Source organism: Leucopleurus acutus, assembly GCF_964270905.1.
Source record: "Leucopleurus acutus genome assembly, chromosome: 13".
Classification (NCBI taxonomy): Eukaryota; Metazoa; Chordata; class Mammalia; order Artiodactyla; family Delphinidae; genus Leucopleurus; species Leucopleurus acutus.
The window spans coordinates 7790356-7916226 of NC_139155.1; the positions used below are offsets into that span (position 1 = coordinate 7790356).

Below are 125871 nucleotides of genomic sequence, written 5' to 3' on the forward strand. Positions count from 1 at the left end.
GCACATGGTGAGTACTGAGCAGCTCGCCAATAACGCAGCAGAAGCATCTAATCCAGACCGAGGGAGGAGAAGGCTAAGTGAAGAGTGGGTGAAACAGTCACAGAATACCTCCTGGAGTACAGGGTCACCTAGGCCGAATCTTAATGTAGACGATTTAGCTAAGTAGAAAAGAGAACAGAGAAAAGGGCAAACATGCCATCCAGGTAGAAGAAAAGCTTCCCGTGAAACGTAGTGTGTTTCTATGAGCAACACAACAGCTCGTGCTAAATGACGTTTTGAAGTAGAAAGTGGTGTATCTATTCTTTACAACCCAGTCCTAGTCTTGAATCTCCACCGAGATATAGACTGAAAAACTCAGGTCTGCGTGCGCACTAAGAATGTGTTATCTGTCTCAATTCTCAATTATGCAGGCAACAAATATTGTTGAGCACCTACTGTGTGCCAGGTACGGTGATGAGCATTGAAGACACAAGAGGGACCAAGACAGACCACATCTCTGCCTTTAAAGAACTAATACTCTGATGGGCTCAAAGCAAACACTTATACGTACTTTAAGAAAACTAAATGATCCAATGATCTAGAATGGCCTGTCCAACATGGTGGCTACCGGTCACATGGCCTATTTAAATTTAAATTAATTAAAAGTGAATACAGTTTAAAATTCAGTTACTCAGCAGCACTAGACATGTTTCAAGTGCTCAACAGGCACACAGGATACTACATTGGAAAGCACGACATAGAACATGTCTATCATCACAAAAACTTCAGTTGGACCTCTCCCATGTAAAAAAGTCTCCCGTGCTTACAGTAATGAAATAAGGACTTTGTCAGAGACCCACTGACTGACAGCTGGTTCCGAATACTAACTCATCAACAAAAGTCTACCATTACTTTAAAAATCCTGCCGAAACACAATTCTTTATAAATTGTGATTTCACCAAAGCAAGATACTACAACATACCTTCACTATAAACTTTGATATGTGACCCTTTATATTCTGGACACAAGATTAAGAATATGCTTTTATTGCCTCCATTCCTGAGATGTCATTAGAATGATGAATAAAAAACAGCCACAATAATTTTCTTAAATGAGAGGGAGATTTGGCCAAAGATTACAAGATGGCCCAGAGGCAGGAGACGTGAATGACGAAGCACAGCAGGAAGATCACAGCCCAGAAGATGCCCTGTGGGGACCTCCACTGAGCCAGCTGCCAATTTGGAGGAACTCAGGACTCAGAAGAGCCAGGAAAGAAGGAGTAGGAGATACGTGGATTAAAGCAGCCTATAGATGTTGATTCCCCACTCCACTCCCAACTTCCACGTGCAAAACACTTGGCAGACTGTTTGTATAATACAAGTCACAGAAAAAGATGCTCTTCCCTAAAGAAATTGAGAATAATGTTGAGAAGAATTGGGGAGGACATCATAGGGGACACAGCACCAAACGAAGCCATGTGTAGCTTGGCATTTTAGAATATATCGAAAACTAACCCATGCCTTCTGGGGTCTGTCTGTTAGTGCTTCTTTTTTTTTTTTTTTTTTTCTATTTTTTGCAGTATGCGGGCCTCTCACTGCTGTGGCCTCTCCCGTTGCAGAGCACAGGCTCCGGACGTGCAGGCCCAGCGGCCATGGCTCACGGGCCCAGCCGCTCCGTGGCACGTGGGATCCTCCCGGACCGGGGCACAAACCTGCGCCCCCTGCATTGGCAGGCGGACCCCCAACCACGGTGCCACCAGGGAAGCCCCTAGTGCTTCATTCTTAAATATGAATGGGCAACCAAGCATCACCAGACATTTGAGGAAATTCTGCAACATAAAGACCAAGATTTATAAAAACAAAACAAAACAAAAAGATCCCAGGATTAAAAAAAAAAAAGGGAAAACACACAAGGCAGGAAATAGAACTTTTTTTAAAAGTCTAATTTGGTGGCCTCTTAGGAGATATTCCATCCACAAATAATAACAGTTTCTATGAAAAAGGAAAAATCAGAGAATCAGAAAAGACTCAGAGATTAAAAATATAATTGCCAACAATGTTAGTAGGAGGACAGGAAGAAGATAAATTTAAAATATCTCATAGAAAAACAGAACAAAGAGAAGAGATGACAGTTATTCAATAAAATAAAAAAAGAAATCCAGTTTGTTTTCCACCAAAGTAACAGATTCCAAACAGAGATCACAAGGAACAGAAAAAAGAAATTAATCAGATAATTTTTAGAACCCTGAGAATAAAGAGAAGATATTAAGGCTTCCACAGAAGATAGAGGAAAATCACCTGCAAAGGAGAAAGAATTAAATTTCCCATCACTAGTACTGGATGGCAGATGACAATGTAGCAATATCTTCAGATTTCTGATGGGAAAGTCATTCTTAACAGAAATGTCTATAGAAGTCAACCAATTAATTGATTTTAAATGCCAAATGGAGACATTTTTAAACATGGTAGGACTCACAATACTTATTTCCTTAGTAACTTTATTAAGAATGTAAGTCAGCAAAAGGAAGGACTAAGTTAAGAAAAAGGATGAGAAAGAAGAAATCAGGGGATATAGGAATGAGTGGACCCAACTGAGGAGAGCTATGAAGGGGATCCCTAGGTGAGAGCTATGTAGCAGTCCTAGGAAAAAGCCACCTAAGATCAGAGAAAAAAGATAAAGGTCTCAGAGAGAGGCCTTTGGGTAAAAGAGAAATTAACAAAATAGTTGGTATGATATTGATTTATTTAAAAATGAGGGGACTTCCCTGATGGTCCAGTGGCCAAGACTCCACGCTCCCAATGCAGGGGGCCCAGGTTCAATCCTGGGTCAGGGAACTAGGTCACACATGCCGCAACTAAGGGTCCACATGCTGCAACTAAAGATCTGCATGCCCCAACTAAAGATCCCACATGCTGCAACTAAGACCTGATGCAGCCAAATAAATAAACAGAAAAAAATAAAAATTAGACTATGATAAAGGCAAAGAGTCAAGTTTTTTAAAAAAAAGTCAATAGAAACTCCATGTGAAACAGAGTTCAAAAACAAAGACAGGGCTTCCCTGGTGGCGCAGTGGTTAAGAGTCCACCTGCCAATGCAGGGGACACGGGTTCGACACCTGGTCTGGGAAGATCCCACATGCCACAGAGCAACTAAGCCTGTGCGTCACAACTACTGAAGCCCACACGCCTAGAGCTCGTGCTCTACAGCAAGAGAAGCCACTGCAATGAGAAGCCCGCACACCACAACAAAGAGTAGCCCCTGCTCACCACAACTAGAGAAAGCCCGCAAGCAGCAACAAAGACCCAACACAGGCAAAAATAAATATATTTAAAAAAATAATAATAAAACAAAGACAATACAATCATTACACTACATGGCCCTCTAGTGAACAATAAGCACATGGTGAGATCAAGCAAACCATTCTATTTTCAAGTTCTTATCAAAATCTTGACAAAGAAAAGAGGACAATTTTGGTTATAGAATAAAATGAAAGGTCACGTGACGAAATCACAGAAAACAAGAGCTAGAAATTGAGAAGAGCTGAAAGAATAATGTTATTGTTATCTTCATATCGTGAAGTGAGGAATCAAGAGCTATTGTCTATAACTGATGAAACAAGAAATACAAAGGTAAAATACTACTTACAGTCTAAAAATAATCAATCAAGGAACTAAAATTAGTAATACAATCCTTCTGGGATGGAGGCAGAGAAGTTTGGTTTACTAATTCAAGGATTCCTCTCACAAAACAAGTATGTGTCTAAAAGCGATGAATCAAGAAACAACAATTTAAACATAATAGCAATATATAGGGGTAAATGCCAGAGAAAAGGGTTAATTGAGGTGAAGATGGTTCCCTCTGAGAACTGGAAATACAGAAGGGGAGGAAGTTGCTATTCACTTTAAATGCCTCTGTACCGTATGATTTTTTAACCTCAAGCATGTAATACTTGATCATATTTGTACATTACTCTATAATAATAACAACAGCAACAGTTTTTATTGTTGACAAAGTGAGGATTTCAAGGCAGGCAGTTTCAAGGCCACCACAAAATTAATTTGATGCCTCCCCTAAGTTACATTTGGGGAAAGGAAATTAGAAAAATACCAACTTAACCTGTAGCATTTTACAGACCAGTGGACTCCAAGTGTGATTCCTAGGCCAGCAATATCAGCAACACCGAAAAACTTTTGAGAAATTTGCTCAAAGTATTATGTGCGTGTGGTTAAAAATCAACCAGTCCCCATCGACAACATACTGAATCAAAAATGGTGGAGATGGGGGCTTCTTCCCTGGTGGCGCAGTGGTTGAGAGTCCACCTGCCGATGCAGGGGACATGGGTTCGTGCCCCGGTCCGGGAAGATCCCACATGCCATGGAGCAGCTGGGCCCGAGAGCCATGGCCGCTGAGCCTGCGCGTCCAGAGCCTGTGCTCCGCAACGGGAGAGGCCACAACAGTGAGAGGCCCGCGTACCGCAAAAAAAAAAAAAAAAAAAAAAAAATGGTGGAGATGGGCTTCAGCAATCTCTGTTAATAAAGCCCCCCTGTAGATTCTGATGCCTTCTGAAATGTAAGAACCACGGTTGGGGACGTAGAGAAAAGCTGGGAAGAACAGACACCCAATCATTAATAAATAAAGCTCTGTGAAGGACTTCCATATTCTTGGTTTTTAACTGTCAAGCGTTATTTTCATAATAAATATAGTTTATATAGGGGCAAATATTAATATGTATATGTGTGTATCTGCATAGAAAATTACAGAAAATTTCCAGAACCACCAAAGTATTTACTTAAATATGCTTACTTTCCTAGAAAAATAAATGGGAAGTTTTAACAAAAACTTAGAGAATTTATCATCCACAGTCAAACCTGTCTGAAAGAATTATTAAAGGATATACTACATCATCAAGAAGAAACATACTAAATGAAAAGTAACAAAAGGTACAAACTTCTAGTTATAAAATAAATCCATCATGGGGATGTAATGCAGGGCATGGTGACTATAGTTAATAATACTGTATTACATATTGAAAAGTTGCTAAGAGAGGGGATCTTAACAGTTCTCACCACAAGAAAAAAAAATTTGTAACTATGAATGGTGATGGATGTTACATTTGTCACTTTTTATATTAGACATTAAAACTGAAAAATTCAGAAGCATGTATTTATTTTAAATGAATGATGATAAACCCATTATTTTTTAAAGAAAATGATATATTTTTATAAATAATTATAATTATTTATATTTCCCAAAGAAAAGAATTGTGATAAGAGTGGCAATGTTTTACATTTTTGCAAATATCTTTAATGTTTGGCTTAATAGAAGCAGCTGAATTTTCATATAAGGGTCTGTATTCAATATGTTGAGAGGTTACTCTTGCTGAAGTATATGAAAAATATCTGACTTAATGCAGATACATACTTAAGAAAAGGAAAAGTATTTTCATAGCTATTTTCAGATGATTGGGGATATTATTTCTTTTTTGAAACTACACCAAAACTCAGTAAGTGGAAGTTTTTTTTTTAATTTAGCTACAGTGTGGAAACTTAAATTGTCTAAGTAAATATTTTTACTCTATTACTTTAACATCGATTGGTCTATCTTTTACATTGGATCGTTCTCTTACCACACATAATTCGGTGACATTATACATTGATACTTTTTAGAAAATATTGATTTACTGAGTTATACTGATCTTCCACATGTTCACACATTTCACTGCACAATATCAAAAAGTTACCTTTGTATCACCATTGAGCTCGTCAGAAAAATCTTTAAGAACTAGGAAGTTTTCAAGCTCAGGGTAGACACAAGTTTTCAAAAATGTAAATTTTTACCTGAAATTTCCAATTTTATCCTTGGCAACAAATATAGTATTTTGTTTTCTTGAATTGACATTTTTAAGGAAAGGTCTGTCGAACACACAAATCTGAACAGCCATAGATGTGTATGGTTGTGTATCAGTGGCTCTTTCAAGGAAAAATGGTATTCTATGCAAAAAGCCAACAGTTCAGCTCACAATTCAACCTCATGAGAGCCTTCGTACTTCAATATAAAGCTAAAATGTTTTATGTATACTTCCCATTTTGTCACACAAAATATTAAAAAGATGCTTACTCAAGGGTCAAGGTTTCATAAAATTAATAAATTGTATTGTATCATTAAAGACAAAAAAAATAGATGGGATGTTTTAGATAGATGTGCTTCCTAAACACCATAGGATAGAAAACCAAGATGGAGTTGAACATATGTACAGATACAACAAACATACCAGAAGCTGAATTAAAATTCTAAATAAGTGCATATACAGCAACCAAAGTATTTCCCACAACATCTCTCTCTAGCATGACAATATTTAAGTATCTGACATTCCTAAATGCCACATCCAGACAAAACACACCGGCAAGAAAATTGTTAATTAACCAAAACAGATGAAGTTTCTTCCTCACCAATTTTATTCTAATGCCAGCAAAAGAGGCCAAATTATTCATCAAATAAACTTATTGTACTGCTCATCATATCTTATTTTCAGATATCAAAATTTAAGTTAACATATTTAATCTCAGCCTTTTAAATCCCTGCTTCCATTCAACTAGACACCTTTTGGATCATATTCTAAAGTAAAGAAAACTTCTAGGTTGGAGAATTTCTAACCTAAAGTTCTAATAAAAAGTTCTATTTCTAATAAAATATTTTAGAAAGAATATAGAAGAGAGAGAACTAAAAGGAGAAAAAGGAAAGAACAGATGACAAGGATGACTGTGATTCAAGTTCAAATTAAAGGATAAAGCAGGTATAAAATGAAAAGAATACAGAAAAAAAGACAGGAAGCCTGGGTATCTCCAAAGAAATCTGATGATAGAATCATAAAATAAAATGGACCTGGGGAAAATGGAGATTTAAAAACCATCATTATACTCGATTTATATAATCCAGTTAAACTGCCTGTTAGAAAAACATCTGGTGCACATCTAGCTGCAATTTTTTGTAGCTGCTCTCTTTTCAGAAGGTTTATTTGCAACAGTGCTGTATGATTAAAATTCCATAACAAAGGTGGATGCAAGTGTAAGTATTTCCCTAGCTCCAAATTCTGAAAAGTTCTCTTTCTCCTCTTCTGGAAGAGCGGAAATGTCTGAGATAATTTTTTTTTGCGGTACGCGGGCCTCTCACTGTTGTGGCCTCTCCCGTTGCGGAGCACAGGCTCCGGACGCGCAGGCTCAGCGGCCATGGCTCACGGGCCCAGCCGCTCCGCGGCATGTGGGATCTTCCCGGACCGGGGCACGAACCCGTGTCCCCTGCATCGGCAGGCGGACTCTCAACCACTGCGCCACCAGGGAAGCCCTGATAATTTTTTAATAATAAAAATTAAAAATTAAACGTTTATTAAGGGAAATCAAAGTAAATATACGTTAAATCTTCAATGCAGCCCACAGCGTTTTATTGATACATGTCTTTTTTTAGATTACTCCCTTTTCTGGTCTTGAAGGTATGTAATAATTAAAATATTTATGTTTTCATAGAAGTGCTAGTTGCTTTAGGGTGTACTTTCAATTTTACTAATGAAATAAAAATCACAAAATGTTAACAAGCAGTCTATTCTAACCTATGTATAGGGACACATCAGAGGCTTCTTCCTTTTATGGCCATCTCTTTCCTGGCTATAATGCAAGGACCACTTTTGTGATCATTAGTATTGAAATGTCAAGTCAACATCCATATCTATCACCGTTTAAAAGCCTTGAAGTATAAGCAAACATTTTATAACAAAAATACAGGCAAACATTACATAAAATTCAATTGCCTTCAACCATTTAGTTAAAATTATTTGTAATTCATCCAATTCCCCTCTAACCACCTTACAGATAAGAACATTTCATTCACTCATGTTGATCCAATAACAAGTCCCTGGACCTGACACACAGTAGGACTCCAACAAATGGCTGTTGTATTGAATTGAACCCAGGTCCATGAAATTTGCTTTCTTAGCTTTCTGTATTTTATCTATTCATGTGTTGCTGTGGACTGAATGTTTGTGTCCTCCCAAAATTCATATATTAAAATCTAATCCCTGATGTGACGGTATAAAGAGGTGGGGACTTTAGGAAGGCGGAGTCCTCATGAATGGGATTATTGTCCTTATAAAAGAGACCCCAGAGAGTTCTCTCTTGCCCTTCCATCACGTAAGGACACAAGGAGAAGACTGCGTCTACCAAGAACCAGGAAGAGGGTCCTCACCAGACACTGAATTTTCAGAAGCCTTCATCTTGGACATTCAGCCTACAGAATTTTGAGAAATAAATGTCTGCTGTTTAAGCCACCAGTCTGTGGTATTTTTGTTATAGCAGCTGGACAGACAGTGAATTAAATTCACTTGATTATATGTGATCCTCAGATGGTCACATCACAATCATTTATGATCACTAACACATTTCTTTGTTTTTTAAAAGCCTTGCATTTTAGTTGAGATGAGGCTGAAATATTTTGAAGTGAGAATGGGAGAATTGCTTCCGAAATCAAAGTATAAACACAACGGTAGAGCAGAGCACATAAACGAAGTTGGAAAAGAATTGTTCACAAATTGCCCAACTAGACATTACCGTAATTATACATCTAGCTTTTTTAATCCAAGTGGTGGGTTGTCTGCCCTGGAAGCACAGAACAATGTCTGGCAGAAAAGGGCCTGCAAGGATGGTGCCCATCCCAGGAGAGTCCCAGAGAAAAGTCTATCCCCAGCAAAGCAACCCCTTTTGTGGAAATGTTGGTGACAAACATTTAAAGCCTCTAAGTCCCTCCGTGCTTGCTTATAAATCTTTGACGTTTTTATGTTTCCACTGTTAGTCACCTGGCATCCTAATTTCATAAAACTTGGGCTTTATAAACCCGGCCCAGGAGTATGAGCAGGGTGTCAGCTTTGCTCTCAGGATACTGACGAGGCGGGATGCTTGGCTCTGGTCTATTTCACGAGTCCAGGCACTTCAGGGGACGAGCAGGAGGTCTCCCCGGTGGCGCCCTCTTGTGCCCGTTCTTTGAAGCTCCTGAGCTCATCCAACCTCATCCAACCTCATCACGTCCCGTGGAAAAAAAAGTAAAAAAAAAAAAAAAAAAGATTTTACGTCCTATTTTACCAACTGACTCTTAGAATTTTAGGGAGCTTAGGTTTTCCACAGGGGGAGGTCACTGAGGAGTAATCAGTGAATTCCCCAGGCCGCCTTTCAGCATTCCAGCAATGTCCACTCTGCTGCCCCTCAGGCGGGATTAACCTGAGGATGGCCCTGCACCTCATTGCCCACAGCTGCCCCCTGCTGGGTGCCAGGGTCCCCTGGTGGCCAGGAATGTTGCTGTGGCACGTCCTGCAGACCTGAAGTCAAGTGGCGTCTCAGCCACTTTGAAAAGGGAGCGGTACAGCAGCAGGGTGACCTGGCAAGCTGCCCTCTGGAAGGGTGTGCTCTGGGCCATCTCACTCCCTCACCACTGAAGGCCTGTCCCCTCTGCTGCCTCTGGCACCTCGTGGGCCCTGGCAGATCCCAGGACAAGAAAGTCCCCACCTTACAGCCCCGACCCACCCCCTTCCAGGAGTCCCTCTCAGGCTGGGAGCTGCTGCACACAGCGCTTTGCTACCTCCATCTCCCCACCTGGTCCAGCGGGCCTGGGGTGAGGTCTGGCCCTGGGACCAGCAGCTCCCCAGGTAACTGTGCTGGGCACCAGAGCTGGGGGCACAGCTGCCTTTCCGTAGGCGGAAAGGCTTGCCCAGATCTCTGCAGCACCAAAGGCTGTCCACCAATCGTCTTCACACTGGGACAGCTGCTTTTCCTTTTCCACCTAAAACAGCTCTGCAGAGAAGGCCTGATGCCTTCCAAGCCCCAGGTCTCACTTCTGAAAGCCCGCCGGCCACCCTGAGAAACCTTTGGGGAGATCGGGACAGCAAGATGAGTTAGGGGCAGCAGAAGCAAGGCCTCGGCAACCAGAAAGCTGAAAGGTATGAGAGGCCTCGCTGAAGAGCAAGCATTTCATGGGGGAGCATCTTCAGCCCACAGTCCCAAGTCCAAGCCCAGTGAGGGGCTCTGTGGGTGTCAGGCACAGCCTCATAATCAAAAAAGAAGGAAATCCAAAAAGAGGGGATACATGTATATGTATAACTGATTCATTTTGCTGTACAGCGGAAACTAACAGCATTGTACAGCAGCTATACTCCAATAGAAATTAATTTTTTTAAAAAAGTGCCCAGGACACTGTCCAGCCCTCCCCCGTGTGGGATCTCTGGCTCCTTCCAGCACCACTGGCTGCCATGGAAACCAGTAGGGGGCTAGGAGTAAGTTACATCAATTGGAGGGGTAGAGAGAGATGTAAAGTTTGCCTTATTTTTCAAAACCCTAATTTAAAAATGTGACTGCTGGGCTTCCCCGGTGGTGCAGTGGTTAAGAATCCGCCTGCCAATGCAAGGGACACGGGTTCGAGCCCTGGTCCGGGAAGATCCCACATGCCACGAAGCACCTGAGCCCGTACGCCACAGCTACTGAGCCCGCGTGCTGCAACTACCGAAGCCCATGCGCCTAGAGCCCGTGCTCCGCAACAGGAGAAGCCACCGCAATGAGAAGCCCATGCGCCGCAACAAAGAGTAGCCCCCGCTCACCGCAACTAGAGAGAGCCCGCGCACAGCAACGAAGACCCAACGCAGACTAAAATAAATAAATAAAATAAATAAATTTATTTAAAAAAAAATGTGACTTGTGTGTCCATGGCCTTGCATGAAGCCCTCCATCTTTGAAAAGTAGAGCTGCTCTGCAATATTAGGGACATATTTATACTAAAAAAAAAACTATTCTTATAAAACTAAACATACTCCTACCATATCATCCAGTAATTACACTCCTTTGCATTTATTCAAAGTTGCTGAAAACATGTCCACACAAAAATCTGCACATGGATATTTATGGCAGCTTTATTCATAATTGCCAGAACTTGGAAGCAACCAAGATGTCCTTCAGCACATGAACAGATAAGTAAACCAGTCCATCCAGACAACGGAATATTATTCAGCAATAAAAAGAAATGAGCTATCAAGCCATGGAAAGACACAGAGGAACCTTAAAAGCATATTACTAAGTGAAAGACGCCAATCTGAAAAGGCTACATCCCGTATGATTCCAAATATATGACATTCTAGAAAAGGCAAAACTGCGGAGACAATGAAACGATCACTGGTTGCTAGGAGTTTCAGGAGAAGAGGGACGTAGCACAGAGGACTTTTAGGGCAATGAAAGGACTCTGAATGACACTAAAATTGTGGATACATGTCATTACACATTTGTCAACCCCCATAGAATGCACCACAGCAAGAGTGAGCCCCAAGGCAAACTGTGGCCTTTGGGTGGTGATGATGTGTCCATGTAGGTTCATCCTTGGTTAACAAATGCCCCGCTCTGGGAAGGGCGCTGATTATGGAGGAGGCTGTGCACGAGTGGGGGAAGAAGGTAAACGGGAACTCTCTACACTTTCTGCTCCATTGTGCTGTGAGCCTAAACTGCTCTTAAGGTCTATTAAAAGGGAAAAAAAAAGTATTCATTGTCGAGCTGAAATTCAGTTTTAACAGGTGTCCTACATTTTTATTTGCTAAATCCTGTTGGAAAAGCATGGAAATTTCAAATTACAAAAATCATAATGAAGATTTCAATACAGTGGCCATACTGTGAGCCTCGACAGGTGCCCCATGTTACAGACCTGCTGAGACACCCCAATTTTGTCGAGGGAGGGTTTAGATGGCTGGATGCCCCCAGCGCTGGATGCGTTTGGCTCCCTCTAACGACCCCCAGAATTTAAAATAAATTTTTTACACTAACGTCTAGTCTCTTAAACCAACACTCTTTGTTCATATGAGGTTTACATTTGATCACAGGATTTTCTGTGTACAGGTGTGCTTTTTTCAGTCATTTCATTAAAGCCCATGAAATCAGCAACTGGGATTTCAAATATTTCAGTGCTCACCAGTAACCCAAGAAAATGACATCCAAAAAATGTTCTCGATAAACGCTTGTTAAATTATTCTTCTCTTGTCTCAGATATTTTAAAAGTAATACACCTGACCTTTAATGCAACATGCTTTCTTTCCATTAATGGGTCTCTTTCTTAGAAGATCATTTACATGATCTCAGTATAAATGTAATATTTTATATATCTGAGCAGCCAAACTCCACCAAACTCTGCAGAGCCAGGATGAGCGTCTCTATATTTCTGAAGTCACCTGTCGACACGGGGTTGAATAATTACATTTAGCAATCTATAACCTCGGGCAATTCCAGTTGCTACAGCTTTGCCCAGACTGAGATTTCAGGCATCAGCACATCACCAAGATAACAATAAAGCTCATAAAACTGAACCTATTATCTGCCAGACACATCGCTGGATACTTGCATCTTGGAGAGAAGTCTATTACAGAGATGCTGACACACATCACCCCCTCCCATCCCACTACATACCTACAATATTATTATTGACAGGAACCACCAACGAAGGCTTGTCATCAGGCATAATCAGCTGATCTGCCTGGGACAGATTTAATTTACTGACATAAAACGTTCTCATTTTCTGCCTGCCTGGGTTAGGTGTGTGCCTGAGAGGTCACAGGGAGTAATAATGCCCACCCTGGGGGCTGACTGCAGGTCACCAATGACAACTGGACATTGGAAATTCTTTGCCCCCCCACACACAGAAACACACACAAAACTATAATGAATATGAAGGGAATTCCAAGCTATTCACACTTTCTTAGTTGCTTTTACTTAGAGGTTTTTCTCAAATGCAAAGCCAAGATAAAACAGCTCAGCACAGCATTCATTTTTAATGACTCTCAAGGTAGAATGTAAAGCCATGCTCAGCGTGCATTAACGCTCATCAGGATTTTAACAACTGGCCTAAATCTTGCCTTTGCCCACACTGGATCAACACCCTCAGCACACGCGTGGTAACGCCAAGGCGGGCAGGGCTGAGGGCTGCAGAATTCCTAACAGCTGGCTGGAAATAGGGAAAAGCACAAGGAACTTTAACTCAGTGAAGACAGTCTCTCCTTCCCTTGTGGAGTGCACACACTAACTCCCCAAGCAAGAAAGAGACAGACCAGGGGCTTTATTATTTATTCTCAGGGAACAGAGAAGCCCGCTGGGGAGTCAATGGGCTCTCAGACATTAAGAACAAGGACCCTAATCAGGAACAAGAGTTTTGGTCTCCAGCGCCTCTGTAAAGAAAATCTAGAACACACCTTCTGCTCTTCAGCAAAATCTGAGAATTCAGACACAGCAAGGTCACCCATATCTCACCCTTGGAATAACATACAGCAATGCCTAAGAATAAAAATTAAAGTTAGCCATCAAGATATACACATTGGCAGTTTCATGCTAGTCTAAAAGTCCCTCAGTCACAATAAATGACACTTCCTATCCTCTGTGCCTTGGACACGATGGAACAAATTAGCCACACGGCACTCCGTGAAGGAACCGTCTAGGCCCACCCCACCCCTGTCCCGCATGATGACAAGTAAACATCGTTCTTTGTGCCTTTGGAGAATGCCTACTGGTATATGAAAAATCCCACCAGAGGATAAAATACGTTATTAAAAACAAATGAAAATTCCATATGCACTCTGCAGAAAGAAATCATTCCGTGCTGTGGCCCAAGTACACATACTTGCTTTTAGATGTGGTGTCCAGTGCCCACGTACAAAACAGAACTTCGGAGTTCATGTCTGGTGCAGAAAACACCCACTGCCCCTGAATCACCTGCCACGGGTGTGAAGTGTCTCTCTGGGTCTTTTCATTTGCTCTAGCAAGCGAGGTGTGTGCCTTTTATGACTTCTCCGTGATGAAACTCAGAGACAGTGACTCAGAGAACAGGAACTGAACTGTGCCTGAAAGATGGGCTGCCGTGAATAAGGGGGAAAAGGTAAACTAGTTACTTTGGCTGCTAATTTAATTATGTTTAATTAATTAGCATCAGCCTGACAATCTCCCTTTGACATCCCTCACCTATGCACATGCGGTATAAGACCTAAAATTAAGTGCTGTATTATGTGCTGTCTTGACATCTGAGACCAAGAGGGCCTTGGAAAGGCTAAGGCCAAGTTCCCCTCCCCACCCTGCTATTGCAGAAAAGATCCCCTAGTGCGTGACCCTTGTCACGGGCCCAGGCAGGCTCCTGTGCACAGCTGAGTAGTGGGTGTCAGTCCCCAGCCAGCCCAGGGAATGATTCAAACAAGTCAATCACATCCTCTCACGGCACCCAGGGGCACCTCACCCTCTTGTGAGTATACAGCCCGCCTCCTGCAGCCCCTGCTGGGTCACACTCTTCTGAGCTCGGCCCCATGCGGTCCAGCATGGCCTGTGGTGTCCTCCTCTAGGCTGTGTACTCGCCATCCCCATTCCTCGGGTGGAATCCCTCCCTCACCAGCAGGGCGAACAGGAGATGAGTAAAACAATACAGTCCATAACTGGCTAATTCCCCAAAGTCCCCTCAAGCTTTCACCACATGAAACCTTAGCTATTGTGAACCTCCCAGATGGGTCAGGGGTGATCCGAGGGCAGGCCTCCCCTCATGCCACAGGACAGGTCTCTGATCCTCTGTTTTTTAATTAAAAAAACAATAAGAAGAATGATTATATATCAAATCTTTTCCTCTTCTTAAGTAACAGTTTCTCTATAGACACGAGTTCATGGAGGAAACATTTTTCCTGTTTAAAAAAAAACTTTGAGGCCAGGGTTTCACGTGGGTTAGCACAACACCAAATAGTAATTTATTCTTTTTTTAAAAAATTAATTTATTTATTTTTGGCTGCGCTGGGTCTTTGTTGCTGCGCGCAGGCTTCTCATTGAAGTGGCTTCTCTTGTGGGGCACGGGTTCTAGGCACATGGGCTTCAGGAGTTGTGGATCATGGGCTCAGGAGTTGTGGCTCGTGGGCTATAGAGCGCAGGCTTGGTAGTTGTGGCGCAGGGGCTTAGTTTCTCTGTGGCACGTGGGATCTTCCCAGACCAGGGCTCGAACCTGTGTCCCCTGCATTGGCAGGCGGATTCTCAACCACTGCGCCACCAGGAAAGCCCAGTAATTTGTTCTTTACTCTACTTTCATGTTTATAATGTTGATTTTAAGAATAACCTCCCGCCTACAACATGAATTATGCCCTGCTTACCTCGCCTAGGAAAATTCTAAAACTTCTTCCGCAGCAGCCGTTAAATAATGAACACTTTATAGTGATGCTTTTGGTCATAGTCACTCCATGGTTTAATGATGTATTTATACAGATCCCCAGGGAAGTGCAATTTATCACCTCAAAGGCCAGTTAGTCTCCAGACCCCCTGACCACACTGACTCCTCTCTAAGCAAAGATGTGACCGTAACTGCCAGGCCACCTTCCGGGGAGCGCAGCCGTTGCTGGGCCAGTGGAAAATATGTGTCCGGCTGCTGTGCCCGCTGGCGTGTCCCCGCCAGGGACGTGTGTCGCTGCCCTGCGGACTCAGCATCAGACCCTCCAGGTTCCCAAGAATAAAACAAGCCAAGGATTGACATCATTTCCGACAGCCCTTTGAAAACCTGCCACTTAGCAGCACGAATGCTGTTGTAGCCGATTTAAAAGTCCTTTCTTTCCACTTTTCTCATTTAAACAAACATTTATTGCAGACCTACTACTTAGCCAGTCTTGTCCCAGATTCTAAGGCTACAGTGATGTGTAAGCTGCAATCTCCTCCTCCATCGGCTCCCAGGACTGGGTGACAGAGGGAAGGAAGCAGTGCAAATACCATGGAAAACGAGAGGTGAATGGGTGAACAAAATGTGGTACAGCCAGAAAATGGAATATTACTCGGAGATGAAAAGAAATGAGCTATCAAGCCAGACATGACATGAAGGAAACGTCAATGCAAATTACTAAGTGAAAGAAGCCAATCTGAGAAGGCTACATGCTGCATGATTCCAGCTATATGACATTCTGGAAAAGGCAAAACTATGGAGACAGTAAAAGGATCAGTGATTCAGACATAGAGAACAGACTTGTGGTTGCCAAAGGGGAAGGGAGGCGGGGGGAGGGATGGATTGGGAGTTTGGGATTAGCAGATGCAAACTAGTGTATATAGAACAGATAAATAACACGGTCCGACTGTATAGCACACGGAACTACATTTGATATCCCATGATAAACATAATGGAAAAGAATATGAAAAAGAATGTATATATTTGTATACCTGAATAACTTTGCTACACAGCAGAAACTAACACAACATTGTAAATCAACTATGCTTCAATAAAACAAATTGAAAAAAAAAAGATCAGTGATTGCCAGGGGTTGGGGAAGGGGAGGGATGAATAGGTGGAAGAGAGAAGGTTTCTAGGGCAGTGAAACTATTCCGTATGATGCTAACATGTTGGACACATGACATTATCCATCATCAAAACCCACAGAATGTACAACACAAGGAGCGGACCTTAATGTAAACTATAGACTTTAGTTTATAATAATGAATCGATATTGGCTCATTGATGATAAAAAATAGTGGAAGATGTTAATAATAAGAGAAACTGTGGGTGGGAAAGAAGAGAATGTGGGAAATCTCAGTTCTCTTTGCTCAATTTTTCTGTAAACCTACAACTGTTCTAAAAAATAATATTAATTTAAAATAAAAAATTGTACAGGCAAGGCCAGTTTTAGTACCCGGTTTTCCCACCAATTCTGTCCGTTAACAATAACTAATAATGACTGTTCAGTGTTTTATAGACAGAGTGGCCCTTCATCTTCACAGTAACCTCTTCCTACACCCAATTTGCACATGATGAAACTGAGGCCGGGAAGTTGAACCGTTTGCCTAAACTCACAAAGTTTGTTCCTGGCTGGCCAAGGTTTGTTTGGCTCCAGAACCTGGGTCTTAACCACGATCTACTTGTTGCCTCTTCCCTAGAGGAGGCCACATAAAAGCTTGAGAAAAGAGGGAACAATTGCTCGCCTGGGGGGGGATGGGGAGTGGTACCTTTGAGCTCTTCCTGTGTTAGGGTTGATGCTATTTAGACTCTGGCCAGACAATCAGAGACCACACCCATCATGCCCCAGGATAAAATAGATCCAGCCTGCCCTGAAGATACACAGGTCATTAGGAAGCCATGGCTTCAATACAGAACTTATTACAAGTCGTTGATCCAGGCAATGAGAGAAAAGTGTCTCTTAAAATAACAATAACTTATAAGCAATAATCACTTTAAATAAATGACTGTACAGATTTAATGACTTGAAGCTAATCTTTAGACCATCAAGGTATGACACCCCAAGGCTGTCATTAGTCTTCCCAAAGCAGTGTGTACCAAGGTACTACTAACATATAACAAACCAGTTCCAAGGAACTCCTATTCCAGTTGCCTCGCCAATCCAAAATGAAATGTAAGAGGCCAAACATTTAGTGGTACAGAGGATTCTATCTGCAGAACGATGCATGGCTACAGGATCACCCCCAGGTACCCAGGTGGTCACTCACTGCAAAGAGAGCCAAGGGGCAAACGTTCACTTGCTTTCCAAGCTTAAAAGACAAATCATGATTTAATCTAAAGAGTGGCTTTAACCTACATCTAAATCTCAAAGCACTGAATAGCTGCTATTTGATAGTTTTCAAAATTATAATTATTTCCCTTAAAAGTTTCCCCAGTAATATTTGATAGTCTGGGTTAGGCCATGTCTCATTTCCACCACTACACTCTCACTGTGCCAAGCAATAACCCTAGGTAGAAGTACTAGTTAAATGGAGCATGGATTAAGGCGAGAGAGAATGTCTTATCGCTTTCTGATTCTCCGCAACACCTACCTATCAGCGCAGGACTTTGTTACAAACGGTCATTAAACATGTCTGATAAATTAGTAAGAAATCATCGGAATACAGAGATTACGGTTTGGGGATGTGGGATTCCTGCAAACAACAATCTACTTGAATGTCTTCCTCCTTCTGAGAAATTTGGGGTAGGTTCTTGACAGTGTTTACATGATTTGGGCCCATTTCATGGGGCCAGTTCAGTTTGCTCACAAATGCCAGGCATTGACTTAAAGTGCCAGCCATGGTAACAAAGGGTCTCCACATTGCCAAGTTCGACCACATGCAAATGGGCTTAAAAACATGATACCTTTAACAAGTTTTAAGGAAAAGATGGAGGGGAGAAAATCATACTCGAAAAATGTTTTGGAATCCTCAAATCCATAGGGGAAATACATACATTAAAATATCTTTGTAGGACTTCCCTGGCGGTCCAGTGGGTAAAACTCCACACATCCACAGCAGGGGGTGCCGGTTTGATCCCTGCTGGGGGAACTGAGATCCCGCAAGCCACGTGATGTAGCTAAAAAACACAAAAACAACAACAAAACAAAACTCTGTAAACAGACAGGAAAAGAATTTGTGCACAACTACAACATTTTGACACTATTCAAACAATAATATCTACCTCAGTGTCTAAAAGAATGTAATACATTAGGAACTGGTTCTTTATCTTTAGTTTAAGATGGAGAATTAAACCACATAATGAAACTAAAAACATTTTCAAAGAGAATTTAGAAGTCATGCTGATTTATACAGGACACTGATGTTATCATATTACCTTCTCTTAACTGATGTAAGCTACATTCATAACCATGTAGACGTTTCCTCTTTATGAACAATTAAAGAGAAATTCTACTATACCATGTATCTAATTTCTTTATTCACACTGACCCCTTTTTTTTAAGTTCCCTTGCTTTTTTAAATTTAATTTTCATTTTATATTAAAGTACAGTTGATTTACCACACTCCTCCTTTAATTTCTGCCATATTTTTTGGTCTGAAACCGTTGCCAACAGACCTGAGTGACACAGTCACTTCTGGAGCCTTTGAAGATTTGAGCATCCAATATGGAGGCACCGTCAGTATGCAGTGCCCTCTGGTGGCCAATTTATTTAACATCGCGATTAAACAAAGTGCCTGAGTATTGACGTTACTTATAACGGGAAGAAGAAAGTAGGAAAAAAGAAAAACTAAGACATTTTTCGGAATTAGAGGTATAATTCCTGATAGTCACCATTCACTGCTGTAGTTCCTTTACTGAACAAGTGTTTACCTTTATTGAGCAAAACAAGCGGAATGCTACCTTGTGCAAAGAAATATCCGTTGCAAAAAATAGAGCGTATGTAGAGAATTAGGGTTCTTATGCCTGCTGCAAGCCCCAGGTCAAAGACTACCCCGTGTATAACCCCTTCCTCAATGTTGCACAGCCCTCCATGGCTGCACTAACCACTTGTACTGTGAACTTTCACCCCATGTCTTCTCCGTTGGAACTGTGAGCTCATCCATGGGAGGGGTACATGTTGCTCATCTTTGAAGTCTTGAACGTTATAAACATCCCATAAGGTCTGTCTGATTTTCTCGAATGCTGCAAAATTAACCATGGGGCCAAATTGCGCAATACTGCAATAAACTTCCCGGTGATGAATTTAGAGAGATGTCCTGGGCTCCAGAAGTAAATAGAATTTTTAATGGTAAGAGGTGATGAAGAACAGAATACGTGTAACATAATAAACCTCTGGTTGTGTACTCAGTACCTTTAGAAAAGAAAACAGGTACAACACTGTGCTAAGACTTAGATGGGTTCCTGTCTACAACTTCTATTTGAGTTCCAGGCCAGATTCTCTGGTCCAGAGACCAGTAAGTGAGGGAGGAGGGTACCCTTCTGGGACAAGGTGGGTCAACCTCTGGGGGTGGGGGGGCCGATACAGACTTCAGTGACACAGATGGCAGGGACAGGGGGTGAGCAGGCCTCTGGGACAAGGGGAGAGAGCACTCTGGGCCCCTCTTTAGGGGTCACATTGACTCCGTTTTATCTGGAGTAAAATAGAAGTCACTTCAGTTAATCCTTGAGATTCACACCCCGTGCTCGAGGTGCTGTAGGAGCACTGAGAAGACAGAAGGCTCACCCAGATCTTTGTTGATAACCACTTAAACCATATACCAAGAGGCCTTTCAAATAAGAAACAAAACCTGGAAGTAATGAAGATAAAATTGTGTGATTTGACTACATAAAATAGCAAGTTTTTACTGTGCCAAACAATATTACCTAAATGTCAAAATACAAGTGACAAACTGTGAAAGTTTTTGCAACACACATGAAAAGGCTAAAGTCTTTACTATTTAAAAAGTGTTTACGCAAAACGGAAAGAAAAATACCAGCCATCTACTAAGACACACATGAGCAATCTTCAGAGAGAAAAGAAATACAGATTGCCTTTCAGCATTTGTAAATATGCTCAGCCCCACTAATGATTAATGAAATGCAAATAAGATACCTTTTTAATCTAACACCTCTCAAACTGGTAAAAATAAAAACATTTTATAATCTTTGTGCATTACAGCAGGTATGGGCAAACAACCTTTCTAATATATTGCTGGCAAGAAAAGACACTCCTACAACTTTTACAGAGGACAGTTTGGCAATGTTCATCGTAATCAATCATATATATGCCCACATGCATCTAGGCATTTATCTTACGCATCATGCTGATACAAGGATATTCGTTGCATCATATGTTATAATAGCAAAAAAACAAAACAAAACTGGAAACAACAGAAATGTCCAGGAGGAAGCTGAATAAATAAATCCTGTTACCTCTCTCCAATGGAATTCTATACTGGCATTTGGAGGAGTAGAATTACATATACCAATCTGGAAAGATTTCTGAGACACTGTTCTTTGGAAAAATGTACAGAATACAGAATATCATACACCCCCATTTTGTGTTTAAAAAACAGATATACATGGGGCTTCCCTGGTGGCGCAGTGGTTGAGAGTCCGCTTGCCAATGCAGGGGACACGGGTTCGTGCCCCGGTCCGGGAAGATCCCACATGCCGCGGAGCGGCTGGGCCCGTGAGCCATGGCCGCTGAGCCTGCGCGTCCGGAGCCTATGCTCCGCAACGGGAGAGGCCACAACAGTGAGAGGCCTGCGTACCGCAAAAAAAAAACCAAAAAACAAAACAGATATACATGCTTGTTGATCAACAGCATTGCTCTGGAAGAGTATGGAATGACCTCTGGGAAGGGGGGCTGAGGAGGAAGGGGGGAGGGGACTTAGTTTCCACTGCATAGTGTATACTCTGGTACTGCTTGGTTATTTTTTAATTGCATTCTTATATGGTTATTTCAAAAAATAAATTTTAAAAACTACATTTAAAAGTTTAAAAAGAACTCTCTGCAGAAATTCTGTGTCTACAATGTGAATTACATACGTATAGGAACAATGAAGTCATTCTGTCTTAGCTTCTAACTTGTCAAACAAATAGGGTGACAGGATGGCGAGATGGAAAGAGGAGCTCACAGAGGCTCCGGGAAGGGATGCCCGGATGCTCAAGAACGAGCCCAGCATGCAGGGACCCTGGCAGCCGCTCAGCTCCCACGGCCCCTGCTACGTGGGAGTGGAGCACTCCCAGCAGAAGTGCAGGCTGAAGACTCAGGGGATCCAGTGATTCTGAGAGGTCTTTGAATGTAATACAGAACACTGCTCTGGGGCGACTGCCCGTCCTCAGCTGCCGCAGGGCTGTATCCCTACGCTGCACAAACCCCTGGTTCTACTGGAGAATGAAGACCGTGTGATTCCCGTAGAGCTCAAGTAATTGTGGACCGAACAAAACTCCTGTGTTATGTGATTTCAGGAAAAATAAAAGAACAAAAATTATCCAGCACCCTCCCTTCATCTCTGTCAATGAAACACATATGCCGAGAGCTGTTGTATCCTTGGTTCTCAACGTCAAGGGTCTTGCCCAGACATTAACATGTTATCCACAAGCCCACAATGCACAGGCCTCAGTTTTCCACGGTGTCGGCCCCTGGTATCCTGCAACCTCCAACAGCGGTTTTATTGTTCAATGACGGAATCTTGCCTGGTTCCCTAGACAAAGTGTGTCAATTTTTACAGCTGGTGTTACAAGCATCTTGGCAATCAAATGTATAAATTACATCCTTTTTCCTAAAGGAATTCACCGTTCCATGATCCCTTTGTAGCTTTGGTCACTTCTCCACCGCTAGGAAAAAAAAAATTTTTAAGTCCATGTTCAAAAAAGAAAATCTTTAATTCGTAGTTATTCTAAAAATCTTCAATGGGTTTATAAAAAAGGTGATGATGTCTTGTTTTAAAATGGCCTGAAGCTTTGGTGGGTTGTTGCCACCACTGTAATCTATGTATATGTCTTGACATATTTATTAAATGACATTATCTAATGCAATGTACCTAGTAGGATCTCAATAAATACTAACTGAATCAATGAAATGATTGATTAGTTATGATTGCAAATTAACTAGGCATTGCACAAAATTATTCTTGATACTGAGCTACTAAGGTATCCTGGAGTGAAAGAAGGCATTGTGCATAGAATTACCATTCGTTTGTTCACTCACCCATCATAAGGTAAGACCTGCACACTTGTTCTCCCACTTACAGGTTGTGAACTTCAGTAGGTCACGTCTTTGTGTTTTACCTCACACCGTTCTCTCCACCAGCCATGCTCATCGAGCCCCACCACTAACTTTCAGCACAATCCTCTAATCTACCTAGCAAAAGCCCAAATCAAAACATCTGGAACTCGGGCTTCCCTGGTGGTGCAGTGGTTGAGAGTCCGCCTGCCGATGCAGGGGACACGGGTTGGTGCCCCGGTCCGGGAGGATCCCACGTGCCGCGGAGCGGCTGGGCCCGTGAGCCATGGCCGCTGAGCCTGCGCGTCCGGAGCCTGTGCTCCGCAGCGGGAGAGGCCACAGCAGTGAGAGGCCCGCGTACTGCAAAACAAAAACAAAAACAAAAACCCATCTGGAACTCAAGGGAGAGCCAGTGCCAAAAACACAAGAGAGAAAAAAATGTCAAGAGTATTATGCAGATGTAAGACTTTATTTTATGACATATTGTTGCATTTGTCGGCAATCAAATTTGACTCAATCCATAAATGACCCCCTGCTATTCTTTGGTCAGTAAAATTTATTTTCCTCTTAGGCTCACAGAGCGTATACCTGGTGCATATTTTTCCTGAATCCTCCTTAAAAATGTCATGAAAGTACCCAGGGCTGTAAGAGTTAGTCCTTGTCAAAAACAGATGTTCTTCTTCTATCTGGTGCCTACTTCCTTTGAGCCATCATTTTGACCCCCAACTGCAGCCAAAAGGGTTGCATACATTTATTGAGAATGTACTATGTGCCATAAGAATTAGCCTTTAAGCCTCACAGTCATCCTGTAACGTTGGCACTTTCACCGTCCCCATTTTAGGGATGAGGAAACTGAGGCTTAGTGAGCTTGAGTAACTTACCCAGGGTCTTAAAGGCAGCATCAGAATATGAACCCAAGTCTGTCTGTTTCCGAAGTTCACAATCATAAAGGGTAATTTATATTGCCAGTGGTCTCATCTAACTGCACTCAGAAGTGCTTTCCTGGGTTTGTCCCCGCAGATGTATCTCTTCCCCTTTATTGCCCCTCAAATCGCCAGCAACATGTTTCCAGATTCAGGGTCCTGAACGTTTGTAGTTAGAATCTTTGTCAAGAATGGTCCCTAAATTGATACCATCGTCTTTTTCATCCAGAGGCTTATTCCAAAAATAACAGAGATGTTGAACAGCATTCTTTTTTCTCCATATATAGATATTAACATCTTAAATATCAATGAAGACTGCGTGTTAAGATGGAGAAAAAAATAGTCACAAAATACTCCGAAACTTCTGCCTGAGGAAACCGCTCTGAAATTTGTTCAGCATAGCTGAATGATGATTAGTAAATAAAAAGGCCACATTAAAGAAAATAGGTTTCATAAAATGTTGATGAGCTCCCTTTCTCCAAAGGTTAATAACCAGGAACGCTTCCAAGCTGGTATTTCATTGACACCTCGAAGCTGTAAACATGAAACTTACTTCCCAAACTCTGATACTGTTTATCGACCAGAATTCAGCACTCCTTCAATTAGTGCTGTTTGTTGCCATCAATGGCAATTTAAAAAACAACATTTACATTCATCATGAACATAAGCTGATCAGGGAATGAATTTCTTCTAAATCATCTTGCTCACAAAAGATGATCTCCTTATGAGAATTCTAATTCTATAGAATTATGGGCTCTTTTTTTTAAAGAGAGCATCAATTCTTCCTTCAGGACATTTGTGTCTTTGGTATTAAGGAAAGAACTAGATTAATCCTGTATTAATCCTGAGAGCTCTAATCCTCTTTTTATTTTCAAATCTATATCGGCAGAGTGCGTAACATTTAAACAGTCATCTCCACTTCTGTTTGCCAGTGCTTTACCCACCAAAGAGATTTTTTTCCCAAGGACTCTACCATCTTAGGATCGCACTTACCCTGATCCCTGGAGCCTTCTGAATCAGTCCAAAACAGAGAGAAAATTGGATTTTAGAGTGGCTCTTAGCCCTGCTAAGTCACTGCCAGATAACCTCTGGTTTTTATGCTGTAGCTTGGAGTCCCCACTGCCGGAGCTACTGCCAGCAATGGGTCTCGGCAGAAGCTGCTGCTGCCCCCAGAGCAGGAATCTCCTACTTGGTTCATCAGCTGTAACCGCCAGCAGGCATCCACTGTAGGTAGGGAGTCTCAAAGGTGCAATAACAGAACCGGAGCTGGCAGAGGTCTCCCCTGAATAATTGAATCTGAGTGTCTGGGAACTCACTGCTTTGACTCTGGACTGCAGGCAAGCTTGACCCTCTCCCTTCAGTCAGGCCTGTAACTGAATCAAGTCTTATAATTATACCTGGAGTCATGCCAACCTCCATCTGTGTCTTCCAACTGGCACTTATAAATGAGGGAAGAAGATGCCTTTTCATCCGCAGGACCTCTTGCCAAACTGACCGGTCCCCAACCACCACCAACTTTTATGATACTATAGTTATAATTATCATTACTAGCAAACTATTTCAGAGAACCTATACGACGGAGGGTGGTGTTCTACCGTTTCCCAATGACCAAAGTTGAGCAAATTTTCTATGCCTCTTGGGGGGGATTCTCGGTCAGGCTCACACAGGCACCTCCCTGAGAATCTGCTGCAGAGAACAGGAAAATAACTGTTTCATTCTGTAGCACTTAGACCAAATTTCAATGAAAATTCTTAAATAATTGCCTTAATTTGTAAAATAGATTTCAAATAAATTATCTACACACAGTATTCACTCCAATGTTTGCATACAAAATCCTAGCTTTCGGGCTTCCCTGGTGGCGCAGTGGTTGAGAATCTGCCTGTCAATGCAGGGGACACGGGTTCGAGCCCTGGTCTGGGAAGATTCCACATGCCGCAGAGCAACTAGGCCCGTGAGCCACAACTACTGAGCCTGCGCGTCTGGAGCCTGTGCTCCACAAGAGAGGCCGCGACAGTGAGAGGCCCGCGCACCACGACGAAGAGTGGCCCCCGCTTGCCACAACTAGAGAAAGCCCTCACACAGAAACGAAGACCCAACACAGCCAAAAATAAATAAATAAAATACTGAATACATAACTACTTAAAAAAAAAATCCTAGCTTTTTTTTTTTTTTCCAAATCCTAGCTTTGAATCGCCATTATCTTACTCTGTTCTGACTCTTTTAAAGAACAGAGAGTTGTTTTTTCCTAACCACTCGGGAATGATTAGTGATGAAATACCTCTGCCCAGTGTGAGGGCTCTGGGGGAGGCGGTCCGCAGGAAGGAGCACATTCACCCTCTCTGCCCAAACCTCAAATGAACAGTCGTAGACATACAGCTAGACGCTTGATCATTTGCAGAAAGCTCGACCTCTAACCTGCTGGGGGTATAACTCAGCCTCTTTAAACATTCTGGCTGAAGGTACAATTAGCTGCATTTGTGCTGCCCCTGGGGAAAAGAGGAGAGTGACCGTCACCCCTAAGAGGGGTGCCTATAGGAGGGAACTGGGGATCCCTCCTTGCCTCCCTGCCTCCTTGGTGGAGGCTGATGGGAGTCACGCCTGCCAGGCAATTGGCTCAGGCCGCCTCCCCCGAGCCTGCCAATACCCATCTGGGCGAAGAGAGTGGCAGGGCCGGATCCTAACACGGCCCGTCCGAGCAGACGCCTCTGGCTAGGTCTTGACTTGGCACGTGGAAGTGGCACCACGGCGAGGCTGGGACCCCTGGAGATACACAAGCATCGTCCCAGCGACCTCCTCTCCCAAACACATGCTTACACCTCTCTCCTTTTCCTTACCCACCACTTCCTAATCTGCACCCTGTTGACCTCTGACCCTAACAGATGAGTCACTCCCCGTGTCCTCCCGGCGCCTCTCCACCCAGGCTCAGCCCCTGCCTCACCTTCAGTTTAAGGCTCCTGGAAAGGGCGCGGCACCGCACCTGGTCCTGCCGCAGCCCAGAGAAGCAGAAAAGGCTCAGAGCAGGGCCAGCCCTGCCCCCATCACCAACCAACGTGACACCTTTGGAAAGACTATCTGGGTAGCAGGGCAGTTGCTTCTGGCTGGGCCCTTGCTTGTTCGTGTTCTAAGAAAACCACATGCTCATGGGAGTCAAGTGAAAATCAGAAACCTTTAACTAAGAAAGGGAGTCGGTCTCCAAGGGGCTGCTCCCAACTATGTTTGTATTTTAACAGTGATCGTCCTTAATCTGTGTTTGGAACAGTGGTTCTCAGTCTTGGCGGCACAACAGACTCACCTGGGCGCGCGCAGAAAACTCCTGAAATCCCGGCCACACGACAGACCAATGGAGTCAGAATCACTGAAGGGGAGGCAAAGGAGCTGGTAATGTTCAAGGCTCCCAGGGGATCCCAGTGTGTAGCCAAGGTTAAGAACCACCAGTTTGGAAGAACCTTCCTCAGCTAGTTTTTAATCCTTTTGATTTCAGCAATTTTACACGTGTGGCAACACATTTCTTCATGTAAAAATGACAATAATAACAATAATTAGTACCTTCTGTTAAGGGTTCACTGTGCCAGAAGCCTGAGCTATATAAAAGTTAAGGATGACGATTTCAATCGGAATTAGGTAAAACATATGCTCTAGAAAAACCAATGTTTGCAAATATCTATAAACTGACACGCTTCAAGATGCATAAAAGATGTCTGGAAGGATACATAAAACTTCTAAATGTGATCCCATCTGGGGTGCGGAATAAGAAAAGAAAGAATGGCCTTTTATTTTTTTAAATATTCTTCATTTTTGAAATCATTATGAGGAAGATGTGTTTTCAAAGTTAAAAATGCAAACTCAATAAGGAGAATTTCTTTGCAGTTTGGGATTTTTGAGCTAGAAGTTAGGACTCGGGATTTGCAAGCTAAACTTGCCCAGTGACAAAATCTGGACGACCAGAATAATAAAAGAAATAGTAACCACATGCTCGCTTGGAAGAGCAAAATTCTGGGAGATTAATAAACATGGGCAACAGAAAAGTCACTTTTTAAAGGTAGCCGAGTCTATTAATTGAGAATAGGCAGGAGTAATTCTTTATGGTTATACAGAAGAACCATCTGAAGTTAAGGGTCAAGAATATTGAATGTGTAATAGGTTTTGACACAGGCAGAAAGGGGAAAGAGAGGGAAAGAAAATAGCTGGGACTGGAAAGAGACAGGGCAGCATAGAGATGCAAGAATTAAAGTCAGTGAGGAGTTGGCTGAGCAGACTCCAGAGCTCGTGAAGAAGATGAGACAGAGACCTTCAGCCACAGTTACCACACATCAGATGGAGAGATGGGAAAGGAGCGCAAGTGCCTGTACAGTCAACACTTGGGGGTCATGGGAAGGTGGATCTGGTCTGGGAGATGTGGCCCGGACAGCAGGGCCCTGATGGGGGATAGGCCTGGCTGTCAGAAGCATGAAAAGAATAGAGCACCCCTTCTTTCTGTTCACTTTTTAAATTTTTTAATGAAAAGTATATCTATTTAAGTTATATAACATGATGTCTCGATATACACAGTGAAATGATTACTACAGTTATGCTAATAAATATGTTTATCTCCTCACATAGCTAGTTACCAGTGTGTGTGTGTGTGTGTGTGTGTGTGTGTGTGTGTGTGTGTGTGTGTGTGTGTGGTGAGAGCAGTTGAGATCTTAGCAGCTCTTAGCGACTTTCCAGTATACAATGCAGTATTATTAACTATGATCACCATGCTGTACCTTTGCAGCAACATGGATGAACCTGGAGGGATTATGCTGAGTGAAATAAGCCAGGCACAGAAAGACAAACACCGTATGACCTCACTTCTAGACAGAACCTACAGAAGCTGAATGCGTAGACACAGACGGTAGAATGGCAGTTCCCAGGAGCAGGGGGGTGGGGACAGACGTTGGCAGAAGGTGCAAAGTTGAGGCTCTGCAGGATGAATAAAGCCCCCTCTTCTTGACCACGATTTGGAGGAGGGCTTGAAGGAGTTGGGAAACTCACAGTGCGATCTGGAGAGGAGCCGGAGGCTGTAACTCTGTGAAGGGTGAGCTACAACACAGAAGGACCACAGAGCCATAAAGGACCCATAAACACCCCAAGAGGCCTGGACCTGATTGGCAGAAAAGAGACTCAAGAAACAAAGTAAGGGAACAACCCCATGTTGCGGGGGGGGGGGGGGGGGGGAGTGTCTTTAAATCCTGAGTCTGCATGTGTCCTAATATTTCCTCACTTTCCCAAAAGCCAGGGTGGATTCACTGATACACTTCTTTATGTATCTCTGCGCTCTGGAAACAGGTGAAGGGCAGTGGTGGATGCAGCTCCCAGAAGGCTGGGGTAGCTGAGACCCGAGATGAGGGCAGAGCACAGGGCACTGTTTCACAAAGGAAGTTCACTGTCGACCTGCCTTAGCAACACTTGGGATTCTTTAATTGGGAGATTGGGACTGACGTATAAAATAGATAACTAACAGTGACCTACTATACAGCACATGGAACTCTACTCAATACTCTGTAATGACCTCTATGGGAAAAGAATCTAAAAAAAAAGAAAAAGAGTTGATGATACATGTATATGTATAACTGATTCACTTTGCTGTACACCTGAAACTAACACAACATTGTACATCAACTGCACTCCAATAAAAAATTAAAAAAACAAAAACAAACAAACAAACAAAAAACACCAACTCCTGGACTTCTTTCCAAACCTACTGAACCAGAATGTCAAGAGAGCAGGGCCAGGAATCTGAATGTGTAACAAACATCCAGGTGATACTTATCACCTTTCGTTTGCTCAGCTGAAACGGTGGTTCCCAGAATGAGCTGCAGCAGAAAACCCCGGGAGATGTTTTCAGCCTCCTGGGATTCATGTGACTCGGGCAAGTTCACAGCACATTTCCCAGTCTCAGGCCAAATGCCTCCTGTACGGTCTCTGGCCCAGAGCAGTCCTCAATGAAGGATCAATAAACTCCATTTTGTCACAGTGGGCGACCTTCTTCTGCCCGCCTTCTCCCCTTCACACAAGCTGTCTAGTGCCACAAATCGCACCCATTTTTCCAATCTGCTTTGATGTACTACTCTGATTCTTCTGATTTCTAGAACACTCAGCAGGTATTTTTAACATCTTTATGGAGATGATTTACATAAGTTATACTAATGGAAAGATCAAAAACATTCCTTTCTCATGAGGGAAAACAAGATGAAAGCAACAGAAAACATCCTATTTTGTGCCTCGTCTCAATCAAGAAAATATTCCATCGCCCCTTTCTAAACTGTCTCAGGTCAAACACCCTCCATAACACCTGTACCATCTTCCCATCATATCCACAGAGGGACAGTGCAAGGATAAGGAACCTTAATTTCAGTAATGAACCATTTACTTCTATGGGGAAAAAAATCTACTTGTAGTGACAGTATTCCTCTAAATATGTAGATTAAATAACTTTCTGCTAAGCAGTTGAGGAAAATTATATATAAGGCATTGAAAAAATTTGTTAGAAATTAATGATTTTAATATGCATAAATGAGAACTAAGTAGATGTATGAGAATTATTAGGAAATTATGGAATTATGTAGGAAATGTGCGTTGATCTGAAGGTGTAAGGATGTGAAGAGGGAAGCACAGGAAACTGGGAATTCCGTCCATGTCGGGGTCCTGGCAGCTCTGGCCTGACTCCCAGTGGAGACTGTGTACAAATCCCCTCCCAGAGTGTGATGATTAATTTTCTGTGTCAACCTGACTGGGTCATAGGGCACCCAGGTATTTGAATAAACAATATACTGGGTGTGGCTATGAGGGTGTTTTTCTAGATGAAATGAGATTTGAATGAGACTCGATAAAGCAGACTGCCCCTCCCAACATGAGTGGGGCTGATCCAATCCACTGAGGGTCCGGACCGAACAAAAAGGCTGAGGAAAGGGAGAATCCACGCTCTCTGGCGGACAGATTCTGAGCTGGGACATCGGTCCTCTGCTGCCTCAGGACTCACACTGGACCTGGAACTTACATCACCAGCTCTTCTGGTTCTCAGGCCTTTGGACTTGGACTGGAGCTCTACCATCTGTCTCCAGCTTGCCTTATGTATAAATATATAACTATAACAATATATAAATATAAAATATATAATTTATAATAAATTAATATGCATATATTATAAGAATATGTTCATATAATAATAAATAGGTTATAGTCTATGAAAATAAATATCAAATTATTTGTTATAATAAACATATAATAAATTATCATAAGAAATATATTATATATATATATCTATCTCCTATTTGTTCTGTTCTATAGACCCCAGACTAATACACTGAGCTTGTGTCTTAATTTGTAAACGGAGGAAATTACATCAGGTGTCCTCAAGGCCCCTTTCATTTGCACATTCAATGGGATTTGAACACTGCTCCTGTGATTCAAACTTCTTCGGAAAAAACACTGATTGTAACCAATTAGTAATTGTGTGACTGAGGAAATTAGGCCTCTCTGATGCTTAGTTTCTCAGTAAAATGAATCTATCACTAACAAACCCACTTGTACTGTTAGAGCTTGCCGGGAACATCCCCTTTTGGTAGGTAAACTTATTTTGCACTTGTCACTTTTTGTACCTTTGCTTAAATTAGTTAAAGCCTATGGATTTTAAATATAGACCTGGCAAACTGAACTTCTTTAAAATGGAGTGGTTTGAAAATAAGGACAAATACTATGCTTCAAGTTAACATTGTGATTGAGTACTGGCAACATATTTTAATGGATGGGTAGATTACTTCTGAAACAAACAACAGAGGACTGCTCATCAAATTATGGGATTGCACAGGACTTGTTCCCTCTCTGTGCTGTTGCAGTTGAACCATTAAAACCCACTGTTGAGGGAGATGCTTCTCTCTGGACTGAAGCAGACGAGAACCAGATTGAGCAGAGATCTGGAACAACTTCCACTCTCTTTCTGTGCTACCATCTTCCTTCCCGCAGTAAGAAGTTATAACTCTTTACTTCCCTATTTGGCTAAGAATCCTCCTTTTCTTCCCTTTCGGGTCTTTATTCATTCAATCAATCATGTATTGGGTGCCATGCGCCAGGCACTGTTCTGGGGGCTTGGGATACATCAGCGAATAAAACAAAGCAGGACTCCTGCCCTCTACATTCTAATGGGGAAGAGACAGGCAACAAACATAATAAATAAGTAAATAGTAACATACTTGAAGGTGATAAGCGCTATGGAAGAAGCAAAAAGCAGAGCAAGGAGAAATAGCACCACCTGACTTAGATATAAGCACAAAGAATAACTGGAGGGCTTCCCTGGTGGCGCAGGGGTTGAGAGTCCGCCTGCCGATGCAGGGGACACGGGTTCGCGCCCCGGGAGGATCCCACATGCCGCGGAGCGGCTGGGCCCGTGAGCCATGGCCGCTGAGCCTGCGCGTCCGGAGCCTGTGCTCCGCAACGGGAGAGGCCACTGTGGTGAGAGGTCCGCTTACTGCAGAAAAAAATAAAAATAAAAAATAGAATAACTGGAGATCCCACTCTCTCCCTCTCTCTCTCTCTCTCTCTCCTCTCTCTCTCTCTCTCTCTCTTTCTCTCTCTCTCTCTCTCACACACACACACACACCTGCAGTCTATTCCCACTACGAAACTTCTTCACCCACAGTATTATTCGATGCCACATGTCACCTCTGAGAAAGGTTTCTTGTTCCCTGTTTCCTGTATTCACGGCAGCCTGGGACTCTCCCCTTCTCCCTGACATCTCTGCATTAACCGGTCCATGACCCAGAATGCAGCATCACTGTCAGATCACACCACACCAGTATAATGAGGACGTTTTCTTGGCCTTCCGAAGCCAAGCTATGATCCCTTTTATAACCTGCTCTTTCATATAAGCTTCAATAGGACTTCTGCTCAGTTTGGATAGGTAATTGGGAATTGGAGGGATTTAGGATGGTTTGTATTTTTTTCATAACATGCAGGGAAAATGATCAATCATTTTTCCATCCCTAAACGAATGATGATTTTTGCCTTAGTCGTTGCGCTTCTCCTCTGTCATTCAGCTGATTTCTTCACTAATGTTTCTTTTACCTTCTAGGTTGGCTGGGCCACTGCGTCCTGGAACATCTGATTGCTTGGCTTACGTCTCAGACACGGCTGCCCCGAACTTCCCGACTGCTCAGATCTTGGTTCTCTCAGCTCCTTTCCTTTCTGGTATGTTTTAAACCTCAGGGACGCTGAACTTTCCTCTCCTTCTGAAGCAGTCATAACCTGTTATATGTAACAGCGTTAACGCTGACTTGGATAAAGAATTAGCCCTGAGGCTGGCAAGAGTCCTGTAGTTCTGAAATCCCCACTAATAAGACTGCCCTGCAGTTAAACGGCTGTAACAAACAGTGATAGTCTATTCACGTCCATTATACACCAGGATGCCCACTGCTTTGTCGACTGGCAGAAAACAAGGCCCATTTCGTGAAACAATAAAAATTCAATTGAGTGTAAACTCTCCCAAGGTCACTGCCTCTAACCTCATAACATCAGCAATGAGGACTGTAAACCCTACCGTGGACCATTTGATCTGGGAGAAGCCAGAGGGCCGTTCCTGTGCTGCGTGCGTGGATCCCATCAGCGCTGGGCTGGGCGATGCCTCCCACAGATCTTGATGTCAGGAAATGGCAGGGATGCTCTTTCCCCCCAGTTCTGGCAGATGCCTTCCTGACAGCACCTGCTTCCTGCCTGGCCCGCTGAGTAATACGGAGCATCTCTGTGTCATCTTGAGAGTTATCTCTGGTAACCTACACTGTTGGTGGCATTAAGGAGGGATCACGCCGGTACTGAAGGACACATCTACGTGATCGCCAGCCTCCAGGACTGCCTCGGCCACCCATTCTCCTCCAGGTGACCCTAGGACCTGCCAGGGAGAACTCTGTAAGATCCTAACAACTGACGAGTTCATAGTCACCAGTTTCTCCATTGTAAAGACTCACATATCTCTTGCAAATACAGGTAGCAAAAACTGAGTGAATTCGAAGATGAAAAGGGAAACTGAAAGGTAATCTAGCCCAACTCCCTTCTTCCCCCCAGAAATGCCTCCATAACTATGCCAGCCAGAAGTATCAGAATTATAGAAGCATGGGAAAATGCTCTGATAAAATAAATACGTAAATTCAATGAAATCCCTCTCGAAATCAAAGCAGACTTTGTGGTAGAAATTCACAGGCTGATCCTAAGTGTATGTTCTTATAATGCAAAGGACCTAAAACAGCCAAAACAATTCTGAAGAAGAACAACACAGTTGGAGGACTTATACTATCCAATTCCACGATGACTGTAAAGTCATCAAGACAAGTAAACAAGTAAAGAAGACAGGGTGGTCCTGGCATAAGGACAGGCACACAGATCCATGGAACAGAACTGAAAGTCACCAAATAAACCTTTACATTCATGGTCAATCGAATTTTGACAAATATGCCCAGGCGCTTCAACAAATGGTGCTGGGACAACTGAATAGCCATACACACAAAAAACAAAAAACTGAAACCCTTATCATACACCAAACATAAAAATTAATTCAAGCTGGATTATACATCTAACTATAAGAGGTAAAACTATCAAACTTCTACAAGAAAACAAAAGAGATCATTGTAGTGATCCTGGGGTGGGCAAAACGCTCTCAAATACAACATCAAAAGCATAACCCATAAAAGAAAAAATTAATAAATTGTACTTCATCAAAATTAAAAACTGTTGCAGTAAAAAAAAAAAAAAAAAAAAAGGCGGGGCTTCCCTGGTGGCGCAGTGGTTGAGAGTCCGCCTCGATGCAGGGGACACGGGTTTGTGCCCCGGTCCGGGAAGATCCCACATGCCGTGGAGTGGCTGGGCCCGTGAGCCATGGCCGCTGAGCCTGCACGTCTGGAGCCTGTGCTCCGCAGCGGGAGAAGCCACAACAGTGAGAGGCCCGCGTACCGCAAAAAAAAAAAAAAAAAAAAAAAGAAAAGCCAAGCCACAAACTGGGGAAAAACTCTTGCAAATCATATACCTGATAATAGGAATTGCATTCAGAATAAAGAACTCATAACTCAATAGTAAGAAGACAATTCACTTTTTCAAATGGGCAAAAGATGTGAACAAGCATCTCAGTGTGGCAGCTACACAGTTAGTGAGCACATGAAAAGCTGCTGCATGTACTCGTCACTAAGGAAATCCAAATTAAAACCCCAGTGAGAACCAGTACACTCGAGGATGGCTACTGTCGATAAGATAGACGATGACAAGTGTCAGCAAGGATAGGCACGAACTTGAACCCTCACATGTTGCCTCTGGGGATGTGAAATGGCACAGCCAGTTTGGAAAACAGCCTGGGAATTTCTTAAAAAGCTAAACATAAATGTACTGTACAGCCCAAGAGTTCAACTTCTAGGATTTTACCCAATAGAAATGCAACCGAGTGTGTGAGTGTTCGTGGCAACAATATTCATAATAACCGAAAGCAGGTGAATGGATAAACAAAAAGTGGCAGATTCATACCATGGACTATTATTCTGCGATTAAGATAAACGAGCTATTGACACCTGCTACAACACACTACAACAAAAACGTACGCCAAATGATGAAGCCAGACGCAAAAGGCTAGATATTGTGTGAGTCCATTTATCTGAAATGTCCAGAAAAGGCAAATTTGTAAAGACGGAGAGCACATCAGTGGTTGCCTAGATTGAGTGGCAGTGGGGAAAAGAATTAACTGCAAATGAGCAGTTGTGATGGTTGCACAAGTTTACACACTTACTTTTAATTGTGTTGTACATTTACAATGGGTGGATACTACAGTATATACATCATATCTCAGTGAAGTTGTTTAATAAGAAGCAAAATCTAAAATCTCTATATGTGGTACGTCTGAAATATTATATTACATATGCATATGTGTTTCAAAAGTAATAAATACAATACTTCCAAAACATTAACAGTGAACATTTTTTGTGTGGAATTAATGGATGATTTTTGTTTTCTTAGTTACTTACCTGTATTTTTCAAGTACTCTATAAAAAGCATATATTCAGTTTATAATCAGAAAAATAAAAAGAGATCTTAAGAAAGATACGAGCCCCACTAAAAGTAGTATCAGGAAACAGCTTCCTCTAAAATACGTTCTAGCGTATCCTAACACTCGACATCAGTAATGAGTCCTACATGCTGGTATAACGTCAGTTCCTAAAAATATTTTAAGAACCAATTGCCAATAGTGCCTCTTACCCTCCAGTCGCACCACCCTGGGTCTGAGCTGCCAGACCTGAAGACACGACTTTCCCCCTGAGCATCCCAGGAGGCCGAACTGAGTGCAAAGAGTGTGCGAATCCCTGCCGTGAGTGTTCAGGACCCGCCACCCCAAAATATGCCCCTCAGGTATATTGATTATTTTGAGCGGAAGGCACGTGAAAAACCGCCAGTGCTGGGCGGGGCTTTCTCTGAACTCCCCTCCTCTGCCTAGAAACAGATCCCCAAGAGGAACTCGGTCGTCAAAAATTCCCTCCCGGCAAGAACGAGCCCGTTCATCCTGCCTAAAAATCATTTACTCTCCCCTAAGTGACTAAACGGCCCCTCTTCCTTCCCATAATAGACGGTATATATGCTCTCAAATCGCAATTCTTTTTTGGATATTCACTTTCCCCCCCCCCCTGTGCTTTCCCCACGTATTTAATATTAAAAATGAATAAATGTCGGTACATTTTCTCATGTTAATCTGCCCGCTGTTAGTTTATTCCAAAGACCCAGTTATCAAAGCTAGGAGGACAGAGGCAAAGTGTTTCTTCCCCTCCCTGATGAGTCACATCAGAAAATAATAAAGAGGCGACGCCCTGCCTCAAGGCACCAAGTGCATGGATGCCGCTAGCAACTCAACTTCGTTAGCTATAGAACGAATTACCAACAGGGCAGAGTGTCAGACATCCACACTGTGTGTCAAGGAACAGTTTGAAGGCCTTGGGAGAACCCTATTCCTCTGGCTGATCGTATTTTAGTTTATGGTGTGATTAGAAGGTAAACTTGGCCTTGCCTAGCATGAGGCTTGGCCAGACCCAGATGCGGCAGACCCCCCTACACCTTCAGCCCAGGGAGCCCTTGTTTTCCTTCTGTCTTGGCGTGCTGCCGGCGAAAGAGTTAACACCAGTCCCCAAACTGAGTGCTAACATGAAAAGACTGGGCTGTTTTCGAAGGGAAGCAGTCACTCCTACAAAAACTGAATGCACGTAAGTTGCTTATTCCTAGGAAAGGGAAGCACCGGAAAACAAAGTGCAATTTTTACAGCAGCCTTGTAGTTGAAATAAAACCTTACCGGCCTGTAACATTTTTTTTTTTTTTTTTTTTTTACCATTTCAGTTTCTTCACAGACTCACAGTACTGTAAAAAACATCCCAGGTGAGATCAGCATTACTACTAACCCACAGTGATTGATTACTGCCTGGAGCACAGGGAGGGATGACAAAATAATGCACCTGGTTTATGGTTTCACAAGGTCTATGGTCCAAATATAAGCAGCAACATATATCCCCAGCAGCGATGGGCATTCCAACACTATGAATATTTTGTAAAAAGAAATAAATAGAGTTTATGGTTAAACGTGGAAAAGCATCACCGTAGTGTTATGGAGAGGATGCTGAGCCAGGATCTATAAAAACCTTGATGTCAGACCCTGAATTTTCACTTAACTGCCTGTATGCCCTGAATCAGGTCATTTAAGCTTTTGAATCCACGTTTCCTCACTTGTAAAACGGTATAAACTCTCGCCCTCCAAAACATACGGTGCTGTCATAAGGATTAAGTGATGTGATATAATACAAACAGGGGGTTACTAAAAAGTGCCGCACGGATGTGTTACAGTTTATTTTTAATGTATTTTTCATAAAGTTTTCCCAAAGAACGAAAAGAAGAAAAATCTTGCAACTCTTACTTGCTGCATTTCTTCATTGCCTTGCTGGTGCTAATAGATCTGGTGAGTTATTAAAATGGATGAAGATTTAACATGGAATTTTCATATTAAAGTATTAAACTTTTGTAAATGATGGCATTTTCAAGAAAAGAACTTGGCAGTGTCTGTATGCTGATAATAGACATTCTGAGCTGTGTCTATTCATTAAAATAAAATTTTCAACGACAACAAGCTGAGAATTCTTTATTCATTTGTAAGTTCTTAGTAACATTTGGCAACTACCTGAAGATTCATGAGGATAAAGTTCAAGTGTTAATATGTTCAGAATCTCCTAATTTGTTAACTAGGAATACCACACTGAAAGCAAGCTGCCCTAATTGTCCCATTTATTAAATGGATAGCTCACCCTACCATAGCAAGGAGCCGTCATTTTCAATTAAGAGTGGGTTGAAAAATATTGTAATTAATCTGCCTCATTCGGTCACATTTTTGACTTTTCCGAGAACAAACAAAAATGATTATCTCTAGCTTTTTCCTTCCTGAGAAATTTTACACTTCACACATGACTTGTCATTTAAGTCAATAGTATGAGGCTAGGTATGGTCAAAATTATGAACTCCCGCATTTCTTTTCCATGGTCTCAATGTTTTCAATTGTCCCCCCCTTTCTCATATCTAGCCAGTACCCACAGCCGGCATTCTGATATTTTCCAGTCGTCCTGGCCTCATAAATTCATTCACACAGACCCTCCTAAACTGCTGTTGGGCCTCACTGTCACTGTATTGTAAAAGAAGGGGCAAGTTGAGGGTCCTAATTTGCATAAGGGATGATGACAGGACCATAAGCAGGAGAGGGCTGTCAATGTATTCGTCAGGGTTCTCCAGAGAAAGAGACCCAAGAGGTCTGTACAGATATATACGCAAGAGGAGAGTTACTACGGGAAGTGGCTCACGCGGCTACAGAGGCCAAGAGGTCCCACAGCCTGCTGTCTGTAAGCTGGAGACCCAGGAAAGCCCACGATGTAACTCAGTCCGACTCCAAGGGCCTGAGAACCAGAAGAACTGACATCCAAGGGCAGAAGGAGATGGACGTCCCAGCTCAAGCAGAGAGTGCGAATTCACCCTTCCTCGCCTTTGTGTTCTGTTCAGGCCCTTAACAACTGGACAGTGCCCATCTGCATTGCTCAGTCTACTGATTCAAATGCTAATCTCTCCCACAGACACCCCTAGAAATAACGTTTTGCCAGCTATCTTTCTGGGCATCCCTTAGCCCAGCCAAGTGGACACAAAAAAGTATCCCTTGCAGTTGGGTGCAGGCAGAGTTACAAAGCTCAGATGGCAATGACACCACATAGCCACGCTTTTGAGGTCACTCTAAATGGCCACTAACTAACCCGGTGATGGTAAATAAAGCCCTCCAGGTCTTAGTTCCTCTGAGTTTAATCATCTAAAACAACATCTGATACTGGGGGAAAAAATCGACTACTGGATCCAATTATGTGATTTATTATTTTACAAAGAACTAAATGCAAGATTAAAGCAAAATTTCAATGTTTATGTGTTCTTCCATTTTAAGAAAATTCACACCTGCGCTATTAAATTTGTGTCAAATACTTTCCCAATGTTTTGTTTGATTTTTAATTCATTTGGTGTATTACTCATATTTTTATAATTCAAATTATACTTGAATTTATGAAAAATGAATTCAGGAAAAAGAACTGGCTAAATTCTTAATATTCTTCCAGATTTTCTTCCAAAAGGAATAGCTCCATCCTTGACATTTTATCCTAAAGCATTCCGAACTTTTTGAAAGAGGATGGATTCATTTCCCACCCATGTCATAAATAATATGTTATGATGAAGGTTCAGGGAAACAACTGGGGGAGGGTGTATATCAGTTTCCATTCCAAAATGAAACAGCCCAATCCTGTATGAAAATGTCTGACCAATTAGAATATGAAGCTGGCAAAGTTTTTTTTTTAAAAAAAACATAAGTCTGATCTCTTCACAAAAGGCTAGATTCTGTAACGTTCAGCCTTGTTGCGTGGCCTAAAATATTCTCCAAAAACAATTGACATGTCTCTTTTCCTCAAAAGAATAAAATAGTCCATGGACTTCAAATTTGTATTTTTACACAGATAAACAGAATGAATCGAGAGCTATGGCTGTATCCCTCATCCTGTCATTGCCTTACACAACTGGAGAAACTCAGGAGGGCGAGATGCCGTGGCACGCTGCTGCCCACACGTCTCCCATGCGCACATGCCTACCTGAGACAAGAACACGGTTGCTTTTTTTTTTTTTAACCTCTTTATTGGAGTATAATTGCTTTACAATGGTGTGTTAGTTTCTGCTGTATAACAAAGTGAATCAGCTATACATATACATATATCCCCATATCCCCTCCCTCTTGCGTGTCCCTCCCACCCTCCCTATCCCACGCCTCTAGGTGGACACAAAGCACCGAGCTGATCTCCCTGTGCTATACCGCTGCTTCCCACTAGCTATTTACTTTACATTTGGTAGTGTATACATGTCAATGCTACTCTCTCACATAGTCCCATCTTACCCTTCCCCCTCCCCGTGTCCTCAAGTCCATTCTCTGCGTCTGCATCTTTATTCCTGTCCTGCCCCTAGGTTCTTCAGAACCTTTTTTTTTTTTTTAGATTCCATATATATGTGTTATCATACAGTATTTGTTTTTCTCTTTCTGACTTACTTCACTCTGTATGACAGACTCTAGGTCCATCCACCTCACTACAAGTAACTCAATTTCGTTTCTTTTTATGGCTGAGTAATATTCCATTGTATATATGTGCCACATCTTCTTTATCCATTCATCTGTTGATGGACACTTAGGTTGCTTCCATGTCCTGGCTATTGTAAATAGAGCTGCAATGAACATTTTGATACATGACTCTTTTTGAATTATGAAGAACGTGGGTTTTCCAAGAAGAGAGATCAACACGAGCTCCGCTGGCCACTTCGCGGGCTTGAGATCGCCTTTGCCAGAGAAGTGACACCACTCGAAGACGTCTCAAATGCTCTGAACACGGAGCGCGCGTGAACCTGCACGGGAGGGGCTGCCGCCTGGGCTGGGATCCCGCCCCGATGCTCAAGGAGGCGAACTGGCAGCAGCTGGGGACAGTGAGCACGACCCCGGGAGACCCCAGGAGACGCCAGGAGACCCCGGGAGACGCCGGGAGCCAAGGCCTCCTCTCAGTCTGCGACACAAGGGCTGTTCGAGGTCCGTGCGGCTCCCTCCTGACCGCCAGGCCTCCCCGCGGCTCTGGGGCCAGGGTGCACCCACGCCCGGCTGGGGTGTCCGCCCAGCGGGGACAGGCCAGAGCCTGGCCCGGACGGCGCCGAGGCCGGAGCACCTGCAGCACCGCATCGTCACCACGTGCAGCCCCGGGCCCTCCTCGGGTCCTGTCCCTCATGGTGCGGGCTTCTGACGCCGCTTCTTCCCCACTTCCCCGGGCCTGGTGTGCAGGGGCATCCGCTGAGCCAGCCTGGAGTCCTCTGCACCGGTCTGGAAAGCTCCGTGGGCCTCGGGAGCCACTCTCGATGACTCGGTGACTCCCGTGCAGCCCCTGCCGGCCTGGGCCCACTCCGCCCATCCCAACAGACGGCCTTGTAACTGACTCGGACCCTGGTCAGTAGGGACTGGGCCTCCCCGCGTGGGGTGAGGCCTCCGGGAGTGTGTGCAGGACATGAACAGAGACAGGCAGCCGGGGTCCGGTGGCCCAGCACCGCTGCATCGGTAGGCCTTCCACCGAACAGCCCCAGTGGGTTCAAGGCCAAGCTAGGGGTCTTGGCAGATGGACCAGAATGATTGTGGGGTGCAGGGGCTGTTTGTCTCGGGGGTCAGTTGCCTTCAGGAGACAAAGTGTATTTGGGGCGGTAGCATCAATGCGCATCATCTTGGGTTGATTTCTGTGGCTTAAAAAGGGTTTTTTCATTTGTTTGTTTGGGGTTTTTTTGTTTTTGTTTGGTTTTTTTTGGCAAGGACCAGCCCGCGGTGATCCCAGCATCTCCGAGGGGCCTGCAGCCCACACCATGGCTAGAATATGATACCTTATGGCAACTACTCACTTTGGGTCAGATGGGGTCACCAACAGGGCCTGGTAGTCCAACCTGGCGAATCACTGGACGGAGGAGAACTAAGGCGGGAGAAAGATACCTGGGTTCGGAGTGGGGTAGGGTTAGCAAACTCCAGCCGCCTAACACCCCTACCCCAAGCCGTGGAGATGCCAGTGGCCTGGGGTGGGACACAGCCCTTGCCCCTTCCCAGGTGTTTCTCCCCGCACTCAGCAACACACACACCTTGTGAGGAGCCCTCCTGCCTGGGAGCTTGTTCTCAGAGGGTGCTGGGCCCAAAGTGCGCAGTCAGGTGCGCCCCACCAACTCCACCACTGGCCTGGCTGCAGGGACCGCACTGGGGGAGGGAAGCCACGCCCCGCCTCCTTTTACATCCCTCTGGATTTGTTACTATTTTGCACTCTTAATACCAGCTGATAATGACTGTCTAGACTGCGGAAAAAAAATCGAACGTTTGGAATATTTTTTTTAAACTTTTTAAAATATTTTAAAAATATTTTTTAAACTATTAAACTAATAGTTTAAACTATTAAACTATTAAAATATTTTAAAAATATATATTTTTAAACTTTTTAAAATATTTTAAAAATATTTTTTTTAACTATTTATTTTTTCATCTGTAGACTAGATCAGTCGTAAATACAAAATAATTTCTTGAAATAACACAGTAAAAAATAATAACTGTGATCCCAGCTCATATCTTTGCTCACAGGCAAGGGCAGCCTTTAAACATAGGGTCAAATGGGACAGCAAATACGGTTAAAGTCCCAGAAGACAGATAAGGCCCCTGGCTTCTGTATAAGAAGTCTGGCTCTTCAAGAATGAAAAGGTAATTGGATTACTATTCTGTAACTTTCGTGTTGATTCAATAAGAAAAGATTTTCCAAGATTGTGACAGGAAGGATCTAGTTGGACCTACAGAGTGTGTTCTAGGATGTGAGTGTTCCTGAAACACCAGGACGCTTAGACCAAGAGCCTCTGGGAAATCGCCCTGCACTGGACACCTCTTCGTATGGCCTGATCACAGAATTTGCTGATGGTTTCGTTATGATCATTCAGAGGACTAAATATATTGTTCCTCTTCTGTAGCAAAAAAGCAGAAATACCAGGCCAGAGAATGAAAATCTATTTTTTTCCCCCCTTCCCTAGATTTCACTTACCAAGAGGACTTCTTTTCTTGCAGGACAACTGGGTAAGGAGCCACCAGACTCCATGTTCATTATGTCAAGTCTGCTCATGCAAATGAACATTTTCTTTGAAGAATCATCAGGTCAAAATTTAGGGATTGTCTGCAACAGAATGTTAACCCTACATTTGAGATTAGGGAATGAACAAATATGCTTGTCTTTCTATCTTTTCTCTTTCCTCAGAGCACAGCGAAAACATCAGACAGGCTTCTGTGGGTGACTGACTTGACAAGTAGCTTAGAAGTGAAGCCCAAATGCAAAAAAAAAAAAAAAAAAAAATCCCAGCCTCCACAAAACCGGGCTCTTCTTTTTCATCTTTTCTTGACATTTTGCTCCCCAAATTAGCTTTTTGATGAGAAAATCGCAGTGAGTCATATCAAAGCTAGTTAAAGGTGAGGCAAATGCCTGAGACTGAAATTCAGTTGATTCCACTTTGCTGTGCTGATGGTGCTTGGTAATTGGACATTGGAATTACAACCGCTGTGACCTTTCACAATGAGAAGGAAGAGAGCGCCATTCAATTTGCTGGAATTTTGTCTATATTTAAAGCACTTTTTTTGAATGAAGTCATTTACTCTTCTTTTTAAATTAGCAATACGAAGCAGCCTGTTTTTCATGTTGCTACGTGCATTTATTCAATCATTCTAGTTCTTAGACCAATAAAAGCCAATGTGTTTCTTGCTTTCTTATCACCTCTCCCTCCATGACCAACTTCCCACCTCTGCCCCTCCCATGCCCACTGTTTCTGGAAGTTACTAGTGTGATTCACCTGCCCTCCCATTGCTGTTTCCACCCAACTCTTTTTTTTTTTTTTTAATTTTTTGGCCAAGCCAAGCAGCTTGCGGGATCTTAGTTCCCCAGTTGAACCCGTGTCCCCTGCAGTGGAAGCACAGAGTCTTAACCACTGGACCGCGAGGGAAGTCCCTCCACCCAGCTCTTAGGGTTGCTCCTCTCCAGATGCAGTCTTCCTTCTATTCCTTCCTCTAGTGCCATGTCTTCAGTGGCATATGAGCAGATATTGCTTAGGGTTATTGTCTGAAAGTGAGGTGAGGAAGGAGACGTGCTGTTCCTGGTCCCGGTTATGTACCCAAAGCAAGAACGGATTCCTATTTCTTTCTCCATAGCGCTTCGCTGCTCTCGTATAACTTGTCCTTTCTATTTATTTATTTCATCATTTAACAAATATTTATTGGCTGCTGCTATACATTCAGCCATATTTAAGAAAGAGAAGAGAGAGAACTGGCCAGTGGATTAGCAACACGGAAGTAGCAGCCTCCCATCATTCACAGAGGCATATGGACAAAAAAGAGACACTGTCCCTGGGACTGTTTCTCTTCTAAGTAGCTAAAAAAACCTGAGTTCTTTTCATCAGGCCTCAGAATTCCATGTATTTCATATTTTTAAACACTTCTTAGAAAGCGCTTTTAAATATTGGATTTAAGTTTTTTAAGAAAATCAAAGCTGTCTAGCACAAATCAGACTGTGTGTTCTTCCCTCATATATGAAATTGGATTACTAAAAATCATCAAAATTGAGGGACAATAAGGGAAGGAGAGTTCATAAAAATAGTTAAGATATATTAACCAGTAGGATAAGATTAATTTGCTTTCCATGGAGAGGAGTTGGATGCAAGAGACTGATTATAATGTAAATTGGCTTTTTTTAGCATCACCTGATTCTCTCCTTTCTCCCAGCAGCTGCCTTATTGAGTCACTGCCCTACTCCTCCATGCCTGGTCCTACGTCTGTGAGGTCCATAAAGAATAAAGCCCCGGGCTTCCCTGGTGGCGCAGTGGTTGAGAGTCCACCTGCCGATGCAGGGGACGCGGGTTCGTGCCCCGGACCGGGAAGATCCCACATGCCGCGGAGCGGCTGAGCCCGTGAGCCATGGCCGCTGAGCCTGCGCATCCGGAGCCTGTGCTCCACAACGGGAGAGGCCACAACAGTAAGAGGCCCAAGTACCGCAAAAAAAAAAAAAAAAAAAAAAAGCCCCGACATGGCGGGGTGGGGAAGGGAGAGAGTTGTGGGTATAGTTTCAGTTTTATAAAAGATGAAAAAGTCCTAACCATCTGTTGCACAAAAACGTGAATACACTTAAAAATGGTTTAGGTGGTAATTTTATATTATGTGAATTTTACCACAATTTAACTAAATAAATAAGCAAGCAAGCAAAGCTTATACTAGTTAGAAGACCCAAAGTTTCATAAAGTTCTAGAAATTTCTTTCAAAGATTTTTCTTCATAAAAGAATACAGTCATCACAGACTATAAATCAGGGATGCAAAATCTTATAGTTCAAAAGGCAGAAGGTCACAGATAGTATATTAAATGTTCTATGAAAGATAGAGGTTACGGTAGGTGTTATAGCTAATTATACTAAAACAATAGGGCAAATCCAAAGCACTTCTTAGAGTAACTAGAGCTAGATAATACAAGTGGAAGTATCTTTAAAATCTTAAAAACTTATCACTTAAAAAACTATGGCCCAGATGAGAAAGAAACTGATGATAGAAGTTTAAGGAACCTGATACCTACTGCTTCTAGAAGAAATTCTATTGTTTCTCAGAATATACATTCAAAACACATGTAAACCCAACATGATTTTTAAATACACATAAGCATGCTTGCTCACACACACACACACACACACACACACACACACACAAGTCCTGGGCCTCTAAATTAATTGCCCTAGATCTGATTATTTCTACAGCTAAGCAGTCACTGAGTAAAATACGTACTATAGTCTAGGCAAAACTATATTTTAAATGATCTCTGAATGACCGCCTAATCTATATTATTCAAATAAGGCAAAAGCTTGACAGACAGATGGAAAAGTGGTCATAGTGATAGGAAAGTAAGATGATGGCCAAAAGGAAGAAGTTGTCAGGCAGCATTTTTAATGTCAGTGTCATGAGAACACCAGAATACCAAGAGGTAGAGCAAAGCTCAAAACCAGATGTTCCTCTCATGTAAAATGGGTTAATTCTGATTTTTATTGCTCTGACTTAAAACATGGAGGGTTTTTTTTTTTAAAAAGAGATGTAAAGCCTAGGGTAGCTGTCATTTGCTGAGTCTATACCTCTCATATATGAATTTCTCATTCAAACAACTTAATTTCCAAATAATTTCACACAGAATTTAAGTGGAGTGTGATCTTATAAGGTATTGCACAAGATATACATTTTATTTTATTATTTTTTTACATCTTTATTGGAGTATAATTGCTTTACAATGGTGTGTTAGTTTCTGCTTTACAACAAAGTGAATCAGTTATACATATACATATGTTCCCATATCTCTTCCCTCTTGCATCCCACCCTCCCTATCCCACCCCTCCAGGCGGTCACAAAGCACCGAGCTGATCTCCCTGTCCTATGCGGCTGCTTCCCACTAGCTATCTACCTTACGTTTGGTAGTGTATATATGTCCATGCCACTCTCTTGCTTTGTCACAGCTTACCCTTCCCCCCCCCCCATATCCTCAAGTCCATTCTCTAGTAGGTCGGTGTCTTTATTCCTGTCTTACCCCTAGGTTCTTCATGACATTTTTTTTTTTCTTAAATTCCATATATATGTGTTAGCATACGGTATTTGTCTTTCTCTTTCTGACTTACTTCACTCTGTATGACAGACTCTAGGTCCATCCACCTCATTACAAATAGCTCAATTTCGTTTCTTTTTATGGCTGAGTAATATTCCATCATATATATGTGTGACATCTTCTTTATCCATTCATCCGATGATGAACACTTAGGTTGTTTCCATCTCTGGGCTATTGTAAAAAGAGCTGCAATGAACATTTTGGTACATGACTTTTTGAATTATGGTTTTCTCAGGGTATATGCCCAGTAGTGGGATTGCTGGGTCATATGGTAGTTCTATTTGTAGTTTTTTAAGGAACCTCCATTCTGTTCTCCATAGTGGCTGTATCAATTCACATTCCCACCAGCAGTGCAAGAGTGTTCCCTTTTCTCCATACCCTCTCCAGCATTTATTGTTTCTAGATTTTTTGATGATGGCCATTCTGACTGGTGTGAGATGATATCTCATTGTAGTTTTGATTTGCATTTCTCTAATGATTAATGATGTTGAGCATTCTTTCATGTGTTTGTTGGCAGTCTGTATATCTTCTTTGGAGAAGTGTCTGTTTAGGTCTTCTGCCCATTTTTGGATTGGGTGAAAAAGTCTGAGTTCAAATAAAGATAAAAGGAATACTATACCTTGAAATAACAATAACAACAATTAAAAATACTTCAGTCTTGAAAAAGTGTATTTTAGAATTAAATTACTCAAATGTTTAAAAACAAGGCGGGTGCAAGAGTTTGGCACAGACTGTTGCCACTGACCTAGTGGTCACTTAATAACGTGTGTTCGAACCCTACGTGAACCTGAGGCCCAGTCCACTCCAAGCCACAGACTTCAACCCTAAATTTAATAACGAAGACCAGTTCCCCCGCCTTAGACAGGCAGAACCAACAGATACAGCAGGAGAGAAGAGTAATTAAATCAACAACTTGAAAACCTAAGTAAAATATTGTTTATAAGTCAAATTTAGCCTCATCGTGTCCTTGAGATTTTTAAACTATTTAGAATGATGAAATGCATAGAAACGCCACCAGGGGGAGCTGTTGGTAAACCAACAAGAGCCCTTTCGTGGCCACGCAGATAACACAAGGAAACGATCTTCCCATTTCCACCCTACTGGGATATCAGGATGAACTTGGACAATTCACAAAGGAGGGGAGGGATTTTAAAACAGGATATGTTCAAGAACATGTATCCAGAAATAGAGCATCACGCATGAAAACAGGCAAACCGAAGGGAATACCAGGCCTTCCCTTATCTTATTTTCTCGTCACAGATTTAGTCATTTAAAAACAGGCAGTCTTTGCTTCTTTTTAACAGATCATTACACTTGAGATATATTCACTCTTCCTTCTCTTTGGGGAACAATGCACTTTAAAAACAGCTGGAAAGCTGAGTACCCTGGGGGGGCGGGGGGGAGTCTTTCACGGGGACCCCTGGCCCACACCAGCCAGGCTCCAATTACCCTGCATATCGTTTCAGTCCAAAGTGCTGTCTTTTCCCATTACATTCTCAAGGCCTAAGTGAAAAACAAAAGCAAACAAACAAAAACCGAAGTTTTAAACTGCAAATCGAGTTCTGAAAGTCTGAGTCAGGCTTTGCTGTGCTCAGAATTAATTCCACTATTCCTAACTTGCCCTGAAGTGAAGTCACCAAAGAAAGAATCGCTGAGACTTGAGGACTCAAAGTTATAAGCCTCATTATGATTTAGCTTTAAAGCTTTCCCAGGAGTGACAATACAAAACGAAGCTTCTCTCAGTGCTAAGGTTTTGTCTCTTTTTTATATATACATAAATTTAGTTATTTATTTTTGGCTGCGTTGGGTCTTCGTTGCTGCACGCAGGCTTTCTCTAGTTGCGGCGAGTGGAGGCTACTCTTCTTTGTAGTACACGAGCTTCTCATTGCAGTGGCTTCTCTTGTGGAGCATGGGCTCTAGGCACACGGGCTTCAGTAGTTGTGGCATGCGGGCTCAGTAGTTGTGGCTTGTGGGCTTAGTTGCTCCGTGGCATGTGGGATCTTCCTGGACCAGGGCTCAAACCCGTGTCCCCTGCTTTGGCAGGCGGATTCTTAACCACTGCGCCACGAGCGAAGTCCCGAAGTTTTGTCTTTTTAATAAAAGCATTTATTTGATTGATATGACCTGTGATACCTTGATTCGATTATTTTTCAAGAATTATTTTTCAAAATGAGCCACAAAAATTTGTTTTCTTCAGTCTTGTTAGCCTTAACCTACTATCCCCAAATCAACTGCAATTTACCTATTTTAGCTGCTTCATTTTTCCCCCCTACTGCTGTGAACTTTAGTGGACTGAGTATGAATCAAATAATAATAAAGCAAAATGGGTGACACGGCTGAGTATGTAGTAGAAGCTCAATAATTATGGGTTCCTGCCCCAGGACTTCCAGCACGCTTCCTTGTTTGTGTGTAGGGATACCACTCATGTGCTTACACCCAAGAATGGCTTTGTCCATTGATGTCAATTACCTTTCTGTGGCTGTGATGTAGAATTCCAAGGACAGCTCTTGCATCCTTTCTGATGCCAGCCATTCCCTCCTGAGCACTTTCTTACATACTGCTCTGTGAGAGGCACTGAGGGGAAGCAGACGGTGTATAAAGCGTGGTCCTGAAGCACCCAGAGTTGAAATAAAACCAAGCCTTGTGAAACATACAGCTGCAAGTCTGGAGAGCATGTCGTCAAATACGACAGCGACGGACACAAGGCAGCATGGCATGGAAAGAATGTGTGTTGTGTAGTTAGACAAACCCTGTAGTGGGTTGAATCGTGTTCTCCAAAAAGAGATGTTCATGTCCCCAAATCCGGGTACCTGTGAGTGTGCCCTTATTTGGAAATTGGGTCTTTGTACTTGTAATGAAGTTAAGGGTCTTGAGAGGTGGTTGTCCTAAATCCAGTGACTGGTGTCCTTGTAAGAGAAAGGACAGGGAGCAATGACAGAGAAGAGAAGGTCGTGTGGACATGAAGGTGGACATCAGAGTGATGTGGCTACAAGCCAAGGAATGCAAGGCTTGCTGGCAACTATTGGTACATGAAGCTGGGAGACACAGAGGCATGGAGCAGACTCTCCTGCAGTCTCCAGGAGCCTTTCAACACCTTGACTTCAGACTTGTCGCCTCCAACACTCTGAGACAATAAACCTGTTGTTTAAGCCACGCAGGTTGTCATGATTTGTTACAGCAGCCCAAGGAAACTGATACAACTGACATGGGTTCACATCCATTCTGCACCAGTTTCCGTGGCCCTCTCTAAACGAGGGTTCATAATACTTACCTCGCAGAGAGATCAAAACCCAATTTAGACTTGGTGTTATGGACACTCCACCTCTTACAACCTCTGCACCTTGGGAGTGAGACTTAACACCTTGTTTCTCGGTTTCCTCACCCATACAATGGGGATGAAGACAGCAACTACCCTGCAGGGCTAGTTTGAGGATTACAGGAGATTTTGCACAGAAAGCACAGGTGCAGAGAGCAACAGCTGCACAAAGAGGCCCTCCAAAAATGTAAGACCTGTCGTTATGGTTGCCATGGGAACTGACTGGACAGGAAGTTGACTAAGGTTTGAGACAACAGGAAACTGTAAGCAGGAAGTAAACATGTAGGGGACCTAGAAGCAACGGTCCCATTTGGACGGGTCACAGAGAAAGAAGGGGATGCTAGGTTAGATCCAAGGTGTGGGCAGCTCAGGAGTATAAGCAAAGAAAGAACGGAACTGAAGGAGCGTCTGCACAGAGGTCCCTGAGAGCCCAGGGACTGACTTGAGAAGAAGATTGGACAGCTTCTTCCTGACGCTGAAGTTAAAATTCACTAGAAATCCTAGGGACAGTTTAGAAGTGATACACTGTGAAATAAGTGTATGGAAATCTTTGAGTAAGGATATAACCCCTAAAAAAGGATGATGAAGAGGGATTAGTCCAGTGGGCTAGACTAGAACTGTGTTCTGCGAACCTCGTGTAGCGAAGGGCTGGTTTGTTTCCAGCCTAAGAAGGGAGGGCTGCTACAAAAGACAATAAAATACAACAAAAATAGATGTCTAGAACATGGAATAAAAAAAGGCCATGACTACCCCCAAAACCCAATTTTTTTGTTATCAGATTCAAATATACACAAAATTACTCTGTCAAATGATCATGAACATTTTGAAATTATTTTTTTTTCGCGGCACGCGGGCCTCTTACCGATGTGGCGTCTCCCATTGCGGAGCACAGGCTCCGGACGCGCAGGCTCAGCGGCCATGGCTCACGGGCCCAGCCGCTCCGCAGCATGTGGGATCTTCCCGGACCGGGGCACGAACCTGTGTCGCCTGCATTAGCAGGCGGACTCTCAACCACTGCGCCACCAGGGAAGCCCTTGAAATTCTTACTCTCAGTTGCTGCCTGACGTTATCACAGACCCAGAAGGAACAGCTGATCCTCAGACAACACGTGGAGTAGCTCTTCCAAGGAGTGGAGCATGACGAAAGAGGAGAAACAGGACAGACCAGTGGGTGCCAGAGGCAGGGGGTGGGGATGGATGAAATGAGTGAAGGGAACTTCCAGCTATAAATAAATGTCCTAGGGACCTACTGTACAGCATGGTGACTAGAGTTAATAATACTGTAATGCATATGTGACAGTCATTAAGAGACTAAATCTTAAAAGTTCTCATCAGAAGAAAAAAAATTCTGTAACTATGGATGGTGATGGATGTTAACTAGACGTTGTGATGACCATTTCACAATGTATACAAATAGTGAATCATGATGTCGTCCACCTGAAATTAATATAACGCTGTATGTTGTTTACACCTCAATTGTTTTAAAAGAAGCAAGTTAAAATCAAGAGGAAGCGCTCAGGGGGCTACTGTCATCTTCAAGGAAGCTGGAGACAGAGGTGGCGAAAATGCGAGTGAGGAAGAGACTCAGACACAAGGTATTTTGAAAAGTAAATTGATGGGGCGTGAGAATAATGAACTTTAGCTAACTAAGGAAGAGCTGACTCCAAGGTTTTCATGAGACAAATAAGACTGACCCATTTACTGAATGGAAGGAATAGGAGAAAAGTGCAGTAAATGGGGGAAATAACCATATACTTAGAGCGACCAGACTCCGCATACCATAGCTCCTGCACTTTCATGCTCTACAGCCCCGCACCTGCCCCACAAGTGACAGGAGAGGGTCTCTTCTTCACTGTTGCCTTGGTGAGCGAGAATTATAGATCGACCATACCATCACAGTTAAGTTAAAATAAACCTTGTGGCTTGAAAGTAAAAATTTCCATGATAGAGAAATTATTAGAGGGAAAAGTTGGTAAAGAAAGGTAAACTTGGTTTAAAAAAGAAGAAGAAAAAAAGAAAAGAAAAACTGTTTAATAAGACTCCCTGGCCACAGGGGGTCAGTGTTGCTTCGAAGCAAAATTACCCTAAGTCCCTTTGGGGGTATAAAGGTCTTACACGAAATGACTACGTTTTCTTCTAAAAGAATGTTAATTTCAATATATCTGATTTTTAGACTTATTGACTGACAGATGGTTACAGCATGTTAAAAAAAATCAACTTGTTAAAAATATATGTTTCATGCAAAAATTAGCTTGGACCCTCCTCATTCAAAAGCAATAAGAGAAATTAAGGGAGGGGAGGAATATATGTATACAAATTACATGCATCCCCTCAAATATCTATCTATAGGTATATAGATATATATTCAATCTCACCGAGAGCTCAGTGCCAAGGAAAAGGAAAAAACCATGCCTTTAATTACTCTGTAACTGAAGAGGTCAGGCACACACTCATAACATCTCTGGGTAAAAATAAAAAAATAAAAAAATAAATGCTCTACTGCAAACAATAAACTCAGAGATTAGTATTGGCAGAAACATTTGCAATGTCTTCATTCTAAGATTAGAAGAGTTAAACAAAGTAATGCAAGAGTGAAGAAGAATAGAGATCACCTCGAACACAGGGACAAAAAATTACAATGAACTTGTTGGGGAAATCCCATTGGGATGATTGGGGCCAGTTTTGGGATATGTTGTGTAATTTTGATTCATCCATGTTGCCCAAGTTCCACGCTTATCTGAAACATTTGGGTATTCATTCATGCACTGCTCTGGACAAGAACAGAGAGATCCCAGCCCTCATGGAGCTGTGTTAAATGAGCAAACAAATGTGTGAAAATACAATTACACATCGTGATAAAGGCTCGGAAAGAAAACAGCAGAGCAACCAGACAGACCTCTAGGAGGAAGTGACATTTAAGCGGACACACCGAAGACCATTCAGGCCAAGAGTTGTGAGCGAGCATTTTGGTTCACAGACACCAAAGCCAGCGTGGATAGACCACAGTGAGTGAGAAGGAAAAGAAAATCCTGGGTCTGAAGAAGTTCAGATGTATCCCAAGTGCAATGGGAAACCAGTGAATGAGAAGACTCATGATCCCATTTGCATTTACAGGGAAAGAAATCATTTGTCTGTTGTATCAATGGATGGGGTGGGGATTCAGCAAGAGCAGAAGCAGGGAGACCCAGATGTGGTTAGGAATTTGGGTGGTAGTCCAGGAAGACGATGTCTGAGAAGATGGAGAGAAGGAAACAGGTTCTAGACACTTGGAGGGAGAATCAGCAGGTCTTATCGGGGATCAGATGGGGGAGGCCGGGGGCAATATTTCTCTTAACTGTATGCTTATGCCCTACAGCTGCAACTTAATTTTATTGTTTCTACAAAGAAATACTAACCTTTCCTCTTAGAAGTAGAATTATTAAATTTTCACTGATTATACAAAGAAGTAGCAAATAATCATATATCGTTGATTGTTCTGATTTATGTACATAAAATAATACCAGCTGAGTGCCATGACTTTTTAATGCCAATGGAAGCAAAACTATATGCAGCCCAATGCTTGTAAAATTTAATAAAGATGAAAAGATGATTATTCCCTTGCAATTCTGATTTGATATCCATTGTTCAAAATCTCTGTTGATTTATTTTCTTTTAGAAATATTCGTGGGAAATTAATATGTTGAATCCAAAAATATTCATCCGCAAATCTATAAATTATAGTCAAATTTAATTTCTATTCTATGGGAACATTTTCAGTAACACGCAAGCCCTGTGATAAGAGTATCTATGTCAGCCACACAACTAACAGGAAAAATGATGGGCCTGTGGATACATCTAAATCATCTTAAAAGAACAAGGACTGGGCTTCCCGGGTGGCGCAGTGGTTGAGAGTCCGCCTGCCGATGCAGGGGACGCGGGTTCGTGCCCCGGTCCGGGAAGATCCCACATGCCGCGGAGCAGCTGGGCCCGTGAGCCATGGCCGCTGAGCCTGCGCGTCCGGAGCCTGTGCTCCGCAGCGGGAGAGGCCACAACAGTGAGAGGCCCGCGTACCGCAAAACAAAAACAAAAACAAAACAAAAAAAAGAACAAGGACTAACGTACACTAAATGGGCAAAGCTTTATCCTAAATTAGTTCTGGACTTTCTAATGAAAATGGAGATTACCTGGGCAAGTTCGTTGCCATCTGGCAGAACTGGACCAGCCGCTCTTGTGAGTAGAATCCTAAGGGAATAGATTTCAAAAGATGTTAGATGTCAGGCGGAGACTGCAGGAGGCTACAGGTGTAGGGGTTTGGGAAATACTTTTAAATTACAGAGCATAATGCTAAAAAGGCAGTTAACTATAACGGCTATAATTCTCCTGCAAAAGAGTTTAGCACAAACAGACAGGTAGTTACTGGGCAATCTCTGCTAAACACCAGAAGTATGTTCAGATCCGCACATGTAAGCTCGGGACACGCACTTACCTGGATCCGTTCCGGTAAGACTCTCGCTGGGTCGCTACCTCATCCCCATCATTGTCTCTTTTCCAAGGAACAGCCCAAAGACTTTTCACACCTCTCTTTTGCGATTGCTGTAGGAACAAATCAGGATAATGGTTGTAAAGGGCTTTGAAAAGATAAAAACGGCAATACAATGCAAGACAGTATTATATAATCAGTTATGATTTCCTTTTACGATTCACCTGTTACATTTTATCATAACTATAGGCTTTATCTAAGTAGAGTATAAGTATCATACATTTATAATTGTACATTTTATATCATGTAACAGGATTACATTGTTAGTACTCAACAAGGAAATGAATCCTAAAATCTCCTTAAAAAATTTTTTTTAACTATAGCTATGTTGGTTTCATCCCAAATCTTGAAATCTGACTTTCTCAGGATGGGATCGAGGCATATGTATTTTTACAGCTTTCTAGGTGATTCTGATGTGCACCCCAGCTTCAGAATCTCTGCATTGCTTTGACGAATATCAGATTAGAGTACGATTGTGGCAATCAAATAAAATTTATTTTAATGTATATATTTAAATTGAGATTTAAAAAAATAACAATCCTTATAAGTTAGCAAGGTAAGAAATGCAAATAATCTGCCAATTAACCCACATGTGGATTATGTAGGTTCATTGTGGATTTCATTTGGGGTTTGCAGGCTCAGTGGCCATGGCTCACGGGCCCAGCCGCTCCCCGGCATATGGGATCTTCCCGGACCGGTGCACGAACCCGCGTCCCCTGCATCAGCAGGCGGACTCTCAACCACTGCGCCCCCTGGGAAGCCCTCATTTGGGTTTTTTACAGCAGTAGTACATGAGTTATTTCTCTGCTCGTCCTGCGCTGGTTACTGCAGGATCGGTCTCTCTCAAAATTGCAAATCTCCAGAAGGCGTCTGTCTCGCAGGTAATCAAGAACAGATCCCTGAGCTGCCAGCGTGGTGACTTCCTCAGCTCTGGCTCCCTTCCTATGCAGGGTGTTATATGAAGCTCCTTGATGCCATCGGTGCATGGCAGCGATGCCATGTAGGAATCCCAGAGCGCCAGTGCCCGGCGTGTCGAGTCCTGCCCTGTGCCAAAGTCACTGCCTGGCTGCGATCTCACCAGCATCACTGAGATGTCAGCATGCTTGGCCCTCGGCACACACACGCTGTGATGTGCTGTGCTGTCCGATGACGCCGTGAGCGCGCGCATACGCACACACACATGCGCGCGCGCACACACACACACCACACACACCCCCTCTCGGTCACACTTCTAGGTTGGTTCCCCAAAGCGCTTCCTTATGCTCCCAATGCCACTCCCAGATCTGTAAAATTAGCCTTTCTGCTTTTGGTCCCCAGACGTGAGACCCGCACCTGGTGGAGGGTGTGTGTGGAGAAGGCAGGAGAGGCCCCGAGATTAATGGATGAGGACGCGGGTGAGGGACCGTTGGCAGCTGAATTAGAAATCCTCTCATCTACAAATCTGGGGTGTCTCTATCACACCAAGTTTGACTCAAATCTCTTCTCCCTTATTGTCTGGAGCTGCCCATCAAAAAGGCTGCTCCCAGGGGTCTGGCAGAAATGCTTGAATTCTAGCTGGACCACAATTTAGGGGCATGCAGTGGCCTCCTAATGTCATTCCCAGAGTCCTCTGTTTGCTATGGAAGGGAAATCTGACAGACTAGTAATATTGTAAGGAAAATTATAGAAAAGCCAATTTTATTTACAATTAAACATATAATTTAGTCTGCCTTTGCAAACAGCTGTTCCAATATTTATCTTTTATTCTTCATAAAAATATAATAAATCTATAGCATTATTTCTCCCCCCCCCCCCACCCAAGTACAAGTTTGTTACACAGTCAAACAATTCTGACCAGTCCTCTGGAAAACAATCCAGCCCGATGCTAGTCCGTTAAGCAAGCGTGTCGTTAAAGCGTTGTTTGTCAAAGCTGGTCTTTTCCAAGGTGACCGTGTCCCCAGCTCCATGAATGCACCCACTTCAGACATTGCTGGTCAAGCAAAGCCTCTGTACTTGTCCCTGATCGGTGTAAAACAAACTCCAGGATGACACTCCATCTAAGCAGGATAAGGGATGGTGGGACTCAAACTGCAGGTGAGCAGCAGAAATGCCTCAGACCCTGAAGAGCTGACTGTCTCAAAAGTTTTGAATCAGGCTTAGCCAATGTCATAATTAGCATTTCCTTTAGGAAGAAGCGAGAGAACTATAATTTGGTTTGGTAACTCCCTCACCTGGTCAAGTAAGATGCAAACATATACTCTCAAAGAGCTATTGTTTTCAATTCTTTCTTTTGAGATAATTTCAGCCTTACCGAAAAGTTGTAAAACTAGTACAAAGAATACCCACAGAGCCCTCAAGGAGATTCCCAAATATTGACATTTTATCACGATTGCTCCAACAGTCTCTCTCTGTCTTAAGCACAGTATGTTTTTTCTGAAGCGTTGGAAAGTGAGTGAGAGACATAATAACCCCCTCGTCCCAAATACCTGCCTTACCACATCGCAATTATCAAAAGCAGGAAATCAGCACTGATATACTACCAGTATCTATCCTATAGATCTTATAACAAGTTTGCCAGTCGTACCACTAGTCCTATGTAGCAAAAGAAAAGGAGACAGAATTTTAAGGCTTTTAGGTGAGGTCACAGTGGCTCTGAGATTCTTTCTGGTAACAAGGTAGCATAAGAATTGTTAGGGCTCAGTACACAGTAGTCCTGGTCTAAAATACTCCTTGGTATTTAGACCTTGAAACCTGCTGCTATCTTCTCAATTGAAGAGTAAGAAGTGAAGATCCAGAATGTTGATTATGTACCTTTTTTTAAAATGAAGTATAGTTGCTGTACAATGTTATGTAAGTTACAGGTGTACAATATAGTGATTTGCAATTTTTAAAGGTTATACTCCATTTAAAGTTGTTACAAAATATTGGCTATATTCCCCGTGTTGTACAATATATCCTTGTAGCTTATTTTATACCTAATAGTTTGTACCTCTTAACGCCCTACCCTGACACTGCCCTTCCCCCCTTCCCTCTCCCCACTGGTAACCACCAGCCCGTTCTCTATATCATGAGTCTTCTTCTCCTTTGTCATATTCACTAGTTTGTTGTATTCTTTAGACTCCACGTACAAGTAATATCATACAGCATCTGTCCTTCTCTGTCTGACCCACTTCATGCAGCATAATGCCCTCCAAGTCCATCCATGTTGCTGCAAATGGCAAAATTTAATTCCTTTCTATGGCTGAATAGTATTCCATTGTGTGTGTGTGTGTGTGTGTGTGTGTGTGTGTGTGTGTGTGTGTGTATACCATATCTTCTTTATTCATTCATCTGTAGATGGACACTTAGGTTGCTTCCACATCTTGGCAATTTCAAATAAGGCTGCTATGAACTTTGGGGTGCATGTATCTTGAATTAGTGTCTTTTTTTCAGATATATACACTGGAGTGGAATTGCTGGGTCATATGGTAGTTCTATTCCTATTTTTCTTTTTTTTTGAGAAACCTCCATACTGTTTTCTGCAGCGGCTGTACCAATTTACATCCTACCCACAGTGCACGGGGTTCCCTTTTCCCCACACCCTCCCTAGCATTTGTCATTTGTGTTCTTCTTGAGGACGGCCATTCTGACAGGTGTAAGGCGATACCTCATTGTGGTTTTGATTTGCATTTTCCCAATGATCAGTGATGTTAAGCATCCTTTCATGTACCTGTTGGCCATCTGCATTTCCCCTTTGGAAACATGTTTATTCGGTCCTTCTACCCATCTTCTAATTGTTTTCTTTTTTTTTTGATGTTGAGTTGTATGATCTGTTTACATATGTTGGATATTAACCCCTTATCAGTCATACAGTTTGCAAATATCTTCTCCCATTCAGTAGTTGTTTTCTTGTCTTGTTGCTGGTTTCCTTTGCTGGGCAAAAGCTTTTAAATTTAATTAGGTCTCACTTGTTTATTTTTCCTTTTATTTCTTTTGCCTTAGGAGACAGATCCAAAAAATATTGCTACAATTTATGTCAAAGAGTGTTCCACCTGTGTTCTCTTCTAGGAGTTTTATGGTTTCAGATCTTACATTTAGGTCTTTAGTCCATTTTGAGTTTATCTCCTTTTATTTCTTCTCTGTTTCTCTTCTGAGCAGCTTAATTCAACAACTCCTACTGACTGCCTGATACACCCAAGACACTATCTTTGGTTCAGGACGATACAAAGTTTTGTAAGATGCAGTCTCAACACCCATGAATCAAAATGTTATTAAACAATCAGCAGCTAAGTGGAAATAAAACAGATCCTATGATAAACCATAATGGAAAAGAATATGAAAAAATGTATATGTATGTATAACTGAATCACTGTGCTGTACAGTAGAAATTAACACAACATTGTAAATTAACTATACTTCAATTTTAAAAAGAGAAAAAAAAAGGAGGGATAGAATAGATTATTGAGGCCCAGCTGTTTGGTAGATGCCATATCAAATGATTCCTATGCATATCTCATTTTTCACAAATATGGTGACATTGGCATTATTTTCCCTGTTTCATAGATGGGAAACTGAGAAAGCTGCCCATCAGGTCCATGCAGTGAGACTCAGAGAGGGATGTGAACCGAGGTCTGCCTCCAAAGCCCTTGCTCTGCTCCTCAAAAATGAGGTAGAAACACATCATGTGGAACAGCCAGGAGGGGTAGAGAGAGAGGGAATGAGAAAATAAAAATTAGTGAAGGGGAGGAAGCCTTTCCAGGCCTCAAGGATAAACCTATATTTGAGCACAGACTGACGAGCGGATAGGATTTTGAGGATAAAGATGAAGAAACAGTCCAGACAGAAGCGAAAGCCAGTGGCTTGAAATAGCCGTCTGCAGGGTCCTACGCTTTGACTCAGCTGAACAGCCAGAATAGGTTCTCGTGACAGAGCAGAGGGAACGCGGTTTCTTGAGGAAACACGGTTTCTTAAAAGTTCAAGTCTGCCCCAGGGGCGTCCCAGGGACAACAGAAGCCTGGAAGAGATAATTCATGCCATTGGGCAAGAAACAGCTTCTCCCCTGGAATCAGTGGTTGGCAAGCTTTCTTTTCACCATGAAGCTCTTTCTGATTTCTTTTTTCACAAGGAAGACTTGCCCATTTGAGCTAAAGAGTATAAGATGGTACTGGGAGCCCTTCTTCAAATCCTCTCTCTCCTCAGGGTGCTAGTCTCTTCAGTGTGGACAGAAGCAGAGTCAGGACTTGCTGGACTCCTGCCTGTTGGTCAAGCAACAAACTGCAGTTGCCTTGGAAGCGATCTGGTTGGGGGAACCTCGCTATTTCTGACATAAAGAGATGTTTGTTTACATTTGCATCTTCTAAGGAACTGATGCATAACAGCTTCAGCAGGACATTACATCCTGGACAAAAATCGTATTGATGACACTATCATTGACTGCTGAGAAATTATAGTTAGAAGGAAATTTTGTTTATACTTATATGTCTATAATAGACTGAATAATAATTTTATATTGTAAACATTCAAATTACATTACGGGCCCAGATCAGCATGTTTTGAAAGATGCTCATTTTGAAGTTTGAAAAGTTATACAGGCCTCAGCTTAAAAACAAATGTGTTTTAAGCTCCAACTCACAGTTTAAAATATTATGGAGAAGGTTTAGGCACCATTAGCCTCTCATGGGCTTAACCACGTCCCCTCTTTCCAGAGACCACGAGAGAGGAGAGCATCCTGGGCTGCTTTCCTCATCTCGCTTCAGATGCAGAGCATCACGAGCCCACGGTCCCCTCCCACGGCGCAGGGAAATCCTCACTTCCCTCCCTCCAAGTTCATGAACACTGTCTACCACTTTTTTTTTTTTTTTTGGCGGTACGCGGGCCTCTCACTGTTGTGGCCTCCCCCGCTGCGGAGCACAGGCTCCGGACGCGCAGGCTCAGCGGCCATGGCTCACGGGCCCAGCGGCTCCGCGGCATGCGGGATGTGGGACCTTCCCGGACCGGGGCACGCACCCGCGTCCCCTGCATTGGCAGGCGGAATCCCAACCACTGCGCCACCAGGGAAGCCCTGTCTACCACTTTTTTCTGGGTAAAGTGCTCACATATTAATGTGATTATCATGAACAACCAGTGGGTATTGAAAAGTCACATGCTGGGGCTTCCCTGGTGGCGCAGTGGTTAAGAATCCGCCTGCCAATGCAGGGGACACGGGTTCAAGCCCTGATCCGGGAAGATCCCACATGCCGCGGAGCAACTAAGGCCGTGTGCCACAACTACTGAGCCTGCGCTCTAGAGCCCGTGAGCCACAACTACTGAGCCCGTGAGCCACAACTACTGAAGCCTGTGTGCCTAGAGCCCATGCTCCACAACAAGAGAAGCCACCGCAATGAGAAGCCTGCGCACCGCAACGAAGAGTGGCCCCCGCTCGCCGCAACTAAAGAAAGCCCGCACACAGCAACGAAGACCCAACGCAGCCAAAAATACATAAATAAAATTAAAAAGTCACATGCTGTTTCATACAGGTAGCCTGAGATCACCATCTCAGTAGGTGCCAAAAAAAGATTTTTCTAGAAGCCCTCCTTGCAGTGTTTTGTGCTTTTTGTTTGTTTGTTCTGTTTTGTTTTGTTTTTTGTCTCTGCGTGGCTATGCAGGATCTTATTTCCCCTACCAGGGATCAAACCTGTGCCCCCTGCAGTGGAAGCACAGAGTCCTAACCACTGGATCTCCAGGGAATTCCCAGCAGTGTGTTTCTATGTGTCTCTTCTTACGTGTCTCACCACCACAGTGCAAGGCTGAGAAAAATAAAAAGTTCTCTCCCATGCACTCAATATAGCTTAAGCTATTAACTCACACTCCCACTTAAGTCAGGGACAAGAATGCCCCACATCAAGGATAACTAATAACACTCCTTTTCTTCAACCTTGTATCAGGCACCTAACAAATGCAGTTAAAGAGAGGAAAAGGAGTAAGTGGTATAAAAAGTGGAAAGTTAGAGATAACAATTCTACAAAATTCCTTATTTGTAGGAAATGTCTCACCATTAAAAATGCAAGCAAAACTACTAAAGAGTTCAGCGATAGCTTTAGAATAAACAAGTAATAACCAAGTGCAAAATTTATTAGGAAAAAAGGGCCCCAAAAGTGGTAGCATACACGGCAAGATGTAAAGGAATAAATCTTAAAAAGTATGGGCAAGACTTTTATGGAGGAAACAATAAACGTCACTGAAGGACATACACAAGAAGGTTTTGAATAATAGAGACCTATGCCCTGTCCTTAGATAGAAAGACTCATAAATATATCAGACTTGATCTAAAGCGAACTCCAATTTTAAAAAATCAACAGGGTTTTTCTCATAATTAAACATACACATTTTAAAATCCATAAAGAGTTCAGTATCTTGTAATAGCCTATAATGGAAAAAATCTGAAAAATCTGGATCACTTGGCTGTACACCTGAAACTAAGACAATATTGTAAATCAACTATCGTTCAATTAAAAAAAAAAAGAAGAGCAAAGAGCCAAGATAATGAAGACATTTCTTTTTTTTGTTTTGTTTTGTTTTGTTTGCGGTACGCGGGCTTCTCACTGTTGTGGCCTCTCGCGTTGCGGAGCACAGGCTCCGGACGCGCAGGCTCAGCGGCCATGGCTCACGGGCCCAGCCGCTCCGCGGCATGTGGGATCTTCCTGGACCGGGGCACGAACCCGCGTCCCCTGCATTGGCAGGCGGACTCCCAACCACTGCACCACCAGGGAAGCCCAATGAAGACGTTTCTGAAGAAGAAAAGCTGTAGGAAGGGTGAGACTTGCCTATCTGATAACAGCAACTGTTACAAAACCATGGCCAATTAGGTGGAGGGACTAGGCAAGCAGCCCAGGGCTTCAGGGAGCCCGGACACACACTGGTCTTTTCAGTAAGTATGAAACAACTGATCCCCCATATGGAAGATATTATATCCATCACTCTCATCATACACAGAAATAATTCAAGGTCTATTAAAACCCTAGGCATGGAAAGCAAATGCATTAAAACATTTAAAGGAAATATCAGAGCAAGATGCTGTGACTAGGGTGGGAAAGGATTTCCTACACAAGATTTATTGAAAAGACCAAATCGTAAAGATTAGGCTCCAGGAATTCCTTGGCTTGTAGCTGCTTTTCTCCCACATCTGCCTCAAACCCCATCAGCCTTCTCCTCTCTCCCTCTCTTACAAACACACTCGCCACTGGACTTGGGACCTGCTGGATAGTCCAGGGTCATCACTTCTCCATGTCTTTAATTTAATTGCATTGGTAAAGACCCTTTTCCCAAATAAAGCTACATTCACAGGTTCCAGGGGTTAAGATGTGGGCATATCTTTTGGAGACCACCGTCCAACCCCCTGCAAATATTATCAATAATCTACAGATACATACCTCAGTAACAAAACGATTTAAACAAAAAACACTCATGGGAATAAGAAACACCGCACCCTTCTCTGGGAATGTAAAGGGAGAGGCGGGGGAAGGAGAGGGAGACCTTACAGAGGGGCTCAAGTGTGTCTGTAATTGTCCTCATTTTAAACCATCTGAAGTAACTGTGGCCAAACACTGAGCTTTCATAGGGATCAGTGGCCATGCTGGCGTGGGTCATCTTTTTCTCTGTACTTTTCTGTAATTATGAAATATTTCATAAATTTAAAAAATTAAACGATGCAAAGATGTTCTGTTCCCTGGCTCTCTCAGGAATTTGGAGGAGTTACTGTTGACGAGCCCTGGCCCAGCCTTGTCTACCATCTGTTCATTAAGAATCTCTCACTCATTCACGACCCCTCCCAGCCCTTGGCAAGCCTGGGGTCAGAACTCTTTCACACTTACCTAACCCACCTCTCAAAACTTAGGGTCTTTCCTCGCTACCATTTTGCTCGTTGTAGATGCTCTGTTTCTCACTAAGGACACTTCTGCTCTGATAATGACAATATGCTCTCCAAATATCAGAGACTAATCAAAACCATCAAAACTGAACCGTACAAGCAAAAACTGCAAATAAACAACAAGGCTTCCTCGTGATGTTTTTGTGCTTCTACCAAATAACTTAACCTCCCAAGGCTTTAAATTGCATTTTAACTTTTACAAAATGACTGCTCTGGCCTTCTTCGAGAACGTGCCTGCCTCTCACCACTTTGATGGTCTGAGAGTTATTTCCCTTGGCGTGACCTGACAGTAACCGAATCACTGGCACAATCTCTCTGAAGCACTGTCTTTTCCCCAGATACCCTTTCTACGGCATCACCCCAGCCGAAACTGAGAGGTAAGGTGATTATCCTGGCCACTGCCGCCTCCAAAATGGAGTCACTCTTCTTTCTCTACCCATAGAAAATCAAGACTATTCACTGAGATGTAATTTCTGACATTTCAAAAATGCAGTGGCTGAAGGAAAGCTATGATAATTAATCTTTTTTTGTTTGTTTGTTTTTGCGGTACGCGGGCCTCTCACTGTTGTGGCCTCTCCCGTTGCGGAGCACAGGCTCCGGATGCGCAGGCTCAGCGGCCATGGCTCACAGGCCCAGCCGCTCCGCGGCACGTGGGATCTTCCCAGACCGGGGCACGAACCCGTGTCCCCTGCATCGGCAGGCGGACTCTCAACCACTGCGCCACCAGGGAAGCCCGGCAATAAACTTTTAAAGAATGAATTGGCACATTGTCAAAATGTGGGACTACACTTGGAGTAGTAACAACTATGTCCCTGTAATGTACTAAAAATCTGAAGTGCTTACCTGAGAACACCCTTCAGTGAAAGATATTTGTTTGGGCTTTTACATGACTATCAATGACCAGTTGTCTATGATTTGGGGAAAATATTATCCTACAAGAAAGAAAATGCCCAGAGCAAACAGCTCCACCTTTAAACAAATGACAAACTAAAGTTTCTCTGTGAAGGATGCATACTGCAAATTTAGAGTAGGGCTTGCAGCGACCTCAACTGAGAGATCTCTACAACATTTTAACAAAACATTTTTTTTTTTCTGATTACAAAGTAATACATTTTTTCTGATACAAAGTAGTACTGCAGAAAATGCAGATAATAAAATATCCAAAAATAATATAAATCAAGGGTAACATCACCACCTGGATAGAACCACAATTAAATTTAGCCATTTTGTATAACATTTCAGACTCTTCTGCTGTGTGTGTGCATGTGTGTTTGTATATGTATTTTATATTTTTAACTCATTCTTCAGTGTACACAATACAAAACTAGACAGTTTTCACTTAACAATGTTGTGTTCATTTCCTATTGTTGCTGTGACAAATTACCACAAACTTGGTAACTAAAAACAAAACCAATTTAATAGATTAACAGTTCTGGAGGTCAGAAGCTCAACGTGGGTCTCATTGGTCTGAAATCAAGGTATCAGCAGAGTCCTGGACCACTTCCATGTCCAAAACCAGCAGTGGTCCATTGAGTCTCTCTCACATAGCATCCCTCCACTTTGGACTCTCCTGCCTCCTTCTTTCACCTATAAAGGCCTTTGTGAGTACCCTGGGCCCACTCAGATGATCCAAGATCATCTTCCCCTCTCATGTTTCAACTGATTAGTCACTTTAATTTCACCTGCAACCTTAATCCCCTTTACCCTGAAGTACAACATATTCACAGGTCCCAGGGCAGCTGTGGATACCTTTGGGGTGGGGTGGGGCCCACCATCTGCCTCCCACAAATCTATCTGAGCATCCTTCTAGTCCTTGAATACTCCTCTATGTGTACTTTCCTTTTTAATCACTACAGTGCATCTTACCGTATGGATGGATACAACGTAAGTCATTGTACTGTTTCGCCACCATAAAGATATTTAAGTTGCTATCATATGCCATTCCTGGGCAGTAAAAATGATGAGAGTTATAGTTTTAAATACTACTGTATATGTATTTATATATTTCTGGGAGGGCAATGAATGAGTTTCATACCAGCTCCACTTCTACCCCTGGCGTGAGCCAAGGTTCCCTGATGCCCTCACAGACCCTGGCCATTATCTTTCCTTTCTAATCTCCGCCATATTGGTGAGTGGGAAGTTACTTTCCATTTTTATTTGCCTTTCCTTGGCTTCTACTGAGAGTGAACATGTTTACATACTTATGCTGTCCACCCATGTGTGACCGCGTGGCTGTGATGAGCAGACTCTTAAGTCGGCCGTGATGTCAGCGACCTTGACACTGAGACTTGGTGGGTGGTCCCTTTGCTCTTACTGGACTTGACTCTCCTTCTACCTCCTACTCATGACATCCTTAAGTCCCCACACCGCTCCTGCTCTGCGGCATCCTGGGATGCGCCCTCTGGGTGTGACACAATTTCTGTGCCCACGGTCACTGGGACAGTGAGCGCACTTGTCCAGGGTGGGGTGGGGAGGTTGCTGGAGCAGTTCCAGTGGACTCTTGAGCACCGTCCCCTCTCAGGATGGCTCTTCCTCTCGTGTCACGTGAACTTTGCACCCTTAGGCCTTCTACGAGCACGTTGCTGCATGACCCTCCTTGACATGTGTGACAAAATGAACTGTTAGGACTGCAATTCTAAACTGATGAGAGAGCTCCTATCGCCTGAAGTCTGGATTTGTTGGAACTCTCATCCAGCACTTTATACCCGACACTTATTGTAAAGGCTGTTCTATGTTTATATAAGCCATTATTATTTAACACCCTTTGTTTATTGTTCTTGTATGCCTTCCAGAAAAAAAACTCAGTTCCTATGCAGTGAGCTGTGCTGCGTGAATGTGACACAGACCAGTGTAACCAACACCGAGAGAGCATCTTCAGGAGCTCTGTTTTTTAATTTAGGTACAGTTGGTACACCCGTGGCATTTCTCTAGATTTCAGCTTCTCTCATCTCTTTCTCTCCACTTGCGTTCGTTTAAAGGGAGGGGGATACAGAAATGCAAAGAAAATCAGGAACAAAATCACAGTGAGTCTCCTCATTTGGAACACAAATGAGGTGTTAAAATAAATGAAAGAATACTGTGCAAAATTCTAGAAGAACGTCAATAATGCCTGGCTAAATTTGAACAAATATCAAAAAGACGCCGAAACTCTCACATCCCAATGAGGGGCAAGCATTTCCCTGTAAGTCAGAAGCTGGAGAAAGTTGGGCTGCAGCCAGGGATGGGGGTGGGGGACAGTCTGGGTCCCCACCCCTCGGCGTTGATGACAGATTGAAATTACAGTGGTGTAATCCTGGTTCAGGCGCGCAAAGTGGAGCCCGGTGGCCATTGAGGACAGGCTCACAGACACCTTTCTGCACTGCTGAGAACTTGAATTTTCTGAACCAGAACACAACCTCCCAAGGACACCGCCAGCTGTTTTAGATCAACACCCACCAGCTGCAACCGTGTGGCCTCAAGATCCCCCCTTGCAACTATGTAACCCTTTCAGACCCCAACCCCCCTTGCTTAGAAAGCATCCTCATTTCTTGCCAGCTCCAGGGATAATTCTTAACAAACAGCTTATATAAGTAACGGTGGCCTTGCAGTTTTTGCCTTTATATATTCCTCCATTTATTTTGTGATCCAGCAGAACACAATTCAGATGCTTCTTGAACCTGTGCTTCCCGGGTTGCAGTCCGAACAAACCCCAAATATAAACGCCTCTTTCTCTCAATCAGGTCTTCCTTTTTGAAACTGTTAATTAACAGCATCATCGAGGTTTATTCAGCCCTGAGTTGTGATGAATCCTGTTTCTCTGGTTTAGAGGTTTTGTTTCAGAAGCCACCCCACATCTGACCATTCTTATAAACAGCTTTCAAAAGCTGAAGTAGGCACGGCCGGCCCCGATTTTGTGTTTGTGGATATCCCACCAATATCTGAGTGTCGCCTAATGCTGATTTTCATAATTTCCCTGAAAGAATGTATTCCGATAGGCCGGATATGAACTCCAACAGGCCCCTCCGTGCATCACAGGGGCAGAGCTCAGCGGCCGTGTCATCACCCCCCATACACACTCCCGGGTCCTTATCTTACAAAAGACTGAGAAAGACTTCCTCCCAGACTGCTTCCAGGATTAAATAAGTCAATACACATGCAGCGCTTAGAGGAGTAAGCAGTAAATATTAGTTTAGCTAATGGTGGGAACGCGTGATAAAGACTCTTGAATATTTGATCTGTCTGTTAAAAAAAAAAGCCATGATTAAAATCAGCAGTTTCTCATATAATTCACCACAGGCAAGAGAGTTTCACTTTGACTTTCCGACTTCACCCACATACCTGAGCTACCTTCAAGATAAAGGTTCTGAAGGTGAAATATCTCCTCTATCTACTTACCTCTGGCCATAAGCACATACGTGAAACCTTCTGAGTCAGAATTCAGGAAATGGTCTACATCTGTGATCTCAACCTGATTTACAAGATGGTTGATTTGAATAAATTATTGAGATGATTTCACAAATTCATTGTTCAGATTAGCATTTGAGTGGCCTTTTTGATCCAATCGAATGATTTTTCCTCATGGTACCTTCCATCAACTCCTTCTAGACAACATTTACTCAATACTGAATCTGCATTCTTAGTCCCACCTGCTAGATTAAGGTGGGCATTAACCTAATAACATCCTTTAAGTGAAAAGCAGGATATTTTCATGATCCTATTTCATTTTCATTGTCTCAATATTTTCATTCTCATTATCATATTTTCATGATCTCAATACATACAACATTCCATTGTAAGGGTACCAAAATCCAATCAAACATCTACTCATCAGAGGAGAAGAAGCATCTTCTTACAATACAGATGCCATTTCTAGGCACTTGGTCCACATCTGCATCCTCTTATGTAAATCAGAAACACTCTTCCGTTATCGGGCACTTCATCGAGACAACCATTTCTGAATTCTTTTTTTTTTTTTTTTTCTTTTGCGGTACGCCGGCCTCTCACTGTTGTGGCCTCTCCCGTTGCGGAGCACAGGCTCCAGACGCACAGGCTCAGCGGCCATGGCTCACGGGCCCAGCCGCTCCGCGGCATGTGGGATCCTCCCGGACCAGGGCACGAACCCGTGTCCCCTGCATCGGCAGGCGGACTCTCAACCACTGCGCCACCAGGGAAGCCCCATTTCTGAATTCTTGTTCCTGGTAGCTCTGGGTCCTGAGAAACGTCTCGACTATCTATTCCTTTAGACGAACCTAGAAAGCCTTTAGTGGATCCATTCATTCACGCATTCAAGCAGCATTTGCCGAGCAGGTGCTTCGCCTCGAGCCTTCCTCGGGGAAGCGTGGAGATGCAGACGGGACCTGAGGACTTCACGCTCTTGCAGGTGAGGCAGGACTGGGCTGAGGAAAAGGACGTGGGTACAGCGAGAGGACCTGCCAGGCTGGCTCCACAAACATGGGCCATATCTCTGAAATGACAACTTTTCTTGGAGACTTCAGAGCATGAGGCGTGATTTTATCTGCCTGTGTAGGGGACAACGCATACACCATCCCCACCAGATGGCTGTGGGCAGCTGACGGAGGTGGATGTGGAAAGAAAACAATTTCCTCCCCCTCGTCACAACCCCTCCCCCTCCCATGCCTCCAAACAGCTCGGAGTGTTTCTGCGAAGAGGTGACTCTGGAGATGCTGAGAGCTCTTGCCTCCTATTTGCAAGGCAGCAACTGCTACTGTCTTCCCAGAAGAAATTTTGCCACACTCTCCTAAAAGCAAATGAGGCAAATATCACTGCTGGCAAAAGAAATTGGCTTTCCTGCCAGGAAAAGAGAACTTGGGAAGAAGATGGGAGATTTTCCTGACCACCTCACCTAGGATCGGGTGTTGGTGCCCACTGAAAACGAAGACAGAGTTCAGTGTTCAGTACCAGCCAGTTTCCTCCACAACCGGGCAGGTGAGGGTCTGGACACCTGGAACAGCTCATCGCTAATTCCAGAGCTGAGACCGGGGAAATGCCCTTTCTCGGCATCTTAGTATCTTCCTTCATAACGAGATGATAATAAAACATACTTATTTACCTCAAAAGGAAGCTACCTAGAAAAACTGGTTTTAAGCCTAGAAAGGTCTTTGAACCTACTGAGAGCTTATGAGTAGCAAGACCACATCAAGTGAAAGGTCGACCACCTGGCCTAGCAGCTAAGCCACAGCGAACATTCAAAAGCTCTTCCAGCCACCACCCTGGAGGCTGTGTGAACCTCTAGCACCTCAGAAAGATGTTGGGAAACAGGTCTTTGAAAATGATACCTTTTTGCATTAGAAGGGGATGGATAAATGTCAATTTTTGAATTCTTCCAAATGCAACATCAGAACCTCTGGGCGTCTGCTTCAGAGGACCTGTCACTCAAGGGCATGTTCATGGCCAGAAAAAATTAACAGAGGGAAAGAAGAACAACTTCTACTATTAAAGTATGTTGCTCGTTGCATGCCAGACACGCCATCGTGCTAAGTGATTTAACTCATTCCGTTAATCCTCCAGTCTGGAATGGAGATCAGTCCTGTAACTGTCCTCCTTTTCAGATAAGGTGACTGAGCTCAGGGTTAATATAAACTGGAGATACTTATGCCAGGACCATGAGGAGAGAGAAAGGCAAGCATAACCAGAAAGGCATCGTAAGATGACCATAAACCAAGGAAACACCAATACATGGTGCCACATGGTTTCACACCAATGGAAACAAAGCCCACTTAAATGATGAAAACATCTTATTTATCCAATAGAATATTTCTAAATAAATTATTTTCCACTTTTCATATGCAAATAGGAACATAGAAGAAATGAACGTCATGACGATCAGGGAAGGTTCTTGAGATGATCTTTTGATGCGTGGACTTGGAGAGGCTACAGCCCCCAGTTATTCAACCAAACACTCCTCCAGGTGTTGCTGTGCAGGTATTTTGTAGATGTGACTCAAGTCCATAATCGGTTGACCTTAGTTAAGGGAGATTTTCCTAGTTCATCTGGCTGAGCTGGATTCAGTCAGTTGGAAGACCTTGAAAGCAGCATTGAGGCTTCCCTGAAGAAGAAATTCTGCCTGGGGACAGGAGCTGCAGCCCATTCTAGAATTCCCAGCTTGTCCTATGGATTTCAGACTTGACTAGTCAGCTCCACAATCACATAACACAATGCCTTGCAATAAACCTCTTAATATTTATCTCTTGAACCCTGACTGATACAGTTCTGAAAATGTTCATTGTCATTAATGTATCTATATAAGAATGAATTAGAAACTTGCACAAGCCTCTTAGATAGCTTCATCCACCAGAGGGCAGACAGCAGAAGCAAGAAGAACTACAATCCTGCAGCCTGTGGAACAAAAACCACATTCACAGAAAGATAGACAAGATGAAAAGGCAGAGTGCTATGTACCACATGAAGGAACAAGATAAAACCCCAGAAAAACAACTAAATGAAGTGGAAATAGGCAACCTTCCAGAAGAAGAATTCAGAATAATGATAGTGAAGATGATCCAGGTCCTTGGAAAAACAATGCAGGCAAAGATCGAGAAGATGCAATAAATGTTTAACAAAGACATAGAAGAATTAAACAACAAACACCTAGAAGAATTAAAGAACAAACAAACAAAGATGAACAATACAATAACTGAAATGAAAAAAACACTAGAAGGGATCAATAGCAGAAAAACTGAGGCAGAAGAATGGATAAGTGACCTGGAAGATAAAATAGTGGAAATAACTACTGCAGAGCAGAATAAAGAAAAAAGAATGAAAAGAAATGAAGACAGCCTAAGAGACCTCTGGGACAACATTAAACACAACAACATTCACAGTATAGGGGTCCCAGAAGGAGAAGAGAGAGAGAAAGGACCCGAGAAAATATTTGAAGGATTATAGTCAAAAACGTCCCTAACATGGGAACGGAAATAGTCACCAAAGGCCAGTAAGCACAGAGAGTTCCAGGCAGGATAAACCCAAGGAGAAACATAGTAACCAACTGACAAAATTTAAAGACAAATTATTGAAAGCAACAAGGGAAAAACAACAAATAATATACAAGGGAACTCCCATAAGGTTAACAGCTGATTTCTCAGCAGAAACTCTACAAGCCAGAAGGGAGTGGCATGATATACTTAAAGTGATGAAAGGGAAGAATCTACAACCAAGATTACTCTACCCAGCAAGGATCTCACTCAGATTTGATGGAGAAGTCAAAAGCTTTAAGAGAAGCAAAAGCAAAGAGAATTCAGCACCACCACACCAGCTCTACAACAAATGCTAAAGGAACTTCTCTAAGTGGGAAACACAAGAGAAGAAAACGACCTAAAAAACAAATCCAAAACAATTAAGAGAATGGTAAAGGGAACATACATATCAATAATTACCTTAAACGGTAACTTAAGGTAAATTGAATGGATTAAATGCTCCAACCAAAATACACAGGCTTGCTGAACAGATACAAAAACAAGACCCATATATATGCTGTCTAAAAGAGACCCACTTCAGACCTAGGGACACATACAGACTGAAAGTGAGGAGATGGAGAAAGATATTCCATGCAAATGGAAATCAAAAGAAAGCTGGAGTAGCAATACTCATATCAGATAAAATAGACTTTCAAATAAAGAATGTTACAAGAGACAAGGAAGGACACTACGTAGTGATCAAGGGATCAATCCAAGAAGAAGATACAACAATTATAAATATATATGAATCCAACATAGGAGCACCTCAATACATAAGGCAACAGCTAACAGCTATAAAAGAGGAAATCGACAGTAACACAATAATAGTGGGGAACTTTAACACCTCACTTATACCAAAGGACAGATCATCCAAACAGAAAATTAATGAAAACACAGGCTTTAAATGACACAATAGACCAGATAGATTTCACTGATATTTGTAGGACATTCCATCCAAAAACAGCAGATTACACTTTCTTCTCAAGTGCGCACAGAACATTCTCCAGGATAGATCATATCTTGGGTCACAAATCAAGCCTCAGTAAATTTAAGAAAATTGAATCATATCAAGCATCTTTTCTGACCACAACGCTATGAGATTAGAAATCAATTACAGGGAAAAAAAATTAAAAAAACAAACACATGGAGGCTAAACAATATGTTACTAAATAACCAAGAGATCACTGAAGAAATCGAAGAGGAAATCAAAAAATACCTAGAGACGAATGAAAATGAAAACACGACAATCCAAAACCTATGGGATGCAGCAAAAGCAGTTCTAAGAGGGAAGTTTAAAGCAATGCAAGCCTACTTCAAGAAACAAGAAAAATCTCAAATAAACAATCTAAACTTACGCCTAAAGGAACCAGAGAAAGAAGAACAAACATTACCCAAAGTTAGCAGAAGGAAAGAAATCATAAAGATCAGAGCAGAAATAAATGAAATAGAAACAAAGAAAACAATGGCAAAGATCAATAAAACTAAAAGCTGGTTCTTTGAGAAGATAAACAAAATTGATAAACCATTAGCCAGACTCATCAAGAAAAAGAGGGACAAGACTCAAATCAATAAAATTAGAAATGAAAAAGGAGAAGTTACAACAGACACAGCAAAATACAAAGCATCCTAAGAGACTACTACAAGCAACACTATGCCAAAAAAAAAATGGACAACCTGGAAGAAATGGACAAACTCTTAGAAAGGTAATAAGCTTCCAAGACTAAACAGGAAGAAATAGAAAATATGAACAGACCAATCACAAGTAATGCAATTGAAACTGTGATTAAAAATCTTCCAACAAACAAAAGTCCAGGACAAGATGGCTTCGCAAGTGAATTCTATCAAACATTTAGATAAGAGCTAACACCCATCCTTCTCAAACTCTTACAAAAAAAGGCAGAGGAAGGAACACTCCCAAACTCATTCTATGAGGCCACCATCACCCTGATACCAAAACCAGACAAAGATACTACAAAAAAAGAAAATTACACACCAATGTCACTGATGAATATAGATGCAAAAATCCTCAGCAAAATACTAGCAAACAGAATCCATCAACACATTAAAAGGATCATACACCATGATCAAGCGGGATTTATCCCAGGGATGAAAGGATTCTTCAATATACGCAAAACAGTCAATGCAATGCACCATATTAACAAACTGAAGAATAAAAACCATATGATCATCGCAATAGATGCTGAAAAAGCTTTTGACAAAATTCAACACCATTTATGATAAAAAACACTCTCCAGAAAGTGGGCATAGAGGGAACCTACCTCAACATAATAAAGGCCATATATGACAAACCTACAGAAAACGTCATTTGCAATGGGGAAAAACTGAAAGCATTTCCTCTAAGATCAGGAACAAGACAAGGATGTCCACTCTCACCACTATTATTCAACATAGTTTTGAAAGTCCTAGCCACAGCAATCAGAGAAGAAAAAGAAATAAAAGGAACACAAATTGGAAAAGAAGAAGTAAAACTGTCACTGTTTGCAGATGACACAGTACTATACATAGAGAATCCTAAAGATGCCATGAGAAAACTACTAGAGCTAATCAATGGATTTGGTAAAGTTGCAGGATACAAAATTAATGCACAGAAATCTCTTGCATTCCTATACATTAATGATGAAAAATCTGAAAGAGAAATTAAGGAAACACTCCCATTTACCACTGCAACAAAAATAAAATACCTACGAATAAACCTCCCTATGGAGACAAAAGACGTGTATGCAGAAAACTATAAGACACTGATGAAAGAAATTGAAGATGTTACAAACAGATGGAGAGATATACCATGTTCTTGGATTGGAAGAATCAATATTGTGAAAATGACTATACTACCCAAAGCAATCTACAGATTCAATGCAATCCCTATCAAACTACCAATGGCATTTTTTACAGAACTGAACAAAAGATCTTAAAATTTGTATGGAGACACAAAAGACCCCGAATAGCCAAAGCAGTCTTGAGGGAAAAAAGCAGAGCTGGAGGAATCAGACTCCCTGACTTCAGACTATACTACAAAGCTACGGTAATCAAGACAATAGGGTACTGGCACAAAAACAGAAATATAGATCAGTGGAACAGGACAGAAAGCCCAGATATAAACCCACGCACCTATGGTAAACTAATCTATGACAAAGGAGGCAAGGATATACAACGGAGAAAAGACAGTCTCTTCAATAAGTGGTACTGGCAAAACTGGACAGCTACATGTAAAAGAATGAAATTAGAACACTCCCTAACACCATACACAAAAATAAACTGAAAGTGGATTAGAGACCTAAATGTAAGACTGGACACTATAAAACTCTTAGAGGAAAACATAGGAAGAACACTCTTTGACATAAATCACAGCAAGATCTTTTTTGATCCACCTCCTAGAGTAATGGAAATAAAAACAAAAATAAACAAACGGGACCTAATGAAACTTAAAAGCTTTTGCAAAGCAAAGGAAACTACAAACAAGATGAAAAGACAACCCTCAGAATGGGAGAAAATATTTGCAAACGAATCAACAAAGGACTAATCTCCAAAATATATAAACAGCTCATGCAGCTCAATATTAAAAAGACAAACAACCCAATCAACAAAATGGGCAGAATACCTAGACATTTCTCCAAAGAAGACATATAGATGGCCAAGAAGCACATGAAAAGCTGCTCAACATCACTAATTATTAGAGAAATACAAATCAAAACTACAATGAGGTATCACCTCACACCAGTTAGAATGGGCTTCATCAGGAAATCTACAAACAACAAATCCTGGAGAGGGTGTGGAGAAAAGGGAACCCTCTTGCACTGTTGTTGGGAATGTAAATTGATACAGCCACTATGGAGAACAGTATGGAGGTTCCTTAAAAAACTAAAAATAGAATGACCATAAGACCCAGCAATCCCACTACTGGGCATATAACCAGAGAAAACCATAATTCAAAAAGATACATGCACCCCCAATGTTCATTGCAGCACTATTTGCGATAGCCAGGTCATGGAAGCAACCTAAATGCCCCTCGACAGACGAATGGATAAAGAAGAAGTGGTACATATATACAATGGAATATTACTCAGCCATAAAAAGGAACGAAATCGGGTCATTTGTAAAGACATGGATGGATCTAGAGACTGTCATACAGAGTGAAGTACGTCAGAAAGAGAAAAACAAATATCGTATATTAACACATATATGTGGAACCTAGAAAAATGGTACAGATGAACTGGTTTGCAGGGCAGAAATAGAGACACAGATGTAGAGAACAAACGTATGGACACCAAGGGGGGAAAATGGCAGCGGGGGTGGGGATGGTGGTGTGATGAATTGGGTGATTGGGATTGACATGTATACACTGATGTGTGTAAAATTGATGACTAATAAGAACCTGCTGTATAAAAAAATAAATAAAATTAAATTTAAAAAAAGAATGAATTAGAAGTCACATATTCTATGCATATAAAAACTAGTACTACAAAGTGTATGTTTAAGTGGGTTACAATTTCCCCTGCATTCTGTTTACTGATGAACTCACACCCTCAGAGGATGGACTCAGAAAATCTCTCACTAAGCCAAAGTAAACTTTAAGGTAAAATTAAATATGAATTATTCTGAACAAATTCTGAATGGGTAGAGTCTTAATAAAGTTCCAGAGTGTTAAAAAAGAGAGAGAGAGATTTCTTCCCTCTGATTTAAAGCACATACTCACACACACACACACACATGCACACACACACACACACACACACATACCCCCATCAGAAAGCACCTCCCTTACCCCCACAGACATTTTCATTTGTTCCAATAGCATGAAGTCAATGCCAATTACATCCTGGACACCTTTTAGCTTTGTGACCTTGGATGAATCACTCAGCATCTCTGTATCTCAAGTTGCTTATCTATAAAATAGGGATAAAATAGTGCCTGCCTTGTAGGGCTACTATGATGATTAAGTGAGTTGATATTTTGAAATGCTTAGAAGAATGTCTGGCACACGGCACACAGCCTGTATTTGTGGGTTTGGGAAGCTGGCAAGGACTTCACAGAGGAGCTGGCGCTAGAAAGAGTGGAATTAGGTCCAGAGCCTGAGGTACAATACTGAATAGTGGGGTAAACCGGTTTGAACACAGCTTAGAGGCAGGAATGAGGAGAGCTTGTTATTGACCCTAATTAAACCAGCCTACCTGCAATGAAACCCCTTCTATTAGAAACCCCAGGGGAGAAAATGAGTGCCAGGTTATGGACAGAGCAAATCTGGATTCTAGGTCTAAAACACCATATTCAAGATACCTTAAAAACTACATATTATGTAGTTTTTTAAATTAATTAATTTATTTTTGGCTGTGTTGGGTCTTTGTTGCCGCACGTGGGCTTTCTCTAGTTGCGGAGAACGGGGGCTACTCTTCATTGCGGTGCGTGGGCTTCTCATTGTGGTGGCTTCTCTTGCTGCAGAGCACAGGCTCTAGGTGTGAGGGCTTCATTAGTTGTGGCACACGGGCTCTAGAGCGCAGGCTCAGTAGTTGTGGTGCATAGGCTTAGATGCTTCGCAGCATGTGGGATCTTCCCGGACCAGGGATCAAACCCGTGTCCCTTGCATTGGCAGGCGGATTCTCAACCACTGCACCACCAGGGAAGTCCCACATGTTATGTATTTCAAAAGTATTTTATGGTTAAACAAGCTTGGAAAGTTGTATTAAATCAAGACTAACAGGTTTCTTTAAAGCAGGATTCCCCAACAACTTTAACCTACTAATGTGCTACCAACAGGGCGCCATATGCAACAGCTCTCAAAAGGGCGACAGAACCCTCTCCCTCCAGAGCGTCTCCCAGAAAAACTGTTCTGAGATGCACACTTCTGAAAATGCCAGTTGTATTAACTCTGTTTTCTGAATTCTGACACCTGGGGCCTCTGCGCCTGGTGGGGTTAGCTAGTTCTCAACGACAGCAAACTGCACACCTAGGACTCACCTTTCCTACACAGACTAACTCAACCAGAGCTCGCAAGCCCGCCACCGCCTCTATATGGTTCTTACGCTCCCGAAGGCAATAGTCCCCTGCTTAATCGACCCAAGGTCAGCCTCCACACCCCAGAGCCCACTGAAATGATTCTAATGAGCCAGTTCTAAGTCTGCTTACCCTGCCTTTCCTTTCCTGAGGAAACCACAATAAAGGCTCTGCCATGCTCTCCCAGCTCCTCTGCTTCCTGACCCACCCTGTGCTCCCCCAGGGGGTCCTCCGTGGTACCACCTACCCCCTCCTCTGGGGAACTGTGAAGAACAAACTATCTTTTCCGTAGCTATTGCTGATCTGTTGGTTTCACCATGCCTGAATAACAATAAAACCTACTTTTTAAAACATGCCTGTTGCCAAGGAAGGGCTTTTAAAGACTTTTAAGCATAATTATGTTTAAAAGTTATTCATCTTAAGCATCGCCTCCATGCCACGTTCCAAAGTCCCAGAGCATCTTTAGGGCCACAGGAAGCCCAAAACTCACCTGAACGTTTCACTGAGAGACACAGAGGGGTCCCAAGGGCCTGAACCCTCACCTATCTGGAGTCCTGGTAAGTCTGCTGAGTCTTTGGGAGCTCAGAGCATCTCAAGGAGGTCCAGCCCTTTAACCCAGCCTGGATACCTAGGAATACGGACCCAATCCCACAGTTACGGGAAAGGTGATGAAAAGCCAGCCAGCTGCAGCTTCTTCGTGGTGTTTAGATAATTCTAGAGGTCTACGGCAATCAAGATCTGTGATTCACCTAAACTTTTCAGTCGAAGGCACACAAGAATCGGGAAACTGGTCCCGTCTCTAAACACTTTGACCTCATCTTTTTTTCATCTGCAATATCAAAGGGGTTGAATCAGTTATTTTGTAAAGTACCTCTCAACTCTGAAATTCTGTGGTTCTCAATTACTCTCCAGAGTTACTAATTCCAGCAAATTTTATCATCCTATGAAACTGCTCTAAGGCACAAATAGGGTTGATGTAAATTTTTCTCTATGTGCTTTTTATTATCTCTATGTGCTTTTTTTTTTCTTTTCTGTACTATGCCGGTTCCCCAGAGTGCACTTCTCTTTTGTTAGCTACAATTGCCCCTACTATTTATTGTGAGCCAAATAAAATAAATGTTTTACTTTGGCAAAGGAAACGTACTTTATTTCCTAGCATGGTGCCAACCTTCATTCCATACCTTGACCCATCATTTAATCAACTGTGATCCCTATCTACACTTGGAAAGGACATTAGGGAATTAATGAGTCATCACCCCACCAGAGCCCTTTTAGGTCAAGAGGACACAGGTTGCATCCCCTCCCCCCAAGGGAGCACTTGGCAGAACCTGAATGGGAACTTCAGTGACCTTTGCTTGAAAGTAAGGAAATGAATCATAGGGCTTGACCAAGACTTACTAGTTCTCTCTCCAAATGAAAGAACAGGGATAAAACTGATGGCTGCCTGATAAGAAAAGTGGAGCAAAGAGTAGAAGACAGGAATGCATTCGCCCTGTATCTTCTGAAGGGAGAACTCTGCAACTCGATGGAGGTTCCTTTTCTGTCCTGCCTTTGTCTTAGGTGGAACCTCAAGGCCCTCAGAAGTAAAATGCCAGGTTTGGAACAGGTGATATTTCAAATTGATGTCTTCTTTAGTCATTAAATGTGGAGCTCAGTGGTGCATCCCTTGACCATGCTTTTGTTGTCCATAAGGAAAACAGATCCCCAGGTGTCACAAAGCTACCAAAGAAGTATTTGTGGAAAGAGAAAAAACTGTCCTATGGTCAGGACCATGAATCTTGCCTAAACAAGCCAAAATTGGAAGGAGAAGGAAAAACAAAGGAAAAGATGATTGACATTTAGCCTGGCCAATGGATTACCAACCATGAGAAAGAAAGGCAAGAGCAATAATAAAGAAGAAAAGACTGGCTCCATTGCTCAGCAGTGTGGAGAAGCAGGTATAAATGGTAGCCGTGAACATGAGGAGACGTGGACCATGTATTTCCTATTTTCTAGGCCTTCTGGTACCGTAAAAATTGCCTCAATGTAATTATTGTTACAGTCCTATAGGGAAAATAAATAAAATGTCTATTGATTGAACATCAGCTTATGCTTATAACTGAACTAATCATTTAGTATCTACAGAAATAAATAATTCTTGCTTTTAAAAAGTTTGCTATCAAGTGAAGAAAACAGCTAATGACAACTCATAATAATAAAAGTGCCATGGCAGAAGTAAAAATAAAAAGAAGAGTGGAAAAAATATTCTTACCAAGGACCTTACGCCAAAGATGACATTTAAGCTCAGCTTCAAAGAATGGATGAGATTTTGATCGGCAAATGAGAGGAAATTTATCCTGGGAAGACGAAACTGAGAGAGCAAAGGCATTCCTTCAAATGGTTTACAAAACTGTTCTAAATAAGATCTCCAAGTAAATGTCCTGCTCACAATGATTAGGTGGTGTCTTTAGTGGGGGCACGTCCTTGCACACACGCATTGCGTCTTTACATCCCTCTTAGATTCCAGCATCTCAACCTATCTCTCACACCTCCAGGAAACCAGATGCCATCAGAGCAAGTGTTCGTTTTACTGGTCAAGGGAAATGAGATCTTCAATTTCAAGTTTGAGGGTCCTGGCCAGAGGTGTGTTTTAGAAGGTAGATTGTACTGTGTGGCCTTCCCTGGATGAGCAACCACAAAGCTGAGTGACTCAGACACAGCTGCAGGGACTCAGCTCAGGCCAGCAGACGCCAGCCTAGAAGGACTTCGGGTAACGGGCCTGACCTCTCAGGAGCTGCTCTGGATACAAAACTCACATACGACTTAACCAACAACATCTTTCTAGGAAAATAAGATCATTTCTAGTACAATTTTAAAAGGAAATCAGGGAAGGGTTCTGAGATGACTTTCTTTAACTGGAATGCCAATATTTTCATGTCCTCTGAATTTTTAATGTTCTCATTCTTTCTTTGCAGAAATTCCCAAATAGTTGTTTCAAAGTATATTAAAGAGATTTTAAAGACAGGCTCTGTTAAGTGTGGCTATCTGGAGGGGATTATGGGGTAGTTTCACTTTTTATTTTCTACATCTTGCTCTTTTTTTTTGGCCATGCATGCGGAAGAGCATGTGGGATATTAATTCCCTGACCAGGGATGGAAACCGTGCCCCCCACAGTGGAAGCACGGAGCCCTAACCACTGGCCCGCCAGGGAATTCCCTATTTTCTATATTTTGTACTGTTTGAACTTCTTACAGAGCAAATATATGTTTCAAGGTTTACATATATATACTTTGCAATCCAAAAAGTAATCATTTCGGTTGCGAACTTCCTAATTCGTTGTTCCGTGTAAAGCAAGCTCTTCGACTGTCTCTGGGTGAATGTGTATTACGTGTATATTTTTACCTACTCGGTGATGCCCTGTGCTTATAAATGCTCAATGAATATTAGTTGAATAAAATTACCAAGAAGGAAGCAACACCTGTCTCTAAGCACCAGGAACATTGTCTAAAGGCCTGCCCATCACTGTCTTACCATTGTTACAGACTGAATTCTGCCTCAAATGAACAGAAAATGAGGGAAGGGAAAACCACAAAATGGGAATGTCAGAGATGTGTGAGCGGGCTGCACCCCCTTCACATACCCGCCTCACTCTAAGGAATTCTGGAAGGCTGTGCCCGTAATTGTCTCTTGGTTGTTTCTTCTTTTAAATTAATTAATTAATTAATTTTGGCTGCGTTGGGTCTTCGTTGCTGTGCATGGGCTTTATGTAGTTGCGGCGAGCGGGGGTTACTCTTTGTTGCGGTGCGTGGGTGTCTCATTGCGGTGGCTTCTCTTGCTGCGGAGCACGGGCTCTAGGCGCACGGGCTTCAGTAGTTGTGACACGCGGGCTCAGTAGTTATGGCTCACGGGCTCTAGAGCTCAGGCTCAGTAGTTGTGGCGCATGGCCTTCGTTGCTCCACGACATGTGGGATCTTCCTGGACCAGGGCTCGAACCTGTGTCCCTTGCTTCGGCAGGCAGATTCTTCACCTCCACGCCACCAGGGAAGTCCCCTCTTGGTTGCTTTATAACGAGTCTTGGTGCAAACCTGTGCCTTCCTGCCTGCTTCTGCCTCCAGGCCCTCCAGCGGCCCCGTCCAATCCCTTCTCATCTCCACAGCGGTGTTTGATGCCCTGGCAGCCCTGATTGTAAAACCCACGTGTACCCTTGGTCACTGCCGCGCACAGTGAAGAGTGGCCTGGTCTGCAGTGGAATGAAGCAGTGTAACGACACACCACCGCCGCGTCCTCCTCGGGCACTCAGTGCCCAGCCCTGCCCCCGGGGGAGATATTTACCTGGGCACATGCTCAGCAGGCCTGAGTCACCAGCCGTCGGAAGCCTCACCTCCTAAGCCTGGATGCTTTATCAAAGAGCTGGCTGGGCACCAGCAAGTGTGCTATTTTTATTCAAAACTTGGGCTCAAAAATAAAATTATGCCCGGAGGAAAAGAAATGCTGAATTTGCTTTCTGGAAAGTCTGAGATAAAAGGTTCTTTGCAGTCCTGCAGTTGTTCGGAGGGCAACACTGAGTGCTTCAATCAGCAGAGCCTAGCCCGTATTCCTGGGGGTGAACTCAGCCACTGGGTGCTACCCGTGCACCCCGTACATCATGCTGCACCCGATGCTGGGCCCGGGCCAGCCGAACTGAAGAGCATTCAAAGCAGAGTACAGGGCAGACTCAGGTCAGCGTCGGTCACTCTGCAACGTTCGGTGGCTCCCAGGTCACCCAGTCAACCTGTCACCTAATCCAGAATGCCTGGAGCCCATGATGTCCCAAGTCCCTGCTGGGGTTTGGGTATGAAAATCCAGGAAAAAACTCTTGAGTGCGTAGAACTCTTGAGAAAGAGACAGAATTAGCTCTTTACCAATAGAATTTAATAGTGTCCACAGGGCTTCCTTACCCACCTTTCCCTGACAAGCTCCCACTGCCTCACTCGTACATCAAAACATATATCTAGGACCTAGTCAGTGTTTATATCTTTTTAGGTGATGGTTTAAAGTTTTAAAATCTGAGCCAAGGATGGCCTAAAACTAAGCTGGAAGTTAAAGGGGACTGAGGGTGGGCATGAGGATGGTGATCCTGACACACTGGATCAGAACCCGAGTTACCACTGTCTATCCAGACATCGCCCCTGGTCTCTGGGTGGTCCCAAATGCCTGAAGGTCTTGTGTGTCAAGGCCCTTGGGTGCAGGTCTGGGAGGTTTAGTAGGTAAGGTATATTAAATGTCTTTTTGACTTACGATATTTTCAACTTACGATGGTTTTATTGGGATATAACACCATCGAAGTCGAGGAATATCTGTATTAGATAAGCAACAAAATTTAGAGAAAAGATATAGCTCAGATCTAGCCATATGAGGTTAAGACCAGTATTAATTATAATCAGTTACTTAAAGTTTGAGAGCAATTTGAGAATGAAGGGTAAAGAGCCCTCACCCAGTTAAAACACACTAACGCTTCTCTTCCTCTTACTTTTTAAATCCCACAAGATCACTTGATGGATTAAATGAAATACTGGCAGAATAATTGCTTGGAAGAGGGAACTGTTAGCAAAGGAAGCTGGAAAAAATGACGCAGTGGTAGGGTTCATCTAAACACCACCATGATGGAGAGGGAATTATGACCAAGGAAGTCTTATATTTAATTCACTCATCCGTTCATTCCATAATTATTGATTGATTGCTGGTGTTTGGTGAATTAGACAAATGAAATAAGGTTGGCATTTTAGCAAGATGACTAGCTGCCCTGAAGAACAAGGGTGGGAGGGGGTAAGACTGGAAGCAGAAGTAGAGGCTGCCGCAGTGATCCTGGGCAGAAATAATGGTGGCCTGAACTCCCCGATGACTTAGAAATAGATAAACTCAAGGGATAGATGTTTTTTTTTAAAAGATTTTTTTTGATGTGGACCATTTTTAAAGTCTTTATTGAATTTGTTACAATATTACTTCTTTTTTTTTATGTTTTGGTTTTTTGGCGGTGAGGCATGTGGGATCTTAGCTCCCCGACCAGGGATCCAACCCACACCCCCTGCACTGGAAGGCAAAGTCTTAACCACTGGACTGCCAGGGAAGTCCCCAAGGGGTAGACACTTGGGAGGTAGAATCAGTTCCTTTGGAAAGATTATTCTTATAATCAGGAAGAGAAACTCAAGCGGCCTACATCAAGGAACACTTCTTCAAATCAAGGTTATAATAATGGTAGTTTAAGGACTTCCCTGGTGGCCCAGTGGTGAAGAATCCGCCTTCCAATGCAGCGGACATGGGTTCGATCCCTGGTCAAGGAACTAAGATCCCACATGCCACGGAGCAACTAAGCCCGCAGGCTGCAACTACAGAGCCCGTGGACTCTGCAGCCCATGCACCACAACTAGAGAGAAGCCCACGCGCCACAACTAAGACCCGATGCAGCCGAAAATAAAATAAATAAATATTTTTTTAAAATAATGATAGTTCAAAATTAATGAGTATTACCACGTGCTTTTACACTCTTCATCTGTGTAGCAATAAAGCAGCTCAGTGTCCATTCAGATCTTAGCTCTTCACACTAGCTGTGTGACTTTGGAAAAGTTCTTACCCTCTCTGTGTCTCCATTTCATGGACAGTTTCATAAGCATGAAGCAAGTTAATATATGTCCCTGACCTCATGCACTTTTGTGTCTAGTCATTTAGCACATTCTTTCTCTGACCTTCAGATTAATCAGCTCACGTTCTCAGAAGGCAGATATGCCAGACCATCAATACCACATTACGCTGTAACAGTCCATTTCTAATCTGTGTTATCCCCAGGGCACAGGTCAGATCCTGGCACACCTAAGAAACCAATTGTGACGAGGCTGGAGGTCAGCTCAATGGCCTCTCCTCACCACATCCCAACCTCGCCCTGCCTGCCTTTCAGACTCCGGCTGTCACTTATGGGAGCCATCTGTCCTGTGTTCCTAACCACCACTTGCGATGGGCCAACTTAGACTATGACTACATGGACAGTGGTTTAACCTTTTAAAGGTTACTTAATTACATTGGTGTGATTTGCTCAGTATTTATACTTCGTTGCTTCAGCAGGAGGGCCCATCTCTTCATCACTTTCAAATGTTACCAGGAATACTATTCCCAGGCCCAGCCCTACTGGAGGTGCTCTGTTTCTAAACAGCCGGGAACAAGGAAAGCTCTGGAAATCTGGGGTGCTGTTGCCCTTCACGGGTCCCTGCCTGCCCCATCAGAGCCTTGTTACTCCAGTGATATTGGAAGCATCTTCCTGCACAGTTAATAAATGGCGATGTTTCCAGTACTTCTCCTAGATATTAATAATATAAAACATAACTCATTACCTTTAAAATTTGATTTTTACTACATGTTAAATGATCACGAAACCTAATCTGTCCTATTAGTTTTTATTGAATTCAATGATATTGAGTAAGTGGCTTTGGGTTACTTTCTCACCCAGACTCTCCACCTTTTCCTTATAAATAAGGATGTTTCCAAGCACAGGCTGGCGCCTCTTCCCTAACCCCTCACACTGTAAGGGGGTCAGCAAGTCACAGCCCCTCCATCCTGCTCTGTCATCTCACAGGGACTCAGTAGCTACAGCTGCCAGTAGTTTTTCACTTTCAGTTTTCTTTAGAGGAAACTGCTTTTCTTTACAATTTTTTAACAGCAATTTTCGCCAATGAGTAAAAGTCCAGAAAAAAAATGAAAAGGAATATCAAAATGCATACCTAGGACCAAAGGCTAACTTATATGAAAGAATTAAACAGGTTTAAGTTAGGTAAACATTAACGAGGTAGGGTAGGCATCTGCAGTAGATACAAATATTTAAAGGGTGAAGTCATCCAGAATCGAGGAATTGTAAATGCAGATAAATGAGCAGAAGCAAAGTAACGTTGAGATTCACACATAGATCAATATTGTAATAATGGAGCCGATAAACTTATCAGACAGAATCTAGAAACACAGTGAAAGAATAATACATCTTGATCGAGTAAAGTGTACAGCTAGAATGAGGCAATAGCTTATATTAAGATTTTAATTTACCATATTGAGAGGAAAATCATATAATTATCTCTATAGGTGTTATAAAGCATTTGATAAAACTCAACATTCTTAAATTTAAAAAATCTCAATATGTAAGTCTAAATATATAAAACTAAACACATGTAAGAGCACACACATGCTCAGTGAATAAATACAAGAGTCACTGCTATTGAAATGAAAAACAAGGATACCAGTAGCACGATTATCATTAAAATTGTTCTGGAGTTATTAGCCAGTGAAAGCAGGCAAGTGAAGGAAATATAAAAATTTGAAATAACAAATTGGAATTAATTTCTGGTGACGGACTTATATACAGAGAAAACCCAAAGGAAGTGACTAAAAATTTACTAAATTTAGGGTTTCCCTGGTGGCGCAGTGGTTGAGAGTCCACCTGCCGATGCAGGGGACACGGGCTCGTGCCCCGGTCCGGGAAGATCCCACATGCCGCAGAGCGGCTGGGCCCGTGAGCCATGGCCGCTGAGCCTGCGCGTCCGGAGCCTGTGCTCCGCAACGGGAGAGGCCGCAACAGTGAGAGGCCCGTGTATCGCCAAAAAAAAAAAAAAAAAAAAAAAAAAAAAAATTTACTAAATTGATTCATTTTAGCATTAATAAAGATCAATCACCAATTCAAGTGAAGAACAGCAAGTTAGGAAATACGACGGAACGGAAGATCCATTTCTGCAGTTCCAACAAAGATGATGAAATACCTTCTGATAAACATCACAAGATATGCACAAGGACCGTTGTTTTTAATGTAAAGGCCACCGAGAGGCTTGCTAAAGACTATTTGCTCCTCATTTCCCACTTCCTGCTCCGTAACGCAGCCCCTAGATTGTAGCTAGGTGCACCGCCGTCCAGAATAAGAACTATGTTGTGCAGCTGCGCCTGCAGGTAAGTGTGACCATTTGGCTAAGAGCTAGCCCGTGAGGTTAGCAGAAGTGTGCCGTGCTAATCCTGGGAGGGGTCCTTAAAGGGAGGAGGCATCCCTCCTGCTCTCTGACCTCCTTCCTAAGCACAGGAAGGTGGAGCTGGTCCACGAGGAGGGCAGAGTAACACAATAGAAGGAGGCTTGGTCTCAGATGAGGGCCCGGAGCCACCATGGAGCCCTGGACAAATCCATCTGTGTTCATGGAAAAGGGTTCTCATGTAAGCAGTTGTTTTGTGCTTGCAGTGAGTCACAGATGAAGTTAATTTTGGTGGAGAGACCCAAAAGGGGACTGGAAACCAAGGCAGCCCGAAGCAGGTCCTTTCTTCCCAACACATCTCCTTTCTTCCTAACACATCTCCTTTCTGTGCTGCTAATGTCCCACCAGTTAGCAACCGCCTACCGCTCCATCTCCCCATTCCCCACAGGAATATTTAGTTCACTTTCTTATTGTGTTCTTATGCTTGCAAATAAAATAATAACTTCCTAACCCCTTGCTACACGACCTCAATGTGACCCCAGGATCCGTCCTCCATGCTGCTCTGTGTTATCTTCCAAAGTTTCAGGTTCGGTCCTGCTGGCCTTGTGTTTAAGATTATTCATCAGGGGGAGGGATAAATTAGGAGTTTGGGATTAACATATAGACACTACTATATATAAAATAGAAAACCTGCTGTATAGCAAAGGGAAGTGTACTCAATATTTTGTAATAATCTATAAGGGAGAAGAATCTGAAAAAAATAGATATATATGAAAAAAAAGATATATATGTATGTATAACTGACTCACTTTGCTGTACACCTGAAACTAACACAACATTGTAAATTAACTATACTCCAATTAAAAAAAAAAGATTATTCATCAGGGTCCCACCACTTACAAATTCCTTAAATCCTTCATAATCTGGCCCTTGGCGCTCTCTTCCAACTTCCCTCCCAATTTACCCCCTGCAACCAGTCCGCATTTCCGTCCGAGAACAATCCCTGGTAGTTCTCCGATATAGCGATGCACCCGGCCCTTTCGCGCCCCTGGCTTTGCACACTCCTCTCCACCTGGTGTGGCCGCGCCTGCTCAGATCTGGATCCACTTGCCAGAGCACAGTTCTCAGCTCGTGTTAGTAGCACCTCCCCCAGAGCCCTCCCACTTCTCTTCTCTTCTCGTCTCCCCCCAGGCCAAGCAGCTGCTCCCCCTTCGTGGTCCTTTGCTGGGTTTCCTCCACACCCTGACATGACCTCTGCATATTGTAAACATTGCTTTCTCGTCCTTCTGCCTCCTTTAGGACATAAGTTCCTTGGGAACAAACACTGGACCTTGTTCGTGTTGGTGTTTCAGTAACAGGAACAATTTGACTGACAGAGTAAGCGCTTAAAATCACTATTGAATGAATCTGTCAATCTCTAGAATTCTAGAGTTTTTTGCAAACGCTGGGAATTCACAGGCCAATCTAGAATGCTGCTTCTGTGCCCAGTTCGAGAAATGCTATATTAGAAATTAAATAGTATCACTTTAAATGATCATTGAGCATCAGTTCAATTAAAAATTACAAACACAGAAGCTGAAACTAAATAGTAGTATTGGGATATAACAAGGCCTTCCAGATAATCATGAGTAAGTCTATAGGTTTTGGGGTTTTTTTTAACATCTTTATTGGAATATAATTGCTTTACAATGGTGTGTTAGTTTCTGCTGTATAACACAGTGAATCAGCCATACATATACATATATCCCCATATCTCCTCCCTCTTGCGTCTCCCTCCCGCCCTCCCTATCCCATCCCTCTAGGTGGACAGAGCACCTAGCTGATCTCCCTGTGCTATGCAGCTGCTCCCCACTAGCTATCTGTTTTACATGTGGCAGTGTGTATATGTCAGAGGTAAGAAAGTCGAGGGAGAAAGAAATAATTTAAGGTCCACAAGGAAGACAAAATGAATTAAGATAATAAGACTTCATGCTAAATGGAGAGAGACAGACAGACAGAGAGACAGATTGGGGGTGTGGGACAGAATAGGAAGGAGGAACTGCAATGCTTAAACAGCACAAAGGAAAGAGAGAAAGAAAAGAGAGACCAAAATATAAAGGTGAGAGGATTAGAAGGGATGGATTAAAGGGGAACTGGCCCCACCCAGTTCCCCCTTGACAGCGCGAGTTGCTGTAAGCATCTGAGGTTTGCCCTCAGCCCTGAGAGCCACCTCCCCTGGAAAGGACGACGGGAAGGTCATGCGCACCCCTGGGGGGCCCTGCAGCCAGGGACTGACTGGAAAGTTCCAAAGGCCAGCCCTCTGTGCCATTCATCCGTGCTCTGGAGCAATGCGGTGCAACAGAAATTGAATGCGTAATTGTAAATTTTCCGGTAGCCATATTTTAAAAACATTAACATAACAGAATAAAGAGTCCAGAAGTAGACGCACATAGGTTTGGCCAATTGATTTTTGGTAAGGTACAGGGCAATTCGATGGATAAAGGGCAATCTTTCTAACTAATGATGTTGGTACAGCTGGCCTCCCACAGCTTATAATAGACCAAAATTGGAAACCACCCAAATGCCCTTCAATGGATGAATGATTAAACAAACCGGGGTGCTTCCACACCATGGAAAACTACTCCGCAAGAGAAAGGAATGAACATTCCTGGGTGAATCTCCAGGGAATCATGCTGGGTGAAAACTGCCAATCCCTAAAGGTTACATACTATATGCTGCCATTTATATAACGTTCTTGAAATGAGAAAATTATAGAAATAGAGAACAGATTAGCTGTTGCAGGAGGGTAGAGAAGGGGAGAAAGGATGGGTGTGGGTTACAGGAGGCAGCCTTGTGACAGCTCAGCTTAGTATCGATTGTGGCAGTGGTTATGTTGTACAATTGCATAAACACACAAACGTACGCACACAGATGAGTGCATACCTAACAGTGAACTCGGGACAAATCTGTGGGCTGCGCCAAAGGCAGTTTCTTGGTGTAGTTACGGCGCTACAGTTCTATAAAATATTAACATGGGGGGGAAGGGCGCACAGGACCTCCCTCCATATTTCTTTACAATTTCCCGTGAATCTGTAATTATATCACATTTAAGAGTTATAAAAATAAAAACATGTAAATACAAGGCTTTTCTGAACATTATCATAAATTAATCATTTCAAGCACAACTTTAATTAGTCTACAGACATGATTCCCTCAGGTATTCCTTTTTCTATTAATTCAAACTTTGTGCACAGGAAATTTCAAGAAGGTGACACTTCGCTACAGGAAAAAGGATGTTCACATGCATTTTAATGAAGTTTACGTGACTTGACAAATATCTTCCTTATTCTAATGCCACGTACTTTTTTCAGACAACAAATGATATTCACAACTGCAATGATAATGAGATGACTCTTTATTTGAATTATCTTTTTCATACCAAAGAAATTGGTAGTGGGAAAGCAATCCACAGCCAGAAAACTAATGGCTAACATTTTCAGTGGGAAGACCTATCTAAGTCAGTGAGGTCACCTTTTAGTCTCTTAAGCAGAGGAGGAGGGGGTGGGGGAGGGAAGGATTGGGAGTTTAGGATTAGCAGATGCAAACTATTATATACAGGTTGGATAAACACAAGGTCCTACTGTATAGCACAGGAAACTGTAAGCAATCTCCTGTGATAAACTATAATGGAAAAGAATATGAAAAAGAATATATATGTCTATGTACAACTGAATCGCTTTGCTGTACAGAAATTAACACAACATTGTAAGTCAACTATACTTCAATAAAAATTTTTTAAAAATCTTAAAGTCTATTAAGCAGAATCTGTACTCATTTCTATTAAATTCACTTATCCTAACTGATAGAATTTTAGGCACTAAAGGAAACTCTGAGCACCTACTTGCCCAGTGAGATTTAACGTTATATTTTTAAACTCCCATTAAGTCCAACTGTGCAGTGCTGATGAGAGGCTATTTGAACAGATTCAAGGATCAGAATAGAAAGACCCAAAATAGACTCAAGTGCTAGATAAGCATATAGTAGATGACAAAAGCAGCATTTTTTAATCTCCTGAGGTTTGCTTAGGAGATGGTATTGGGACAAGTTTACCATTAAAAAACAAAAAGAAAAAAATTTCTTTAATTAAAAAGGTAGATCTCCCCTACCCATCCGGCATTGGGCGAGCAAAGAAAGCAGGTTCGAGGTCAGTCAGGGACCGTATTAACAGAAGGGCTCACGGTTTGGGTGCTTTTAAAAGAAATTTGCATTTTTATAGGAACTCTCCCAATTTTTAATTGTAGGCGACCATTTCAAACATTTTTAAAACACTGTGTGAACCAAGTTGTATTAACTTCCTAAAGCTGTGGTAACAAATTACTACAAGCTGGATGGCGTAAAATAACAGGAACTTACTCTCTCACAGCTCTGAGGCCAGGCTGGGGGCCAGGCTGGGTTGTCCTCCCTGGGGCTCTGAGAGAGAATCTGCTACCTGCCTCCCTCCTGACGTCTGGTGTAGCCCACAGCCCTTGACTTGTAGATGCCTCAGTCCGAGCTCTGTGTCTTCCGTGTCCACATTTCCCATGTTCTACAAGCCCACCCCAATCCAGTATGACTCATTTAAACTTGAAAGCATCTGCAGAGATCCCATCTGGAAACCAGGTCACATTCACAGGTGAAGGTTTGAACAGACTCTCTGGGGGGACCCAGTAAACCCACTACACAAGCAGAACAAACTACATGTCCAATCCAGCCCAGACCAATAGTTTGTATCCTCTCTCTGATGGCAAAATAAATGCCAAAGAATTAAAATATTTTTAAGAATTGGGACTTCCCTGGTGGCGCAGTGGTTGAGAATCCGTCTGCCAATGCAGGGGACACGGGTTCGAGCCCTGGTCCGGGAAGATCGCACATGCCGCGGAGCAACTAAGCCTGTGGTGCTACAACTACTGAGCCTGCGCTCTAGAGCCCACGAGCCACAACTACTGAGGCTGCGTGCCACAACTACTGAAGCCCGTGAGCCTAGAGCCCGTGCTCCACAACAAGAGAAGCCACCGCAATGAGAAGCCCGTGCACCGCAATTTAGAGTAGACCCCACTTGCTGCAACTAGAGAAAGCCCATACACTGCAATGAAGACCCAACAACGAGGACCCAGTGCAGCCAAAAATAAATAAATAACTTTATAAAAAAATTTTTTTTAATCAAAAAGCTTTAGAAAAATATTTAGGTACATATTCACAGTCTCAAGGGGTAGGGAAAGACTTTTTAAGCATCACTCCAGATGCAAAATTTACACAGGAAAAAGACTGATAAATCTGATAGGTTTAACCACAAAAAATAAAAATATGTCTCTGCCTTTAAAAAAATTAACAAAGTAGAAATGTAGATCAGGAATAACAACGTTGTAAAAAGTTAAAGAGTAGTTTATATACACACAATTAGACTCTGTTTTTATTGATTTATTACCCTCAAAAGGAAAACGGTAATAGGACCATAAGAGAAATTAACAAAAGAGGAAATACAAATGTTCCACAGATATATGAAAATACGTGGAACATTACTAGTTATCAATGCACTGCAGATACAGAAGCAATGGCAAAGGTTTTTCTCCCCATTAAATTAATCAAAATTAAAAAGAAACCAACAAATGAATGCCCAGTGATGGCAAAAGCAGGGGGTGGGTATGGGCACCATCATACACTGCCAGTGAAAACGTAAATTATTCAGCCCTTCTAGAGTCAGTTGCCATCTGGTATCAAAAGCCTTAAAAATGTTCATCCTTTCTAATCAACAAAATTTTTCCCGAAAATGTTCAAGTATATATACTTGAAAACAGCCTACATGTCGAATGGGCTGGGTTCCCTTGGACACAGACTCCTAGAGATTGCAGGGGTTATTTGGAGGTTGCTCTCAGGAATGACTCAGGGAAGGAAGGGTGGGAAGCAGGACCAAGTGAAGAGAGAGTTTGCAGCCTTAGCCAAGATCCCACGAGGAGCTCAGCTGGCCCTTTGGAGCTGACCTGGATGGAGGCGAGAGGGCTGGGACTTGGGGTCCCCTCTTCTATCTATCAGCCCCTGTGTGTGACTGCCCCCAGAAGATAAGGGTGGGAGAGGCAGCTCTCCAGCCAAGGGCGTTCCTGAGACTCAGCTGCGAGCTCTCAGCAGGCAAAGGCCCCTGTTCTTCCTAACTCTTCATCAATACCACCTGCGGTTGCCCCGCCGGTCCATCTACTGACGATCCATATGGTAACTCACATTTTTTTCTTTTATGTTCCAGCTTTATTGGTGTATAATGGAGAAATAAAAATTGTATATATTGAACGTGAACAACGTGATGGTTTAATATACGTTCACGTTTTGAAGTGATTACTACAATCAGGTTAATTAACCCGCTGGCCACCCCACAGTTACCATTGTGTGTGTGCGTGTGTGCTTGTTTGAGAACACTTGCGATCTACTCCCTTAGCAAATCTCAAGTATACGACACATTATTATTATTATTATTATTTTGCGGTACGCGGGCCTCTCACTGTTGTGGCCTCTCCCGTTGCGGAGCACAGGCTCCGGACGCGCAGGCTCAGCGGCCATGGCTCACGGGCCCAGCCGCTCTGCGGCGTGTGGGATCTTCCCGGACCGGGGCATGAACCTGCGTCCCCTGCATCGGCAGGCGGACTCTCAACCACTGCGCCACCAGGGAAGCCCTACAACACATTATTATTAAGTCAAGTCACCATGCTGTACATTAGATCCCCAGAATTTTTTCCTTTTACAACTTAAAGTTTGTGATTTAAGGCATACCTTTCAACATTCCTCAGTAAGGTTAGGTTAAATTAATTTCCCCCCAATCGGTATTAATTATTGTGGAAAAGGCTCGCAGCAAAGTGTTCAGTGATAACAGCTATTTATTTCTTGCTTGTCTACCTTATACCAGATACTATTCTAGGAATTAGAACAGAGTGGATAATAAGATAAGGAATGGGGGTTGTGGTGTGATGAATTGGGAGATTGGGATTGACATGTATACACTGATGTGTATAAAATGGATGACTAATAAGAAAAAAAAAAGATAAGGAAGACAGTCTCAAGGAAACTTCATTCTACTGAGCAGGACAGATTGTGTACATGATGACATTTTTGTTATTTAAAAAGAAAAGGGGGACTTCTCTGGTGGCACAGTGGTTAAGAATCCACCTGCCAATCAGGGGACACGGGTTCCAGCCCTGGTCCCGGAAGATCCCACATGCCAGGGAGCAACTAAGCCCGTGCACCACAACTACTGAGCCTGTGCTCTGGAGCCCACACGCCACAACTACTGAGCCCATGTGCCATAACTACTGAAGCCCATGTGCATAGAGCTCATGCTCTGCAACAAGAGAAGCCACCGCAATAAGTCCATGTACTGCAATGAAGAGTAGTCCCCGCTCGCCGCAACTAGAGAAAGCCCACACGTAGTAAGGAAGACCCAACGCAGCCAAAAATAAATAATAAATAAAAAGAAAAGGATATACACATAGAGAAGCTTTATATATACACATATTTATAATTTATATAAAAACTAGAAAAATAATGACTAATAGCTGTCACCCTCGATGAGACTATAGATAATTTTTTTCTGTGTTTTCATGGATTAATTTTGAAATAAATGACGGACAATGAGTTAATGAAAAGGAGAAGTATCTTCTTTAACTCCCCTCTTTTACATTGGAGGAAATCACCATCCCAATACTTAATCACTCTATCTCAAAATTATAGTATCACTAGAAATCATAGAATTATTGGTCCAAGAAGCTCCCGCACTGATCCTGTGTTACCAGTGACTCATATAAAATCACTGTGCACAGAGTTATAGAGCTAGGAGCAGATCCCAGGGAACAGGTAAATCTTTCTTCTGAAGAACAGAAGTCAACTTTGCGACAATGACTGTGTATTTTCATTGGGTCCACAAAAAGCCGTGAGTCTTTTGACTTAGAGGCAGGGCTATGCTTGCTTTTCCCAAGGGAGAGGGATTGCTACTTTGGCAAGGATTATGGGAATAAAGAATGTTGATTGTTAGTAGCCAAAAAATCAATAAAAAGGAACACTATACGAGGTTAAGAGTATACAGTAAAGAAAATGCTATTAAGGAAAAGTATCAAAATTAAATATGGTTAAAAAAAGTATATGGTAAGTAGACCATCTTTTTAGGTTAACCAATCAGTTTTAATGGATGATCTGAGAATGAGTTTGATGAGCGAACCAAAGAGAGAATAATGACAAAGAAAAAAAAGCAACAAAAGCAGCAGATTTTTCCTCAGAACATTGTTTGCATATTGTCAAATTCACAGAATAACGCGATAAATATTAGTTTGACTTCAACCAAAAATTAGATAGATTATTAGTACTGATACAGATACTGATGTAATAAACACAATGAAAAGTCACATAATTAGGAATAACTGATTCACATTCATGGATCATGCATTATAAAAATGGTTCACTGCTGTAAGCCAGTCATAGAGAGACAAATATCTTATGATATTGTTTACATGTGGAATCTAAAAAAAAAGATACAGGGACTTCCCTGGTGGCGCAGTGGTTAAAAGTCCACCTGTCAATGCAGGGGACATGGGTTCAATCTCCGGTCTGGGAAGATCCCACATGCCGCAGGGCAACTAAGCCTGTGTGCCACAACTACTAAGCCTGCGCTCTAGAGCCCACGAGCCACAACTACTGAGCCCACGTGCTGCAACTACTGAAGCCTGCACGCCTAGAGCCCGTGCTCCGCAACAAGAGAAGCTACCATAATGAGAAGCCCGCGCACCACAATGAAAAGTAGCCCCCGCTCGCCGCAACTAGAGAAAGCCCATGAGCAGCAACGAAGACCTAATGAAGCCCAAAAATAAATAAATAAAAATTAAAAAAAAAAAGATACAAATGAACTTATATACAAAACAGAAATAGACTCACAGACATAGAAAACAAACTTATGGTTACCAAAGAGGAAAGGCAGGGGAGGGATAAATTAGGAGTTTGGGATTAACATATACACACTACTATATGTAAAATAGATAACCAACGAGGACCTACTATAGAGCACAGAGAACTATACTCAATATTTTATAATAACCTATAAGGGAAAAGAATCTGAAAACGAATATATACATATACCTGTATAACTGAATCACTGCTATGTACCTGAAACTAACACAACATTGTAAATCAACTACACTTCAATAAAAAAAATGTTTTGAATAAATTAATGAAAAAATGCTTCATTGTTACTGGAACCAAAGTTTCCTAGAAAAATAACGTCCAAATTCCTTTTGCATTTGCAAAAAAATCCTAGTTACAGATATTAAGAAACTTCACAGAGTTTCATTCTCCTTTTAAAAAACCTTAAAAATAATTTTTATTATTATTTTCATTTTTATGTGTTTCTTGTGTGAATTTCCACTTAATAGAATGAAAGAAATCATTTATTTTCCAGTGTATGTGAGATGAAAAAGTGTTATATAAAAGGAAAGACAAAATTTGTGAAAGCAAAGGCACTTGGATTTTGGAAAGCATCTGTCAGAGTTAAAGATGGAGATTACAAGAAATTGTTGCAAAATAAATAAAATTCATTCAGTTCCATATAATCATTTCAAAGTGTCTCCTTTATACTAGTCACTGTGCTGTCTTCAGGGAATTCAAAGATGACTAAGAAGCATATGTATTAGCGGGGGAGACACATAAATAAACAGATCATTTTGATAGAATACGTAAGTGCTATGATAGAGATATCAATCGAATTGTAAGTTTTCAAACGAGAGAATTTTTTAAATCCACATACATCTTTCTAATCAACCAAGAAACAAGAGAGATATATAGGTTTTTTCTTCGCTCCTGCTTTTTATTGCTAGAGTATATTAACGTATTGTTTTCAATTTCTTTATTATTTACAGTCCGAGTTTCCAAGTCTCTCTTCCTTCTCCCCTCCCCGCCCGGCGCTTCCGAGCCCCTTCTCTCTCTTTTCTTTTTATTTTTCCGCACCGCACTGGCCCCGGAGAGCCAAAAATAATCGCGGTTCTAGATAGAAGAGTGTCCGGGCAGTCGGGATGGGGGGCCTCGAGGGGGGATGGAGGCAGGGGACGCAATGGATTGCGAAGCGGCGGTGGCGGCAGCCTGGGCGCTGCTGAAAATGGCTCCAGGAAGCTGCTGCTGACAATGCATGAAGCGGTTCTGCCGACGTGCCAAGGTCCTCCAATGCACATGTTCTTCAATACCTGTGGTAGCAGAATAATGGCCCCCAAAGATTACCGCATCCTAATCCCTCAACCTGTGAAACTTATGTTAGGCGGCAAAGGGGAGCTAAGGTAGCAGATGGAATCAAGGATGCTAATCAGCTGACTTTCAAAAAGGGAGATGAGGACTTCCCTGGTGGTGCAGTGGTTGAGAGTCCGCCTGCCAATGCAAGGGACACGGGTTCGATCCCCGGTCCGGGAAGATCCCACATGTCGCAGAACAACTAAGCCCGCGTGCCACAACTACTGAGCCTGCACGCCTAGAGCCCATGCTCCACAACAAGAGAAGCCGCTGCAATGAGCAGCCTGTGCACCGCAACGAAGAGTAGCCCCTGCTCACCGCAACTAGAGAAAGCGGCGCACAGCCACAAAGACCCAACGCAGCAAAAATAAAAAATTAAATAAATAATTTTTTAAAAAAACTAGTGATTGAAATGCATTATCATCGATGCTTAGCAACAATAATAATAATAGCAATAGTAATATTAATAATTAAATAGAAATAAAAGTACCAAATTGAAGGTAAAAATAATTGCACAAGGATAGGACTTTTAAAAAGGAAGTTTCTATTTTATTATATGTAGATTTTAAATTAATTACATATTTAACATTTACCATCTCTATGTCATACCTGATTTTTTTGGAAGAGGTTTTATAGCTCATTGTATTCTGTGTTGCTAAGAACATGTTTTCTGTGGTAATCACCTGTTAAAGAACATTAGCAAATTGTACTGATTCTAGAAGTGTACAGACAGAATTGCAGACTATAGACATTCTTAGCCATCAAGTACCTTAAAAATCATAATTCCAATATGAACAAATTGAGAATATTGAAATCATAGAAAGTAGAGATAATACTACCATGAAATAGAAGCTCACCTAGATCCCAATCTACTGATGGATCCCACAGAGAACACTTACAGGAATTACAGCTAAACCTAGAAAAAAGGAAGAGTTAATGGTGCAGTGACGACAGGTTACATAGGAGAAAAGATGTTAAGTGAATAGAGAGGGGAGATTCAAGATCAAGGGTACAAGTTACAGCAGGGAAGTAAGTCAGGACTTTACACTAGCAAGGATTGTTAGCAGTAAGGACGGCTAATCTTTCAGTGAGGAGAGCCCAAGGTCACCAGGAGTGCCCACAGAAGGAATGAATGGGGAATGTTGCAAAAGGGCTCACAACACTGAATGGAGAAGTGCATGCAATCAAACTGCCAGGTTCTGAATTTCACGAGACCCCGGTGACTGACCCTAAGTCACCAGCTATTTACTTGTGTACTAAATACATTTAGAAAAAGAATCAAGTACAATAATTACCACTTTATTCCATACAGGACATTTCAACCCCAGAACTTAAGGTCAGAATCAATGACCATCCTCTAAAGTGAATCAGTTTGGCTGTAGTTTTTCTCATTCCACCAAGAACTGGTGAAAATTGCCCCTTGAGCCTGTGTGGACCTTTATGGCTGCCTTACCAATAAAATGTGGCAGAAGTGAGGCTCTGTGACTTCCACCACTAGATCATTAAAAAAAAAAAAAAAAGCCAGGGGCTTCCCTGGTGGTCCAGTGGTTAAGACTCTCCCTTTCAATGCAGGGGGCGTGGGTTCAATCCCTGGTCAGGGAACTAAGATCCCACGTGCCTCGGGGTGCAGCCAAAAAATTGAAAAATAAATAAATTGCACATCTCTTTAAAACAAAAAAGCCACGCTCTTTCCCCTTGTTTTCTTGGGGCACTCACTCTGGGAACCCAGCTGCTGTGCTAGGACGAAGCTCAGACCACATGGCAAGGCCCTGTCTAGGTTTTCCAGTCAATGCCCAGCTGAGTCCCAGCCAACTGTCAGACACATGAGTGATACCTTCTGCATGACTTCTAACTGCATTTGCTTGAGGGGGTCTCAAGCAAAAACCACCTGCAGCTGTGCTCCGTCAACCCCCCTGAATTGTGAGAGATATCCACAAAAATTGTACCAGGGTTCCACCAGGAGAGAACCAGAACTGGAAGGATGTAGATTTATGGCAAGGAGTTAGGTCATGATGGTGGGGGCCAGGAAGGGCAGGCTGGCAGCTCTCAGGCAGGAGCTGACTCTGCGGCCCACAGGGGGGAATCTCTTCCTCCTCAGGGAAGCCTCAGTCTGCCCCTGTGGACTTCCAACTGATTGAATCAAACCAACCCAAAATATCAAGGGTGATCTCCTTTACTTAAAGTCAACTGATTATAGATCTTAATCACATCTATAAGATATCTTCACAGCAACAACCCAGATGAATATTTGAATGACACAGTACAGCAACCTACCCAAGTTGACACACAAGGCCGACCACCACAATAATGAAAGGTTTTTGGTTGTGTTAAGTCATTGAGTTTTTGGGGTTTTTTAAAAATTAATTAATTAATTCTATTTTTGGCTGTGTTGGGTTTTCTTTGCTGCGCACAGGCTTTCTCTAGTTGCGGTGAGCTGGGGCTACTCTTCGCTGCGGTGCGCGGGCTTCTCATTGCGATGGCTTCTCTTGTTGCCGAGCACGGGCTCTATGTGCACGGGTTTCAGTAGATGTGGCTCACGGGCTCAGTAGTTGTGGCTCGTGGGCTCTAGAGCACAGGCTCGGTAGCTGTGGTGCACGGGCTCAGTTGCTCCGCAGCATGTGGGATCCTCTCGGACCAGGGCTCGAACCCATGCCCCTGCATTGGCAGGTGGATTCTTAACCACTGTGCCACCAGGGAAGTCTCAAGTCATTGAGTTTTGAAAGTGAATCATTCTGCACAAAGAGGTAACTGGGAAAGTCATGGACGTAGATTTAGTAAACACACTTGCTTAATAATCTTTAAGAGCCCTTCCAACCCCAAATGCCATAATTCACTACATAAACCTCTTACTAAGTCTGAAATGATAATTCTCGTGTCTAAAACTCCCACAAAGATTTAACTGCGTTCATAGCCACCCTGACTGATTCACATGGAGATAAAACCAAAGACCATTTAGATTTCTTTGGCTAAAAGTAATAGAAGTTCCTATTTGAAGTAACCTTAGGACAAGTAAATTTATCATCTCTCATAGCAGAGGCATAGTAATGAGAAGGGTGGCTGGTTGCAGGGCTGTGTAATTAACACTTGAGCAACGGCAACTTTACGGGCCCCGAAGACCCCCATCTCCCTGTCCAGTCCTTCCTAGCTGTGTTTCTTTCTTAGAGTCATGAAACTTCTCCAGAAGATTCCTCCTCCCTCCCCGCTCCTCCAGGAGCTTGCTCTGAGCCCCTCTCCCAGAGAGAATGAGGTAACTATGGCCAACTTCAACTCGCCCCTCCCCGAGGGCCTGGCCCTGGAGAGGAGGGAAGCCTGCAGGAGGGAAGAGGAAGGGGGCAGGCAGAGTGTGTGCTGATTTGAAGGCAAGGAGTCTGCAAAGAGAGACAGCTGGCTCAGCACAGGTCACAAGAAAGTTTCCTAAGCTTAGAGACCACCTCCAGTGCAGCACGGCACTAAGAAAAGAGTCCCTCTCTGGGTGTCTGACAGAACTGAATTCAAATCCCCAATCAGCCACTTAACGAAAAGTGTCATCTTCATTTATTTAAGCCGACTAAGATTCGTCCTCTTCTCACGGACAGAAGGGATAGTGGCACCCGTTTGACACGCTGGTGTCAGAACTCAACAAGGAACGAGTTATACCTCGTGTTCACTGCATGCTGATCACGGCTAGGGTACCGTGCCTAGTCCCACGGACTCCCCACGCCAACCTCACGCAGCAAGCACTTTCTTATTCTCACCCCGCAGACAGTACACCAGCAAGTGACACGCTCCAGGTGACACAGATGCTGAGGCCCAGAGCATGGGCAGAACACAGCCTGACTCCAGAGCTGCCCCCCTCTGCCTTTTGAATCCAAGCCCAGACGAGGCCAGGCCCTCAAAATACGCTGCCCCATATCACCTGCAAGACATCACCCTTAGCCGTTGCCACTACGATGAGCAAAACAGCACTGACATACCCTGTGTCTGGGGGCCAGTCTACTCTGTCTGCACATCCTCACCCCTGACACTGATGAGAGACACGGCAAATCTCTCTTAGGTGAATACACTAACAAGGAAGGTAGGCAAAATGTGGGCTTTTGGGGTCTAACCCACAAGAGAGAGAAGGAGAGGTTTAATGAGCAATGGCTCTACATTTGTCAAAGAATACAATCTATTTTAAAACATCCACTGTGTGTGACAGCCCGGTTGGACAGCTCAGTGGTGGCACAGAGGACACAGGACACATCCCTGCCCCCCTAGAGGTACGTTCAAGTCCATGAAGGGCTGTGGACAGAGGCATAAACGATTTATATGTCTATAACATGTTCAAGGCTGATCACTGGTGGAGATCCATAACGTAAATGTCTGTCCCCATTTTTACCGAGAGAGATCCTGAGGCCCAAAGGCTTTGAATGACCTGCCACCTCGCACACAGGTGGGCCGTGCTGACTAGGCCCAGGGTGAGCAGTCCAGGCGGCTGTCACGTTGCATTCATGTCACAGGAGCTGCCAAAGCCTGAGCCTGACTCTCTGCCTTCCGTGCAGCAAGGCCACACGGCTGACAAGGATCTGTTCCAAGGGCTTCACCAGGGAATGAAGGGCAGACCTGTGCATAAATAAATAGATCTCAGGCTTGATGTCTTATTTTTACCCAACGCCAAAAACCAGTTCTTTCCTCCTTTGGTCCGTGGGGAGATCTTGGTGGCAACCGCCTGCCTGGGCACAGGCCTGTCCTCCTGGCCTGCATCGTCATCGGGCCATTGTGACCTGAGGACTGGATGCCCCTTTCTGCTGGATCTTGTTAACCCCAGTTGCTGCTAAGCTGACTTGTCTCTTGTTTTTCACTGTCCTTGTACTTTGGTTCCTGCTTCCTGACAGGGGCTTGTTTCTCTTTGCTCATGTCTACTTTTTGCTAACGTATTTTTACAGTTATGCAAACTTTTATATTTTACTTTCTTCCCCGTGCATAAATAACAGAACCTGGATGAAAACACAAGTTTTGTAATTTCGGATTACGAGCTCTTTCTATTCTACTCCAAAGTTTCCTGATACATTACATGGATATTGAAAGAAACAATCAGCAAATATTTACTGAGTACCAAGCTCAAGGATCTTTCAGTCTAGGGGGTAAAGCACACACACGGGCAGACGATGATAACACCGTGTGTTAGCTCACGTGCTGAGAAAGCAGAGAACACGACAGGAACACCCAGGGTGTGCTCCTAACCGATCTTGACAATGAGGAAGAGTTAACCCAGAGCAGGGAAAGGGGGTGGTTTGATGCTTGGGAGGTGCGTTCCAAACAGTAAAGAGAGCCCAATGCGCTTAGGAGAGCCTGTAAACATTTGCTCACCCTGACCGGTTGAGGCATTTGACACAAGTGAAGTTTGGAGTTTATGTTGGTGACAGTGTGGGAATCACCAAAAGGTGTTCAGAAAGATGTGAAAATAGACTCAAAGATTCACTCAGCAAAATGAGATGGAGTATAAAACTGATGAGGACACAGTCCCCGGGCTCCAAGATGCTCATCACCTCCTGGGCAAGATAGATAAATAAACAAATCATTACAGAACAATTTGTTTAGTCCTAAATATAGCTTATACACAAAGGGCTGTGGGAGCCAGAGGAAGAAGCCATTAGCGCTGCCTGGAGGAGAAGAAAGAAAGGCTTTGTGTAGGTGACAACTGGGCAAGATGACAGACAAGTGGGTGGCAGCCAGTCCTGGCAGAGGAGATGCACACTTCCCAGCAGGCGGGTGGGCAGGACCAGGAAAGTTACCTCCAATTCATTACCCAAAATTGAATTAACCAATTCAATTGCCATTGTCTTTACATTTCAAGTCTTGGGAGTTTGTCTCCTCCTGTTAGAGATACTGAATGTTAGACTGTAACTTACAGCTCTCTTCTCAAGGATTTTGAATGTTTACAGAGCACTCCCTATCTAGTGCACTCCAGAAACAAAAGGAGCTTTTCAGAAGTATCTGCGGTACCAGGAAGCTCTGATCATTCCTGGAGGCTATATTTATGCAAAAACCACAAAATCAGAAGCACGTAGGACTGGTGTGGGCTGTACCTGGGCGGGGCACATCTGGACCCACCTTGGTGCCCCTTACAAAATGACTCAGAATCCAAGTGTCCAAGTCATGGGGTTAGAGAGAGAATCTTCTTTCTCTCTAGTGGCATCAAACTTTGCACAGGCTTCAGCTGGAAAGAATACTACACTTACTATGTTCTTCTTACAGTCCAATAAGTGCATTGCTGAAGCACAGAATGTCATGGGATACAGGTTTCTCAGTTTTTCCCATAACACAGCTCAGTATCAGTACATAGAGAAGGTGAGGTTGACAGCCCAACATCTCCTTTGCTGAGAGAAATACAATCAAGGCGGATTCAGGTTTACAGTTCGGTAGAGTTCTAAGTTACGTGTGATAGTAGTTGTGGACATGGTGAAATAGAAACTATACATAATGGGTTGAAAACAAAGGAATGGGCAGTAATTTACCAGGGAAATACAAACAAACTATGTAGGAATAGCAAGATTAATAAAAGATTAATAGGGAATTTAATGTTTTAAGAAGTCACAGGGTATGGGACTTCCCAGATGGTCCACTGGTTAAGACTCTGCACTCCCAACGCAGGGGTCACGGGTTCCATCCCTGGTTGGGGAACTAAGATCCCACATGCCACGCGGCACAGCCAAAAAAAAATAAACAAATAAAAGGTCACAGAGTAATTTGGTAATGATAAAAAGTCATGAAAAAGATATCATAGGGTTTCCCTGGTGGCGCAGTGGTTGAGAGTCCGCCTGCCAATGCAGGGGACATGGGTTCGTGCCCCAGTCCGGGAAGATCCCACATGCCGCGGAGCAGCTGGGCCCGTGAGCTATGGCCACTGAGCCTGCGCGTCCGGAGCCTGTGCTCTGCAATGGGAGAGGCCACAACAGTGAGAGGCCCACGTACCGCAAAAAAAAAAAAAAAATCTACAAATAATAAATCCTGGAGAGGGTGTGGAGAAAAGGGAACCCTCTTGCACTGTTGGTGGGAATGTAAATTGATACAGCCACTATGGAGAACAGTATGGAGGGTCCTTAAGAAATGAAAAATAGAACTAACATAGGACCCAGCAATCCCACTACTGGGCATATACCCTGAGAAAACCAGAATTCAAAAAGAGTCATGTACCACAATGTTCACTGCAGCTCTATTTACAATAGCAAGGACATGGAAGCAACCTAAGTGTCCATCGACAGACGAATGGATAAAGAAGATGTGGCACATATATACAATGGAATATTACTCAGCCATAAGAAGAAACGAAATTGAGTTACCTGCAGTGAGGTAGATGGACCTAGAGACTGTCATATAGAGTGAAGTAAGTCAGAAAGAGAAAAACAAATACCGTATGCCAACACATATATATGGAATTTAAAAGAAAAAAAATGGTTCTGAAGAACCTAGGGGCAGGACAGGAATAAAGACACAGACATAGAGAATGGACTTGAGGACACAGGGAGGGGGAAGGGTAAACTGGGAAGAAGCGAGAGAGTGGCATGGACATACATACACTACCAAATGTAAAATAGATAGCTAGTGGGAAGCAGCCGCATAGCACAGGGAGATCAGCTCGGTGCTTTGTGTCCCCCTAGAGGAGTGGGATAGGTAGGGTGGGAAGGAGACGCAAGAGGGAGGAGATATGGGGATATACGTATACATATAGCTGATTCACTTTGTTACAGAGCAGAAACTAACACACCATTGTAAAGGAATTATACTCCAATAAAGATGTTAAAAAAAACAATGGTAAGGAAATTCCCGGCGGTCCAGTGGTAAGGACTCCGTGCTTTCACTGATGAGGGCTTGGGTTCCATCTCTGGTGGGGGAACTAAGATCCCTTGGCCAAAAACAAACACACAAACTAACAAAAAATGGTAAGCACTTTTTGTTTGAAACCAGTGAGTGTCCATCCCTGAATGTTGGCTGGGGTCGATCCCACCAACATGAATGAAGAGACGATTGATGAAGAGGAAATCAGGTGTCCTGTACTCTCTGAATTCACTCACTGAATGAACAAGAAAGACAACAAGACAGTAAGCATGACCTTGACAGCCGTGCACAAAGGAAGACAAGTACACAGAGATAGGACTGGGGTTGTGTAGGAATCCCTAGACCTCTTGGAGATGGTTTTCTAGACAAGAGACAACCAAAAAATGTGCCACTGTTACCTTAAGTAATTTATCCACTCATGTCCCTCCCCACCCTTTCTACATTTACAGATTTGCAAGTTAAAAAAATTTATTGAAGTGCTGTCAGGCAGTGAGATATTTCTTTATTTGCTAACGGGGGTAATTGGGAGTTTATTTTCATCGGATTCTTTGTGTTGGCAATAGCATAAGAAACCCCAGAGCAAGAGACTTTCTGAAGGAAAATTGCAGAGTAAATTCCAAATGACTGAAAGTTCACCAACAAAAGGGGCATAAACAACCAACATTTTCTCTCCTCATTCTGTAAAGCTATCTTGCTTCCTGCTTCTAAAATTTTTTGAAATTTAAAACTGATTTCTCAATCATTGAATTTTTTAAGCACGTGGGCAAACACATTGAGTTAACAAGTGTGTTCTCAGATAGTAAGAGAAGGCCACTCAGCAAACTTCGGGATACACGCTTCAGAGTCAAAGAGAACATAGCCTCTCTGCTGTCCACTGGCTATGTGACCTGGAACACACTGCTTAAACTCTCTGTTTTGTCCCCTTAAAATAACCCGGACAATATCTCCCTAATAGGGTTGTACTGGAGATCAATGGAAATAATGCCCATAAACCACTTAGCCCAGTGCCTAGAAAAATCACTCAATATTTGCTATGTTATAATTATCATAATTCATGGGAAATCTGTTCCAAACACCTGAAATGCAACTCTTTACTTAAATGTTATTTAATATCCCTCACGTGACTCTAAAATGTAGACATCTGAGAAATGAGGTAGCGTTTTCCTCATCCATCAGATGCAAAAACTGAGGATAGAAGACAACATACCAACAAATCTGTAGCAAAATCAAAATTTCCTCCTAGCAATCAACTACACAAATGAAAACGGCCAATGCACAGAGACATTAACCCTCAGAACCAGAAGAGGATGCACTGACTAACCCCCGTGTTTATCTGACAGAACTACCCAGGCCTAGGCAGTCAAGGAGGGCAAAAATTGGGCCAAATAACTATTTAATGATCTAGTTAATTAAAATAGATCTCATGGCCTCCTCATAAAAGTAATAGTAACAACAAGCTTATATATATATATATATATATATATACACACGTATATATATGTATAATATATATGTGATATTTCCAGGTATTGTTCTAAGTACTTTCCATATATTGATTCATTTTCATATAGTGACTCTTTCCATATATTGGCGCAATATATGACTTTCCCATCTATTGACTCATGGTCTTCACGACAGCTCTGACAGACGGGGACACCATGGAACTGAGCAGTGCAGCGACCAGCAGGGGCAAGGTTGGGATGCACACCCTGGTTGCGTGCCTCAGTGTCTGCGTCCTACCATTACATTCTATGCCCTACACAGCCCAATAAGTCCTGCAGCCATATTTAAATTTTAAATTAACCTAATTATGCCAAGGGGGAGGGATGGATTGGGAGTTTGGAATTAGCAGATACAAACTATTGTATATAGAATGGATAAACAACAAGGTCCTACTGTATACCACCGGGAACTATAATCAACATCCTCTGATACACTATAATGGAAAAGAACATGAAAAAGAATGTATTTATATGTAGAACTGAATCACTGTGCTGTACAGCAGAAATTAACACAACACATAAATCACCTATACTTCAATAAAACAAATTTTTAAAAATTAATTAACCTAATTAAAATTAAATAATATTACAAATTCAGTTCTTCAGTGGGACTAGCCACAGTTCAAGCACTCAACAGCCACACGTGGCTCGTGGCTTCCACTGGACAGAGCAGGTGGAGAACATTTCCGTCATCACAGACACTTCTCCTACAGCCCTGCGCTCCTGACCATGACACTGCACTGCGTCGTGGACTCCAGCAGTCCGTCTGCTCTACCCATCCATCGTGATGGTTACGCTTGAGTTCAAAACATATTTAGGTTATCTCATTCTCTTATTGAGAAAACAGCTTACTCAGGGCCTACATTGTACACAGCCACTCAATAAAACACATCGAAGGGTGCAAAGCAAGCTTCTGAGACAGTAATTTTGCATCCATGTAATCCAAAAATTAAGCTCAGACAGGAGTCAAGAAAAACAAAGCACATGCAGAGGGTGAGGTGGAGCCCTGTTGGTGCGAATCTTGCGGCGGAATCAAATTGCACCATGTCTGTGATTGTCTATTCCTAACCAAAGTCAAGAGCCCCCAAAGTAACAGAAATGATTGATGACCACCACTCGTTTTCCATCAACATCTTTTCTTTCTACTCTTCTTTCCTTCTCTCATTCTCCTACTGCATTTCTGCTTTTCTTCTAACTCCCTCTGAAAGTACCACAGTCTTTTCAGGATCCAAGTCTTTCACAATTCATTATGAGAATTAGGGAATGTGTTCTTCCTTTAAAACCCCTCCTCCTTCTCTTTCTCCAGCTCCTTTTCTTGCTTTTCACTGACAGCAGGTGCCATAACAGTGGACCTGTTATATGCCAGAGCACTGTGCAGTGCGCCTTATTCTATTATCTCATTTAACCTCAGAACAGCCTCATCCGGTAGGATTACAAAACCTATTGACAGAGAGAAAACCAAGGTGTAACCTACCCAGGCTGCATAATAAGAGGTGAAGTCTGGATGTGGATTCAGGTCTGCATGCCTCCAAGGACTGTGCTCTTTACTGATGTCGTAGGCCGTCCTCAGCATCCTCCAAACAGGATCACCTGGAATAGTGGAACGAGCTTTTTACTAAGGGAATAAAAAAACCTTGGCTTTCAGCCTATTCCAGAATAAATTCAACTGTTATTGTGGGGAAATTATTTAATGTCTCTGGATTTCAGTTTCTTGTTTGTCAGATGAGGAACCAAGGGAGAGGATTTTTGAAGCCCCCTCCAGCTCAAAACTAGAATTCTATTCTACCGATACAAGTATATTTTAATTTTTCTCCTAAGTATATGACTTTTATCACATTTTAACTGATGACAACTAGTATTTACTGGTTGTGACTATGCGCCAGGCATTTTACACACAGTATCTCATTTCATCTTTATCTCAACCTTGGGAGGTAATTTCATTGTGGATTAAATTAATTCCACGGTGCAGAAATTGAGACTCAGGGCAGCTAAGTAACTTGCCCCAACTATGAAGGATGGAGGCTGAACCCAAACTCAAGGCATCTGGCTCTGTACTCAAAGGCTGCACTGACTCCCGGTTGTACCCACAAGTCCTCCCCTGGCCATATGCTAGACTCTTCACAGCACACAGATATCTAGCAGTAGAGAGTAATAGTACAGAAATGTATTAACTCTCCAGAAAAAAGGCAGAACAGAGGAAAAACCAAGCAAACATATTTTGATGACAAGCCTCTTACCCGTCTGTGATACAGGAGGCATATTCAACTTTTACCTGCCTCATTCCACCTACAGAATAAACTTTCACTTGTGAATTAAGCTGACTTCCAGACTCTTCAAAAAAATCATATGAAGAACACTGACTGTAGCAGCTCCATTAAGTTTAAAATGCCATATAGTTTTTTAAAATTGGCATTTCTCCCTACGCGTTTAACAACAATCTTTTTTAAGTGTGGGTAAATCCTGGCTCAATAATACTATCGACAAATGAACCTGTAGCACTTTAACTGCCTAAAGTTGGTGGACACCAAAAGCCTCATATGGGATCTGAGCCCCTCCCACGTTTGGCAAAAAATAGTGGTTTATAAGGACAATTAAGACATTTCTGGAACCATCGCTCAACATTCTCTTGGGACCAGGATCTCTCCTTACGTAAGTATGTAAGGCTATAAACTGTTTTCTTTTTAGCTTAATCAAATGCGTCATAGGAAAATCCCTCTTGTGGAGCAAATGTATGGATAGACATGTGACGAAGGAAATATAGTAATATTTCAATTATGGAATCTAGGTGGTGGCAATATGGACACTTACTGTACAACTCTTTCAACTTTTATATTTGAAAGTTTTACAATAAAATGTTGGGAGAAAAGTCCCTCTTATAAGATGTGTATTGCATATTCTACAAATCCTTATTGACTCCCTACTATACACCAGGCACTGGTATATGCTGAACAAGGAGCTTAGGGCTTAATGCAACAGTCCTGCAGCACTGGCTTAGGCTAGACTTGGAGCCCAAAGCCGAGGACCAGATAATCTTTCGGTTGAAACAGGAAAACCCCCATGGCCTACCCAGCCTGAGAAGGCCCCAGTTATGTGCCTGCCGACAGTGACCCAATCAAAGACTGTCACATACATTTGCAAGTCAATCAGAAAACCCCTGGCCCACAACGCACTCCCACCACCTCCATACCACTTCCCAAAATCCCACCCTAAGGGGAAAAAATCCCTCCCAAATTGGACATGGACCAAAAGCTGTTTGAATTTCCTCCTTTCACTCTATAAAACTATCCTTTTGAATCCTTTTGTGTCTCTAGCAGAAGGAGTGAAATAATAGCTGACTCCCTCACTACAGGAAACTCTGAATAAACAGACTTTGATAAAGTCTACAGGTGGTCTTCAACCATTTGATAGTCCTCAACTACCATCATCGATATACTTCGTTAAAATCAGTTGTGACAACCCTCTACAAACACATAGGGCACCTGTATTTGTTTCCCCCTGTGTTTCCACTCTCCTTGGATTGCGGTCTGCTGTTAAGAGAGATGGTGACACAGTTACAGGTCGCTTGCCCAGAGTGGCACAAAACCCAAGGTAACTCCTTGACAGCCTGTCACTTGAGAAGGTCATCTGCCTCTTGGGGAAACTTGTTGAAAATAGCTGAGTATTCATCAGTGTGCTCCTAAATGCTTTGCCTCCCCAAAGTAAAGCATAAGGAAGTGTCAACACTGATGGCTGCCTGTGGGCTGCATATTTACTTTGTGAAACAGTGGCCTGAATAATCATGACTGAGTCACGCTAGGAGACTCAATAAAAAGCATGGCATTGGTCCACATGTTTTGATTCAATATCTCCCATCCCATCTGACCAAACACTCAAATAACTCACTCCTGATGTCTCTTCTCATGATTTCAAACCAAAGTGATTAAGCTCTCCTCCTTGAAACGCTCATAGTTGTAAGTCCTGGAAAGAAGGCATGAAGGAAAGGAAGACAGGGAGGGAGGGAGGAGGAAAGAAGGGAGAAGATAGCCCTGTTTTACCATCTCTCCGAACATGGAGAGGAAGATGATCAAAGTTCCTTGCAAGGACATATCCTCAACATTTTAATCTTAAAGACACCAGTCACAAGGGCACATAACACCATTTGTTTCCTTCTGTTTTATGCTGCCTCACATTTTTCAGAATTGCTGCTGTGCTTCATATATAGCTCCCCTCCAAATCTGCTGACGGAGACTTACTATCGCTCACTTCTGAATCAACAAAGCCTAACGCAAAAGGGAAGACCTAGCAGTGTAATACCGAGTCGGTGCAAGAGTCCTTTTTGTCATTTTATCCAATAGGATTTTGGAATTTCACTGTTAGTATGATGTTTTGAAATCTGATAGGAGCTAATATCCACCTAAGACAATCAACACCCTTCTGACGCGCTCTTCAGAACTGGCTGACTTGAGAAATGATGTGTGTGTGTCTGTAGATGTCTTCACAAAGAACTAGGTGAGGTCCTCTGAGATTCCTACAGGTGGGAAATTAGAAAAGTGCCTTCTAGATTCTTCTAAAAAGGTGTCTATTAGTATAATGTTCTGATTAGTATCATGGTTGCAAAAGGCTAACCCCATGAGTCCATCGGCTGGGAACGCCTGTCACACTTTAGGCCCCTAGGGAAAGATCCCTGCTGTGATGCAGTCAGGCTGTGCGTGCAGCAGCCCCCCGCTCCGTTTAAATGCACTGTTGACCCACTGCCTGACACCGGCGGCAGCGCTCCCACAGACCCAGCTGGCCAGCCAGGTCAGCACAGCACAAAATGAACCACCTTGGGACCCAGAAGCTTCTCCTCAGCCTTTAGCTCAGATCCTCCGCAGGTCGGGCAGGGTTGAGGGGGCCCTGGCTCCAAAGGGGAGGCCAGGTGCCCAGGCGCCATACAGGGGGCACAGAAGTGACCAGATGAGGCCCAGACCCATCTGGCGACTGAATGAATTTGCCCCTCCAAGATTCACTGTCATCCAAATGAACCTTCACTTCCTCACCAAAACTGGGAATATATGTAAAACGACACACATAAAACTAGAAAACAAACTTCCACTCTGCACAGAAGTAAACACACATAGGAAGGCTACTATTGCTTACCTGAAAAAGAAAAGAAAATGTAGCTTCATGTTTGACGTCTGATCATTTTGACTTACATTAGCCATGGCAATAGCGATTGAGAACAATGACCCACAAATGAAACACAGATACCATAACCTGCCTGACTCTGATGGGTGTGGTGTCCACTGCGAGCTGCTGAGGCAATATCACTTCCCTGTTTCATCCTCATTTAGAGAATTTCAATTCTGACAGGAATGGCACTGGGCCCAGAGAACAAAACAGTCATCAGACCCTACTGCAGCTAAAGGTCACTGTGGGACACGGTTCAGGGCAAGAAGGTGTACATTTACTAGGGTTTCTGGAAATGTTCCAAGGCCTGATCTAGCCACTTACTCTTCCTCATTCATCTTTCTTCTTTGTTTCTGGAATGCTAACATGATTCTTAGATGCTCAGCCATTATGCATGAAGGACGGTGAAGTAAAAGGGTGAAATGAGCCCGGCCCTAGAACAGATGCACTGGATCCTGAAATGACCACCTCCATACTTTTTGCAAGAAAAATGAAACTCCTTATTTGTTTAAGCAGTATCAAAGTTCCTGCCCCTCTCAGCTAAATCTATCCCAAGTAAAGAGTGTGGATCAAGAAACACCAACATTTCCCAAAATTCTTTGGGTTTTATTCACATTAAGTGGTTCTCTTCATTTTCAGATCAAAGGAGATCACCTTCCGAAAGATGTGCTCATTGTTTCCAATCTGACCTCTCTAGGAGGAAGACAGGTTTGGGGTCCTGGCATTTTGGCAATTAAGGTAAAACTAAAGGAGAGTCCAACTCCATCACACTTCTCTTCCAAGGTGAGCTACTGAAGTCAATATTTTATTGAATACAATAAAAACAAAGAGAAATGTCCAGGATAATGATACCAGTGTATGTTTCCTATATTCCTATCAATGGGAAATGATTCTAGAATTAACACATAGAAGTGATTGTATTGTATACTGCCTAACGACAAGATCATCCTATGCATTCTCCGACTATTTAGGGCAAACAAAATACAAATTTCAATGTACAAGTATGGAATTCAGAGAAACAATGATTTAAAAGGAGAGATCCATGAATTCCAGCTGTCAATGGACATATATCAAACATGTTTTGGACAGAAAACTTATTGTCCTGGTACCTTTGGTCATTTGGAGCCTAGAAATGAAATTGTTCATGCCTAGTTCCTAGATTTCAAACTGCTACTCCTTTAATTGTTCATCCTCATTTATAAAATCAGTAGGATTAATGGTCATTTGTCTCCTTCCAAGGCAGTTATGAGAAACGGATCAGTGCCAGCACAACTTTCCCCCTCAGTGCTTCAGCTTGCACAGGTCAACTTCAAAGCGATTTAAATGGACCTGTTCCATCCACCCACGTACAGGAGCTGATTACCTTTCAAAAATAGTGTAACAAAGTTCGGAACCCCATTCTTCCATGCTCGATGGGAAGTGTCAACTGCCTCGGCGGTAAGTTTGTCAGAGTCCATTTCCAAGAGTGAGGGAGGCTGTTGGCAGACACTGCTGTCTGTAAACGGAGTAGAAGGGAAAGAACGAAAAGGAGCTTGTTAGTTGCAACAAACACTTTGGTTGGCGATTCCTCATCCTTTCTCCTTGCCCACCTCCTAATGTAGATGCTAAAAAAGCGAGATCCTTCCTTTTCTAGCCACTTTTGTAGCTCAGAGAGGCCATGAGACCCCCTTCTGCCCAAAGAGATGTAAGGTAGAGGGACTTCTGGGAAAGACTTTTGTTCTTGGATAAAAGGAAACAGGTATGTGAGAAGAGCTGCCTCTTGCCACCTTGACAGCTCTCCTCCTTCTGCCCTCATACACGGCCCCATAAAGACTTGCTGTCTGTAGGTGTGGCAATCACCTGGTGACCATGAAGCCTGACACCTAAGGATAAAAACTAAACAGGCTACAGATGTTGAAGCATAGGAAAGAAAGAACATGGGACCCCCATGATACTAAATCACAAGCCAATCCGGAAACACCTCCCTCTAAATATCTTATTAAGTCTGCAATAAATGTCCTTTTTTAATAGGACACCTAAAAGAACAATACTGACTCAGATTCAGCATTGGGACCTACAAAATTATAAGGGTTCTAAAACTATAACACAAAAATAACTCAAGAACTGGCAACAGTTACGGCCGAATCCATGAATAATCAATTTAAACAGCTTGTTAGTTCATGGAAATCTTTACCTGGCAGAGTAAGAACCAGCTGGAACAATTCCAGGGTTCCTGAGCCTCCATGGCAATTTAGAATGAGTGTCAGACTTCTCTGGAAGGAATTTCACCACTGCCTCTTCATTGAGAACGTGCTTATTTACCCTACAGGCACAGGTATAAAGATCAAGGAAATCATGAGAATCATTTCTTATATTTATATAGCAAATTATCTCTTGATAATTTTGTTTTTAATAATAATTAATCTTTGCAATATCCTTGTCGGGGGGAGAAGGGATAAAGAATAATGACTGCCATTTTAGAGGGAAAAGATACAAAGAACAGGAAATTAAGTGATCACCCATACATCACAGTCAACATGTAGCCCCACGTAAAGACAGCCAGTAAGCCGGCAGAGATTAGATTCCAGTTATCTTAAATCCCAGTCTAGCCTCTGTCCCTCAGGTGCTCTTTCCTGATGACAGCAGATGATCCGAATGAGTCACTCAGTTCCTTACACCTCCCAGAAACGAGGACAGGATTCAGAGCGATCCTGAATCCTGAATCCCAAAAAGGCAAGTCAAACCAGCTCATTGAAATCATTGTAATTAAGGCACCATAGTCATTTTTTGTCTCTTAAACATTTGGAATTAAAGAAAAGAAAAAGCAATAATAAGGAAAGCACCGATACAAAGGAATGCTTAAAAGTCAGAGATATTTGCAAATAATGTCTACAAAATAAGCAAAAATAGAGCAACTAGCAGTAGCAGAGAGGGAAGAGATAGTTTAGATCTATATTAAGTACTATTTGAGAGGTAACTGAGGTTAAGTGAGCATTTTGTTTTCATGTGTTAATGAGGCATGCCACAACTCTTTCAAAATAATGTGAGGTGGCTGGGAATAAAGTCTACATGAACCATAGGGCCTTTAGAATATCGATAGTACTGCCCGAGTGCAAACCCTTGCCTTGTCACATACTAGCCACGCGATTTAACTGCTCACTGCCTTAAGCTAACTGATCGAGTTTACTGTGGGAGCAGTGATAGCACCAACCTCAAAGCATTCTTACCTCATCTAAGTTAATGTATCTGAGGAAGCTCAGAGAACACCCAGCAGGATAAATGCCCAAAAAACTACACCTAGGCACATCATTTTCCAATTACAGAAAATCACAGATTAAGAAAAACCAAGAAAGTCCTGAAAGCAGCCAGAAGGGAAAAATACCTCACCTACAGGGAAACAAAGATGAATTACATCTAACTTCTCCTCAGAAACCATGCAAACAAGGAGAAAGTGGAGTGAAATATATAAAGCGTTGAGAGGAAAAAACCTCACCAACCCAGAATTCTGTACCCTATGAAATTATCCTTTAAAAGTAAAGGAGAAATAAAGTACTTCTCAGACAAACAGATATTGAGAGAATTTGTTGTCAGCAGACCATCCTTTTTTTTTGCGGTACGCGGGCCTCTCACTATTGTGGCCTCTCCCGCTGTGGAGCACAGGTTCCGGACGCGCAGCCTCAGCGGCCATGGCTCACGGGCCCAGCCGCTCCGCAGCATGTGGGATCTTCCCGGACCGGGGCACGAACCCGTGTCCCCTGCATCGGCAGGCGGACTCTCAACCACTGCGCCACCAGGGAAGCCCAGACCATCCTTATAAGAAATGTTAAAAGAAGTTCTTTAGAGAGAAGGAATGTGATATAGGTCAAAAACTTGTATCTACATAAAGAAAGGAAGAGCATGGAAGAAGGAAGAACTGGCTGTTTTGTCACCGTTCCTTAGACTGATTTATGAAACTTTTAAGAGGAATTTTCAAGGTGAGTTAATGCACCACTCAAGATCAGTCTTACATCTTTAGGTTCGATTATTTTAATGCTGGTGATAATGACATGCATGAGCCTCCCCACCGTGATCCAGCAGGTCTGGGGTGAGGTCTGGCCATGGGACTAACAGCTCCCCAGGTAACTGTGCTGTGCAGCCAGTGCTGGAGGCCATGGCTCTCAACCATTTTTGGAAACTGGCAGGACCTACGTGCCATCTTAGGCAGTAAACCTTACCCAGATCTTTGCAACACCAAAGGCTGTTCCTAACTTCTAGGGGCTGCCCATATTCCTAGGGTCATGGCCCCCTCCCTTCATCTTCAAAGCCAGGTCAGAGAGGGTCAGGCCCCTCTCATGTCTTGCATCTCTCCCACCTCCACTGTGGTCATATCTCTCTCCCTCTTTCTCTCTCTTTCTCTCTCCTCCCTCTGACTTCAGCCAGGAACAGTTCTCTGTTGTCAAAGGTTCATATGATTACATTGGATCCACTTAGATAATCAAGGATAATGTCCCAATCTCAAAATCCTTAATTGAAACACATCTGCAGGGACTTCCCTGGTGGTCCAGTGGGTAAGACTCCGTGCTCCCAAAGCAGGGGGTCTGGGTTCGATCCCTGGTCGGGGAACCAGATCCCGCATGCATGCCACAACTAAGAAGTTGCATGCCACAACTAAGAAGTCTGCACCTGCACCTAAAGATCCCGCATGCTGCAATGAAGATCCCACATGCGGCAACTAAGACCAGGTACAGCCTAAATAAATAAATAAATAAATAAAACAAAAAAACAGAGCTTCCGCCAAAGCATTAAAAAAAGAAAGAAAGAAAAGAAAAGAAACACATCTGGAAAGTCCCTCTTGCCATGTTACTTAACATATTCACGTGTTCTGGGGATTAGGACCTGAACATCTTTGGGGCATTTACCTATCACACTCACTACTCCCCATCCCAATCCCAAAGTCTTTTTAAAATTATTTTACTAGTGTATATTATTATTTCTGGATTTCTTGTTTGAGCTTTAACATTAAGATAAAGATTTAACTCTTTTATGTGCCCACACATTCACATACATACACCCTCCTCCTTTCCCCATTCTACAAATTTCCCAATGAGTTAACCAAATATTCTACCTAATTTTTGATTAAATCATTATCCAGGTGTTTAGATTATTATAAGCATGTAAATATTTTTATAACTAAAATAGATATTATGCTATGATTATTTTTTCTTTCTTACATCTATGTCATTTCTTTCATTCACTTAAATTTCTATGTATCAATCATCTTTGAGCTTCTCATCAAAATTGGGAATCATTTCTCAGTACATTCAAACACAGCAGAAAATCTAGTAATTTTTTTCTTTTCTTGAAAATACCTCTCCTTGGCCTTATGCCCTTTCACTTAAACTTAGATTGATTGTTCTCGAATCTATTATAGCTAATGACCTGGAGATATTCTTTTGGTATCACTTCCAGGATTCCCTTCACATTTCTCCTATGCTGATGATTAACTGTCCCTTTTACTCCCTCTTTTTTGTTGGAGCACATGCTCCAGTAGCTCTCTGAGAAAAGGTGCATGATTTTGTTTAGCTTGCATGTCTTAAAATATTTTTATTCTACCCTCATATTTGTTTAGTGTTTAGGCTCTATATAGTATACTGGGTTGTAAATCTTCCTCCCTGTCTCCAAAATGACATTGAGATTTGAGAGACAATCATGTGGAGAGTGGTCTATATGGCATCTTGTAATTATGGAATAACAGAGAAGGACAGTTTTGAAGGAGTTACCCAGAATGACACCTCCACCACAGCATGCTCTCAAGAAGATCAGTTTTAGAAAACAACAGACATAGTACTTGACAATCTGGGAAATGACTCTCTGAAATATCTATGCTTCCATATTTTAAAATAGTTTTCACATACTTAACCTCTAGACTTTTATATACTTAACGCCATTTGAGGACTACTGTTTTAAAGAATTATCTCTTTCTGGAAATGTGGGACCCAAAATGTAGAGAGAAATAAAAAACCTAGCTTTCTTACTCTCTCCTTATTTTTTACTTTTCACCCTTTATTTACTTTTTATAGAAAAAAAGAGCTTTAGCTATTTCTTTCTCCTGTAACACCTCCTCCTTCCACCTAATAGAACAGTAGGAAAAGTGGTTCAATGGCCTCTCTGTGATTCTGATGTTCAATAACCTAAATTTCTCTAGATTCTAGAATACTCAAATATAATCATCAATGATTACAATTTTCCTTCCTTATTTTTCATTTTAAAATTTATATTGGAAACATATATGTTCCTGTTTGCAAGATATGAAAAATTTAAGATTTATATGTATATTATAGATAGAAAAGATTCATGATATTTAAGGATTTTAAGATAAAGATGATTTTAAGGATTCAAGATAATGAAGAAAAGAAAGACTTCAATAATTTTCTAATCACCCTTCTCTTTATTGTGAACAATTTTGGCATACATGCCTACTAAAGAAAATTATTATTAATTTTAGTAAAATTTTAATGAAAGTCATCATGTCCTAGATGCTGAATACTATGGCAATGTTATAACCTTAATTTCTGGGTTTTTATAATCTCTTTGTGGAGCCCAGACAGCTATACAGTGAACAGTTAAGCAGTCTATGATTAATTGCTAAAATGAGAGCTATGAACATACAATATCTGATTCAGTATGATGTAAGACCTAGACTATTAGGAAATTTGCTCCAGAACTTTATCCTGTAATTTATTTAGATGAAAAATAAAATTTACTAAGCTGTAAGTTGCTGAGAAATGCATCTGAAAAATTTATACTAAAATTCAAACAGATTAATATATATTCAACCTCTGGGTCTAAGCATATTCATTTCTACCACAAGCTCTGAATAGGAACAAACATTATGATACTAAAACTGAATTTTTAGCCTAAGGCCAACATGGAAATGGAAGCTGAAAAACGTAAGTACAGTACATTTATTTCTTTTACCCAGAATTTTACTAAGAGTTTTGAGTTATTTGAACATTTAGCCCTCTTACACTTCAACTTCCTCTGAAAACAATAGAAATATATTCCCACCCTGTTACAGTTTTATCACCCAGTTCCTATAGAGAAATCCTTTCAACTGAAGCAGTTTAACAAAACGGTTAAATCCAAAATGCTATCAATTAATGATGAAGGTTAGCAATTTAGTAGTTGATAAATGTTACATATTTAATGTACTTAGATGAACTCTTTCGTGCCCTTGAGCTAATAACTCATAGTAATTAAATTATTAATTTAGTTAAATGCAGAATTAACATTTAATCTTCTCATCCCACGGCAAACGTATCTTCCCATCACATGGCAAATGCACATAGCCTGAAAAGCCACAAATGACTAGAAATAATATAAATGTGTAGGTATTTCAATATGTAAAGAAGAAAAAAAATCAATATCTGGTTTAAATTGTTCTAAAAACTCAAGTTCAGACTTCCCTTTCTAGTTGGCATTTGCCGAATTTCTGGATTCCACCAATTGTCTTTAAGTTCTAAACAGTGAAAAACTACTTCCTCAGAAGCAGACCAAAAAAAGAAAGAAAATGAAATCACTTTTAAAGCAATCAAAACCAACCATCAACCATCATTACCGGGGAAATAAGTAGTCAGGATTTGAGTGAGACCTTGAAGGCATAAATATAAACTTCTACATACCACGCCTTAGCTGTGCTTCTCAACTGAAGGCTCTAAAAATTACATGGTTTCCAATAAGTGAATTACATTCGTATTTTTTCCATAATCAAAGGACATAGATCAAAGTTTGGTTTCTCAACCTTGTTACTTCTTGAAGAAGCATTCTCATGTGAAAATGAGACCATCGCCTGAAACCAAGAAACCAGTTCAGAAAGTGATCAAAGCCGTGAAAAAATCATTTTGAAAGTTACGGAGGGACATGCAAGCACACTTTATTGAGAGCCCCGAGGTCACAGCAGAGAAAAGTATTGATGTATATTTTTGTCTTGTGCTTTATCACATTTTTTTCATTAAAATGCTTCGTTTGGAGACCTATAAGGAAAGGCAGTGCTGTACCAAAAGAAGGAAAAGGGTGTAGATTTGAACCTTTCATGGAATCATTTCAGCAACTGAGATTTCCTTTTACCTTTAATCTTTTCACATGGAGGAAATATTTTAGAAATGAATCTCTACCTCTCCCCCAAAATCAATTCTCGTTTTCAAAAGGGAATTTTGTTAGATACTGTACATCATGCACAAGTCAATACAGAATGAATAAAAATGTTGTTTCTGGAAAGGCAAAAAGGCTGAGTTAGGGTTAGAAGACTCCAGGGATGGGGGTGGCAAGAGCAGAGTAAAAGCAAATTAATCCCAGGATGTTTTCCATCCAGAGTAAATTCATCTACTGACGATGAAAGGCGGAAAAAGTTCTCTTGGTTAGGGATTGGGTTTGTCTAGAACTTTTAAACAACCAAAAACACCATTATAGGTCATATAGGTCATAAGAACTACCATTACAACCAAACATCTAACTAAATGGGAAAGAAATTAATTTCTGCCAGTTAGGCAATACTAAGTTCTTAACCTTGTTATAATAAAAGCTGTCCCTTTAAATAGTTCAGTAAGACAAAGACTTTTCTTTATTTCCATAGATGGGTCAAAAGGTGCACGCAATACCTGATGTTCTATGGAGTAAATGCTCTGGGCACAGCAGAGTCTTCATACCACGGCACACTATTTTTTACGAAAAAAAAGAAAATGAGAAATGTAGGGAATGTAGGAAATTTCATGCCCAGGGAATCTTGTATCTACTCTGCAATTCATATATCTGAAAATTATTAACTATCAATGGGTTTCCCTGGTGGCACACTGGTTAAAAATCCACCTGCCAATTCAGGGGACACGGGTTCGAGCCCTGGTCCTGGAAGATCCCACATGCCACGGAGCAACTAAGCCTGTGTGCCACAACTACTGAGACTGTGCTCTAAAGCCCACGAGCCACAACTACTGAAGCCCATGTGTCACAACTACTGAAGCCCACACACCTAGAGCCGATGCTCTGCAACAAGAGAAGCCACCACAATGAGAAGCCCGTGTACCACAACGAACAGTAGCCCCTGCTCGCTGCAACTAGAGAAAGCCTGCGCACAGCGACGAACACCCAATGCGGCAAAAAATAAATAAATAAATAAATTTATTTTTTAAAAAATTATTAACTATCGAAAGATTAAAGTTATTTTTAATAAGATACTTTAGAATTTTTAGGCTTCCCTGGTGGTGCAGTGGTTGGGAATCCCCCTGCCGATGCAGGGGACGTGGGTTCGTGCCCCGGTCCGGGAAGATCTCACATGCCGCAGAGCAGCTGGGCCCATGAGCCATGGCCGCTGAGCCTGTGCCTCCAGAGCCTGTTGCTCCGCAATGGGAGAGGCCGCAGCAGTGAGAGGCCCACGTACCGCAAAAAAAAAAAAAAAAAAAAAAAGATACTTTAGAATTTTTAAAGTGTTTTAGTTTAGGCAATATATATTACAGTTAAAATGTAGTAAAACCAGTAGTAAAATTCTGATAACCTCCTCTCTGTTCTCATCTTAATGAGATGACTTTATTCTGAGAGGGTTTTCACATTTTCTTTGATCTCTGTCAAAACTCAGTGTAGCTGGAAGCAACCTAAGTGTCCATCAACAGATGAATGGATAAAGAAGATGTGGCATGTAAATACAATGGAATATTACTCAGCCATAAAAAGAAACAAAATTGAGTTAAAAGAAACGAAACTGAGTTATCTGCAGTGTGGTGGATGGACCTAGAGTCTGTCATACAGAGTGAAGTAAGTCAGAAAGAGAAAAACACATACCATATGCCAACACATATATATGGAATCTAAAAAAGAAAAAAAAAGGTTCTGATGAACCTAGGGGCATGACAGGAATAAAGACACAGATGTAGAAAGTGGACTTGAGGACACGGGGAGGGGGAAGGGTAAGCTGGGACGAAGTGAGAGAATGGCATGGACATATATACACTACCAAATGTAAAATATATAGCTAGTGGGAAGCAGTCGCATAGCACAGGGAGATCAGCTCGGTGCTTTGTGACCACCTAGACAGGTGGGATAGGGAGGGTGGGAGGGAGACGCAAGAGGGAAGGGATATGGGGATATATGTATACATATAGCTGATTCACTTTGTTATACAGCAGAAACTAACACATTGTAAAGCAATTATACTCCAATAAAGATGTTTAAGAAAAAAAAAAAACCTCAGTGTAGGGACTTCCCTGGTGGTCCACTGGTTAAGACTCCACACACCCAATGCAGGGGGCCTGGGTTCAATCCCTGGTCAGGGAACTAGATCCCACATGCTGCTGCAAAGATTCCACATACCATAACTAAGACCCGTTGCAGCCAAATAAATAAATGATGGGCTTAACAATAACCTGGAGATTGCAGATGTAAGGATTAACTAATTTAAAGCTCCAGCAAGAGAAATTATACAATCTGAAGCACTGAGAGAAAAATGGTTGAGCAAATAAAGAGCCTCAATGATATTTTGGAAAATATCAAGCAGTCTAACACACATGAAATTGGAATCCTACAGGGAGAGGACAGCAAGAAAGGGACAGAAAGTATTTAAATAAATAATTTAACTAAAATTTCCTAAAGTTGGTGAAAGACATGACTTACAGATCCAAGAAGCACAATACATCCCGAGCAGGATAAATACAAAGAGAAACACACAACTCAGTACCTCGTAATCAGACTACTGAAAAATAAAAATACAGAGAAAAATCAAAAAGATAAAATAAAAAATTATTAATAAAGAGAAAGAGAAAAATCTTAAAAGCTGCTGGGGGTCAGAGGATTACACAAAATTGACAGAGGAACAATAATACAAATGATGGCTAATTTCTCATCAGCAACATTGGGGCCCTGAAGACAACAGAATGGTGTTTTTAAAGTGCGTAAGGAGAAAAATACAGTCAGCCCAGAATTCTACATCTAGTGGAAATATCTTTCAAAAAAGGGGTAAAATAAAGATATTTCAGTTAAACAAAAAATAAGAGAATTCATTGCTCTCAGACTTGCACTATGAGAAACACTAAAATTCATTTTAAATAGAATTTAGCTACTTTCACCTAATTCTCTAAATTTTCAGGCTAATCATATGTGCTGATAGAGTTTAGGACAACGATTCCAAGTCTATAATGAAAAGAGCATTTGTTTTAATGGTACTGAGCTGTGTATAATATAAATCACTATTTCCCAGAAGTATGGAGGGGAATTTCGCTTAGATTGATCATAATTATCATATGAACACGGGTGGTTAATTTTTCTACTCATTTAGGTATGGGCAGAGAAGCTGAACATAGGGTGGAAGTATAGTTAGAACTTCTTTTGGAAGGAAGTTGTTGCTCAGGGTGTGGAAGTGAGTTGGCCAAGCATGGGTATAGGAAATGAAAGAGAAAGGGTGGAGTCTTTCTCCTGCTATAAAGCAAAAAACCATGGCTCCTAGTATAACAGGGCACAGTGAATGTCTCAGGCAATCTGATCAAATTCATTAGCAAAAAAAGCAGAATTAACACTTTTCCTCATGCACCAAACATGTGGAGAAGTCGTCTGAAGAGTTCCATTTCACTGAATCTTGTTCCTGTATTAGTATATTAGGTAGTTTTAAGAAACTTGACGAGGCCATACAAGGGAAAGCAGTGATCCCCTTCCTCGGCAATAGCATATGAAGCCCCCCAGATACTCCACCAGTTAGGCCTCCGCAAGTTGTTTAAACTACAGAGTAGTCCCCTAGAGGAGAAGACAGTAGGTCACTCACTTCTGCTACAGTCCTTTCCCAACAATCACAGACAGAAACACTCTAAATAATAGAAAACCCTGAAGAAAGGAAGTATATCACATGGGATGAGCACATAGATTTCGGAGCCTGACCGTATGAGTTTAAAACTGGGTTCTTTGTGGCTTTGGGGAAGTTTACCTCTGCATCAGTTTCCTTTTTTATGACCCTCAAGTGCCTGCCTTGCATAGGGCTCTTATGAGGATATGAAATATATGTTAGGTTATTAGCAGTATATGTATTTTCACAACGTGTTTTCTATTATAATTAAAAAATGAATGGTGTAAAATCCAGCTCTCTGGTTTCATCTGTCGATTCTACTAAGTAGACTCCCGGAGAACCCCCGGTTTTTGCAGGGAAATGGATTCTTCTGCATTTAAAGATATACATCTATTGGTTTTCCAGGCAAGTGTCACACCGAATAGTCACTGTTAAGCTGGTAATACTTAGGGCCAAATGGCGCGCACCAGTTGCCAGCCACAAGAGAACAGTGTGTCAAGGACTACAGTGAGAAGTGGGCTGTGACAAAGGCATTAGGTGAGCAGGTGGCTTCAGAGTGACAGTTCTCAATGGAGAGGACCAGAGACACTACCTCTTAAAGCTGTTGGGGTGGAACGGCGCCAGAGCCCAGATTATTTACACAAAGGAAGGGAGGTTCTCTTTAACGGGATTCTAGGATGGAACTCCATGTATTTAAGAGAACATTATACAACTTCACTTGTGACCTAGGCTGGTGTTATCAAAAGCTAGTGTCTATTAGACTTACAGAACAAAGTGAGAGACCAGAAAAAGCTAGCTTCCTAAAACAATCTGTGCTTCCTAAAACTTCCTTGGTGTGGGGTAATCCATGGCTCCTGATCCAAAAGAGACTTCTTTTCAACTTAAGATGGACCCTTTATTTGCAAGCAAGTTACCAAGGACAGAATTTGATGGCCCAAAATGACCTCTAGGCAAAGGCAACTGGCCCTGTTCATAAACCTTATCAAAATAATCCCAGCTCTGGTCAGCTTCTCCTTGGCTTTTACAGTCTGAAGGAGCCTTTCCCAGGAGGACCCTCCTCCAACCCTTCTGGAAGAGGTGGTGAGGCTGCCTGGTATTAAGTAGGGAAAATGCAATTTAAAACAAAACTCCAGGAGTCTGGCTACAAAATTCAGCTGTGCTCAGAAATGGATGCTTAACGCAGACACCCACTCCTACTGGGTTCTTTGTCAGTGTCAGGCCCTGGTGTTAACAGGAGGCCCTGGACTCTGGGAAGGAGGCTTGGGGAAGGCGGACGGGGATGGTGGGAACAAAGAAGCTGAGGCAGAAATATCCGTTCGCAGGACAAGTCATGCAAAAAGAGCAGGAAGAACACTAGTCAATTTTTTTAAAAAAGATGTTTCAGAAGGTTGGAAAGCCCTTAAAACTGGAGACTGGAATACGAATAAACTAAAAGAATTAAAGGAAATGTTTTAAAAAATAATGAAGTTTAAATGAACCTAAAGAGTTGAAAGAAAAAAGAAAACTAGATTGGAGGTTAAAATAGCAGACAATAAGAACTAAATTGAAGTGAAATAAAGGTTAAAATATTTTTGACTCAGAAAGTTGAAGGTCTAGTAAAAGAATAAGTAAAATCTGTGAGGTTAAAAAAAAAAATTTAAAGGTGAGGTGGCAGGCAGTACGAGAAATTGACTATGGTCAGCATGATAATCAATTAGGACGCTCTGAGGTGGACCCAATGTTTTCAGCAAGTCATCTCATACTGGACAGCAAGTTTTGCTCTCTTGTTGAATGAGTAAGAATCTGTTCATTTTGCTAGGGTGTAAGTTTGTGAAGTCTATACTTCTACATAGTTCTTGAGGCCTGACCATTCTCTTTCCTTAATTTCATATTTCATTAGCACCACCATCAGCAAAGTCTGACATTAGAATCAATGCTGTCAATTGATACCAGTTCTGGAAAATGTGGTTAGAACGTGACGTTATTTGGAGTCTATGAAAGACAAAATTTGTGATATATTCTGAACAAGGTCATTTAAAAATTTATCTTTGTATCAGCTATGATGAAAGACTTGTTAAAAAGTAATAGAACAACAAAACGCGAAAGAACATTTAACCCAATATGGTGTTTAAGAACTTTAAAAGCATATAATGAAATTCAGGGGCTATGAGAAATCATTCCTGCCTATGAAGGGATTTCTAAATGACTTCTACACAAAGCACTATTTTGATAACCTGGTTCTATATCTATGAAAATACCATTAAGTAATAAGGGACATATTTTTTCAAATGTCACAATCCAAACATTTTACCATTAAGCCTAACATTCTTTTAATGAGGTTTTATTACTGTGTCAATTTTAATTAGTCTTTGCTTTGCAAATGTTCTGCCAACTCACTCCAGCTTTTGTATTGAAGGCTCTAGGATATCAGCAACATTGGCTAACTCCTAATTTGTTGGATGTCTCCTATGCCACCATTTCACTTTTGCTGTTTTACTAAAATTTGTTGGTACCTACCCTCCAGTAACTGCCCAGTTTATGGGACATCCAGAAATTATCTAGTTAACCCTATACTAATTAAAATCCAACTCTGCATCTGGTTATTAAATAGACTGCAAGGCAGACCTTGTGAACGAAATTTTTATTTACACACTGTATCTAGAAGCAGATACATAAATTCTTTATACGATTAATTTCCAAAAATGTGCAAGAAATTACTAATTTGTTTACAAACCAAAACACGTATTAAAATCAATGGACTTTGGATAATTCATTCTGTGGTGTTCTCAGTACAAATGGTACACACCTGATTCGAAACATACAGAAAAGTGTAAACTACAGCAATCTGGATTGCAAGTATTAATTCCATGGCACTCCAACGACTATAAAATTTCTTTAACCCAACATGTACTTATTACAAAATTCTATAAGAATTTCTTATCATCTCTGGATGTAGAGTTTGGATCACTTTTCAGAAACGGCAGCTACACATTCGCCATGTTTTAACTGATTAATAAAAAAGGATGTTTATAAAAAATCTTTACAGGATTAAAAAAGTATTAAAAGAAACCGAATTTGTGATTACTAGCGTACCAATACTTTATTCTAGAATTTTAAAGTTATTTACGGAACTGGCGACTGTTCCTTATTAGAGTTTTCAACAAAACTGTCTATTGCTGGTAGCATGATTTCATTTTCAAATTACGACTTCGCATTCGATGAAAAGCCATGAACATTTAAAATACGTTACTTTGAATCATTCATAAAGCAAGTATCTCTCATATACAATGTGAAATGTACAATGATCAAAACTGGCATTTCTGAAAGCATTGTTAAGAAAGATATTCAGACTGGTAACACTAGTAGAGACACTGCATATAACCTACCTAAGATTTCAGTAACTTTTATCCTGTTTCAGTAATACTGGCTCAGAAATTATCATGTGTATATACTTGGGTTTTATTTCCTATATGCCAGTGATATAGCCTTTTGGCACATGATTTTCTTTAACAGCAAGATGGTTGCCCTGTGTAGCTGGTTTCCTTAAAAACTATTTTTAGTTCTATGATCGTTTCCTGTGATATTTTTTGACCTTCCAAAATTTTCACATTATTGCACCAAACAGAACAGTTTTCCTTAGAAAGAGAAAGAGAC

General features: G+C 42.2%; 1 protein-coding gene across 1 annotated transcript; it reads right to left on the reverse strand.

Moving 5' to 3' along the window:
* Positions 1-53360: 53360 nt before the first annotated feature.
* LOC309970517 (uncharacterized protein) lies at positions 53361-111953 on the reverse strand. The gene is made up of 4 exons (XM_082852953.1): positions 111826-111953; positions 106789-106904; positions 53930-54036; positions 53361-53685 (listed from the first exon to the last, which is right to left on the reverse strand). Exons 1-4 carry the CDS (start codon positions 111917-111919, stop codon positions 53583-53585), a joined length of 420 nt encoding a protein of 139 aa, XP_082709079.1. The 5' UTR covers positions 111920-111953; the 3' UTR covers positions 53361-53582.
* Positions 111954-125871: the final 13918 nt, after the last annotated feature.

Coding starts and splice junctions, on each gene's coding strand:
- LOC309970517 (XM_082852953.1), bottom strand. CDS start 111,919: ATGGACTCTGACAAACTTACCGCCGAGGCAGTTGACACTTCCCATCGA. Junction 106,905..111,825: donor TGTTACACTATTTTTGAAAG/GTAATCAGCTCC, acceptor CCACTATTCCAG/GTGATCCTGTTTGGAGGATG. Junction 54,037..106,788: donor CCTCTTATTATGCAGCCTGG/GTAGGTTACACC, acceptor TTGTTCCTACAG/CAATCGCAAAAGAGAGGTGT.